The 118,443-nt window shown below is 34.3% G+C and overlaps 6 protein-coding genes, 1 long non-coding RNA gene and 1 pseudogene across 13 annotated transcripts; 2 read left to right on the top strand and 6 right to left on the bottom strand.

The window, feature by feature from the left end:
- Positions 1 to 14,475: 14,475 nt before the first annotated feature.
- On the bottom strand, positions 14,476 to 19,638 carry LOC144553843 (disease resistance protein RGA2-like). Its single transcript, XM_078302031.1, has 3 exons — positions 17,967 to 19,638; positions 15,798 to 17,928; positions 14,476 to 14,909 (listed from the first exon to the last, which is right to left on the bottom strand). The coding sequence occupies exons 1-2, from the start codon at positions 19,488 to 19,490 to the stop codon at positions 15,817 to 15,819; spliced, it is 3,636 nt and encodes a 1,211-aa protein (XP_078158157.1). The 5' UTR covers positions 19,491 to 19,638; the 3' UTR covers positions 14,476 to 14,909; positions 15,798 to 15,816.
- Positions 19,639 to 25,671: 6,033 nt separating this feature from the next.
- On the bottom strand, positions 25,672 to 31,061 carry LOC144553844 (disease resistance protein RGA2-like). Its single transcript, XM_078302032.1, has 3 exons — positions 27,158 to 31,061; positions 26,190 to 26,263; positions 25,672 to 25,944 (listed from the first exon to the last, which is right to left on the bottom strand). The coding sequence occupies exon 1, from the start codon at positions 31,059 to 31,061 to the stop codon at positions 27,177 to 27,179; it is 3,885 nt and encodes a 1,294-aa protein (XP_078158158.1). The 3' UTR covers positions 25,672 to 25,944; positions 26,190 to 26,263; positions 27,158 to 27,176.
- Positions 31,062 to 43,404: 12,343 nt separating this feature from the next.
- Positions 43,405 to 70,520, top strand: LOC144554052 (uncharacterized). The gene is made up of 2 exons (XR_013511526.1): positions 43,405 to 43,854; positions 70,372 to 70,520. It is a non-coding gene; the product is annotated as an uncharacterized LOC144554052 (long non-coding RNA).
- On the bottom strand, positions 47,247 to 55,548 carry LOC144554414 (putative disease resistance protein RGA4). The gene is made up of 5 exons (XM_078302735.1): positions 53,778 to 55,548; positions 52,140 to 52,255; positions 48,783 to 51,262; positions 47,811 to 47,884; positions 47,247 to 47,585 (listed from the first exon to the last, which is right to left on the bottom strand). The coding sequence occupies exons 1-3, from the start codon at positions 55,399 to 55,401 to the stop codon at positions 48,974 to 48,976; spliced, it is 4,029 nt and encodes a 1,342-aa protein (XP_078158861.1). The 5' UTR covers positions 55,402 to 55,548; the 3' UTR covers positions 47,247 to 47,585; positions 47,811 to 47,884; positions 48,783 to 48,973.
- An 11,966-nt stretch (positions 70,521 to 82,486) lies between the features above and the next one.
- Positions 82,487 to 87,641, bottom strand: LOC144554694 (disease resistance protein RGA2-like; annotated as a pseudogene). The gene is made up of 2 exons (XR_013511708.1): positions 83,809 to 87,641; positions 82,487 to 82,920 (listed from the first exon to the last, which is right to left on the bottom strand). The product of XR_013511708.1 is annotated as a disease resistance protein RGA2-like (transcript).
- A 3,658-nt stretch (positions 87,642 to 91,299) lies between these two features.
- LOC144554633 (U2 small nuclear ribonucleoprotein auxiliary factor-like protein) lies at positions 91,300 to 95,660 on the top strand. 6 transcript variants are annotated; one of them, XR_013511673.1, is made up of 9 exons: positions 91,339 to 91,607; positions 91,790 to 91,880; positions 92,426 to 92,587; positions 92,717 to 92,763; positions 92,939 to 93,119; positions 93,230 to 93,305; positions 93,391 to 93,449; positions 93,703 to 93,941; positions 95,392 to 95,660. XR_013511673.1 is itself a non-coding variant. In XM_078302944.1 (8 exons), the coding sequence occupies exons 1-7, from the start codon at positions 91,392 to 91,394 to the stop codon at positions 93,443 to 93,445; spliced, it is 828 nt and encodes a 275-aa protein (XP_078159070.1). In that variant the 5' UTR covers positions 91,300 to 91,391; the 3' UTR covers positions 93,446 to 93,449; positions 93,798 to 94,174. The 6 variants fall into 6 exon arrangements, 4 of the variants coding, with proteins under 4 accessions (XP_078159070.1, XP_078159073.1, XP_078159072.1 ...); XR_013511674.1 differs by having other exon boundaries at positions 95,395 to 95,660; XM_078302944.1 differs by lacking the exon at positions 95,392 to 95,660 and having other exon boundaries at positions 91,300 to 91,607; positions 93,798 to 94,174.
- A 2,421-nt stretch (positions 95,661 to 98,081) lies between these two features.
- On the bottom strand, positions 98,082 to 99,988 carry LOC144553845 (pentatricopeptide repeat-containing protein At1g33350-like). The gene is made up of 4 exons (XM_078302033.1): positions 99,985 to 99,988; positions 99,536 to 99,882; positions 99,174 to 99,300; positions 98,082 to 98,878 (listed from the first exon to the last, which is right to left on the bottom strand). Exons 1-4 carry the CDS (start codon positions 99,986 to 99,988, stop codon positions 98,082 to 98,084), a joined length of 1,275 nt encoding a protein of 424 aa, XP_078158159.1.
- Positions 99,989 to 102,009: 2,021 nt separating this feature from the next.
- Positions 102,010 to 104,253, bottom strand: ABCG5 (ABC-2 type transporter family protein). The gene has a single exon (XM_078302948.1). It carries the CDS (start codon positions 104,176 to 104,178, stop codon positions 102,217 to 102,219), a length of 1,962 nt encoding a protein of 653 aa, XP_078159074.1. The 5' UTR covers positions 104,179 to 104,253; the 3' UTR covers positions 102,010 to 102,216.
- Between the last annotated feature and the right edge of the window lie 14,190 nt (positions 104,254 to 118,443).

The following is a 118,443-nucleotide window of genomic DNA, read 5'->3' on the forward strand; positions in this document are numbered from 1 at the left end:
AGTAGATCAGTTTCAATTATTTGAATTCACTATTCAAAATCAATCTGATAAGTTTTGAAGCTATATGAAAGAGCTTGATGAGCTAAACAACACCCTAGTTCCACTTCTATTTCAGTGGACAATTAAATATGGGGAGGGTCAAATGCCTCCATTTTGTGTGTCTCCATCATGCCTATATTTTTAAAAAAACTTTAATAACTCAAAATTTAAATCTTATAATTCAAAATAAAACTGTTGGATATGAACTACATCATTTTATTTTTGCAAGTGTAAAAAAATTATGGCATTTTAACTTTCTTTTAGTTATCATCTCGAGCTTGTAAAAATGTATACTAATGTGAATGATTTCTAGACATTGATTTTTCAACTTATTGATTTACATAAAAGTAAAATCAAAATGTGATAATTTTTTATGGGCATATAGAGAAAACAACATAGATCACATCTAATGATTTTATCTTGACGTTTAAGTTTTAAACTTTGAGTTATTTAAGTTTTTAAAATGGAGGCATTTAAAACATCCTCATTAAATATTAGAGGGAATTTCATGTATCGTCCTCACAAATCTTGAAAATACTTATTTCTCCATCTAAAATTCATAATATAATATTTACCCTTCTAAATTTCGAAAACTCACAAATTTCCCTATTTATTAAGTTTTCCTAATAAAATTCATTTTAAATTTATAAAATATTCATTTAATCATTTCTCCATCTATTATTTTTCTCTTTTCTGTTCGTTCTCAGAGAAATCTCAAGTTTCGAATCACTTAATTATATGCGATTCTACCTTACATCTCGGGAAATTAATTCATGGTGCCTTGCCTCTGGGGTCCATAATGAAGTGCGTGATGTATCTCATACGGCTTTCCCATGCGATTTTGCAAGGGTATGCTGGCTAGTGGGGTGGCTTGGGATGAGATCGGTTAGCTTCAATGAGTGATTCCAGCATGATTTTCTTAAAATCTGTGAGGAGGTTGCAAGGTGATCAATTTATGGTATTGGTTATTTCTCTTTGGGCCTTATGGAGGTGTCACATTAATAACACTACAAGAAAATATATCTTTGCCGGCACTTAAAAACGCCACTAAATACTTTTGCTTATGGTTGCCTCGGATGATAAATTCCATACTCATTTGTCTTTGTTTTTACTGGGTCTGTTTCAGTATCTGTGTTTAACTCTCTCTGTTCTATAGATGGTTCATTACACTTTGAGGAGTGATGCAATGGTTGAACTGATTGGTGAACCTAAATGGTTGATGGGCTTGAGCACTCTTCAAAATTCGCATTTAGAGGAAATATTTTATGTCGTCTCTCGTTTCATGGCTTCAAAAGTATCTAATGGCTAATAATTTAATTAGCCACCTTAAGACTTTAGTCAAGTGAAAATCTGTTCTAGCTTAAATTCTTTTTAGTTCCGGCTTCAAGCGATATATAACATTCGGTTTAGCTCAGCATAATACAAGACAACCATTCACATAGCCTGAAACAAGAAAGGCCCAAGTCCAGTTTTCATTAAATGCCTTTTTTTTTTTTTTAAACATTTCCAAGAGTTACACGGCCCAAAATATCAAAGGTCATAGAATTCCAGCCGAACCCAATCTCGCTTCTTCAGCTCCCAACCAAGCTCCAAACTCCCAACAGACCCCATTTCTTGCACTTGAGCCCTTATGACAAGGACAATTTGCCAGTAGCTTAAAAAAATACAGAATAATTGGGAAGGGAGAGATTAATTGAGGAAGAAACGGGATCAGATTCCATAATTGCTCTGATACCATAAAACTGTAAGTAAGAAGATAGTGAATACAAGAATTTTGTTTTATTTCTCGATTGATCTTTGAGCAGAAGGTTTACCCCATTATATATAGGGAAGAGTTACAGCATCTAATCTGAGACTAACCTCCTAACAACTCTTTTACAAAAGTAGTTATACTAACAGCCTTGTCTAACAATATTTGCTAATTAACTTTGGCTAAGCTGCTATGTTGTCTTCTTCTGATATTGCTGTTGCTTTGGCGCATGGCATGGTAGCTTTATTAACCGACTTCCCCAAGGTACACCAATTTACCTATTTCTTTTCAAAAAGGGGAGAGAGGGCTTCCCTGGATCAGAGTATTTATATGGAGCCATTGATTTCCAGAAACTTGAATAAGAGTTATATTTTAATAACTCTTGCTTTAAGAATAAATGACATAAGATCTTTTACTTTCTTAGTAAAAGTGGCACATTGCGAGCTTTAGGGACAGTAATTGTTTGTAACATATGAATTAACTAGAAGCTGAGTCATTTTTTGTGGTGATGGCTGTGAGGCCTTCGTGTGGTCACTTTCTTTGCTAGTTGGATGGATGTTATGTGTGTTTCTATGTTTTGAGTTGCTATTATTAGTTCTATGCTTTGCTAGAAATAGTGAATTAGTGACTCTTAATTTGCTACTTTTGTTTTTGCCCTTTTAAGTAAAGAATGAAGAGGTAGCTTGTTTGAATTGGATTTTTTATGGATTATTGTCCATAAACTCTGCATTTTGTTAATTCCCTCTGTTATTGTCTTAGGATTCGTTATAACAAGCAAAACATACGATAATATCTTTTTTCTTGTAAAAATTCCAAAAATAGGAATTAATTTTTATTCACCAAATATATCTAATTATCTTTTGCAAAATTCTCACAATGGAATTTGTGAGGAAACTAATGGTACAAACTAGTTGCAATCAAAGAATATTTTCTCATCAATCTTGATAAATTCAATTAGAACTGAAAAAATAAGCTTCACAACGGAACAAAATTAATGGTTGGATGTCAAAAAAATAGAACTAATGTCAAGCGCTCCAGTGGCTGATTAGTGCAATTAATGGTTGACCGATCCATAATTTCATTCTTTGTATAAGTCTTAATTTAAAATTTTATGAATGTAGTAACAAATGAAAAGAAGCTCAAAACAAATAAAATTTTATTTATTTTTTAAATTTACTAGAAAAAGAATTCACTAGCCTCTGGTCTAGTTGGCACTGTTACTAAATAAAACCTATTTCTAGTTTCTAAACAACTGATTATATATTATACGTGTTCTTAAAAATTAAAACCCAAGTTGAATTCAATCTGCATAATTCTCTTAATTTAATTTTAATATAAATAGAGCGCCCCCTTCCAAAATTTCAACATTTGTTGTACTTGTACCAGATTATCTGTGTACTACCACTGGGAGGAGCAACCGAGCAATTAATCACTTTCAAAATTATTTTTTTATCTCACACTAAAAAAAAAGGAAAGAAAAACAACAAATGCTTTCATCCAGTTGGCGTGCTGGGTGAAAGCCAAAAAAAAAAAGAAAAAAAAAAAAAGAAAAAGAAAAAAAAAATGATCAGTATACAAAAAAGTTGTTCCTTTGTCTTTGAGTTCTTATTAACTTAGAACTAAGATATGATTCAATAATGTTCATGCCACTGATAATATTTGGTGTGGAACTGGACCAATTATTTCACCCAATATGATTTTCAGAGTACCTTTAACTTTTCAGCACAATAAAAAAGATATATAATATTCCTCCAAAGAAATTTCCACAAGCATCTAAAAATCTAAGGGTGTAATATAATAAGATGTTTCACTTTTTTTTCTTCCTATCTTAGAAACAGAGCAATAACATTTCTAATATTTGAAGATTCTTTCAGGTGCATTGCGTTTAGAATATGTTATGATAATTCATTTAATTATATATATAGAGTTAGGCTGGGGTGCTATGGATAGCATAGTGGCCTCTATGCTACGGCTCAATATTCGAGTTTTCAAAATCCAAACGGTCGATCTGAACCGTTCATCTTATTCTCCATATTAATATCTGCTTGGAGACCAAATTTTATAATTTTCTGAATTTTTTTACTATTTATTAAGCCACTTTGAAAATCGCTAATCCAACGGTTTTACTGTTTTGTGCAGCCACCGTTGGATCAACAATTTTGTAAAATTCTTAATAAATAGTAAAAAAATTCAGAAAAATGTAAAATTTGGTTTCCAAGCAGATATTAATATGGAGAATAAGATGAACGGTTCGGATCGACAGTTTGGATTTTGAAAACTTGAATATTGAGCCGTAGCATAGATGCCTCTATGCTATCCATAGCACCCCAGCCTAACTCATATATATATGTCTTCAAATTTCACATTTGTAGGAAATGTCTCATCTCGTCTTAGCATGGCTGAAAAAATATCTAACTTTCGAATTATCAAATATATATAACTAATTTTAAATTAAAGTTAGGTGTAAAAACAGATTAAGAGCTCTCTTCAGTCTTCACATTTTTCTTTTTCTAGTACTTGAAAATAAATTTAGAGAGAAAAAAAATGCTGCTAAGAGTACATAAAGAGTGAGCAATTTTTGTCATTTAGTGCGAACGAAACCTCATAGAAAATCTTTAACCACAAATTGTTTGATTGATATTAATGGAAACAGTTGACTTAGTGATACATTGAAACATATTTTTAAAAGAGAAATGTGGATGTTTAGTCTTCCTATTCCATTAATAGAAGCACTAGTGATGTCAAAAGTACACATTAATATATAAAAAAAAAGAAAAAAAAAAGAGAGAAGATAACTGAAAAAACAGGAAAACAAAACTGAAAAAACAGAAAGAAAACTGAAAAAAAAAACTGAAAAAGAAAGCTAAAAATTACAATATTTTACATCTCGACCGAAGTTATTTCAAACCAACCAGTCACCTCTTGTGCTATCTCCATGGCTAACAGCCTATGCGGTTTGCTATCTCCTCTAAACATCCTTCTACATTTCTCCCTCCACAAAATAAAACAGACTGCTGTCAGAATTTGTTTCAATTTCTTTTTCTTGAAGTGTAGAAACATTGAAACGTATTGATTGATCTATCTTTTTTAAACAATATCATATTATTATTTTCAGAATCAACTGCTTCAAGTTGTTGCACATTATCACAGTAAGAGATCATAATATAAATTGAAAAACAAATCCAAAAAATATAACCATACATAAAGATAAATGTACCAGGCATAGAGCTCCACATACCATATAGTACATCTTCTATCACTAAAAATAGATGTCCATCAAGCTTGTCACTTGAAATTAGGAAATATAAACAAACCAAACCCAACTTTTCACACTTCTAGTACCTAACTAGGATTTGTAGGAATTTAGAATAGAAAAGAATCGTCCCTGAGGATCGATACCTGATTTTACTATACGAGCAGGGCTGTGCACTTGCAGCCTTAATCGAGAGTAACTTAAGGTTTTAAACTGGTACAGTTAGCTGTACCTGAAACTTTGTAGCATACTTTTGTAAGCGAACAAGTTTTTGGCGCCGTTGCCGGGGACGGCAATCAATTCTTTTCTAGATCTTTGCTTTTCTTAGTTAAATCTAGATTTTAATCTGTATCTTTTCTTCTCTTTTGCTTTACTTCCTTATTACTAAAAACTGGCTTTCATCCCCCCTCCTGCAGGTAAATACAAGCTGACCTACCAACTGAGGAGCAGAGGACCACTCTTTGACGAAACACCTCCAGAAGACACAGTTCCTGCTCAGACATCAACTGAAGCGACCCGCAATGAAGTTGACGCGACTCGCATCACAACTGAAGCGACTCGCATCACAGAGACAATGTCAGAACATCCAAGCAGGGAGGACAGGGATGCAGAAAGAGATAGAGAAAGAGAAGACTTGACCGACCAGTCTGACGACGACATGGATGTCTTCATGCCAAGGACCTTGCGAGAGTTCAATGTGCCTAGGGCTGGAGATGTGAGAGGTGCAATCCGGCTGCCACGCATTCCAGGACAACAACCCAACTTCAATCCGGGGGTTGTCAACATAGTGCAGCAGAACACTTTCCATGGACTCGACCACGAGGACCCGCACTCCCATCTCCAAACATTCCTCGAGTGCATCACGACCATCAAAACCAACGGTGAGAATGCTGATTACACCAAGCTTGCTCTATTTCCTTTCACTCTTAGGGACAAAGCAAAGAAATTGTTATGATCTTTACCTAGGGACTCGGTTTTGACTTGGAGGGAATTGTCCAAATTGTTTCTGACCAGATTTTTCCCTCATAAACGAACTGCCAAGGTATCATGACCTGACCAGCTTTAGTCAAATTTTTGATGAACCCCCGAATGAGGCATGGGAAAGGTTTAGAGAACTGCAGTACTCTTGTCCACACCATGGTATACCAGACTGGCTCTTGATCCAAACGTTTTATGACGGCTTGAACGAGAGCACTCGTGCTTACGTCGACGCTGTTGCGGGAGGCGCGCTGATGTCAAGGGAGCCTTTAGAGGCTATGAACTTGATAGACAGCATGGCGCAGAACCAGCAGTGGTCCGGCCGTGACAACTCACGACGAAGAGGAGGCCAAGGAGGTAGCCAAGGAGGTGGCAAGTACGAGGTAGATCACATCACGGCTCTCACCGCTAAGATGGACGCCATGCAGAGAGCGATGGACAAGCTCAGCGTCAAAGCAGTCGAACAGCAACCTCAAGCATGTGTCATGTGTGGTGATGAGAGACACGCTTACGAGCAATGTCCATTGGTGCAAGCTGATGAGGAGATCGAGCAGGTCAACTCCATCAACAACGAACCTTCCTTTTTTCCAAAACCTCCCTTCAACCGATCCTACTCTAAGGATCCAATGGAACAACAGAATTGGAATAGGAATCAAAACAACCCTGCACCTTTCAACAATGCTCCCAGGCCCCCTTTCACCAACCCCACCAACAACAATAACTCCTTCATCAATCCTTCATCTGGCAACAACTGGAACAATTCTTCTGGAGGAGGCAACAACAGAAACTTCTACCAAAATACCTCATTCCCCAATCAGAACAACCGAGCAGCACAAGCTGGACCTTCCAGACCATATGTGCCTCCCTATGCGACCAACTTCACACACGAGCAAGGGAAGATGAACCAAATGATGTGGGAGCAAATGCAATCGATGGCAACCCAAGTGGCCGCGCAAAGCAAATTGTTGGAGCAACTGAGTCATATCGTCACTTCTAGCCAACCTCAACCTGGAAAGCTGCCCGCACAGCCAGAACCAAACCCCAGAGGAGAAACTAAGGCGATCACACTGAGGAGTGGGACCCAGTATGATGAACCAACCTTCCCAACTGATCAAATTTCAACTGATGTGACCCGCACCACCACTAATGCGACCGGCACCACCACAGTGCGACTCGCAACACCACCTGAAGAGCCTGTGGATGCGACCCGCAATGGTACCATGCAACCCACATCAACAGAGTCTGAAAAGTATGACAAAGAGAAAGGGAAAGGAGTTGAGAAACCTGCACCTTACAGACCACCTATGCCCTTTCCCCGACGATTAGGTGAGAACAAGTTGAACGCACAATTCGCGAAATTCACTGAGGTGATCAAAGGACTGCATATCACAATCCCGTTCACTGATGCCTTGACTCAAATGCCCTCCTATGCCAAGTTCCTTAAGGATATCCTATCCAACAAGCGAAGCTTGGGGGGAAATGAAACGGTGAAGTTGACAGAACAATGCAGTGCCATTCTGAAGAACGACCTACCTCCCAAATTGGACGACCCAGGTAAGTTCTCCATTCCTTGCATCATAGGAAAGGCGACAATCAGAAGAGCTCTGTGCGACTTGGGAGCAAGCGTGAGTCTCATGCCACGCACGACCTACGAGCGAATAGGGGTAGGTGAGCTCAAGCCTACGCGAATGTCGTTGCAACTGGCAGATTCCTCGGTACGATTACCACTTGGCATTGTGGAAGACGTACCAGTTCAAGTCGGTAAGTACTTTGTGCCTGTCGACTTAGTAGTCAGGGAAATGGAAGAGGATAAGGAAGTCCCCATCATTCTTGGACGACCTTTCCTCAGAACAGCAGGCGCAATCATTGACGTATCTCAAGGAACGCTGACCATGAACTTTGGGGGAGAGAAAGTATGTTTCCAAATCGACCGCGCCATGAAGTATCCTTCAACCGAATCTTGTTTCCGAGTAGATGTGCTCGAAGAATGCCTGACGGATTTGGTAGAAGACTACCTTCTTGAGCGGACCGATGAAAGTCTGAACGCACACTTCGAATTTCTCTCTGAAATGCAAGTTGAGACAAGGAGTTCAGAAGCATGTGGAGCAGATGTGAAAGCAGCTGACCTGGGAGAACTTGGATGCGAGTCAAGTCTGTTGTTCGTACAATAATCTTTTACGTCTATTTGACTAATTTGCAAAAACATACAATTATTGAATTTTACGATTTCTTCTATTTTGAGAACTTATAGGTCCAAGAAGAGTAAGAACTGCGATATAATAAGCTTGGACTGAAGAAATCACGAAGACTTTTATCAAGAATACTAATTGTAAAATCAAAAGCTTGGTAAAGTATGTATGAGGTTGATTAAATTGAGATAAAACGTTAGGAACGTTTTCAAAATGTTGGTAACGTTTTATAATGATCAGAAGCTTCAAAATTATCAAAAGAAGAATCAAGTTATAACGTTATAACGTTATACAACCATTGTGACGTTTTACAAACGTCATAACGGTTGACAAACGTTGTAACGTTTAACAGATACAGAACAACTGAAGTACAGCTGTTCAGTACAAACTAGAAACGTTGTAACGTTCATAAAATGTTGTAACGTTCATAAAACGTTGTAACGTTCATAAAACGTTGTAACGTTCATAAAACGTTGTAACATTCATAAAACGTTAAGTAACGTTTTACTAAGCTGTCAGAGAATTAAAACCCTAAATCGCATTTGAATAAAACGTTGGTAACGTTTTATGTCAAACAGCTCATTTTTGAGCTGCCACTATAAATAGACTGAAGGGATCACTTTCAAATCATCTCAGCCGACCCTAATTAATTCAAAAGTGATTTTCTGAGAGCTTAGCCTACTCCATTGTTGTGAGAGCTTAAAACTTTAAAATCCCTCAAGCAACCTCAAACCTACTTCACTAATCTTGATATAGATTAGGTTAGAGTGATCTATTGAGTGTTTCTCTTGTGTTCCTAGACAATCGAGACCTTGTTCTCATCTCTTTGAGTTGGCCGTTTGACTTCCCGCTTGGTGTGTAAGGGCTCAACGGTTCACAAGTTGTAATTCTTTCGTATTGGGTAATAGGAAGGCGCACCTCACAAGGTTGCGAAGCCCCGGAGACGTAGGCCTTTGTTTTGCCGAACTCCGTTATCACCCCGCGTGTCAAATTTCTCTAAACTCATCTCTTTACTTTCAATTGCAATTTAATTTCAGTTTTTGAGCAATTAGAGGTGCCCCTAAGTGCAACAAAGTCCACCCCATGCGACTCTCATCAGAGATGATGCGAGTCGCATCATATCCAATGCGACCCACATCAAGGACCAAGCAGAGAAAACCACCCCTGAGCTCAAGCCTCTTCCAGCTAATCTCAGGTATGAATTCCTTGGTCCCAATCACTCCTTCCCAGTCATTGTGAATGCGGAGTTGGATCCTGATCAGACCACCAAACTTTTGGAGAAACTGAAGCTTCACCAAGGGGCAATCGGGTATTCTATCAATGATCTAAAAGGAATCAGTCCGTCCATCTGCTCACACCGAATCTTCTTAGAGGATGATCACAAGCCATCTGTTGAACACGAGAGACGGCTCAACCCGAACCTGAAGGAGGTAGTCAAGAAAGAAATTTTCAAGCTTCTGGACGCCGGTATCATATACCCTATCTCCGACAGTAGGTGGGTGAGCCCAGTCCACGTGGTGCCAAAGAAAGGAGGGGCAACGGTGGTAAGAAATGAAAAGAACGAGCTGGTCCAAACTCGTGTGGTGACGGGGCATCGCATGTGCATCGACTACAGGAAGCTGAATGCGGCCACACGCAAGGACCACTTTCCTTTGCCATTCGTTGACCAACTCCTCGAACGACTTGCAGATCACTCCTATTTTTCCTATCTGGATGGTTACTCTGGTTTCTTCTAGATACCGATTCACCCACAAGACCAAGAAATGACCACTTTTACCTGTCCTTACGGTACGTACGCGTACTGTAGGATGCCATTTGGTCTGTGCAATGCACCAGCAACCTTTCAAAGAGCCATGATGGCCATCTTTTCAGACTTCATTGAGAAAGAGGTTGAAATTTTCATGGATGACTTCTCGGTGTATGGAACATATTTCGACTCTTGTCTGACCAACCTGTGCAAGATCTTGCAGAGATGTGAGGAAGTCCATCTCATTCTGAACTGGGAGAAATGCCACTTCATGGTCCAGTCAGGAGTCGTCCTTGGAAATGTCGTGACCTCAAAGGGCATAGAAGTCGACAAGGCCAAGATTGAGGTGATCGAGAAACTAGAGATTCCGACGAGCGTCAAAGGAGTTCGAAGCTTTCTTGGACATGCCAGATTTTACCGTCGGTTCATCAAGGATTTCTCCAAGATTGCTAAGCCATTGACCAATCTGCTCATCAAAGAGTCTGACTTTGTCTTCACTGACGAATGCGTCAAATCTTTTCGCAGCTTGAAGGAAGCTCTCATCTCAGCACCTATCCTGCAACCACCTGACTGGTCTCTTCCTTTTGAGATCATGTGCGATGCGAGCGACTACGCAGTAGGAGCAGTTCTTGGGCAGAGGAAGGGAACGATGCCGTGTGCCATCTACTACGCTAGCAAGGTGCTAGACCCTGCCCAGATGAACTACACGACTATCGAGAAAGAACTTCTTGCTGTTGTGTTTGCTCTTGACAAGTTCAGGTCGTATCTGGTTGGCTCGAAGATCATCATCTACACCGACCATGCCGCGCTCAGGTACTTGTTGAAAAAGCAGGACGCGAAGCCTCGACTGATAAGATGGATTCTTCTCTTGCAAGAATTCGATCTTGAGATCAGAGACAAGAAGGGAGTCGAAAACACCGTAGCTGACCATCTCTCCAGACTTCGCTTGGATGACGAGACTTCTGCCGACTTGCCAATCGATGATTCCTTCCCCGACGAGCAGCTCTTCTCAACTTCAACTCTGGATCACCTTGATGCGACTCGCATGGAGTGTCTTGCGACTCGCATCCATTATGATGAGACTCGCATGGGAGTCAATGCGACCCGCATGAGCAGGTATTCCGACCCTTGGTACGCAGACATGGCCAATTACCTTGCCTTGGGGATTCTACCAAACACCATGACTTACCTTGCCTCGGGGATTCTATTTTCCGAGGTTGTAACTCAAAATTTCATTTCCCTCCGCGTCAGACAAAAATTTGAAAAAATTCTTGATCTTAGTTTGCATTATTATTTATGCATGAATATTTGTTGTTGGGTATTAAGTCCTTAATTAACGGATCCAAGTTTGCATGAGCATATGTTACACAATTATACGTGGGATCAGATAGAAAATTTGGTGCTGGCTTAACATATGCTCTCTGTCTTGCTTGTGCTTAACAAAATTTGGTGCTTAATATAATTGTTAAATAAAATTCACATAATACAGATAACTTTTTATTTTTAAATAAAATTCCACCCTAACAAATTATTTATAAATGTACAAATAAAATTATTTAAAATTTCAGATAGTTTATTTCTCTATGGGCGTGGTTCTCCTTTGGGGTGAATCCAATTTTTTCTTCAATAAATATATACACAACATTAGAATAATTTTATGCAAAATTTGAAGTTAGAATTAAATTGAATTTAGAACAACCCACCTTAATTTATGCAAAATTCATATATGCAACATGCATGTAATGCTATATAATTTTATGTGTCAAAATTATTTAACAATTTATTTTTAAATTTACAATTTAAATTTACAAAATTCTAAGTTTCTAATTAACATATTTTTATTTTTATGTTCTTCAACATAAACTATATTATCATATTATTTATTTATGTACATACTTTCTTAACAACTAATCAAAGTTTAAAAATATATTATAAATTTTGAAAGACTTAATTGTATTGTAAAATATCCACAAATTACTTAATTGGATTCCCTTATCAAATTTGTCAATGAAAGCAAAAACCTGGTTGAAATCACATTTCATATAATTAACTCGTGATTTTCTTTAGGATTCTCCGTCTTCTTGTATTATCTTGTGATTATTAAATTCGTATTTGTAAAAACTTGAAAGATTTTAAGTTTTAACTTGATATTATTAAATAAATTCATGTATTACATGTGTTCAATGAAATGTTCAAAACAAAATAATATATTTTTAATTATGATATTTGAAAAAAAAAACAATAACGAAAAAAAAACAGTCAGTGTTGGTTATCAACACTGACAGTTTTTAAAAAAACTGTCAGTGTTCAACACCAACACTGACTGTTTTTAAAGGGTCAGTATTGCTACTTAACACTGACTCTTTAAAAACAGTCAGTGTTGGTACTAAACACTGACTGTTTTGATAAACAGTCAGTGTTGAGTAGCAACACTGACTGTTTCAAAAACAGTCAGTGTTGATGACCAACACTGACTGTGTTTTAAAGAGTCAGTATTGCTACTCAACACTGACGCTTTACAAAGAGTCAGTGTTGGTACTCAACACTGACTGTTTTTGAAAGAGAGTCAGTGTTGGTACTCAACACTGACTCTTTTGAAAAACAGTCAGTGTTGAGTACCAACACTGACTCTTTTCAGAAAACAGTCAGTGTTGATCACCAACACTGACTGTTTTTAAAGCGTCAGAGTTGGTAATCGACACTGACGCTTGAAAAACAGTCAGTGTTGGTGTTCAACACTGACTCTTTTTTGAAAAACAGTCAGTGTTGATAACCAACACTGACTCTTTATAAAGCGTCGGTGTTGAACAACAACGCTGACTGTTATTTAATAAAAGAGTCAGTGTAGTGTGAGCAACAGTGATGCTTTGCTTAAAATAGTCGGTGATTAAGGGTCGGTGAAGGGATTTTTTGTACTAGTGTTTATTTTTTAAATTTACTTGAAAAAGAATTCGTCAGCCTCTTGTCCAGTTGACACTGTTACTAAATAAAACCTATTTCTAGTTTCTAACCAACTGATTATATATTATACGTGTTCCTAAAAATTAAAACCCAAGTTGAATTCAATCTGCATAATTCTCTTAATTTAATTTTAATATAAATAGAGCGCCCCCTTCCAAAATTTCAACATTCGTTGTAATTGTACCAGATTATCTGTATACTACCATTAGGAGGAGAAACTGAGCAATTACTTTCAAAATCTTTTTTTTTCTCACACTAAAAAAAAGAAAGAAAAAAATGCTTTCATCCAGTTGGTGTGCTGGGTGAAAGCCAAAAAAAAAGAAAAAAGAAAATAAAATAAATGATCAGTATACAAAAAAAGTTGTTCCTTTGTCTTTGGGTTCTTATTAACTAAGAACTAAGATGTGATCGAATAATGTTCATGCCACTGTGATAATATTTGGTTTGGAACTGGACCAATTATTTCACCCAATATGATTTCCGGAGTACCTTTAGTTTTTCAGCATAATAAACAAAATATTATATTCCTCCAAAGAAATTTCCACAAGCATCTAAAAATCTAAGGGTGTAATATAATAAGATTTTTCTTTTTCTTTTTCTTTTTCTTCCTATCTTAGAAACAGAGCAATCACATTTCTAATATTTGAAGATTCTTTCAGGTGCATTGCGTTTAGAATATGTTCTGATAATTCACTTAATTATATATCTTAAAATTTCACATCTCATCTTAGCATGGCTGAAAGAATATCTAACTTTCGAATTATCAAATATATATAACTAATTTTATATTAAAGTTAGGTGTAAAAACAGATTAAGAACTCTCTTCAGTCTTCACATTTTTCTTTTTCTTGTACTAGAAAATAAATTTAGATAGAAAAAAATGCTGCTAAAAGTATATAAAGAGTGAGCAATTTTTGTTTATAGTGCGAAATGAAAACTCATAAAAAATCTTTAACTATAAAATTGTTTAATTGATATTAATTGAAATAGTTTACTTAGTCAAATAGTGATACATTGAAACATATTTTTTAAAAGAGAAATGTGGATGTTTAGTCTTCCTATTCCATTAATAGGAACACCAGTGTATACTATAATATATATATATGAGTATGGCTAACGCACTTCCTCTAGTATATCAACAATATGCTTCCGGCCTTCAATATCTATCGAATCGGCTTTAAATGACAAATCTAAACCGTTCAAATCAATGTCCTTAACGATAGCTTCGTTTCCATATAAAAAAATTTATGTTTCAAATTTATTTACTATCAAGTCAAGCGGTCAAAATATGAAGGATTTTGTACGTATTTTAATGCACTATTTTGCTCATTTTTTGACCACTTGACTTGATAGTAAATAAATTCGAAACTTAAATTTTTTTTTATATGAAAACGAAGCTCTTGTTAAGAAGATTGGTTTGAATGGTTCGGATTTTTCATTTGAACCCGATTCGATAGATTTTAGAGGCTGGAAGCATATTGTTGATATACTAGTGGAAGCGCGTTAGCCGTACTGAAAAAACAGCAAAGCCAAACTGAAAAAACTTTAAAAAAAAAACTTAAAAAAACTGAAAAAGAAAGCTGAAAAATTACAATATTTTACATCTCAACCAAAGTTATTTCAAGCCAACTAGTCACCTCTTGTGCTATCTCCAATAAAAATCCTTCTACATTTCTCTCTCCACAAAATGAAACAGACTGCTGTCAGAATTTGTTTCAATTTCTTTTTTTTTGAAGTGTAGAAACATTGAAACATATTGATTGGTCTACTTTTTTTTTAAACATTATCATATTATTATTTGCAGAATCAATTGCTTCCAGTTGTTGCACATTATCATATTAAGAGATCACATAAGTTGAAAAAAAAAATCCACAAAGTATAACCATACATAAAGATAGATGTACCAGGCACAGAGACATACCATATAATACATCTATCACTAAAAATAGATTTCCATCAAGCTTCAATGATGACTTGGACTTCACTCCACAGCTGGAAAAATCACATTAATTAAAGCAATTGCTTAAATTATATATACTGCACAAAAGAATCGTGATGCTATTATATGCTATAGTTTTGAATATGTGCATTTTCAATCAGACAGGTTTAATTTGATCCTCAGTTCATTTTCAACATCTATGATAACTACATTATTTATATGGGTGGATAGCCATAAAATGCATTACAAAATATCTCAAAAGAACAAAAGACAAGATTACTTTGTTATTGTGATGTAAACCATTCATGATAAATATGTTTCTAATATTGACTCTCAGTTGTAAATATTGTTTAAAAAAATCAATCTAATACAGAACAGTGTGTGTGTATTTGTGTTAGTATGCATGTCTTGTTGGCATATAGACACTGGTTTAGGTTTGCATCACCAATGCTACTAAGTGTTAAAATTAGCAGCATCGACTTCAATAGCCGGCCCAGTAAAAATTTAGATGGAAGGCCCAAGTTCAATAAAAGAATACTAAACTAACTAGGCGATGGAAAAAAACTAGACTATATATTCTATAAAAGACTAGGATATGTATATGAGTATCTTACTTGTAATTTCTAGATTAATACAAACCGATATTAGTTGAGTCGGTAGAAGAAATAGTATGAATTATCTAGAAATTGTATAACCGACATTGTAAGAGTATAAATAGATAAGGGATGTGAGGCGTGAGGGTGAGTGAAAAATATATCAAGGCTTTGTACTCCAAACCTTCTATTCCTCTTAGATACTAAAAGAAATTGAAGTTATACATAAACTCCTCTTTTATAATATTCCACAATCCGATTTCAATTTTCAACACTAAGATGTATATTGCTCGAAGAAATATGATTCAATGAGAATATTTGAAATAATATAGCAAAGAGATAATGTACCTCACAAATGACAATATCTTTAGGATTTCGCTGAGAAACAAGAGATTTTGCAAGATGAAATCAACTGAGTTAGGCCTCCTCTTTTGCTGGATTGACCCAATTCTTCAATTTCTACATCCGGGATTTCAGAGATTAGGTGACAATACTTTCTGTGCTTCTGAAAATCCCTCTCCAAGAGGGGACACCCCATGATCACTAACTTATCAAGGCTCCTTAATCGCTGTAATAGGCCTTCTGGCAGGATCATTATTTTGGGGCAATCCTCAATTTCAAGAGTCTTGAGTGCTTCAAGCCCTTGCATCCCTTCCGGCAGAGATGAAAGGTTCATGCAATCATCAATGCCGAGCTTTTCAAGAGCAGTGAGGCCTCCAATGCTCGATGGAAGGGAGTGCAAACTTTCACATGACCCAATTAATAGCTTTTGGAGAGCCACCAAGCTACCTAACTGTTCCAGTAAGCTTTCCAAACTTTTGCAGCTATAAATGTGGAGCCCTTGAAGGGCAGTGAGGCCTCCAAAACTTGATGGAAAGGAATTCAAACTTTCACATGAAACAATGTACAACTCTTTCAAAGCCACCAAGTTACCAAACCATTCCGGTAAGCTTTCCAGTTTTTTGGAACCCGTAATTGTCAACTTCTCAAGAGATATAGGGAGTTCAGGAACTTCAACCATATTTGGACAATACATGATTGCTAGAAATTCTAGTTTGGGTAGTAGCATTTGCTGACATGACATCTTTGGTGGTGGCTTTGATCTTGATTGGAGAAAGTTTTTGCAATAAGAAACTTCCATAATTCGTAAGCAATTTAAATTACTGAACTCTTCCTTTGGCCAAGAGGTAAGACTGTCACAGTTATCGATGTAAAGATAATCAAGAACTGTGAAGCACTTCCACAACCACAGGGGTGAGTTTGATGGAATAGATGAGAACCAAAAGTTGCTTGAATAAATACGTAGTTTTCGAAGAGCTGTAGCATTAACATCAACACTCAGCTTCCCACATTCTCTTTCATCTTTTGGTGGTATGATGTGGTTGAATCCTTTGATAGTTAACTCCTCGAGAGACACCCAAGGATTAAGAGATAGAGATTCCCAAGGTTTAAAAGAGAGAGTTTCTTCTGCATTATTTTCCCTTCCACGTCTGCTAATAAGGGTGAGGCTGCGGACATTTGTTATTCCAGTTGCAAGGCTTGACAGGGTATTGTTTCCAACAATTGTGATCTTTTCCAGTTTAGGTGTGGTAGGTATGGCACTTAGTTTGGGACATTTAGTGATCGACAGCTCGCTCAGCACAGGGAAAATCAGTGATGTGTTTTCTCCAACATCTCCTTCACACCAGCAATCTAAATTTGACATATCATATAAATTTAAGCTTTTCAATGATGGAAAAGTTTTGGGTGCATCGTCACCACCTTCAACATTCATCAATACACCACAACAGAGATGCCTCACATTATCCATAGACTCTATCTTGATGATTTGGAGAAGAGGTAGCCTATGTAATGGTGGTAAGTTGATGCGCCTCCTACATTCAACTATATACAGCTCAATTAGGTTTTCTAGCATCTGATATTCATTCATCCAGATGGGAAACTTGTCACCTCTGTATTTTTCGATTTTCAAAACCTTTAATTTATTACAAGGTTTAAGAGCAGTTAACACCTCAAGATCGACAACCACTGCCTCTGAACTATTAGATCTGACACCCTCTGAAACTCTGTTTGGCAACCCCCAACATAGCACCAAATGGTCCAAATTTTGTTTAGATTCCATATTTACTTCTCTTGCTTCTCTAGCATTCCCAACTTCTCCTAGATTGTACACCTCTAGTTTGCCGCCAATATTTAGGGTCTTGAGCTCTCCAATTTTATTCCCATCACGGGTGCCAACTATGTAATATGTTAGTGTTTGTAAATATTTTAGTTCTCCGAGGCCTGGTGGTGTGCACTTCAATCCATCACAATCTTCAATGTGGAGATGCCGAAGGCTCATCATATATCTCATTCCTTCAGGTAGTTCTGAAAGACGAGGACAATTAGAGAGCCGTAGAACTTGCAAAAGATAAAGTGTGGTAATTGCTTCTGGTATTGTTTCCATACTCTGGTTCCAAAGATCAAGATATCTCATGTGCTTCATTCTAGGGGTAATCATAGCGTCTCCAAGATCACATGACAGATTGTGCAAAGATCATGCATAAGATCGTGCATTTTGCACGTGGTCTGAGAGCGATACCCGTGTCCACTTCTGTATGGTTCACGGAAAACTTGCTCAACATCTTGGAAGAAGGACCTCCAAACCAATTCGTTGAAAATATCACTACCTGTCATTTCAAGATCACCTGACTCATCGGATGGAATAAATCCATGGGCCATCCAATACTCCACCAGCTTCTCTTTTTCCATCACATGATCCTTTGGAAACACAGCACAAAAAGCAAAACATTGTTTCATATATGAAGGCAAGTGATCGTAGCTTATCCTCAATGCGGGAAAAACCTCATTAGCATGCTTATGTTCCCATATCGTGCTTTGTTGGAGTACTGCTGACCACTCTTGTACCTCATGCTTATAACTCAATAAACTACCGAGTGCTTTAATGGCTAGCGGTAGTCCCCCACATTTTTGAACCAACTTTTTGCCAATCTCAACTAGCTCTGGGTGCCCCTTTACCCCCTTGCTAAATGCTCTTTTTTGAAATAGGTTCCACGAGTCCTCCTCATCTAAGCATTCCAAATTATAACTCTCTATGGTACCCATTATTTGAGCTACTCTATCGTTCCTTGTGGTAACTATAACAACACTCCCAGAATCACCACAGTCTAATAGAGCTCTCAAATGCTCCCACTCATTGACATTCTCATTCCAAACATCATCTAGCACCAAAACATATCGCTTTCCACTTAAAATTTCTCGTAAACTCTTCTTGAGTAGCTCCATGTTCTCAATAGTATGTTTGCATTCCCCATTAACTAATTCAATGATTAACTTAACAAGACGACCAGTATTAAACTCTTCGGACACACAAATCCATAATTGTAAATTGAAGTATTCTTTCACTTTAGGATCATTATACACCAGCTGGGCAAGTGTGGTTTTGCCGAGCCCACCCATGCCGACAACCGGCAAGACCTTCACATTCTTAGTTGGACGCGCCTCAGTCAACAATTTCACCAATTTTTCTTTGTTGTTCCTCCTCCCTAAAACCTCCGACTCAATTACATATGAATCGGTTCTGACATGATCAACAACTTGCCCTTGCCGACCTGGAACAAATTTGAACCTCTCCATCTCAGTGACAAGCTCATGAATCCTCCCTACAACGGCCTTCAACCTCCTATTCATCTTGTACCGAAACAGAACTGGATTTTCAACAGATAAAAAACCAATTACATTACCGACCTTATGACCACGTGCCACAGCATCCCGGCGCAGCTCCTCATAACGGAACTCATCAAGAACGTCGTCAGCATCATAGGCAGCTGATTTCAGCTCGGCCAGCCAGGATTTTACATCCGGATTAGCATCCCCTTTCTCCTCGGCATCAGTAAGTACGGCCTGGACAGCAAGCAATTTGACGTGGAGCCTCCTGCGCTGGTCATCAATGCCCCACATCTCACCAATCTGCTGTACCAGTGAATCTGATGATTTCCGGACCACGATTGGGATGAGAGCTGATAGCAACAGGTCTGCCATTGCTGATTTGGAAATTGTAAGTATCTCAGAGTAAAAACGAAAAGGCTTAAGCAAGAACAAGATAGAAAGAGTTTGGAAAAGAGAAATGGGATGGAAAACTGCAAATTGAGAGATTCACATTCAGACTTGGGAGGCAAGATCCAGAATTCACTGTCCGAGATCATGTGCTGATATAATATTATATATAAACTTACATATAAGCCTTGTAATTTGTACTATATACAAGTATTGAAATATTTGTATTATATTTTTTTAATGAATTATTTGATTATAATCATTTGTTTAAATAGAAAGTGTTGGCAAATTATTTTTTTATTATTTTTTCTAAATTTTTAGTATAAAATAAGTTTATGGCAAAAAAATCTCATTTTCTAAGCCAAATCGGCCGATTCACGAATTCCAAATTGGAATCGGCCAGAACCAATCCCGATTCCAATTCTGATTTTTCCTTCTATGGTTTAGACCATGTTGCGTGGTGGCATCTCCCGTTTAATTTGGTATTGATTTTGACCAACCCGATCGACCCAGTTAATTAATTCCCTACATCAATCCCCATTAAGGGTTTGATCACTAATTAATTTGGCTTCCACTACGTTTCAGAAGCAGAAACCAAAAACCATCAAATATCAGACTAATAAATAACTAAATATTATTTATAGCATGCTTCATGTTAACTATATAAAGATTTAATAAAAAAAAAATGTTGGCCAGCTATTATAAATCATTGAGGAATGATAACATAATATAAAATTTAGAGAGATACAGAATTAAAGAGCACAAATATTACATACATATACATGAGACATATACATGCATATATGATCACATGCTTGTCAAAAATTATCAATCGGCAATCAATTATTTCAGTGTTTAACTGAAATTTAATGGAATAAATTTTTTTAAAATATTAATCATTATCTATATTAGAGTTTAATTTATATTTAATTGACCTTATTTAAAATTTAATAAATGTTTTTATTTCATAATTTTTTTTTAAAATTTAACCCTCTTCCTATTCAAATTGTTCCATCCTAATTGTCAATAGAAATATATCTGACCCTTTTTGCCAGGTTCGCATGCACTCCATCGTTCAAATTAATATATTTAGCCAAATAGGCATTCTACGTTTGAGAAATAACTTTCTCTAAGGTACCAATTATGAAGCCACCAATAATTGATTTAATAATTTATGCATCATTAATAAAACATAGCCTAACTAGCTAGGATCAGACTATTCTTTGTTTTGTATTATTTTTGTTTGGGAGCATCTAGCTATCCCCCCATAACAATCCCCCATTTCATCCCCCAGTCATTAACTACTTCAATAACTACTAACTACCTAGGGGGACCACTTACTATTTGGGGACCACATAATATTTGAAAATTTTTACAACTAGCGCGCGCAAGTATTCATTTATAATGCATCAAGTATTCATCTATAACACATCAAGTATTCATACCTAATATATCAAGTATTTTAAAAAAAAAAATTGGACACGTTTTTAGATATGAGATTTTTTTTTCTTCGTTCAATCTAATCAATATTTCTGACGATCGGTGAGGAATTTTGCAAATATAAAACCACAAATGTTTTTGACATAATTTTATCTTTAAAATGAGATCTATGATGATATACTTTCGAGTTGTCCGTTGTACAAGTATACATTCTTATTGAGAAAGTATTCATCCTCGTCGTGCAAGTGCAAATATAGAAACTGGACACATCACTCATCCATCTTTTACACACGTTTTTAGATGTGGTTTTTTTTCTCCGTTCAATATAACCAATATTTCTGACGATCTATGAGGAATTTTGCAAATCTAAAACCACGAACGTTTTCTACACAATTTTATCTTTCAAATGAGATCCATGATGACATACTTTCGAGTTGTCCGTTGCACAAGTATTCATCTCTTATCGAGAAACTATTAATCCTCATCGTGTAAGTGTAAATATAAAAACTGGACACATCACTCATTCATTTTTTACATGTTTTTAGAGGTGGGTTTTTTTTCTCCGTTCAATCTAACCAATATTTCTGACGACCTGAGAAGAATTTTGCAAATCTAAAACCACGAACGTTTTCTACATAATTTTATCTTTCAAATGAGATCCATGATGACATACTTTCGAGTTGTCTGTTGCACAAATATTAATATCTTGTCACGCAAGTATTCATACATAAGATATTAAGTATTCAATTATACACATTGAAGTATTCATATCTAAGACATCAAGTATTTATTCATATATCTCTATTTTTTTTCAAAATTTGTTTTTATGTCATTTATTTAATACGCAGTGGCCTAATTCACCATTAATAAAGTTTTGTTTTTTGCAAAACTCACTACTTCATGAGGAAGGAGAACATAAACATGAAAAAAATTAATTGCATATACATATACAAAATTATTTTGATACGATCGACAGTGACGGATCTGACCCGGTAGAGACGTGCTCTAATATTCATTCAAACACATTGAAGTATTCATTCATACACGTTGAAGTATTCATCCTGGCAGAGGCGTGCTTGATTGGGATGGAGTGACAGATGATCTCCGGCAGAACGTTCGCTAGAGCAGGAGCAGCAAGCATAGAGGGGAAAAACCGAGGCAAAAGTGTAAGAGGGAGGGAGCTTATTGTATTTATCATTTTGAGGTGGGAGAGGGAGGGGAGCTTATCAATGGAAAAACGATTGAGTCGTATTTTTTTCCATCCCTCATTTTCTAGCTGTAATCCTAAAATTACTGCCAAAATAAAATACCAAAGATTATTTCCTCTCCAGTAGCTTCAACTGCAACTATCCTTTCTGCGTTTTATCCTCGGCTCCATTTCACTATCAATGGACAGTAACGCATTGAAATCGCTAATGGGTCCCATTTCGATAATGAACCATTGATCCTAACTTGGGGGTCTGAAGCGGTGATTCTACTTGGCATCAGATTCCCTAAAGTATCACAAATTTCGTGTTTAGATTCAGTCCGTCTGATTTGCTCTGGCACGGCTATTAAAGAATATTAAATGACTCCGTGCATTCCAAATCGGACCAGATTCCAATCGGACAATACGGATCTAAACTCAAATTTTGTGTTACAATAGGGAACCTGACCCGGTTGCCCTTGGTATTCGGATCCTATGTTAAGTGTATTCTTACGCTTTTCAATTGGGCTGTCCAAAGGCCCATATTGTCTTCCTCTTATCTACTTTCAGAAAGAGCAATAATTTCATAGAGGATATGGTAATGTGCATATTACAGATCAATCCGTGCTATGGATTTATATATCTATTTTCAATGTTAAAGTAGTTGATCTAAACTGTTAAACATATTTTTCATATAAAAATTTACTTGAAAAACAAATAATTATTTTTGGATAAGAAGAAAATCATTGTTTCTTTACTATTTTTTTTTTACTATTGTTTTTTTACTTGGAGAGCAAATCGTATTTTTTTACTATTTTTTTTGAGATAATTCAGTAGGAAATCATTATTTCTGGATGGTCCAAAATTTACAAATCAAGTGATTTTCTACCTATCCAAATAAAATAGTAAAAAAATGTAAAATTTGAAATGCAAGTACATTTTCATATGAAGATCAGATTGAACGGTTGAGATCGACGGTTTAGATACTTAAAAATAGAGATATGACTCCATAGCGTGGGCTGCTATGTAATATGCATATTATCATAGCCTCACTCTATTTCTTATCATATACTTTCCTGCTACCTTGCTGAGAATTTATATCAAGATGTCTTTTTTGGGTTTTGAATAACAATAGTTATCCTAAAAAAAGAATAACAAAATAGTTGCTAACAAAAAGCACTTTTGTGTTTTTCATGCTTCAGTTCGATTTAATTTTTTTAATAGTTACCTTGTAGGTTTATCAGGCCTTCTAGTCCTTTGCCTCTTCGGTGATGAAGTGGCACATTGCGTGCTTTGGGGATAGTAAGTTCTCTACTTTGGAGGTTCTAAAAAAAAATGGGACTAATTGTTTGTAACATATGAATTAACTAGAAGCCAAGTCATTTTTGTGTTGATCACGGCCTTCGTGTGGTCACTTTCTTTGCTAGTTGGATGGATGTTATGTGTGTTTCTATGTTTTAAGTTGCTATTATTAGTTCTATGCTTTGGTGGAAATAGTGAATTAGTGACTCTTCATTTGTTACTTCTGTTTTTGCCCTTTTAAGTTAAGAATGAAGAGGTAACTTACTTGAATTTTGGATTTTTTATGGATTATTGTCCATAAACTCTGTATTTTGTTAATTCCCTCTGTTATTGTCTTAGGATTCGTTATAACAAGCAAAACATACGGTAATATCTTTTTTCTTGTAAAAAGTCCAAAAATAAGAATTAATTTTTATTCACCAAATATATCTAATTATCTTTTGCAAAATTCTCACAATGGAATTTGCGAGGAAACTAATGGTATAAACCAGTTGCAATCAAAGAATAATTTCTCATCAATTTTGATAAATTCAATTAGAGCTGAAACAATAAACTTCACAACGGAACAAAATTAATAGTTAAATGTCAAACAAATAGAACTAATGTCAAGCGGTCTAGTGCGGCTGATTAGTGCAATTAATGGTTACCCGATCCATAATTTCATTCTTTGTATAAATCCTAATTTACTAGTATAATGCCCATGCGTTACAACATTAAATATTATTGTTTGACATTCACGTAAAATTAAGAAAAAATATATTTAAATGAAAATAAAAGACATAAATAAAAAAAGAAACTTCAAATAATAAATAACAATAAAAGAAATAACAACAAATGAAGAAAAAAACACATCAAATATATCATAAAAAAAGTTCTTAAAGTATTATTGCGATTTAATATCTAATTTTCTCCATAAGCAAAACAGGTACTCATTAAACGATTTAGAGGAGAAATGATCTATAAAGAAATAAAATTAGGAAAAATATGATGAAATGATTGAAATAAGGTTTGGAAATTTATTTTTCAATCTCAACCGTTGACGGATCTGGACAACTACGTGCATAATATAAGAATAGAGATAATTTTGTGAATGTAGGAACAAATGAAAAGATTCTCAAAACAAATAAAATTTTATTTATTTTTAAAATGTACTAGAAACATAATTCACTGGCCTCTTGTCTAGTTGTCGTTGTTACCATAAAAAAACTATTTCTAGTTTCTAATTAACCAGCTGATTATATATTATACGTGTTCCTAAAAATTAAAACCCAAGTTGAATTCAATTTGCATAATTCTCTTAATTTAATTCCAATATAAATAGAGCCCCCCTTCCAAACTTTCAACATTTGTTGTACTTGTATCAGATTATCAGCATATATACTACCATAGGGAGGAGCAACCAAGCAATTAATCGCTTTCAAAATCATTTTTTTTTCTCACACTAAAAAGAAGGAAAGAAAAACAACAAATGCTTTCATGCAGTTGGCGTGCTGGGCAAAAGCCAAAAAAAAAAAAAATAATCAGTATACAAAAAGTAGTTGCTTTGTCTTTGGGTTCTTATTAACTAAGAACTAAGATATGATTGAATAATGTTCATGCCACTGATAATATTTGGTCTCGAACTGGACCAATTATATATATATCACCCAATATGATTTTCGGAGTACCTTTAGTTTTTTAGCATAATAAAAAAATATATAATATTCCTCCAAAGAAATTTCCGCAAGCATCTAAAAATCTAAGGGTGTAATATAATAAGACATTTAATTTTCTTTATCTTTTTCTTCCTATCTTAGAAACAAAGCAATCACATTTCTAATATTTGAAGATACTTTCGGCATTGCATTTAGAATAGGTTCTGATAATTCACATAATTATCTTCAAATTTGACATTTGGAGGAAATGTCTCATCTCGTCTTAGCATGGCTGAAAAAATATCTAACTTTCGAATTATCAAATATATATAACAAATTTTATATTAAAGTTAGGTGTAAAAACAGATTAAGAACTCTCTTCAGTCTTCACATTTTTCTTTTTCTCGTACTGAAAAATAAATTTAGATAGAAAAAAAATGCTGCTAAGAGTATATAAAGAGTGAGCAATTTTTGTTTTTAGTGCAAACGAAACCTCATAAAAAAAATTTAACTATAAAATTGTTTAATTGATATTAATTGAAATAGTTTACTTAGTAAAATGGTGATACATTGAAACATATTTTTTTAAAAGAGAAATGTGGATGTTTAGTATTCCTATTCCATTAATAGGAACACCAATGTATACTATAATATATATAAAAAAAAAAGAGAGAGAAGAGAACTGAAAAAACAACAAAACAAAACTAAAAATATTGAAAAAAACTGAAAAAAAACTGAAAAATAAAGCTGAAAAATTACAATATTTTTCATCTCGACCGAAGTTATTTCAAACCAACTAGTCACCTCTTGTGCTATCTTCATGGCTAACAACCTATGCAGTTTGCTATCTCCTCTAAAAATCCTTCTACATTTCTCCCTCCACAAAATGAAACAGACTGATGTCAGAATTTGTTTCAATTTCTTTTTCTTGAAGTGTAGAAACATTGAAACATATTGATTGATCTATCTTTTTTAAACATCATCATATTATTATTTTCAGAATCAACTGCTTCGAGTTGTTGCACATTATCATATTAAGAGATCATAAGTTTTAAAAAAAAGAAATCCAAAAAATATAACCATACATAAAGATAGATATACTAGGCACAAAGCTCCACATACCTCATAGTACATCTTCTATCACTAAAAATAGATTTCCATCAAGCTTCAATGATGAATTGGACTTCACTCCACAGCTGGAAAAATCACATTAATTAAAAAAATTGCTTGAATTATATATACTGCACAAAAGAATCGTGATGCTGTTATATGCTCTAAGTCTGAATATCTGCATTTTCAACTAGACAGGTTTAATTTGATCCTCATTTCGTTTTCAACATCTATGATGGCTACATTATTTATATGGGTGGATAGCCATAAAATGCATTACAAAATATCTCAAAGAACAAAAGACAAGATTACTTTGTTATTGTGATGTAAACCATTTATGATAAATATGTTTCTAATATTGACTCTCAGTTGTAAGTATTGTTAAAAAATCAATCTAATACAGAACAGTGTGTGTGTATTTGTGTTAGTATGCATGTGTCTTGTTGACATATAGGCACTGGTTTAGGTTTGCATCACCAATGTTACTAAGTGTTAAAATTAGCAGCATCAACTTCAATAGCCCAGTAAAAATTTAGACGGAAGGCCCAAGTTCAATTACTTACTAGAATATTCAAGAATAATAAGCTAACTAGGCGGTGGAAAAAAACTAGACTATTCTACAGAAGACTAGGATATGTATATGAGTATCTTACATGTAATTTCTGGATTAATACAAACCGACATTAGTCAAGTCGGTAGAAGAAATAATATGAATTATCTAGAAATTGTATAACCGACATTGTAGGAGTATAAATAGATAAGGGATGTGAGGCGTGAGGGTGAGTGAAAAATATATCAAGGCTTTGTATTCCAAACCTTGTACTCCTCTTAAATAGTAAAAGAAATTAAAGTTATACATAAACTCGTCTTTTATAATATTCCACAATCTGATTTCAATTTCCAACACTAAGATGTATATTGCTCAAAGAAATATGATTCAATGAGAATATTCGAAACAATATAGCAAAGAGATAATGTACCTCGCAAATGACAATATCTTTAGGATTGCGCTGAGAAACAGGAGATTTTGCAAGATGAAATCAACTGAGTTAGGCCTCCTCTTTTGCTGGATTCACCCCATCCAATTCTTACATTCGAGATTTCAGAGATTAGGTGACAATACTTTACGTGCTTCTGAAAATCCCTCTCCAAGAGGGGACACCCCCTGATCTCTAAATTATCAAGGCTCCTTAATCGCTGTAATAGGCCTTCTGGCAGGATCCTTATTTTGGGGCAATTCCGAATTATAAGAGTCTTGAGTGCTTCAAGCCCTTGCATCCTTTCCGGCAGTGATGAAAGGTTCATGCAATCAACAATGTAGAGCTTTTCAAGAGCAGTGAGGCCTCCAATGCTCGATGGAAGGGAGTTCAAACTTTCACATGACCAAATAAATAGATATTGGAGAGCCACCAAGCTACCTAACTGTTCTGGTAAGCTTTCCAAACTTTTGCAGCTATTAATGTCGAGCACATGAAGGGCAGTGAGGCCTCCAATACTTGATGGAAAGGAATTCAAACTTTCACAATTAGAAATTTCCAACTCTTTGAGAGCCACCAAGTTACCAAACCATTCCGGTAAGCTTTCCAGTTTTTTGGAACTCCAAATTTTCAAATTCTCAAGAGATGTAGGGAGTTCAGGAACTTCAACCATATTTGGACAATCCCTGATTTCTAGAGATTCAAGTTTGGGTAGTAGCATTTGCTGACATGTCACCTTTAGTGGTGGCATTGATCTTGATTGGAGAAAGTTTTTGCAAGAAGAAACTACCATAGTTTTTAAGCAATTTAAATTACTGAGCTCTTCCTTTGGCCAAGAGGTAAGATTGTCACAGTTATTGATGTAAAGAGATTCAAGAACTATGAAGCACTTCCACAACCATAAGGGTGAGTTTGATGGAATAGATGAGAACCAAAAGTTGCTTGAATAAATACGTAGCTGTCGAAGAGCTGTAGCATTAACATCAACACTCAGCCTCCCACATTCTCTTTCATCTTTTGGTGGTATGATGTGGTTGAATCCTGTGATAGATAATTTATCGAGATACACCCAAGGTTTAAGGGATAGAGATTCCCAAGGTTTAAAAAAGAGAGTTTCTTCTATAATATTTTCCCTTCCACCTCTGCTTTCAAGGGTGAGTCTCCGGACATTTGTTATTCCAGTTGCAAGGCTTGACAGGGTATTGTTTCCTACAATTATCATTTCTTCCAGTTTAGGTGTGATAGGTATGGCACCTAGTTTGGGACAATTAGTGATCGACAGCTCACTCAGCACAGGGAAAATCAGCGATGTCTTTTCTCCAACATCTCCTTCACACCAGCAATCTAAATTTGGCATATCATATAAATATAAGCTTTTCAATGATGGAAAAGTTTTGGGTGCATCGTCACCACCTTCAACATTCATCAATACACCACAACAGAGATGCCTCACTTTATCCATATAATTTATGTTCAATATTTGAAGAAGAGGTAGCCTATGTAATGGTGGTATGTTGATGCACCTTCTACATTCAACTATATACAGCTCAATTAGGTTTTCCAGCATCTGATATTCATTCATCCAGATGGGAAACTTGTCACCTCTGTATTTTATGATTTTCAAAACCTTTAATTTATTACAAGGTTTAAGAGCATCTAACACCTCAAGATCAACAACCACTGCCTCTGAACTATTAGTTCTGACACCCTCTGAAAATATGCTTGGCATCCCCCAACTTAGCACCAAATGGTCCAAATTTTGTTTAGATTCCATATTTACTTCTCTTGCTTCTCTAGCATTCCCAACTTCTCCTAGATTGTACACCTCTAGTTGGCCGCCAATATTTAGGGTCTTGAGCTCTCCAATTTTATTCCCATCACGGGTGCCAACTATGTAATATGTTAGTGTTTGTAAATATTTTAGTTCTCCGAGGCCTGGTGGTATGCACTTCAATCCATAACAATTTTCAATGTGGAGATGCCGAAGGCTCATCATATATCTCATTCCTTTTGGTAGTTCTGAAAGACTATTACAATCAGAGAGCCTTAGAACTTGCAAAAGATAAAGTGTAGTAATTGCTTCTGGTATTGTTTTCATACTCTGGTTAAAAAGATCAAGATATCTCATGTGCTTCATCTTTCCAGGGGTAATCACAGTGTCTTTACTAAGACGACATCGTGCCAAGTCAAACACTCGTAAGAAGTTAGATTTCACAAATCCAATTTTCTCCATATAGGAATACCCATCTGAAATTAGAGTGCGGGCAGCAGGATAACATTGAATGACATCATTAATATCCTCGGGAAATTCTCTCAGCAAGATATGTCGTTTATTACATTGTAAATTATTATTGATTTGTAATGGTTCTAGCAAAGAGAGATATTCATCTCTCATCACTGATTGTGCAAGATCGTGCATAAGATCGTGCATTTTGCATGTGGTCTGAAAGCGATATCCATTTTTACTATTGTAACGACCAACTTGCTCAACATCTTGGAAGAAGGACCTCCAAACCAACTCGTTGAAAGTAACACTGCCCCTCATTTCAAGATTGCCCGGCCCATTGGATGGAATAAATCCATGGGCCATCCAATAGTGCACGAGCTTCTCTTTTTCCATCACATGATCCTTTGGAAATACCGCACAAAATGCAAAACATTGTTTCATGTATGAAGGCAAGCTGTCATAGCTTAACCTCAATACCGGCAAAACCTCATCTTTACCAGACATTTGTTCCCAGATTATGCTTTCTTTGAGGATATCCCGCCACTCTTGCACCTCGGACTTATAACTCATTAAGCTACCAAGTGTTTTTATAGCTAGCGGTAGTCCTCCACAATTCTGAACCAACTTCCTACCAATTTCAACAAGCTCTTCTTTTACCCCCTTGCTAAATGCCCTTTTTTGAAACAAGCTCCACGAGTCCTCCTCACCTAAGCATCCCAATTTACAACTCTCCATGGTACACATTATTTCAGCCACTCTGTCATTCCTTGTGGTAACTATAACAACACTCCCAGAATCACCACATTCTAATAGAGCTTTCAGACGCTCCCACTCACTGACATTGTCATTCCAAACATCATCTAGCACCAGAACGTATTTCTTTCCAGTTAAAATTTCTCTTAAACGCCTTTGGAGTAGCTCCATGTTGTCAATAGGAAGATTGCATTCCCCGTTAACTAATTCAATGATTGATTTGATAAGACGACCAATATTAAACTCTTCAGACACACAAATCCATAATTGTAAATTAAAGTATTCTTTCACTTTAGGATCATTGTAGACCAGCTGGGCAAGGGTGGTTTTGCCGAGTCCACCCATGCCGACAATCGGCAAGACCATCAAATTCCCAGTTGGACACACCTCAGTCAACAATTTCACCAAGTTTTCCTTGTCGTCCCTCCTCCCTACAACCTCCGATTCAATTACATAAGAATCGGTTATGACATGATGAACGGCACGCCCTTGCCGGCCATGAACAAATTTGAACCTCTCCATTTCAGTGACCAGCTCATTAATCCTCCTCACAACCTCCTTCAACTTTCTACTCATCTTTAATCGAAACAGAATTGGATTTTCAAGGGAGAAAAAGCCACTTACATTCCCGGCGTTGTGGCCGCGTCTCACGGCATCCCGACGTAGCTCGTCATAACGGAACTTGTCAAGAACATCGTCAGCATCATAGGCAGCTGATTTCAGCTTGGCTAGCCAAGACTTCACCGCCGGATTATCATCCCCTTTCTCCTCAGCGTCGGTAAGTACAGCCTGGACCGCAAGCAGCTTGATGTGGAGCTTCTCGCACTGGTCATCAATGCCCCACATCTTGCCGATCTTCGGCCCCAGTAATTCTGCTGATTTCCGCACCACGACTGGGAGCAGAGCTGATAGCAACAGGTCCGCCATTACTGATTTGGAAATAAATTGAAAGTAATTCAACAGAGTAAAAATTAAAAGGCTTAAGCAAGAAGAAGAAAAGATATTTTGGAAAAGAGAAATGGGATTGAGAAGTGGAAATTTTGAGATTCACAGTTCCATTCACGCGTGGGAAGCAAGATCCACAGTTCCATTCACGCGTGGGAAGCAAGATCCACAGTTCACTCCCCGAGATGAAGAAAATATAAAAAAATTGCTCTTGCTTTTGGATGTATTTGTTGTATAATATTATACTTGTATTGAATAATAATCCCAGCCGTGAAATCAGGACTTGGAGACAACAATATACATAGTTTCCTATTCCAGTTCACGTGATTACTGAGTCACTGTTTTATTCCACTTTGCACACAATCTTCGGTAAATTTACAAATTTGCCACTATACAGACTGGTTGGCAATTTTACACCGGATTTTTTTTTGTTATTTCGTTCTGTTAGAAAATTCTACCAATTTGCATTCTGCAGAAAAAATGTTCCTCGTACAAACATGTAAGATGTAACCTATAAAATAAGCCTCGTTTACATTTTCCTCTCCTTTTTTGTTAGAAAACTTGAAGGAATAATAAAAAACATTATGCATCAATTTTTCTTTTGCAAACATTTATTCCCAAAATATGTCTCACTAGCTAGAGATCAGATTTATTGGCAATTATTCCAATCGTACCCTCTTTTTAAAATCTAGTGTTGAAATGAAATTCTCATAATTTACTTTTATTGAGCGCAAAACTTGTTGAGGACAAAGTATTGTATTAAGATTCTTCAGGAATCCAACAAACTCAAATTTAAATCGGACAGAATGCATGGGGGACACAATTTTTTTAGCATGCACGAATCTTAAAGCGGAATTTAAATTCGACGGAGAACATGGTTACATGGGACACGTACACTTTATTCTTTTTCCACACTGATACGTGGCGCTCATGCCGATTGAGCGATTTTGACCAGAAAGTGATAGTGCGGTGTTTGGAGGAGAAGAGTCCCAAGTACAACGCAGGGAGCTTAGCCGCTGCAGTTAGATTTGTAAATTAGGCAATTTAATTAATTGGGTGCCACCGTTTGGTCAGTAATGAAAACTTCTCCAAAATTGTTTAACTTTCAGGGCAATTTTGTTTGGATTATTAGTAGAAGATCATGCTTTAATTTGTTGTTATTTTTAAGGAAAAATTGTGAGATTGCCACTACAAAACCTTCATATTGTGAGAATGCCACTACAAAGTTCGAAATTGTGAGAATGTCATTACAAAACTTCAATAATTGTGAGATTGCCATTAATACTGTATTCTTATACTAATAATTTTGTTAAAAAATAAAAATGAAAATTTTGACTAAAATACCCTTCAAGCAATGAACCCTAGCCTTAACCGCACCGATCAGCCCTCTTCGCCAATCTGCCCTCTTCGCCAATCTCCATCTTCGCCAATCTCCCCTTCTTCCATCGCCAATCCAGCCTCTCTCGGCAATCTATCTCTTCCCTCTCTCTCGCCAATCCAACTCTTCCCTTCTTCGTTAATCAAAAAACACGATGGGCTAAAACGAAGATGAGAGCAGTCCCTTCCGCCTCCACTCTTCCTAATCGGTCTCTGCTTCTTTCATTCAGTAAGCTATCTTCAAAAAGGTTCTATGTTTTTCAGAATCAGGCATGGCGCCTGTCAAGCATAACTTAATATATATTCTCTCTGTTATTTTTAGTTTTTTATTGAATTCAAGAGAATTAGCACCTATTCTGGACTAATTGAAGTGAATCAGTAGAATGATGTATTATTGTATTTATAAATTTGAGATAAGAAAAAAGTCAAAATGTGCTCCCTATTTAAAATTTATCTTTGTACCATCAACAATGACCAATTGTACCATCAACAATTGAAGTAATCTTCATTAAAGCTACATCTAAAAGGTATACTAGAGGATTTTTAAATTTTCTGACCGAATGCAAACGTTTCTGCAATCCATATTTGCTATCTTTTGATAGCATATTTTGGCATGGTACTTGAATAGTTGAATGCAATGAATTCTCTGCCATATATCTGATCCATACTCTGCCATATATCTGATTCATCTACAGCTGTATGAAGTACTGGCAGATCAGTTGACAGATCAGCTCAATGAAGTTCTCTAAGCATCTCGCATAATTCCTCAGGAGACTTATCCTTGATATTTTTTTGTCAAGATTTGTGGATTTGCAAAATTGTAATATTTATGGATTTGTGGATCAATTTGCAAAATTGTAATATTTGTCAAGATTTGTAGATTTATATTTATTTATGGATTTGTGTATCAATTTGCAAAATTGTAATATTTGCAAAATTGTCATATCTGTGGACTTGTGGATCTGTCAGGATTTGTGGATTTGTAATATTTGTCAAGATTTCTTAGATTTATGAATTTGTCAGAATTTTGCTCAAGAAGGGAACCATTCAGAGTTTCTGATGCCACCTTTCATGTTGTTTATTTTGGGAAGGGTCAATTATACCAATCTGTTCACAAGCATATAGGGGTCTACAAATTAATTTTGTGAGTAATAACTTGCACCAAGCAATAACTTGCATATGCATCATGGGCACGCATAGCAGCTCTGGTACCAGTAGTGTTACTGCTGTTGTTAGACGGCTCCAACGCTCTGGTACCAGCTCTGATCCATTATTATCCAAAGATACATATTAATTTTGTGAGTAATAACTTGCACTGTCAAGTGATCCATTATCATCTATAGCATATTTTGGCATTTTAAATTCAAAATAGTAAATAATCTCAACAATTCTGAATTAAACCATTTAACCATTAAACCGTTTAACCATTTTACCACAATACTACATTTCCATATAACCACAAAATAACCATTACCATTATCTTCCTAACTACACTCCTACACTACTTGCACATAATTACAATAAACATACTAATCATGACAACAACAATTATAACAAGAAGAAATATTATCTTCTCCGCATGCCTACAAATCCAACAACAACAATTACAACAATTTGGGAGTTTTGTTTCTTCAATTTTTCAATCTCATTAACAAATCCAATGTCACTCCGCATGCCTACAACTCCAAGGTCACGGAGATATATCTCGTAGTCCTCTTCCCACATCCAGAATTTGCACGAAAATGTCTTCTGCAAAAATACATAAAATTCAAATTATTTACTATAAAAATACATAAGAAAACTATAATAAAAATGAATTAATTATAAGAAAAAAATGGAATAAAGCAGAACTAATATGACGCTATGTTATTTTGAAGTCAGACTACTATATAACATCTTGGCAACACCTGTTATAAACCTCCTTTCTGACTACATGAAAAATTTGGTGATCTTGATTTTCTAATAGCATACATGAACTTGTCCCTATACAACCTATTCTTTGTTTGTAATAACTTTTTGTTTTGAATTTTTGCTCTTGCTAATTAACACCTTTGTTTTCATGTAGAGCACTAAAGTTTTGACACTATGCCATTTTCTTTCTATTAGTAAGATAAGACAACCTAACAACCAAGTTAGGATAACAAAGACACCTAACAACCAAGCAACAGTGGCTACTAAGCAAACAAACATGTAGACAAATTAAATGGCACAATTCCAAAAATGCCTTCAAGTCTAGCCAAAGCAAATTCTTGATTTATCACACAATTCCAGTACCAGATTATCTGACCACTCTACCATTTTTAACCATAAAATTCAAATACATGTCAAATTGTTTACTATAAAAATACAGTACCTTTTTTGTAGTTTACGCATTTGTAGAATACTCTCTTTGGATTTGCTATGGTACCGCTCACAAGTCTCTTCACATCGATTCCGCAATTCGGGCAATGCACGATTGGCAACATACTGTCAATCGGCTGGGCGGCGGTGGATGAAATCGATTGCGTAGAGTTCCCAAAGGAGGACTGGTAAGCTGCCATTTCTGCCTCAAAGAGCTCATGTAAAAAATTTAACTTGTAAGGCCTAAATTCAAGTTATCGCAAAAGAGTACCAAACCAAGTTAATTGAATACCAAATCAGTGTTTAGGGTATAGCAAATCAAGTTAAGAATACACTATAAATTCAAGTTATCGCTATGTTTAGGGTTTTCTGTAACCAACTCGCTCAATCGGCGTGGGCTGTCTCGGAATCGATTGCCTTCTTTTCTTTGTTAGAGCAGTTGTTGTCACGAGATGCTACTAGAGAGAAGAAAGATTGATACCTTTTATGGTGAGCTGGGTAGGAGGCGATTAGGGAGGAGGTAGGGAGCTAACCCAGGCGATTAGGCGGTGATTTGGGAGGAGGAATCGTCTGAACTCGTTGATCAGAGGAGGAGGCGGCGATTAGGGCGGAGGACTGAAGAGGCGGCGACGGCGGCGATTAGTCGCTTGGACTGAAGAGGAGGTTCACGATTTGTGTAAATTAACAGTACATACTCACCTGATTTGTGTATTAAGGGTAAAATTGGTAATATAAAAATACACATACCAAATCAGTATTTTTTAATTAATTATTTATAAAAATAGTATAAGAATACAGTATCAATGGCAATCTCACAATTATTGAAGTTTTGTAATGGCATTTTCACAATTTCGAACTTTGTAGTGGCATTCTCACAATATGAAGGTTTTGCAGTGGCAATCTCACAATTTTTCCTATTTTTAAATATCAAACAATAATAGTCCATATGAATTCAAAATACTGAAATAATTACAAAATTTTGTGAAAATCAAATACAGAATTTATGAAAATAAAAATTATAAACTTTGTTATATTTTAAATTTTGTTCTTTAAAAATTATTAATAATCAATAATAATATTAATAATAATAATAATATTGTTGTTGTTGTTGTTCCAGTATCCATAGTAGTAAAAAAAATACTATTATTATATAATAATTAAAATAGATATTATTTAGTTTTAACACATTAGTTTTGACCATTTGACTTCACATTAAATTAATTTGTACAAATTTTGTATGTACAGAATACTCATGAAATAGATCATTTTTTTGTATTTGAATTTATCGTTTGAGACTAAGTTGATAGATTTTGGAGTTATACTCTCCAAAAAAAATTAACGAGCTTAAAAACATTCTAGATCTTCTAATGGATAAAATGAACGGCTCAGATTTCATCCTACACGGTCAGTTATTGAACGAATCTGAATTTGTAATTAGAAAAAGCCTATAACATGAAAGCCTAATGGGCTGTTCAAACCTTTCAGATGTCGGCCCGATAAAATTCGGCCCAAATAATGCCCACAAACTGCAAGGTATGAATAAGTCGCCAGTGAAAAACGTTTTGGTAGTCATTTAAATATGTAAAGAAAAAGTGATAATTGATAAAAGAGAAAACATGTAAATGCACCCTATGCATGAATTCATGATTAGGAGATGATAACTGATATAAATTAAAGAGATAATTTTTGAATGGGCGAACATTTAAATGCATCCTATGCATGAACTCATGAGTACTTCATGCAAAATGAATGATTAGTGCACAAATTTTCGGTGATGTTTCATACTTATATAAATATAATGATTTATAAAAATTTTACCGACAATTATCAATTACGGTTATATATTTAAACTAATGGTGTAACGAGAGTTTGAAAAAACAGATATGAAAGATATTTCTTCTCATTGTTAATTAATTTGTTTTTTCGTTAAGTTGTTGGAGAATAACTAAAAAAAAAGAAATTTGACTAAAACCAAACAAAAATTCATAAATTAATTAATATATTTTATTATGTAATAAAAAATCTGTAATTAATTTAATTCAATGTAGTAATTAATTTAAATATTTTTCACAAAATTCAAAATTAAGAGCACAATTTGCTAGTAGATAATATTTTTGAGGAATAACAAATTAAATGTCGTCCGTACCTTTTGGCAATTAGAGGGTCATTATTATACATAGAGCTGCGACCAATAACCCGCACAACCATGTTAAAACTAATTGTCGAGTAGTGAGTGGGAAGCGATTTGAAGAGATGAGAAAGGAGGATCCAAGGGAACAGGAGACGTAGACGGAGGGTAAGCAAATAAAAAGTACAAAATGACTATTTTACCCTTCTGAAAAAATATTCAGTTTAATTTAATATTAGATAAGATAACAAAAGTTAAATGGACAATCTAATATGAACCATTGGACAAATAAAATTAACGACTGTAATTTATTTTTATTTTGCTGTACTACAGCCAAAATCACTTTGCTGCTCTATAGACATCCTTTAATTAAATATATTTAAATACTGAATTTTATATTTCTGTATTTTATTTACATTTTATCTCATAATTTGTATATATGGATTATTAGTTTGATTATGTAAAATATAATAAGTTGACCATTTTCGTCAAATTTTCGGAGTAAATTTGTTGTTATTTTTTATTAATTGAAATATCTGATTAATAATTTACATAAATACTAATAACATAAATTTTAAACCAAATTGATCATAAACATAAACATGCAAATATTTTGGCATGCAGTATAGAAACTTTATTGTATGTATTTGCAAATTTGCAATTTATTGTTTTTGATATTTTGAGAAGTAGAATTATGGTACCCTTTCGATTTTAATTTTTTTTGTTAATTTTGTAATTTGTAAAACTATTAATTGGAACTTGCAACTCTGAATTTTTGTCACGAGAGAACAAATAGTTTGATTAAAATGTTATTAATTTATTTAGTAACAAAATTGAAATTAGTTTAGCCAATATTAAAAAACAAAAAAATAAAATAAAAAACTGATCAATAGTACTTGGATTTATTTGTAATAAACATAAAGTTGGAGCAATCGGCAATTAAACTCTCAAGGTATTTGATAAAAAATAGCTATAAAATAAACTAATGTGGTCTACCAAATAATAAAAATCAAACAAACTAGTTAAATACCCAATATTACTACTTTCCCATTTTCCACCGCAAAAATAAAATTGATTATTCATTATTCAAAAAAACCAAAAGTCAAACACAAGTACCCTGGATTAATTTCGTAATTTTAATACGTTTATTTTTTTATTTTTTTTAACTGCTTGATATTATTCTAAATTAAGTTGAAAATAAATAAATTTATTTTTTAAATGTATCATTAATGAAATAGTTCAGTTTGAACAGTTTAGATTCATCATTTAAAGTCAATTTGATAAGTTTGAAGCTAAGCTCATCATCAAAAGGCTTAATGAGCTTAAGAACACCTTATTTTTACTCGTATTTGTTATATAACTCGGTTCGATACTATTTTCAGTGGACAATTAAATACTGGTGCATGATTCAAAGCTTCACGAAATCTAGCCTAGCCAACGGCTTCAACTTCCATCTCTGCGGTAGTACATCGATGAAGCATGCAAGAGATGGAAAATGATCGATCGACGGATCAAGAGAGAGATTCTTTGGCAGCCTCTGCCCAGCTTTAAAAAAAAAAACAGAGAGAGAGAGAGGGAAAAAAAAATGTGAAGGGCTGTTATTCCAAATTACAAAAGGGCTGTTATGATCCACGGGGCTTTTACAAAATGCGCATTCAAATATACACAATGGTTGTTACATAGAAAAAAACTTTTAGAATGATCAGAAATATTGCTAATTTTGAGTGTTGCTAACATAATAATGGAATATTACTGCAGAAACAATAGAACTTTATCAGTATCTGACTACAGACTAACAGACCCATGTACAAGTGAATATGTCAGCAAAGCAAACACAATGAATTTTATTAGTATCAGTCAACAATTGCTAATGTTACACAATATCTAAAATACAATTTATTTTACAGCGATCAGTATACATTAAGCTTGTTGCCAAAAGATTCACTCCCATAATCCCCGTTTCACCGGCATATACATGTACTGGTCAAATTTAAGGACTAAAAAGCTTTTAAATTTTTATTTATTAATTTGAAATGTGATTGTACTGAAAAAATAACTCTTAGTTTAACAATTTAATGAATTTTTTTCCAAAGTTTGGAAATATTTACGTAAAAAGTTACAAAAATAGAGTACTAAAAAAGTTTTAGACTCAAAAGTTCTTAGACAAATCCTACAAAATATATCCGGGTTATGCTTCTCTGAGATATTTTTACAAGCAACCCATGTGCATATTGCTATATATCATTACTGAACCAAGTACCACACATTAACATGGTTCATGTTTAATTCGCGAATTAAACGTTAATTTTGAGCCATCAGCCTATCAATCCGTGAATAATACAGTAATTCGTGAATTAAACGTTCAATTCACGTATTATTCATGTTTTTAACGAATTTTACGAATTGGAACAAAATCGTTGCTCTATCCCGCAGGAGAGACTGAATTTTTGACGTGTGCGCTAGAGTCACAGGTAAATTTAAGCACATTTCGCGCTAGGCTTCAACTCCGCTCCTGAATTAAAAGAACACTTTTGATGCTCCTAGACAATCTGAACTGTTTATTTGTAGTTTGAATCGTTCAGATGGTTACTTAAATGAGTTTGATAAAGAAACGTTCAACATGGAAGACTAATTTACGTCCATCACTCCTCACCAGTCCAAAAAAGTCATGCTTGTTTTAATTAAGTTATCTAAATATCACTTGGTTTGATTTTTTTCAATTATATAACAAATTGTGGAATTGCTAATTACAGTCACTCAATTTTGTAAGGGCTTTTATGCAATATGTTAGAGAGGGTAGAGTGCAAAGCACGGGCAAGCAAATAAATAAATTGAATGGGAAGTGGTTGGAGGTGAGCACACTATAATTTTATAATTTCATATTTTTTTTGTTCAAAAAATTATTGTCATTCTGACATAGGCTGCTAAATGTAAATTTCAGTGCCCGCAACAGATTGACGGTTAGGAATGTGGTTATTACACGATGATTTATATGTTTCACTTTGTCGACTGCATACAATTCCAATGGCCAGCATATCCGGTATGTAATTCATATGTTTGCCTTGACTTGTCCATATAATTAATATTAATTTCCTCTAAACTTGTTTTATTAGTTGCATTGTTATAATTGCAATAATTTATTTCTATAAAGCAAAACAGAGATATAGTTGCTAGATTGTATTTTTGTAACTTGCATATTTTGAATTTTTGTAGTATTCATCAGAGTCAAAGAGTTACTCCAAGGAGCAGTTAGATAATTGTAGATGTAAGTGGGCAGAGTGGTTTATACAATAATTTTGTAAACCAGAATATGGATTTGTATGATCTTTGTATAATTTAGTGTACATGAATTTTGTATAATTTTTTATATAATTTGGTATACATTAATTTCGTTTAGGGGTTTTGGTATATTCTTATTTTGGAAATTCTCTGTTCTGGAATTGATCTGATTTTAAATGACTAGCAAACTGGAGGCTAGCCAAAAAAAAATGTAAAAAAATGTAAAAAAAAATGTTCAATTATACACGGACATTTACCTAAAGTCCGTATAGAAAGCTATAATTAAAAAAAATTAATAAATAAAAAATAAGAGAGCTACACGAACATTTATCTAAATATTCGTGTAGAAAGGTTTTCAAAACATTAAAAAACATTCAAAAATAAGATAACTACTCGGAAATGTAGCTAAATGTCCGTGTATAAAGCTATTTAAACATTAAAAAATTTAAAAAAATATTAAAAAAAAATTAATAAATAAAAAATAAGAGACCTAAACGGTCATTTTGCTAAATATCCGTGTAGAAAGATTTTTAAACATTAAAAAAATTAAAAAATAAGAGAGCTACATGGACATTTAGCTAAATATCCGTGTAGAAAGATTTTTAAACATTAAAAAAATAATCAAAAAAATTAATACATAAAAAAAAAGAGTTACACGGAAATGTAGCTAAATGTAAGCTTTTTAAACATTAAAAAAATATTAATAAATAAAAATAACAACAGAGCTAAACGGACAATTACTAAATATCCGTGTAGAAAGGTTTTTAAACATTTATTAAAAAAATTAATACAAAAAAATAATAAGAGAGCTACACGGATATTTAGATCAATATCCGTGTAGAAATGTTTTTCAACATTAAAAAAATATTAAAAAAAATAAGAGAGCTACATGGATATTTAGCTAAATATCCGTGTAGAAAAAGTTATCGTACATGGCTTTATGTAATAATATGTATAACTCGGTTATGGAGAGCGCCACTGTCAAGGAATTGTAAACGGTTGTTTATGTAATAATCCGTGTAGCTATCAGTAATTGTACACGGGTAAATATGCGTGTGTAAATATACAGGGATTTCTACACCCTCGCATTTCACGCGGTAGGAAATCCGTGTAGCTCTCTTACATGTACTGGTCATACATGTACTGGTCAAATTTAAGGACTAAAAAATTCAGCTTTCCAATTTTTATTTATTAATTTCAAATGTAATTGTACTGATAAAATAACTCTCAGTCTAACAATTTAGTGAATTTTTTTTCCAAAGTTTGAAAATATTTACTTAGAAGTTACAATTAGACTTGCAAGTGCAATAGAGTACCAACCACCCACAAACAGATAAAAGTTTGAGACTCAAAAGTTGTTAGACAAATCCTACAAAATATATCTGGGTTATGCTTCTCTGAGACATTTTTACAAGCAACCCATGTGCATATTCCTATATATCTTGATGGGAACCAAGTACCAACAAATTAACACTCGACACACACAAGAAGGGACCAATCTACACAGCCGAGAGCCTAATGAATCTCAAGTAAGAAACAAAAATTTAACATTTGAAAACAAAAAAGAAATCATATATAGTTTATCCCCATAAACACAAGAAGCTGTTATGAACTAAATTGATGATCAACTGGTAATGCTAATTGATGATAACATAAGCCAATTTGAGGAATGACAAATTTGGGTTAAATGTCCAATAATATTGATAAAAATAGTTCTCAGTGAGATACAACGATACAGAAAAACGATAGTGTGGTATTTTTTTCATCCCTCATTTCCTAGCTGCAATCCTAAAATTACTGCGAAAATAAAATACCAAAGATTATTTCCTCTCCAGTAGCTTCAACTGCAACTATCCTTTCTGCGTTTTATCCTCGGCTCCATTTCACTATCAATGGACAGTAACGCATTGAAATCGCTAATGGGTCCCATTTCGATAATGAACCATTGATCCTAACTTGGGGGTCTGAAGCGGTGATTCTACTTGGCATCAGATTCCCTAAAGTATTACAAATTTCGAGATTCAGTCCGTCCGATTTGCTCTGGCACGGCTATTAAAAAATATTAAATGACTCCGTGCATTCCAAATCGGACCAGATTCCAATCGGACAATACAGATCTAAACTCAAATTTTGTGTTACAATAGGGGACCTGACCCGGTTGCCCTTGGTATTCGGATCCTATGTTAAGTGTATTCTTACGCTTTTCAATTGGGCTGTCCAAAGGCCCATATTGTCTTCCTCTTGTCTACTTTCAGAAAGAGCAATAATTTCATAGAGATATGGTAATGTGCACATTACAGATCAATCCGTGCTATGGATCCATATATCTATTTTCAATGTTAAAGTAGTTGATCCAAACTATTAAACATATTTTTCATATAAAAATTTACTTGAAAAACAAATAATTATTTTTGGATAAGAAGAGAATCATTGTTTCTTTACTATTTTTTTTTTAATATTTTTTTTTACTTGGAGAACAAATCGTATTTTTTTACTATTTTTTTGAGATAATTCAGTAGGAAATCATTATTTCTGGATGGTCCAAAATTTACAAATCAAGTGATTTTCTACCTATCCAAATAAAATCCGTGATTTTTATATATAAGAAAATTGAAAAACAAAATATTAAAAACGAGAATGGGTCTGTGAAAATTTTAAAAACAGGAAGGGGTACAAGACTCATGGCGTCCCTGAGGGACGCCATCCCAAATTCAAGTCCGATGAAAAAAAAAAAAAATTTTGAAAAACCAGGGATGCCACGGCATACCCCAGCCCAAGAATTTCAGCAAAAAAAAATTAAATTCCAGGGACGCCATGGCATATCTAGTCCCATATACAAATCTCACGAAAGCTCTTTTTTCAGCTGAAAAACGCTAAGTAAAGTTTTATTTTCAGTTTTTGTATATGGAACTGGATATGCCATGGCGTCCCTGAAATATTTTTATTTTTTATTTTTTTGCTGAAATTATTGGGTTGGGGTATGCCATGGCGTCCCTGATTTTTCAATTTTTTTTTTCTTTTTTCGTCGGACTTGAATTTGGTATGGCGTCCCTCAGGGACGCCATGAGTCGTGTACCCCTTCCTGTTTTTAAAATTTTCACAGACCCATTCTCGTTTTTAATATTTTGTTTTTCAATTTTCTTATATATAAAAATTGCGGAAATAAAATAGTAAAAAAATGTAAAATTTGGAATGCAAGTACATTTTCATATGAAGATCAGATTGAACGGTTGAGATCGATGGTTTAGATATTTAAAAATAGAGATATGACTCCATAGCGTGGGCTGCTATGTAATATGCATATTATCATAGCCTCACTCTATTTATTATCATATACTTCCCTGCTACCTTGATGAGAATTTAAATCAAGATGTCTTTTTTGGATTTTGAATAACAATAGTTATCCTAAAAAAAGAATAACAAAATAGTTGCTAACAAAAAGCACTTTTGTGTTTTTCATGCTTCGGTTCGATTTAATTTTGTAATAGTTACTTGTTGGTTTATCAGGGGCCTTCTAGTCCTTCGCCTCTTCCGGTGATGAAGTGGCACATGGCACATTGTGTGCTTTGGGGATAGTAAGTTCTCTACTTTGGAGGTTCTTAAAAAAAATGGGACTAATTGTTTGTAACATATGAATTAACTAGAAGCCAAGTCATTTTTGTGGTGATCAGGGCCTTCGTGTGGTCACTTTCTTTGCTAGTTGGATGGATGTTATGTGTGTTTCTATGTTTTGAGTTGCAATTATTAGTTCTATGCTTTGCTGGAAATAGTGAATTAGTGACTCTTCATTTGTTACTTCTGTTTTTGCCCTTTTGAATTTTGGATTTTTTATGGATTATTGTCCATAAACTCTGTATTTTGTTAATTCCCTCTGTTATTGTCTTAGGATTCGTTATAACAAGCAAAACATACGATAATATCTTTTTTCTTGTAAAAAGTCCAAAAATAGGAATTAGTTTTTATTCAGCGAATATATCTAATTATCTTTTGCAAAATTCTCACTATGCAATTTGCGAGGAAACTAATGGTATAAACCAGTTGCAATCAAAGAATATTTTCTCATCAATCTTGATAAATTCTATTAGAGCTGAAACAATAAGCTTCACAACGGAACAAAATTAATTGTTGGATGTCAAACAAATAGAACTAATATTGTCAAGCGGTCCAGTGGTTGATTAGTGCAATTAATTGTTGACTATCCATAATTTCATTCTTTGTATAAATCTTAATTAATAATTTTGTGAATGTCGTAACAACTAACAAATGAGAAGAATCTCAAAACAAATAAAATTTGATTTAATTTTAAAATTTACTACAAACATAATTCACCGGGCTCTTGTCCTGTTGGCATTGTTACCAAATAAAACCTATTTCTAGATTCTAACCAACTGATTATATATTATACTTGTACCAGGTTATCTGTATACTACCATTGGGAGGAGCAACCGAGCAATTAATCGCTTTCAAAATCATTTTTTTTCTCACACTAAACAAAAGGAAAAAAAAAACAAATGCTTTCATTTGGCGTGCTGGGTGAAAGCCAAAAAAAGAAAAAAAAATAAGAAAATGATCTGTATACAAAAAAAGTTGTTTTTCTTATAAAATATATTTATGTGGATGTTCATTATATAACTTCCAATATTAATTCTCATTTTATTACCCACTACCTCCATTATCTCCACTATCTCCACTACTATGGACATTCATTTTCTCCTTTATTATTGTAACATCTCTTTCTAGCCTATAAATAGAGAATTTACACAAACACACACACACACACACACACACATATATATAGAGTTAGGCTGGGGTGCTATGGATAGCATAGTGGCCTCTATGCTACGGCTCAATATTCGAGTTTTCAAAATCCAAACGGTCGATCCGAACCGTTCATCTTATTCTCCATATTAATATCTGCTTGGAGACCAAATTTTATAATTTTCTGAATTTTTTTACTATTTATTAAGCCACTTTGAAAATCGCTAATCCAACGGTTTTACTGTTTTGTGCAGCCACCGTTGGATCAACAATTTTGTAAAATACTTAATAAATAGTAAAAAAATTCAGAAAAATGTAAAATTTGGTCTCCAAGCAGATATTAATATGGAGAATAAGATGAACGGTTCGGATCGACCGTTTGAATTTTGAAAACTCGAATATTGAGCCGTAGCATAGAGGCCACTATGCTATCCATAGCACCCCAGCCTAACTCATATATATATATATATATATAGAGAGAGAGAGAGAGAGATGAGCTATGGTGCATTGCAATGCATGGATGGGTTTGTGCATTGGAACATAAATCTAAAATTCAAAATCCAAATGGCCGATCCAAACCGTTCATCTTGTTCTCCATATTAATATGTGCTTGGAGACCAAATTTTACATTTTTCTAAATTTTTTTACTATTTACTAAGTATTTTACAAAATTGTTGATCCAACGGTGGCTGCTGATTTTACTGTTTTGTTAAGCCACCGTTGGATCAACAATTTTGTAAAATACTTAGTAAATAGTAAAAAAATTCAGAAAAATGTAAAATTTGGTCTCCAAGCACATATTAATATGGAGAACAAGATGAACGGTTTGGATCGGCCATTTGGATTTTGAATTTTAGATTTATGGTCCAATGCACAAACCCCTCCATGCATTGCAATGCACCATAGCTCATCTCTATATATATATATATATATATAGAGGTGGGCTACGATGAGTTGCGAAGTAAAACGCGTTTCTACTTCACGCCGTATTTTTATTTTGAAAGTTCAAATAACCGATCCGAACCGTTAGATGTTTAATCCATATTGAAATGTGCTTGGAGACCAAATTTTTCATTTTTTGGAATTTTTTTACTATTTATTAAGCATTTTTGAAAATTGTTGTTTTGCTGTGAACAGTAAAAAAACAGTAAAATTTTCTGGACCATCAGATCAGCGGCTTTCAAAATTGCTTAATAAATAGTAAAAAAATTCCAAAAAATGTAAAATTTGGTCTCCAAGCACATTTCAATATGGAGAACAAGATGAACGGTTTGGATCGACGTTTTGAACTTAAAAATCGCAAAATATGAGCGTGAAGTAAAATAGTCGCTTTACTTCGCAACTCACCGTAGCCCATCTCTCTCTATATATATATATATATATATTATACACAATAGTGGAGAATAAAATTATGTTATTGTTCTCTCTATCTCTCTTGTTATTTACTTTACTTTTGTTGCAACTTTATTTGAATTTTACAACAACTTTGTCTTTGAGTTATTATTAACTAAGAACAAAGATATGATTTAATAATGTTCATGCTACTGATAATATTTGGTCTGGAACTGGACCAATTATTTCACCCAATGGGGCTGTTCGGCAACACCCCTTAATCCTAGTTAGGATTAAGTCTTAAGGAAGCTTAAGGAACCGATGTTCGGTAAGCTAAAGGAAGGGTCAACGGATTAAGGAAATTAAAGGAAGCTAAAGGAGGGGGGAAGGTGCCTTAAGGAATAGGCAACGGATTAAGATCCGGACAAAAGGAAGCTAAAGGAGGTAAGTTTAATCCGTGCTAAGGAACCGATGTTTGGTGAATTAAGGAGGCTTAATCTTGTCCAGCCGAACAGCCCCAATATGATTTTCGGAGTACTTTTAGTTTTTCAGCATAATAAAAAAAATATATCCCTCCAAAGAAATTTCCACAAGCATCTAAAAATCTAAGGGTGTAATATAATCCAGATTTATTCCGTACTAATTTGGAATAAGATATTTCATTTTTTTTTCTCCCTATCTTAGAAACAGAGCAATCACTTTTCTAATATTTGAAGATCCTTCCAGATGCATTTCGTTTAGAATATGTATTTTAAATTAAAGTTAGGTGTAAAAACAAATTAAGAACTCTCTTCAGTCTTCACATTTTTCTTTTCTTTCTCGTACTGGAAAATAAATGTAGATAGAAAAAAATGCTGCTAAGAAGAGTATATAAAGAGTGAGCAATTTGTGAACGAAACCTCATAAAAAAATCTTTAACTACAAAATTGTTTAATTGATATTAATTGAAACAGTTTACTTAGTCAAATGGTGATACATTGAAACATATTTTTTAAAAGAGAAATGTGGATGTTGAGTCTCCCTATTCCATTAATAGGAACACCAGTGTATACTATAATATGTATAAAAAAAAAAAAAGAGAAGATTACTTAAAAAATAGAAAAACAAAACTGAAAAAAATAAAAAAAAAATAAAAACTGAAAAAAAAAAATGAAAAAGAAAGTTGAAAAATTACAATATTTTACATCTCGACCAAAGTTATTTCAAACCAACTAGTCACCTCTTGTGCTATCTCCATGGCTAACAGTCTATGCGGTTTGCTATCTCCTCTAAAATTCCTTCTACATTTCTCCCTCCACAAAATGAAACAGACTGCTGTCAGAATTTGTTTCAATTTCTTTTTCTTGAAGTATAGAAACATTGCAACAGTGATTGATCTATCTTTTTTAAACATCATCATATTATTTTTTTAGAATCAATTGCACATTATCATATTAAGAGATCATAAGTTGAAAAAAAAATCCAAAAAATATAACCATACATAAAGATAGATGTACCAGGCACAGAGCTCCACATACCTCATAGTACATCTTCTATCACTAAAAATAGATTTCCATCAAGCTTCAATGATGAATTGGACTTCACTCTACAGCTAGAAAAATCACATTAATTAAAGCAATTGCTTGAATTATATATACTGCACAAAAGAATCGTGATGCTATTATATGCTATAAGTCTGAATATGTGCATTTTCAATCAGACAGGTTTAATTTGATCCTCATTTCGTTTTCAACATCTATGATGGCTACATTATTTATACGGGTGGATAGCCATAAAATGCATTACAAAATATCTCAAAAAACAAAAGACAAGATTACTTTGTTATTGTGAGGTAAATCATTCATGATAAATATATTTCTGATATTAACTCTCAGTTGTAAGTATTGTTAAAAAAAATCAATCTAATACAGAATAGTGTGTGTGTTTGTGTTAGTACGCATGTGTCTTGTTGGCATATAGGCATTGGTTTAGATTTGCATCACCAATGTTACTAAGTGTTAAAATTAATTAGCAGCATCAACTTCAATAGCCCAGTAAAAATTTAGACGGAAGACCCAAGTTCAATTACTTACTAGAATATTCAACAATAATAAACTAACTAGGCGGTGGAAAAAAACTAGACTATTCTACAGAAGACTAGGATATGTATATGAGTATCTTACATGTAATTTCTGGATTAATACAAACCGACATTAGTCAAGTCGGTAGAAGAAATAATATGAATTATCTAGAAATTGTATAACCGACATTGTAGGAGTATAAATAGAAAAGGGATGTGAGGCGTGAGGGTGAGTGAAAAATATATCAAGGCTTTGTACTCCAAACCTTGTACTCCTCTTAAATAGTAAAAGAAATTAAAGTTATACATTAACTCCTCCTTTATAATATTCCACAATTCGATTTCAATTTCCAACACTAAGATGTATATTACTCGAAGAAATATGATTCAATGAGAATATTTGAAATAATATAGCAAAGAGATAATGTACCTCGCAAATGACAATATCTTTAGGATTGCGCTGAGAAACAGGAGATTTTGCAAGCTGAAATCAACTGAGTTAGGCCTCCTCTTTTGCTGGATTGATCCCATTCTCCAATTAGTACAACCGGGATTTCAGAGATTAGGTGGCAATACTTTCCGTCCTTCTGAAAATCCCTCTCCAAGAAGGGCTGTAATAGGCTACTTATGAAGGCTACTTAATCGCTGTAATAGGCCTTCTGGGAGGATCATTAGTTTAGGGCAACTCAGAATTTCAAGAGTCTTGAGCGCTTCAAGCCCTTGCATCCCTTCCGGCAGAGATGAAAGGTTCATGCAATCATAAATGCCGAGGATTTCAAGAGCAGTGAGGCCTCCAATGCTCGATGGAAGGGAGTTCAAACTTTCACATGAAAAAATTACTAGCTTTCTGAGAGCCACCAAGCTACCTAACTGTTCCGGTAAGCTTTCCAAACTTTTGCAGCTATAAATGCCGAGCACTTGAAGGGCAGTGAGACCTCCAATACTTGATGGAAAGGAATTCAAACTTTCACAATAAGAAATTTTCAATTCTTTGAGGGCCACCAAGTTACCAAACCATTCCGGTAAGTTCTCCAGTTTTTCAGAGCCACTAATTTCCAACTTCTCAAGAGATCTAGGGAGTTCAGGAACTTCAACCATATTTGGACAATTCTCGATTTCTAGAGATTCAAGTTTGGGTAGTAGCATTTTCTGGTATGACATCTTTGGTGGTGACTCTGATCTTGATTGGAGAAAGTTTTTGCAATGCCAAACTTCCATAATTCGTAAGCAATTTAAATTACTTAGCTCTTCCTCTGGCCAAGAGGTAAGACTGTCGCAGTCTCGGATGTAAAGAGATTCAATAAATGTGAAGCACTTCCACAACCACAGGGGTGAGTTTGATGGAATAGATGAGAACCAAAAGTTGCTTGAATAAATACGTAGGTTTCGAAGAGCTGTAGCATTAACATCAACACTCAGCTTCCCACATTCTCTTTCATCTTTTGGTGGTATGATGTGGTTGAATCCCATGATAGTTAACTCCTCAAGAGACACCCAAGGATTAAGGGATAGAGATTCCCAAGGTTTAAAAGAGAGAGTTTCTTCTACAATATTTTCCCTTCCACCTCTGCTTTCAAGGGTGAGTCTCCGGACATTTGTTATTCCAGTTGCAAGGCTTGACAGGGTATTGTTTCCTACAATTATCATTTCTTCCAGTTTAGGTGTGATAGGTATTGTATTTAGTTTGGGACAGTCGGTGATCGACAGCTCGCTCAGCACAGGGAAAATCAGTGATGTGTTTTCTCCAACATCTCCTTCACACCAGCAATCTAAATTTGGCATATTATATAAATATAAGCTTTTCAATGATGGAAAAGTTTTGGGTGCATCGTCACCACCTTCAACATTCATCAATACACCACAACAGAAATGCCTCAAATTATCCATATGATCTATCTTCAATATCTGAAGAAGAGGTAGCCTATGTAATGGTGGTAAGTTGATGCACCTTCTACATTCAACTATATACAACTCAACTAGGTTTTCCAGCATCTGATACTCATTCATCCAGATAGGAAACTTGTCACCTCTGTATTTTTCGATTTTCAAAACCTTTAATTTATTACAAGGTTTAAGAGCAGTTAGCACCTCAAGATCAACAACCACTGCCAATGAACTATTAGATCTGACACCCTCTGAAACTCTGTTTGGCATCCCCCAACTTAGCACCAAATGGTCCAAATTTTGTTTAGATTCCATATTTACTTCTCTTGCTTCTCTAGCATTCCCAACTTCTCCTAGATTGTACACCTCTAGTTGGCCGCCAATATTTAGGGTCTTGAGCTCTCCAAATTTATTCCCATCACGGGTGCCAACTATGTAATATGTTAGTGTTTGTAAATATTTTAGTTCTCCGAGGCCTGGTGGTGTGCACTTCAATCCATCACAATTTTCAATGTGGAGATGCCGAAGGCTCATCATATATCTCATTCCTTCAGGTAGTTCTGAAAGACAAGGCCAATCAGAGAGCCTTAGAACTTGCAAAAGATAAAGTGTGGTAATTGCTTCTGGTATTGCTTCCATACTCTGGTTCCAAAGATCAAGATACCTCAGATGCTTCATCTTTCCAGGGGTAATCATAGTGTCTTTACTAAGAACACATTTTGACAAGTCAAACACTCGTAAGAAGTTAGATTTCACAAATCCAATTTTCTGCACATGGTTTGGAAATATGGAATTTGAAATGAGATTACGGGCAGTAGGATAGCATTGAATGACATCATTAATATCTTTGGGAAATTTTCTCAGCGAGATATGTCGCATATTGCATTGGAAATTATTATTAATTTCACTACAGCAAAACGGATTTTCTGCGACTGGTATCAGCGACCGGTTATGACGCCGGTCGCAGAATATTTTTTTTCTCAAAAAAATAAATAAATAACTAATTTCTCTGACGACCAAGAATTTCTGCGACCGTATCAGCGACCGGTGCAATTACCGGTCGCAGAAAGTTTTTTTTTTCTTAATCACTGAAATCTTAGAATAAAAAAATAAGGCGCCAGACCCTTCTTTTCGTCTCCGTCCGCGCGAATCCAAACCCAAACCCAAACCCTTCGTCCCCGCGCGAACTCCAAACCCTTCGTCTCCGCGCAAACCCCAAACCCTATCTTTCCGTCTCCGCTCCGCCTCTCCCAAACTCTATTGAATAGCGCTCTTCTGTTGAGGTTGGTGTGTTTCCGCCTCTCCCAAACTCCTCCAGAAATTTCTCCTCCGCTCTTCTTCTCAGCAGTGATCAAGGGTTGGTGTGTTTCTGTCTCGAAACTCTATTGAATAGCGCTGCCTCCACTTAATTCTTCAATGAATCGGGCTTTGTTTTTCTGTTGAGGTGTCTTCTTCGATTATTGTTCCTATTCTACGGTGAGGTATTTTCTTCAATTTCTTATCTAAACTGATTTCGCTCTTCACCTGATTTCTTTCCTCTCCTGATTTAGGGTTTGCTGATTTTTCTCAAGGGGAAGCTGCAACCAAATCCCCGCACCCCCAACATCTGTGTAGTATCTTAAAAGGTTATACCTTTTCAATTTGATGGTCTAATAAAAAATTCTGATGTAACCCAGTAATTTTTTTTCTCTCGATTAAGCAGCATTTTGGTGATTAAGCAACAATTCAGAGATTTTGATTCTCCACATCACTCTTTCTATTAGTGCTAACTGCTAAGGTACTCTTTATTATTTCTAAGATTTTTTTCCCTAATTCAATTTAAGACTTCTTCTGCAGTGGTACTGATCTCCTTTAGCTGAATGTCAATTAGTAAATTTTGTACTCATGCTTGGTCAAGTAGTACCAGTGTAGAAACCAATTTAGACTTATTTTTGCATTCTAAAGTTTTCAATTCTTGAGTATATGCATAGCAGCTACCAAGTTTTACTTTTTTCCCTGTGGTCGTCGAAGAACTCTGGTCTACAATTGTTATTCAATTTAGGCTTAACTCTTTGTGTTAGTACTTGAATCAGATAATGGGTTTCATAAAGCTATATGATAATTTATTCATTATGATTACTTTACTCTTTTTGTTCATGAGTTAATGGATAATGGATTGCCAGAAGGGAATCCTTCTAAATCTGATAACAAATTTGGTTTCATACATATGTTTCTTTTATAGGTAAGATTTGGTTTAGCTCATGATTCAGAGGCTCTAACTCTCGCTTTTCAAGACTGGATAGAACAACAATTAATGCTACCACTGAGCCCAAAGGTAGTTTTAATTTTTATGATATTGTATGGTTGATGCAGTGAAAACTCCTGAGAATGGAAAAATTGTATGGTTGATGCAGTGAAAACTCCTGAGAACTGGGAGAAGTTTCAACAAGGGATAAAGAAAATGAGATGCTCAGAAGATGAAAAGGTAGTTGTGTCATTACATAAATATGCATGGGCAATTTGCTGAGTCTGAAATGTGTGTATTTTGCTTGGTAGTAAAAAAAATAAATCAAAGGGGAAAGATGAGGTACTTGGATTTGAATCTCTGTCTAAACCCTGTAGGAGAAGCTGCAAAAGCTTCTACAAGCTAAAAGCTTTAAGCTACTTGGATTTGAATCTCTGTCTACCTCATTATGGTCACATACTTTGTCTTTGTATTAGTTATAAATTATAATTTATCAAATTAAAAGTTTACCTTAATTGGCATAGGAAATACAAGATATCTGATGTGCCATATTCAGTTCTCTGTTCTTCTAAGACTATAGGACCAGTATGCTACTTTCGAAGCTGTATATTGTTTTCCAAGTATGCTATTTTATGGAATTAAGAACCATTGTTTCAGTTACTATATGTAAATTACACCATTGTAGGTTGAGACTATCAAGGAAAAGAATAGACTGGCTGTGCATTTTTTATCTACAAGAAATTTCAATTTTCAAGAAGGAAATTAATATGAATTGTTCTATATGCTGCAACAAAGAGTACTTCAACATTAACTCTCAGCAGCTGTTTTGTAATTTAATACTTCCATGTAATAATTGTATCTATGTATATAGAATTATAGATAATAGTTGCACTATCCTTTTATATTTATTAAATTCTTGAATGTTATGTTGTACAATATCTGAAATTTTGAATGCAATTGCATCCTATCACATAGCACGATGTATGCCGAAGCAAAGCGAGGCATATTTCTAGTTTGATGTAATGTTGTATGTTTTCTACCTACTAAATATTATGGAGAAATGTAAATAACAAAATAAGCAAAAAAAAATGCTGGTAGAAGCATCTGTGACCGGTTTTTTGGTCGCAGATACCTTTTCGTGACGTCAGCAAAAACAACAGCGACAAAAAAAAAATTGGTCGCAAAAAAAGTTTCAGCGACCGGGTGACGTCATTCAGCGACCGGGGACGTCATCGGTTAAGTATCTGCGACAATGCTTTCAGCGACCGGGGTATCAGCGACCGGAATTGACTTTTTGAGACCGGAATCACTATCAGCGACCGGCGCTTAAACTTTCAGAGACCGGAAAACCGGTCTCAGAAAGTTTTTTTTGCTGTAGTGTTTGTAATGGTTCTAGCAAAGAGAGACATTCATCTCTCATCACTGATTGTGCAAGATCGTGCATAAGATCGTGCATTTTGCACGTGGTCTGAGAGAGATACCCGTGTCCCCATCTGTATGGTTCACAGAAAACTTGCTCAACATCTTGGAAGAAGGACCTCCAAACCAACTCGTTGAAAATATCACTACCTGTCATTTCAAGATCACCCGACTTGTCGGATGGAATAAATCCATTGGCCATCCAATACTGCACCAGCGTCTCTTTTTTCATCACATGATCCTTTGGAAACACAGCACAAAAAGCAAAACATTGTTTCATATATGAAGGCAAGTGATTGTAGCTTATCCTCAATGCGGGAAAAACCTCATTAGCATGCTTATGTTCCCATATCGTGCTTTGTTGGAGTACTGCTGACCACTCTTGTACCTCATGCTTATAACTCAATAAACTACCGAGTGCTTTAATGGCTAGCGGTAGTCCCCCACATTTTTGAACCAACTTTTTGCCAATCTCAACTAGCTCTGGGTGCTCCTTTACCCCCTTGCTAAATGCTCTTTTTTGAAATAGGCTCCACGAGTCCTCCTCATCTAAGCATTCCAAATTATAACTCTCTATGGTACCCATTATTTGAGCTACTCTATCGTTCCTTGTGGTAACTATAACAACACTCCCCGAATCACCACAGTCTAATAGAGCTCTCAAATGCTCCCACTCATTGACATTCTCATTCCAAACATCATCTAGCACCAAAACATATCGCTTTCCACTTAAAATTTCTCGTAAACTCTTCTTGAGTAGCTCCATGTTCTCAATAGAATGTTTGCATTCCCCATTAACTAATTCAATGATTAACTTAACAAGACGACCAGTATTAAACTCTTCAGAAACACAAATCCATAATTGTAAATTGAAGTATTCTTTCACTTTAGGATCATTATACACCAGCTGGGCAAGAGTGGTTTTGCCGAGCCCACCCATGCCGACAACTGGCAAGACCATCAAATTCTCAGTTGGATGTGCCTCAGTCAACAATTTCACCAATTTTTCTTTGTCGTCCCTCCTCCCTAAAACCTCCGACTCAATTACATATGAATCGGTTCTGACATGATCAACAACTCGCCCTTGCCGACCTTGAACAAATTTGAATGTCTCCATCTCAGTGACAAGCCCATGAATCCTCCCTACAGCCTCCTTCAACTTTCTACTCATATTGAACCGAAACAGAATTGGATTTCGAAGGGAGAAAAAGCCACTTACATTCTTCACCTTGTGGCCGCGCCTCACGGCATCCCAGCGTAGCTCCTCGTAATGGATCTCGTCAAGAACATCGTCAGCATAATAGGCAGCTGATTTCAGCTTGACCAGCCAAGTCTTCACGTACCGATTATCATCCCCTTTTTCCTCAGCATCGGTAAGTACTGCCTGGACCGCGAGCAGCTTGTTGTGGAGCTTCTCACGCTGGTCAGCAACGCCCCACATCTCGCCAATCCTCTGCACCAGTATGTCTGCTGATTTTTGCACTACGATTGGAAGCAGAGCTGATAGCAACAGGTCTGCCATGGCTGAATTGGAAGTTACTTGGTGGCAAGAGTTAATTAATTTTAAGGGTGTTTTTTCTTAATCTCAGAACAATATGGTTTTGGCGAAAAGAAGGATGGGAATTAATTGATTGGGTTTATGAAACGGAAATGGAGTGGAGAGATGCAAAGTTTGAGATTCTTTCTTTGCTTTTTCATCGTTTGGTTGTTACGTGAATTGTAGTGCAAATTCTTTTTAAAAGCTTGACGTGATATGTCCAACAGGAATTTGATCATGCGTTACATTTGTTGACACATATTTGCATGTAGCGAACCTGTGCCATAATATCCACTTGGAGATTTTTTTTTTTGGATAAATAATTAAATTGAGAGAAGACATCCTATTAGAATTTTACAATTACAAATAACAAAAAGGAACCGCTGATCTTGTTTAATGTAAGAATTAAATAATATGCGACAAAAATATTAGATTTTGAATTTATTTAGAATAAGATCAACATAATAAAAATCGCTGGTATATAGATGAAGATTTGATAATTTAATTTGGGTCAATTGCATATTTTTGGTAGAGTTTGTTCCTTCGCCTTTGGTAATCATGTCAGAATATCACAATAAAATCTAATAATTTGTCTGGTTGAGATTTAATTAGGGTCAATTGAACATTTTGTTTGTTTAATTCTTCTCAATTTGATGATTATTTTCAATTTTTACTGTTATTAATTCTAGTTATTATAATGTTGTATATTATCATATCAACATTTTAGAATTCTTTTTTGAAAATTTAAATAATATATTATGGGGAAATAAAAAATATTTTCAAGAATGATAAGTTAATGTTTATATAATTTTGTATTCAATAAAACCATACCCATTCAGTATGAGATCAATAACAACTTTGAGAGAAGTTGCCATAGAAAATCAAAAAGGGTGAATTGGATTCTTTTCTTGATAACAGAGTGAATTGGCTTTTAATTATACCCTTTTTACTTTTCAAAAAAGATATTCTAATTCTTTGCTTCTACCTCTTAGATTTTTCAAGCGAATAAATACAACTAAGAGACTGCACATCTGTTATTACGGTGTATATACTTCATAGGTTATCCAATTAAATTAAAGAAATGAAATAATAATAAAAAAGTTGCCAATGGTTATTTGATCAATTAATTTTTTACCAGTCCGTCTGCTATTTATAGTGAAGTGTCACGTATACGAATCACATGTTCAAAAAATTCAAACGATAATTTTATTTTGAAAATCATTTTTAACAAGGTTCCCAAAAAAAAAAAAAAAAAATAACAGAGAACATGGTCTGATTTTGTGATTATCTCCAATCCTCTTTGTCAACTCGACTAGTTAAAATTGTTACAAGTAAGCCTTTTTTTTCATCGAGGTGCAATTAGAATTTGAGATGAAATTTGAATGGGATTTGAAGAAGAAATATTTCGTTAGTTGATCATATATAATACAGTTAATAGTTAATACTAATACATATTACTATGCATCTAAGATCTATATATACTGGATACAAGACATATAGCATTTAGAGAGAACAAACAAAAATAGGAAATAAAGTGTACAAACAGTAGCTGTAAATATAAATTCATAAATTGCAAATTCAAAAAATAAAAAAAATAAAAAGTTAGGGGGTATTTTGTAAAATTTCACTTTTGGGTTTTGCTCGGTGTATCCAAGACAGTATCTCCAATTTATGTGTTTTGTTTATTAATCTTGAACATGTTCATTTCGGTATTTTTTCTAGAGAAAACTGAAAAGCATCCGGTACTATTTTTTGATAGCTCTTTGATATTAACGCACACCTTTAAATAATTAACTTTTCTTGAACAAAAAATTGACTTAGGAAATGTTTTTCTATTATGCATGCAGGACACGCCAGCAACATTGGCGTTTCTAACCTCAGACACACCCACATTGCTGGCATGCATGTTGCAGCTACAAAATTTTTATTAAAACAAAATATATACACTACATATTTAACTTTTTTAATAGTACATATAAAAAATGGTAGGCTAGCACTGATAGGATCAGGGTGCGTCCGACGTCCATCGGAGCCAAATTTGATTTCGATCTATTTTGCTTTGATTTACTTTAAAAGTTGTACATGTCTACTTCAATCTTCATACAAATTTGATATGCACGGATCTTAAAGAGAAACTCGTCAAACTCAAATTTGAATCCGATAGAGGCCATCAGACACACTCCTTTTTCCACACTGATAATTCGTACTCATGCAGATTGAGAGATTTTGACAAGAAAGTGATAGTGCGGTGTTTGGAGGAAAAGAGTCTCAAGTACACAGCAGGGAGCCGCTGCAGCTAGCTAGATTTGTAAATTAGGCAATTTTGGTGCCCAGCCATTGTCTACTAGCTGATAGCTACTATCAGTTCTCTCAAAAAAAGAAAACTTTTCAAAAGAAGTTTCTTTTTAATGGCAATTTTATTTGGATTTTATTTGGATTTTATTTGGATTATGAGTAGATGATCCTGCTTTTGTTGTCATTTTTAAATATCAAACAATAATATTCAATGTGAATTAAAATTTTTGAAATATTACAACATCTTTTGAAAATCAATACATAATTTATGAAAATTTTCTAACTAAATCTGGACTTCCACTAGGGGTGTAAACAGATCAGATATTTCCGCATTCATCCGGATCCGAATCCGAAAAATTCCGGATTCGGATATTCAGATACGGATATTTTCGGATACGGATCCAGATTCGGATAATTTTTTACCGGATACGGATGCAGATGGGGGTTCTGGATATTGAATCAGATACGGATCCGGATACGGATAATTATCTGTATCCGACAACTTATTTAATTCGGACATCTGAATTCTCATGTCACTAAAGCTGTTTAATTTTCCCTAAAGTTGTTTTGTCTCTGTGTACCACTCTTTCTCCATTTTGCAATGTACTGGATATATGTATTTGTATATTGTTGTTTATAAATCAAGGATCTATGGACAATTTCAACCAAATATATATATATATATATAGAGTTAGGCTGGGATGCTATGGATAGCATAGTGGCCTCTATGCTACGGCTCAATATTCGAGTTTTCAAAATCCAAACGGTCGATCCGAACCGTTCATCTTATTCTCCATATTAATATCTGCTTGGAGACCAAATTTTATAATTTTCTGAATTTTTTTACTATTTATTAAGCCACTTTGAAAATCGCTAATCCAACGGTTTTACTGTTTTGTGCAGCCACTGTTGGATCAACAATTTTGTAAAATACTTAATAAATAGTAAAAAAATTCAGAAAAATGTAAAATTTGGTCTCTAAGCAGATATTAATATGGAGAATAAGATGAACGGTTCAATTTACCACCATCAAAAGAAACAAAACAATAAGCCTCGTAAGTTCCGCTTCAGAAGCGAAAAAGAAAAAGAAGAAGAATTAGGTCTGCCGTTTTGAGAGTCAGAGGCGCCACCCTCCGCTCCGCCGCTCCGCCGCTCCTCGTCCCGCCTCCGTCCTGTTGCCTCTCACCCCGTCCACTTACTGAGAAGGTTCTCTTTTCGTACCGAGCTGACGAGGTCCTTCTTTCGAGCCGAGCCGATAAGGTTCTCCTTTCGAGGCGACGCTTTATCAACTACTGTCACCTCGTTTTCATTGAGCCGACGCTTCCACTTTGGATCTAGTCGCGGCTCATTTACTCCGCCTTGTTTTACTCCGTCGTCCTCGTCATGATCCGTCAGCGGCGATATGGATTTCTCGTCTACGCTTCCTCCGACCTCGGATTGCGCTGAAGACCACCTTCCCCTGCTTCGTGACGGTACTTGGTAGCATCAATCTCCTTCTTGTCTCTTCTCTTTATCTATTATAACTATATATATGTGAATAAGGTACATGCTTTATGGTTGATGCCGATGATGAGATTGCAAAGAGTTGTCTCCTTCCTCCTCTCTTTCCTCTTCTTTCCTTCTTCTTTCTCCTCTCTGAGTGGTGACTGTCCCGGTCCGGTTGATTCAGTTTCTGGTCCGTTTTGATTCAGTGCCTTTTTCAGCTGAGTGGTGACTGTCTCGGTCTGGTTTGATTCAGTGCCCTCTCCTTCTTCCTCTCTGAGTGGTGACTGTCCCGGTCCGATTTGATTCAGTGCCTCTCGGCTGCGCATTCCTCTGGGCGGCGTCGATTTTGGAAAGAAGAAGACGTTTCGTCCTTAAGGAAGGGTTACATATCACATGCAACTCAAAAATTATTGTTGTGTCTACATTCCCAGAGAAGAAAATCGGAAGGCCCACCTACTTGCTAATCGGGCGCGAATAGACCAATTCGCATTCTCTGGCTTCACGTATTTGTTATTTTCTGACATAGCAAATTAGATGGTTTTACAAATAGCTAAATGTATAGGTTTCATGCTTTTTAATTTAAACAACAAACCTATGTAATAGCTATCTTGTAAATCGTTAGATCAATGCAATCGCCTACGGGCTTTCAACCAAAAAAAAAGATGAACGGTTCGGATCGACCGTTTGGATTTTGAAAACTCGAATATTGAGCCGTAGCATAGAGGCCTCTATGCTATCCATAGCACCCCAGCCTAACTCTATATATATATATATATATATATATAGAGTTGGGCTATGGTGCATTGCAATGCATGGAGGGGTTTGTGCATTGGACCATAAATCTAAAATTCAAAATTTAAATGGCCGATCCAAACCGTTCATCTTGTTCTCCATATTAATATGTGCTTGGAGACCAAATTTTACATTTTTATGAATTTTTTTACTATTTATTAAGTATTTTACAAAAGTGTTGATCCAACGGTGGCTTAACAAAACAGTAAAATCAGCAGCCACCATTGGATCAACAATTTTGTAAAATACTTAATAAATAGTAAAAAAAATCAGAAAAATATAAAATTTGGTCTCCAAGAACATATTAATATGGAGAACAAGATGAACGGTTTGGATCGGCCATTTGGATTTTGAATTTTAGATTTATGATCCAATGCACAAACCCCTCCATGCATTGCAATGCACCATAGCCCAACTCTATATATATATATATATATATATATATATATATAGATGGGCTATGGTGCACTGCAATGCATGAACCCCCTTATGCATTGCACTATAAATCACGGATTTAAAGTTCAAACGACCGATCCGAACCGTTCATCTTGTTCTTCATATTAATATCTACTTGGGGACCAAATTTTACATTTTTTGGAATTTTTTTACTATTTATTAAGCAATTTTGAATGTCGCTGATCTGATGGTCCAGAAAATTTTACTGTTTTTTACTGTTCACAGCAAAACAGCAATTTTAAAAAATGCTTAATAAATAGTAAACAAATTCCAAAAAATGTAAAATTTGGTCTTTAAGCACATTTCAATATGGATTAAACATCTAACGGTTCGGATCGGTCGTTTGGACTTTAAATTGTGATTTATAGTGCAATGCATAAGGGGGTTCATGCATTGCAATGCACCATAGCCCATCTCTCTCTCTCTCTCTCTATATATATATATATGAGTTATTGAACTACATAAGTACATATACATGTATACTTATGATTGAAACCAACAAATTTTTTATGAAAAATATTAGATCTAATTTATGGATGAAAAAATTTATATTTAGATGTTATTTTTTATTAAAATGTATATTAGTAATTTATTTTCAATTATCCGAATTATATTCATATCCGTATCCGTTTCCGTCTGATATCCGATTCGTATCTGTATCCGTTTAATATCCGATCCGTATCCGTATCTGAGACTATCCGTATTCGTATCCGTATCCGTATCCGAAAAATTATAACGGATATGGATATGGTAAGGCCACTATCCGATCCGTATCCGACCGTTTACACTCCTAACTTCCACACATAAAAAAGATGTATTTTATCAAAATAAGACATATTATTTGATTGGAAGGCTGATATTAAATTCAAAATTTCATCTTTCAATCATAGCCGTTGACGGATTAGGACATCTACGTGCGTAATATAAGAATGGAGATATAACAAGATCAATACTTTAGAATTTTCTGAAAACTTAAATCAAATTTATTATGGGAAATGAAAAAAAAAATCATCAATGATAAGTTAAATTTTTATAGATTTGTATTAAAAATATTATTACCAGACTAACACATTGTACAAGCTAGATACCATATCCGTTCAATGAGATCAATACCATGGAACAGCAACATGTCAAGTTTGATTGAAGTTGACATAATAAATCAAAAAGGGTGAATTGGATTCTTTCTTGATAACGGAGTGATTAAATTGGCTTAAGTATGCTTTTACTTTTCAAAAAAGATATCATAATTCTTATCTTCTACATTTCATGCTATATTCTAATCCTTATTATGGGACAAATAAATAAAAAAAAAATAACCATAGCACAATCAAGCCCAATTTGATCAAGTCTGACGGTTAATATGTAAATTTTGATAAATTTTAAGAGTGACTTAATAATAATTAGGTCCTCAGCTAAGAGCAGGGATGGATTTGATTAAATTTTATTTATAATTTTTCAGACCTTCTCACCTCTTCCTTGAAATCGAGACTTTGAGACAATAATATATAAAACATACATGAGAAAGGAGCAGGTCCGGTGCTCATGGGACCGATTTTTGAATCCAATGAACTTTATCACCGTTCGATTTGTTTAAGATCCATGTCTACAAAAATTGAAGTAGATCATATAGATATTAAAACAAATCAGACAATCATAAATCCATCAAACCTAAAATAGGTCCAATGGACGTCCGATTTTTTTGGGGGGCGTGAGTACATTATATTTAGAGGAGGGTCCCAATGCCTCATTTTTTTTATACCTCATCATACCTCATATTTTATATCTTCATTTTCTTCATATTCAAAGTCTAAATTGTCAATCCGAACCGTTCAACATGTTATCCATACTAAAATATGGTTAGGGTTGAAATTTTATATTTTTCGGAATTTTTTTGCTATTTTTTAAGATGGCTAGAAAATCACTATTTTTTGAACGGTTCAAAAACAGTGATTTTGTACCCATCTTAAGAAATAGCAAAAAAATTTCAAAAAATATAAAATTTCATCTCCATGCATATTTTAGTATAAATATTTTGTTGAACGGTTCGGATCGACAATTTGGACTTTGAAAACGAAAATATAAAATATGAGGTATGATGAGGTATGAAAAAAATGAGGCATTCGAACCCTCTTATATTTAATAGTTTCCAATGTGCTTGAAAAAGTACATTCAACAATTTAATTTTGGGGTTAATACGGGTTTGTAACATAATTTTTTTTTTTTTTTTTTTTTTTTTGAAAAATTGGTAGCAGCTACCAATATTGAATTGAATAAATGTGTTTACAACATCTCTAGTCTAATAAAATTATAGATATTACAAATCAGCCAATTCCTGTAGGCATAACCCCTCTTAGCATTGTGTCATTAGCCATTGAATGTGGCCTCTGACCCATACCCACAGTAATCCACAATCGAGCCTCTTCTCCTGCCATGTTAGAAAGTACCCCTGGTGGCCTTCTCTTCCCTCGAAATATCACTTCATTGCGCTGCTTCCACAACAACCATATAACTGCCATACATCGTGTCGCCCATTGTCTCTGTGGTATCCCTAGTGCTGCACTATACCGAGTTCTAGACCGCTCCCAGGTCTCCAAAACCGTATCAGCAGTTTGCATCAGATTCTCCATACGGTGCCACACTGCTTGTGCATAAGAGCATTGAAAGAACAAATGATGCACAGTTTCCATCTAACAATTGTCACACATAGCACATCTAGCATCACAATTCATACCTCTTGTAAGCATCACATCATGTGTTAGTACTCTATTATTAAGCACTAGCTATGTAAGGATTTTGACTTTAGCCGGTGCAAGGCTTCTCCACACCTCAAAACAGCCCCATTTCTCTTTTCCAGTTGTGATCATGATATTATATACTGAGGCAGCTGTGTAATTCCCATGGCTTGACCAACGCCATGCTAGGGTATCCTCCTCATCTGTTAAGACCGGTACCGTACCAGTATAGTGAGTGAGTAGTTCGGGTTTGGTTTCAAACACATCAGACAAGGTTATGCATTGAGAGGGTGGTCTAGACCCAGAACCAGTTCACCTTGGCCCAAATCTTTGAGCAACATCACGACATTCTCGGGTTCAATCAATCAGTTGATAATATTTGAGCTAATCTTGGCCCAAATCTTCGTTTCTGAAACCCAGAACCAGTTCACCTTGGCACAATTTTTCGTTCATTATAGGCCTTCGAGGTGGATGTACCAAATTATTGCAGTAAATTCAAGTTGCTTACAATTTTAAACCCCGGTGGGCACAACCCTTCATCGACGCTTCCCTGACCTTCCGTCAGCCTGCGGCCTCTGCCAACATGACAATGAAGATATCACTCACACACTCTTCCACAGCTCTCATGCAAGGGCAGCTTTTGGCTACTCTCACCGCTAGGTCATTACGTCAAATTTTCCTTGATTTATGTCCGACATTGTCAGACGAACACATTGCTATCTTTGTCAACACTCTCTGGAGTATCTGGAAGGCGCGCTGCGGTTCACTCTTCTCCAATCGGTCAATTCGGCCGACATCCACAGTTTAGGCAGCCAACAACCAACTCCACTTGGCACAACTTTGCTCTCTAATATCTCATCAATCAACCTCGCCAGTTGATCCAGGTGACACCGAAGCTTACCTTACCCTGCTGTTAACCTCCCACCAATGTTGGTCAGACGGCTCCTTTGCACAACCTGATTAGGGAGGTTCTGCATTTTGCCTTTTTTTGGGAACACAGCTAGTCCAGTATGGCTTAACGCACCACACAGATCTTTCTGCTTTTCAGATGGAAACGATGGCGGTTTTGCCGGCGGTCCAAGCTGCTGTTGCCCATAACGCTCGAGAATGTATTTTCTACACGGACTCAGAGCTGCTTGTCAGGACCCTAGGTTCTTTTGACGCCCTGCAATTTGCTGACTGGCAAGCCTCCACAGAACTGATGCAACTTTACAAACTGCTGCTGCTACACACACAATACAAATGCATTTTCAGACAAAGAGAAGAGGTTCATTTAGCCCATGAACTTGTCAATTTGGCCCGCACAAAAAGGTTCAGCTACACTTGCTGTACTTTCCCCCTCTTCTTGTCCATTTGAAACTCAACGTCACCCACTACCGCTCCATGCAGTTCTTCTAAATAATTCCTCACTAGTCTCTCTGCCTTTTGTTTTGATGCGACGCCTTTGAAAACAGCATAATCAGATCCCAGGAAAAACAGAGTATGTTTCTGGCCGAGACATATGTGTTCCGGGGATGCACAACAAATGCCTTGTTCTGGAAAGGCCAAAACAGAATGTTCCTGACAGAAATAGGAGCCAAAATCACCTGTTTCTGGCCAAAACATAGATGTTCCTAGCTGTTCCAGGTAATGCAGAAAAGTTCTTTTTTCTGGAAAGGCCAAAACAGAGGCCGAAATCACCGGTTTCCGGCCAAAACATAGATGTTCCTGGCTGTTCCGGGGAATGCAGAAATAGTGTTGTTCTAGAAAGGCCAAAACAGGGGCCGAAACTAGCTGTTTTGGTGTCAATCGTTATTCTTCATAGGTTGTTCCTCACTTTTGTATTTTCAATAAGCATGGGGGTGAATCAGTGTTATGTATCATGGTAACTATATGTTTAGTGCCAACGCCTAAGAGCTTTTCAACAACAAAAAAAAAAAATTAAACCCTAAACCCTAAACCCTAAATCCTAAATCCTAAACAATTTTAAACAATTATAGTAGGGAGGTAAATACGTAATTTTATAATTTTTTAGTGGTATATATCAGGGGCGAGTCCAGTACTTCACAGGGGTAGGCCTACCCCTGAATTTTTTTTTTCTTTTTGGACCGGGCTTTTATTATGGGCTTGCCTACCCCAGAAATCAAATTTGCCTACCCCAGGCCCAGAACCCTCTCCTGCGCGAAGGAAAAGAAGAAAGAAACGCTCGCTGAGCGCTGCTCTCTCCTGCGCGAAGGAAAAGAAAAAGAAAGAAAGAAACCCGTCCCCTGCACGAAGGAGAAGAAACCCTCTGCGGCTCCGCCTGTGCCAGCCGCGCCTGCACTGCACAAAGGAGAAGAAATTCGCTCCGCCTCTATTGCAATACTGCTATTCGGTAAATCCCCTTTTTCTTTTGTTCTTTGCTTCTTGATGTGATCATGTGATTGGTCAATTTCATAATCCAATTGGGCTGATTCAGACGAACTGGTACAACGAAGGGAAGAACCAGGGGCCTCCTTCTGTCCTTCATAAAATTTACAGTTCTTAATTTTCTTTGTTTAATTTTTTTAATTTTCGTACTTTACTACCATTTTCCAATTTTCTTTTTGTAATCTGCTATCTTTGGTACCATATGAGCAACTGGGGCTATCATCAGGATTGATATTTCATCGAAATGAGGTGGCATCAACTTTTGCAATGAGATCCTTGAACTTTTGATCAATTGCATCTGCCCAGAAAGGAATAACATAACAAATGAGTTTCACTAAATACTTGTCAATTTAAGAGTACTTTTGTCATAAATTAAGAGATGAGCATACAATGATACAAATCATATATATGATTAATTGGTTTTTCGGTAAAAAGGAGCATTTAGCTTTTGTCCTTTGTCAATGTTTTTATACCATATTATCATAATTAGTTACATTGTCTATTGATAATATACCAAAAATTTAGAATTGCTTAGACTCTTGATTTTGGCTTTGGACAATTAAATGATTAGAATTGAATTGGATAATTAGAAATTTAGAATTGCTTAGACTCTTGCTTAACTCTAATTTTTTCTTTGAATTTGTTAATAGAGAATGGACATATACTACACGACGGCACCTAAATTTCTAATTGATTCATCTTCACAAGGATCACAACAAATTGGACCTAGCTTAGGCCCTAGTAGTTCTTCATCTTCACTTAGTTGAAACCTTTGATGTTCATTTATGTTAAAAAAAAAATTTACAACTACTTATATGGTTATTCTTGCCTACCCTTGATTGAATTCCTAGCCTCGCCACTGGTATATATGAAATTCTCTTGTAAGTTTGAATAGATGTGGATCTGGGTCCATTTGTGATAGATGAAATATTTCCTCGAAATGTGAAATTTGAAGAAAAATAAGTTAATTAACTATAAACACAAAATAAATACACTATTTTATTTTTAGAGAAGTATTGATTTAATATTTGATGCACTAATCTCGAACTTAAATCGTCAAAACCAATTTACTTTACCACTAATACGTTTACATACAAAATTTATAAATTTATAAATTAATTTACTATTATATTAATCAAACAAAAAGGTTTATGGGTTATTATGTTGCATTCATTTTTCAACTATTTTTAACTGATTGACTTTAAAATAAATTAATTTGAAAAATTATAAAATTTGTATATAAACACTTTATTTATGAAGTATATCAGATCCAACAATTTAAATTTGTTATTTAAAGTTGATCCAATATATTTTAGAGTTAAACTCACTAAAATTTTAATGAGCTTAAGGACACCCTAGTTCTACTCGACTTTATTTGAAAGGTGCCAGAAACCATTAATCCATGAAGAAGTATATGCGCAAAAACGGCACAAACAAATTTAAAAAGGACCCAGAGGTAGCTAAGCCTTCCTTATGGCTAAAAAAACTTGTCAATTTAATATTAATGGAGCATTTGTTTAATTAAAATATAGTTTGTCACCCCTATTATAATTAATGGAGCATTTGTTTAATCAAAATAACAAATATGTCTCACTCAAAAATATATATTGTTGAATATTATTTTTGTGAAATTCCGCCTTTGCTATAATAAATTTCTTATTCTGCCCTTGCAAAACAACAACACAGTAGCATTCCTCACTTGATCACTTTATTCTTGGACAATTACATAATTTAATAATGGGCAGTAAGTGCTCGTGCTTGTTAGAACATCAGTAGTGGGATATCCATTTTTTTTTTTCCCTTTTTTCTAAAGCACACCTGAATACATGATGCAAAGAATTTTGCAAAGAAATGCAAAATTTATAAATTTTAATAAGATCAAAATTTATAATTAACAAAAAAATGCAAAGAATTTTGGCACGAAATATATAAAGATAATTTTTGCATTGATTATATTCGTATTTTCATAAGGACAATTATGGCACACTTTCGGTGTTAAAAAATATTGTTAATTTCTCATTTTAATTTTGCAATTTGTAAAACTATTAATTAACTTGCAATTTGTGGGTATCAATTGAAACTTGTTAATTTCTCTAACTTTTGTATAGTTAGATTAAAATGTTATAATTTCATTGTGCAACAAAATTAAAATATTTTAGCCATTAAAAATAAAACAAACTATTCAATATATAGTATTCAGACTTATTTGCAATAAACATAACGTTAGGACTATCAACTATTAAACTTTCAAGATCTTTGATGAAAAATAAGTAGCCAATAAATAAACTAATAGTCTATGAAAGAATAAAAATCAATCAAACCTAGTTAATAACCCAAGATTACTTTTGTAATTTTCATCGAAGAAATAAAATTGATTATTAAAAAAAACCAAAAGTCAAACATAATCCTTAATTAATTTTGTAATTTTAATACATTTATTTATTTTTTATCTTTTTTACTGGTTTGACTTTATTCTAATTGATTCAAAAATTTATAAATTTATTTTATAAACTTATCATTCGTGAAGTAGATCAGTTTCAATTATTTGAATTCACTATTCAAAATCAATCTGATAAGTTTTGAAGCTATATGAAAGAGCTTGATGAGCTAAACAACACCCTAGTTCCACTTCTATTTCAGTGGACAATTAAATATGGGGAGGGTCAAATGCCTCCATTTTGTGTGTCTCCATCATGCCTATATTTTTAAAAAAACTTTAATAACTCAAAATTTAAATCTTATAATTCAAAATAAAACTGTTGGATATGAACTACATCATTTTATTTTTGCAAGTGTAAAAAAATTATGGCATTTTAACTTTCTTTTAGTTATCATCTCGAGCTTGTAAAAATGTATACTAATGTGAATGATTTCTAGACATTGATTTTTCAACTTATTGATTTACATAAAAGTAAAATCAAAATGTGATAATTTTTTATGGGCATATAGAGAAAACAACATAGATCACATCTAATGATTTTATCTTGACGTTTAAGTTTTAAACTTTGAGTTATTTAAGTTTTTAAAATGGAGGCATTTAAAACATCCTCATTAAATATTAGAGGGAATTTCATGTATCGTCCTCACAAATCTTGAAAATACTTATTTCTCCATCTAAAATTCATAATATAATATTTACCCTTCTAAATTTCGAAAACTCACAAATTTCCCTATTTATTAAGTTTTCCTAATAAAATTCATTTTAAATTTATAAAATATTCATTTAATCATTTCTCCATCTATTATTTTTCTCTTTTCTGTTCGTTCTCAGAGAAATCTCAAGTTTCGAATCACTTAATTATATGCGATTCTACCTTACATCTCGGGAAATTAATTCATGGTGCCTTGCCTCTGGGGTCCATAATGAAGTGCGTGATGTATCTCATACGGCTTTCCCATGCGATTTTGCAAGGGTATGCTGGCTAGTGGGGTGGCTTGGGATGAGATCGGTTAGCTTCAATGAGTGATTCCAGCATGATTTTCTTAAAATCTGTGAGGAGGTTGCAAGGTGATCAATTTATGGTATTGGTTATTTCTCTTTGGGCCTTATGGAGGTGTCACATTAATAACACTACAAGAAAATATATCTTTGCCGGCACTTAAAAACGCCACTAAATACTTTTGCTTATGGTTGCCTCGGATGATAAATTCCATACTCATTTGTCTTTGTTTTTACTGGGTCTGTTTCAGTATCTGTGTTTAACTCTCTCTGTTCTATAGATGGTTCATTACACTTTGAGGAGTGATGCAATGGTTGAACTGATTGGTGAACCTAAATGGTTGATGGGCTTGAGCACTCTTCAAAATTCGCATTTAGAGGAAATATTTTATGTCGTCTCTCGTTTCATGGCTTCAAAAGTATCTAATGGCTAATAATTTAATTAGCCACCTTAAGACTTTAGTCAAGTGAAAATCTGTTCTAGCTTAAATTCTTTTTAGTTCCGGCTTCAAGCGATATATAACATTCGGTTTAGCTCAGCATAATACAAGACAACCATTCACATAGCCTGAAACAAGAAAGGCCCAAGTCCAGTTTTCATTAAATGCCTTTTTTTTTTTTTTAAACATTTCCAAGAGTTACACGGCCCAAAATATCAAAGGTCATAGAATTCCAGCCGAACCCAATCTCGCTTCTTCAGCTCCCAACCAAGCTCCAAACTCCCAACAGACCCCATTTCTTGCACTTGAGCCCTTATGACAAGGACAATTTGCCAGTAGCTTAAAAAAATACAGAATAATTGGGAAGGGAGAGATTAATTGAGGAAGAAACGGGATCAGATTCCATAATTGCTCTGATACCATAAAACTGTAAGTAAGAAGATAGTGAATACAAGAATTTTGTTTTATTTCTCGATTGATCTTTGAGCAGAAGGTTTACCCCATTATATATAGGGAAGAGTTACAGCATCTAATCTGAGACTAACCTCCTAACAACTCTTTTACAAAAGTAGTTATACTAACAGCCTTGTCTAACAATATTTGCTAATTAACTTTGGCTAAGCTGCTATGTTGTCTTCTTCTGATATTGCTGTTGCTTTGGCGCATGGCATGGTAGCTTTATTAACCGACTTCCCCAAGGTACACCAATTTACCTATTTCTTTTCAAAAAGGGGAGAGAGGGCTTCCCTGGATCAGAGTATTTATATGGAGCCATTGATTTCCAGAAACTTGAATAAGAGTTATATTTTAATAACTCTTGCTTTAAGAATAAATGACATAAGATCTTTTACTTTCTTAGTAAAAGTGGCACATTGCGAGCTTTAGGGACAGTAATTGTTTGTAACATATGAATTAACTAGAAGCTGAGTCATTTTTTGTGGTGATGGCTGTGAGGCCTTCGTGTGGTCACTTTCTTTGCTAGTTGGATGGATGTTATGTGTGTTTCTATGTTTTGAGTTGCTATTATTAGTTCTATGCTTTGCTAGAAATAGTGAATTAGTGACTCTTAATTTGCTACTTTTGTTTTTGCCCTTTTAAGTAAAGAATGAAGAGGTAGCTTGTTTGAATTGGATTTTTTATGGATTATTGTCCATAAACTCTGCATTTTGTTAATTCCCTCTGTTATTGTCTTAGGATTCGTTATAACAAGCAAAACATACGATAATATCTTTTTTCTTGTAAAAATTCCAAAAATAGGAATTAATTTTTATTCACCAAATATATCTAATTATCTTTTGCAAAATTCTCACAATGGAATTTGTGAGGAAACTAATGGTACAAACTAGTTGCAATCAAAGAATATTTTCTCATCAATCTTGATAAATTCAATTAGAACTGAAAAAATAAGCTTCACAACGGAACAAAATTAATGGTTGGATGTCAAAAAAATAGAACTAATGTCAAGCGCTCCAGTGGCTGATTAGTGCAATTAATGGTTGACCGATCCATAATTTCATTCTTTGTATAAGTCTTAATTTAAAATTTTATGAATGTAGTAACAAATGAAAAGAAGCTCAAAACAAATAAAATTTTATTTATTTTTTAAATTTACTAGAAAAAGAATTCACTAGCCTCTGGTCTAGTTGGCACTGTTACTAAATAAAACCTATTTCTAGTTTCTAAACAACTGATTATATATTATACGTGTTCTTAAAAATTAAAACCCAAGTTGAATTCAATCTGCATAATTCTCTTAATTTAATTTTAATATAAATAGAGCGCCCCCTTCCAAAATTTCAACATTTGTTGTACTTGTACCAGATTATCTGTGTACTACCACTGGGAGGAGCAACCGAGCAATTAATCACTTTCAAAATTATTTTTTTATCTCACACTAAAAAAAAAGGAAAGAAAAACAACAAATGCTTTCATCCAGTTGGCGTGCTGGGTGAAAGCCAAAAAAAAAAAGAAAAAAAAAAAAAGAAAAAGAAAAAAAAAATGATCAGTATACAAAAAAGTTGTTCCTTTGTCTTTGAGTTCTTATTAACTTAGAACTAAGATATGATTCAATAATGTTCATGCCACTGATAATATTTGGTGTGGAACTGGACCAATTATTTCACCCAATATGATTTTCAGAGTACCTTTAACTTTTCAGCACAATAAAAAAGATATATAATATTCCTCCAAAGAAATTTCCACAAGCATCTAAAAATCTAAGGGTGTAATATAATAAGATGTTTCACTTTTTTTTCTTCCTATCTTAGAAACAGAGCAATAACATTTCTAATATTTGAAGATTCTTTCAGGTGCATTGCGTTTAGAATATGTTATGATAATTCATTTAATTATATATATAGAGTTAGGCTGGGGTGCTATGGATAGCATAGTGGCCTCTATGCTACGGCTCAATATTCGAGTTTTCAAAATCCAAACGGTCGATCTGAACCGTTCATCTTATTCTCCATATTAATATCTGCTTGGAGACCAAATTTTATAATTTTCTGAATTTTTTTACTATTTATTAAGCCACTTTGAAAATCGCTAATCCAACGGTTTTACTGTTTTGTGCAGCCACCGTTGGATCAACAATTTTGTAAAATTCTTAATAAATAGTAAAAAAATTCAGAAAAATGTAAAATTTGGTTTCCAAGCAGATATTAATATGGAGAATAAGATGAACGGTTCGGATCGACAGTTTGGATTTTGAAAACTTGAATATTGAGCCGTAGCATAGATGCCTCTATGCTATCCATAGCACCCCAGCCTAACTCATATATATATGTCTTCAAATTTCACATTTGTAGGAAATGTCTCATCTCGTCTTAGCATGGCTGAAAAAATATCTAACTTTCGAATTATCAAATATATATAACTAATTTTAAATTAAAGTTAGGTGTAAAAACAGATTAAGAGCTCTCTTCAGTCTTCACATTTTTCTTTTTCTAGTACTTGAAAATAAATTTAGAGAGAAAAAAAATGCTGCTAAGAGTACATAAAGAGTGAGCAATTTTTGTCATTTAGTGCGAACGAAACCTCATAGAAAATCTTTAACCACAAATTGTTTGATTGATATTAATGGAAACAGTTGACTTAGTGATGATACATTGAAACATATTTTTAAAAGAGAAATGTGGATGTTTAGTCTTCCTATTCCATTAATAGAAGCACTAGTGATGTCAAAAGTACACATTAATATATAAAAAAAAAGAAAAAAAAAAGAGAGAAGATAACTGAAAAAACAGGAAAACAAAACTGAAAAAACAGAAAGAAAACTGAAAAAAAAAACTGAAAAAGAAAGCTAAAAATTACAATATTTTACATCTCGACCGAAGTTATTTCAAACCAACCAGTCACCTCTTGTGCTATCTCCATGGCTAACAGCCTATGCGGTTTGCTATCTCCTCTAAACATCCTTCTACATTTCTCCCTCCACAAAATAAAACAGACTGCTGTCAGAATTTGTTTCAATTTCTTTTTCTTGAAGTGTAGAAACATTGAAACGTATTGATTGATCTATCTTTTTTAAACAATATCATATTATTATTTTCAGAATCAACTGCTTCAAGTTGTTGCACATTATCACAGTAAGAGATCATAATATAAATTGAAAAACAAATCCAAAAAATATAACCATACATAAAGATAAATGTACCAGGCATAGAGCTCCACATACCATATAGTACATCTTCTATCACTAAAAATAGATGTCCATCAAGCTTGTCACTTGAAATTAGGAAATATAAACAAACCAAACCCAACTTTTCACACTTCTAGTACCTAACTAGGATTTGTAGGAATTTAGAATAGAAAAGAATCGTCCCTGAGGATCGATACCTGATTTTACTATACGAGCAGGGCTGTGCACTTGCAGCCTTAATCGAGAGTAACTTAAGGTTTTAAACTGGTACAGTTAGCTGTACCTGAAACTTTGTAGCATACTTTTGTAAGCGAACAAGTTTTTGGCGCCGTTGCCGGGGACGGCAATCAATTCTTTTCTAGATCTTTGCTTTTCTTAGTTAAATCTAGATTTTAATCTGTATCTTTTCTTCTCTTTTGCTTTACTTCCTTATTACTAAAAACTGACTTTCATCCCCCCTCCTGCAGGTAAATACAAGCTGACCTACCAACTGAGGAGCAGAGGACCACTCTTTGACGAAACACCTCCAGAAGACACAGTTCCTGCTCAGACATCAACTGAAGCGACCCGCAATGAAGTTGACGCGACTCGCATCACAACTGAAGCGACTCGCATCACAGAGACAATGTCAGAACATCCAAGCAGGGAGGACAGGGATGCAGAAAGAGATAGAGAAAGAGAAGACTTGACCGACCAGTCTGACGACGACATGGATGTCTTCATGCCAAGGACCTTGCGAGAGTTCAATGTGCCTAGGGCTGGAGATGTGAGAGGTGCAATCCGGCTGCCACGCATTCCAGGACAACAACCCAACTTCAATCCGGGGGTTGTCAACATGGTGCAGCAGAACACTTTCCATGGACTCGACCACGAGGACCCGCACTCCCATCTCCAAACATTCCTCGAGTGCATCACGACCATCAAAACCAACGGTGAGAATGCTGATTACACCAAGCTTGCTCTATTTCCTTTCACTCTTAGGGACAAAGCAAAGAAATTGTTATGATCTTTACCTAGGGACTCGGTTTTGACTTGGAGGGAATTGTCCAAATTGTTTCTGACCAGATTTTTCCCTCATAAACGAACTGCCAAGGTATCATGACCTGACCAGCTTTAGTCAAATTTTTGATGAACCCCTGAATGAGGCATGGGAAAGGTTTAGAGAACTGCAGTACTCTTGTCCACACCATGGTATACCAGACTGGCTCTTGATCCAAACGTTTTATGACGGCTTGAACGAGAGCACTCGTGCTTACGTCGACGCTGTTGCGGGAGGCGCGCTGATGTCAAGGGAGCCTTTAGAGGCTATGAACTTGATAGACAGCATGGCGCAGAACCAGCAGTGGTCCGGCCGTGACAACTCACGACGAAGAGGAGGCCAAGGAGGTAGCCAAGGAGGTGGCAAGTACGAGGTAGATCACATCACGGCTCTCACCGCTAAGATGGACGCCATGCAGAGAGCGATGGACAAGCTCAGCGTCAAAGCAGTCGAACAGCAACCTCAAGCATGTGTCATGTGTGGTGATGAGAGACACGCTTACGAGCAATGTCCATTGGTGCAAGCTGATGAGGAGATCGAGCAGGTCAACTCCATCAACAACGAACCTTCCTTTTTTCCAAAACCTCCCTTCAACCGATCCTACTCCAAGGATCCAATGGAACAACAGAATTGGAATAGGAATCAAAACAACCCTGCACCTTTCAACAATGCTCCCAGGCCCCCTTTCACCAACCCCACCAACAACAATAACTCCTTCATCAATCCTTCATCTGGCAACAACTGGAACAATTCTTCTGGAGGAGGCAACAACAGAAACTTCTACCAAAATACCTCATTCCCCAATCAGAACAACCGAGCAGCACAAGCTGGACCTTCCAGACCATATGTGCCTCCCTATGCGACCAACTTCACACACGAGTAAGGGAAGATGAACCAAATGATGTGGGAGCAAATGCAATCGATGGCAACCCAAGTGGCCGCGCAGAGCAAATTGTTGGAGCAACTGAGTCATATCGTCACTTCTAGCCAACCTCAACCTGGAAAGCTGCCCGCACAGCCAGAACCAAACCCCAGAGGAGAAACTAAGGCGATCACACTGAGGAGTGGGACCCAGTATGATGAACCAACCTTCCCAACTGATCAAATTTCAATTGATGTGACCCGCACCACCACTAATGCGACCGGCACCACCACAGTGCGACTCGCAACACCACCTGAAGAGCCTGTGGATGCGACCCGCAATGGTACAATGCAACCCACATCAACAGAGTCTGAAAAGTATGACAAAGAGAAAGGGAAAGGAGTTGAGAAACCTGCACCTTACAGACCACCTGTGCCCTTTCCCCGACGATTAGGTGAGAACAAGTTGAACGCACAATTCGCGAAATTCACTGAGGTGATCAAAGGACTGCATATCACAATCCCGTTCACTGATGCCTTGACTCAAATGCCCTCCTATGCCAAGTTCCTTAAGGATATCCTATCCAACAAGCGAAGCTTGGGGGGAAATGAAACGGTGAAGTTGACAGAACAATGCAGTGCCATTCTAAAGAACGACCTACCTCCCAAATTGGACGACCCAGGTAAGTTCTCCATTCCTTGCATCATAGGAAAGGCGACAATCAGAAGAGCTCTGTGCGACTTGGGAGCAAGCGTGAGTCTCATGCCACGCACGACCTACGAGCGAATGGGGGTAGGTGAGCTCAAGCCTACGCGAATGTCGTTGCAACTGGCAGATTCCTCGGTACGATTACCACTTGGCATTGTGGAAGACGTACCAGTTCAAGTCGGTAAGTACTTTGTGCCTGTCGACTTAGTAGTCAGGGAAATGGAAGAGGATAAGGAAGTCCCCATCATTCTTGGATAACCTTTCCTCAGAACAGCAGGCGCAATCATTGACGTATCTCAAGGAACGCTGACCATGAACTTTGGGGGAGAGAAAGTATGTTTCCAAATCGACCGCGCCATGAAGTATCCTTCAACCGAATCTTGTTTCCGAGTAGATGTGCTCGAAGAATGCCTGACGGATTTGGTAGAAGACTACCTTCTTGAGCGGACCGATGAAAGTCTGAACGCACACTTCGAATTTCTCTCTGAAATGCAAGTTGAGACAAGGAGTTCAGAAGCATGTGGAGCAGATGTGAAAACAGCTGACCTGGGAGAACTTGGATGCGAGTCAAGTCTGTTGTTCGTACAATAATCTTTTACGTCTATTTGACTAATTTGCAAAAACATACAATTATTGAATTTTACGATTTCTTCTATTTTGAGAACTTATAGGTCCAAGAAGAGTAAGAACTGCGATATAATAAGCTTGGACTGAAGAAATCACGAAGACTTTTATCAAGAATACTAATTGTAAAATCAAAAGCTTGGTAAAGTATGTATGAGGTTGATTAAATTGAGATAAAACGTTAGGAACGTTTTCAAAACGTTGGTAACGTTTTATAATGATCAGAAGCTTCAAAATTATCAAAAGAAGAATCAAGTTATAACGTTATAACGTTATACAACCATTGTGACGTTTTACAAACGTCATAACGGTTGACAAACGTTGTAACGTTTAACAGATACAGAACAACTGAAGTACAGCTGTTCAGTACAAACTAGAAACGTTGTAACGTTCATAAAACGTTGTAACGTTCATAAAACGTTGTAACGTTCATAAAACGTTGTAACGTTCATAAAACGTTGTAACATTCATAAAACGTTAAGTAACGTTTTACTAAGCTGTCAGAGAATTAAAACCCTAAATCGCATTTGAATAAAACGTTGGTAACGTTTTATGTCAAACAGCTCATTTTTGAGCTGCCACTATAAATAGACTGAAGGGATCACTTTCAAATCATCTCAGCCGACCCTAATTAATTCAAAAGTGATTTTCTGAGAGCTTAGCCTACTTCATTGTTGTGAGAGCTTAAAACTTTAAAATCCCTCAAGCAACCTCAAACCTACTTCACTAATCTTGATATAGATTAGGTTAGAGTGATCTATTGAGTGTTTCTCTTGTGTTCCTAGACAATCGAGACCTTGTTCTCATCTCTTTGAGTTGGCCGTTTGACTTCCCGCTTGGTGTGTAAGGGCTCAACGGTTCACAAGTTGTAATTCTTTCGTATTGGGTAATAGGAAGGCGCACCTCACAAGGTTGCGAAGCCCCGGAGACGTAGGCCTTTGTTTTGCCGAACTCCGTTATCAGCGTGTCAAATTTCTCTAAACTCATCTCTTTACTTTCAATTGCAATTTAATTTCAGTTTTTGAGCAATTAGAGGTGCCCCTAAGTGCAACAAAGTCCACCCCATGCGACTCTCATCAGAGATGATGCGAGTCGCATCATATCCAATGCGACCCACATCAAGGACCAAGCAGAGAAAACCACCCCTGAGCTCAAGCCTCTTCCAGCTAATCTCAGGTATGAATTCCTTGGTCCCAATCACTCCTTCCCAGTCATTGTGAATGCGGAGTTGGATCCTGATCAGACCACCAAACTTTTGGAGAAACTGAAGCTTCACCAAGGGGCAATCGGGTATTCTATCAATGATCTAAAAGGAATCAGTCCGTCCATCTGCTCACACCGAATCTTCTTAGAGGATGATCACAAGCCATCTGTTGAACACGAGAGACGGCTCAACCCGAACCTGAAGGAGGTAGTCAAGAAAGAAATTTTCAAGCTTCTGGACGCCGGTATCATATACCCTATCTCCGACAGTAGGTGGGTGAGCCCAGTCCACGTGGTGCCAAAGAAAGGAGGGGCAACGGTGGTAAGAAATGAAAAGAACGAGCTGGTCCAAACTCGTGTGGTGACGGGGCATCGCATGTGCATCGACTACAGGAAGCTGAATGCGGCCACACGCAAGGACCACTTTCCTTTGCCATTCGTTGACCAACTCCTCGAACGACTTGCAGATCACTCCTATTTTTCCTATCTGGATGGTTACTCTGGTTTCTTCTAGATACCGATTCACCCACAAGACCAAGAAATGACCACTTTTACCTGTCCTTACGGTACGTACGCGTACCGTAGGATGCCATTTGGTCTGTGCAATGCACCAGCAACCTTTCAAAGAGCCATGATGGCCATCTTTTCAGACTTCATTGAGAAAGAGGTTGAAATTTTCATGGATGACTTCTCGGTGTATGGAACATGTTTCGACTCTTGTCTGACCAACCTGTGCAAGATCTTGCAGAGATGTGAGGAAGTCCATCTCATTCTGAACTGGGAGAAATGCCACTTCATGGTCCAGTCAGGAGTCGTCCTTGGACATGTCGTGACCTCAAAGGGCATAGAAGTCGACAAGGCCAAGATTGAGGTGATCGAGAAACTAGAGATTCCGACGAGCGTCAAAGGAGTTCGAAGCTTTCTTGGACATGCCAGATTTTACCGTCGGTTCATCAAGGATTTCTCCAAGATTGCTAAGCCATTGACCAATCTGCTCATCAAAGAGTCTGACTTTGTCTTCACTGACGAATGCGTCAAATCTTTTCGCAGCTTGAAGGAAGCTCTCATCTCAGCACCTATCCTGCAACCACCTGACTGGTCTCTTCCTTTTGAGATCATGTGCGATGCGAGCGACTACGCAGTAGGAGCAGTTCTTGGGCAGAGGAAGGGAACGATGCCGTGTGCCATCTACTACGCTAGCAAGGTGCTAGACCCTGCCCAGATGAACTACACGACTATCGAGAAAGAACTTCTTGCTGTTGTGTTTGCTCTTGACAAGTTCAGGTCGTATCTGGTTGGCTCGAAGATCATCATCTACACCGACCATGCCGCGCTCAGGTACTTGTTGAAAAAGCAGGACGCGAAGCCTCGACTGATAAGATGGATTCTTCTCTTGCAAGAATTCGATCTTGAGATCAGAGACAAGAAGGGAGTCGAAAACACCGTAGCTGACCATCTCTCCAGACTTCGCTTGGATGACGAGACTTCTGCCGACTTGCCAATCGATGATTCCTTCCCCGACGAGCAGCTCTTCTCAACTTCAACTCTGGATCACCTTGATGCGACTCGCATGGAGTGTCTTGCGACTCGCATCCATTATGATGAGACTCGCATGGGAGTCAATGCGACCCGCATGAGCAGGTATTCCGACCCTTGGTACGCAGACATGGCCAATTACCTTGCCTTGGGGATTCTACCAAACACCATGACTTACCTTGCCTCGGGGATTCTATTTTCCGAGGTTGTAACTCAAAATTTCATTTCCCTCCGCGTCAGACAAAAATTTGAAAAAATTCTTGATCTTAGTTTGCATTATTATTTATGCATGAATATTTGTTGTTGGGTATTAAGTCCTTAATTAACGGATCCAAGTTTGCATGAGCATATGTTACACAATTATACGTGGGATCAGATAGAAAATTTGGTGCTGGCTTAACATATGCTCTCTGTCTTGCTTGTGCTTAACAAAATTTGGTGCTTAATATAATTGTTAAATAAAATTCACATAATACAGATAACTTTTTATTTTTAAATAAAATTCCACCCTAACAAATTATTTATAAATGTACAAATAAAATTATTTAAAATTTCAGATAGTTTATTTCTCTATGGGCGTGGTTCTCCTTTGGGGTGAATCCAATTTTTTCTTCAATAAATATATACACAACATTAGAATAATTTTATGCAAAATTTGAAGTTAGAATTAAATTGAATTTAGAACAACCCACCTTAATTTATGCAAAATTCATATATGCAACATGCATGTAATGCTATATAATTTTATGTGTCAAAATTATTTAACAATTTATTTTTAAATTTACAATTTAAATTTACAAAATTCTAAGTTTCTAATTAACATATTTTTATTTTTATGTTCTTCAACATAAACTATATTATCATATTATTTATTTATGTACATACTTTCTTAACAACTAATCAAAGTTTAAAAATATATTATAAATTTTGAAAGACTTAATTGTATTGTAAAATATCCACAAATTACTTAATTGGATTCCCTTATCAAATTTGTCAATGAAAGTAAAAACCCGGTTGAAATCACATTTCATATAATTAACTCGTGATTTTCTTTAGGATTCTCCGTCTTCTTGTATTATCTTGTGATTATTAAATTCGTATTTGTAAAAACTTGAAAGATTTTAAGTTTTAACTTGATATTATTAAATAAATTCATGTATTACATGTGTTCAATGAAATGTTCAAAACAAAATAATATATTTTTAATTATGATATTTGAAAAAAAAAACAATAACGAAAAAAAAACAGTCAGTGTTGGTTATCAACACTGACAGTTTTTAAAAAAACTGTCAGTGTTCAACACCAACACTGACTGTTTTTAAAGGGTCAGTATTGCTACTTAACACTGACTCTTTAAAAACAGTCAGTGTTGGTACTAAACACTGACTGTGTTTTAAAGAGTCAGTATTGCTACTCAACACTGACGCTTTACAAAGAGTCAGTGTTGGTACTCAACACTGACTGTTTTTGAAAGAGAGTCAGTGTTGGTACTCAACACTGACTCTTTTGAAAAACAGTCAGTGTTGAGTACCAACACTGACTCTTTTCAGAAAACAGTCAGTGTTGATCACCAACACTGACTGTTTTTAAAGCGTCAGAGTTGGTAATCGACACTGACGCTTGAAAAACAGTCAGTGTTGGTGTTCAACACTGACTCTTTTTTGAAAAACAGTCAGTGTTGATAACCAACACTGACTCTTTATAAAGCGTCGGTGTTGAACAACAACGCTGACTGTTATTTAATAAAAGAGTCAGTGTAGTGTGAGCAACAGTGATGCTTTGCTTAAAATAGTCGGTGATTAAGGGTCGGTGAAGGGATTTTTTGTACTAGTGTTTATTTTTTAAATTTACTTGAAAAAGAATTCGTCAGCCTCTTGTCCAGTTGACACTGTTACTAAATAAAACCTATTTCTAGTTTCTAACCAACTGATTATATATTATACGTGTTCCTAAAAATTAAAACCCAAGTTGAATTCAATCTGCATAATTCTCTTAATTTAATTTTAATATAAATAGAGCGCCCCCTTCCAAAATTTCAACATTCGTTGTAATTGTACCAGATTATCTGTATACTACCATTAGGAGGAGAAACTGAGCAATTACTTTCAAAATCTTTTTTTTTCTCACACTAAAAAAAAGAAAGAAAAAAATGCTTTCATCCAGTTGGTGTGCTGGGTGAAAGCCAAAAAAAAAGAAAAAAGAAAATAAAATAAATGATCAGTATACAAAAAAAGTTGTTCCTTTGTCTTTGGGTTCTTATTAACTAAGAACTAAGATGTGATCGAATAATGTTCATGCCACTGTGATAATATTTGGTTTGGAACTGGACCAATTATTTCACCCAATATGATTTCCGGAGTACCTTTAGTTTTTCAGCATAATAAACAAAATATTATATTCCTCCAAAGAAATTTCCACAAGCATCTAAAAATCTAAGGGTGTAATATAATAAGATATTTCATTTTCTTTTTCTTTTTCTTCCTATCTTAGAAACAGAGCAATCACATTTCTAATATTTGAAGATTCTTTCAGGTGCATTGCGTTTAGAATATGTTCTGATAATTCACTTAATTATATATCTTAAAATTTCACATCTCATCTTAGCATGGCTGAAAGAATATCTAACTTTCGAATTATCAAATATATATAACTAATTTTATATTAAAGTTAGGTGTAAAAACAGATTAAGAACTCTCTTCAGTCTTCACATTTTTCTTTTTCTTGTACTAGAAAATAAATTTAGATAGAAAAAAATGCTGCTAAAAGTATATAAAGAGTGAGCAATTTTTGTTTATAGTGCGAAATGAAAACTCATAAAAAATCTTTAACTATAAAATTGTTTAATTGATATTAATTGAAATAGTTTACTTAGTCAAATAGTGATACATTGAAACATATTTTTTAAAAGAGAAATGTGGATGTTTAGTCTTCCTATTCCATTAATAGGAACACCAGTGTATACTATAATATATATATATGAGTATGGCTAACGCACTTCCTCTAGTATATCAACAATATGCTTCCGGCCTTCAATATCTATCGAATCGGCTTTAAATGACAAATCTAAACCGTTCAAATCAATGTCCTTAACGATAGCTTCGTTTCCATATAAAAAAATTTATGTTTCAAATTTATTTACTATCAAGTCAAGCGGTCAAAATATGAAGGATTTTGTACGTATTTTAATGCACTATTTTGCTCATTTTTTGACCACTTGACTTGATAGTAAATAAATTCGAAACTTAAATTTTTTTTTATATGAAAACGAAGCTCTTGTTAAGAAGATTGGTTTGAATGGTTCGGATTTTTCATTTGAACCCGATTCGATAGATTTTAGAGGCTGGAAGCATATTGTTGATATACTAGTGGAAGCGCGTTAGCCGTACTGAAAAAACAGCAAAACCAAACTGAAAAAACTTTAAAAAAAAAACTTAAAAAAACTGAAAAAGAAAGCTGAAAAATTACAATATTTTACATCTCAACCAAAGTTATTTCAAGCCAACTAGTCACCTCTTGTGCTATCTCCAATAAAAATCCTTCTACATTTCTCTCTCCACAAAATGAAACAGACTGCTGTCAGAATTTGTTTCAATTTCTTTTTTTTTGAAGTGTAGAAACATTGAAACATATTGATTGGTCTACTTTTTTTTTAAACATTATCATATTATTATTTGCAGAATCAATTGCTTCCAGTTGTTGCACATTATCATATTAAGAGATCACATAAGTTGAAAAAAAAAATCCACAAAGTATAACCATACATAAAGATAGATGTACCAGGCACAGAGACATACCATATAATACATCTATCACTAAAAATAGATTTCCATCAAGCTTCAATGATGACTTGGACTTCACTCCACAGCTGGAAAAATCACATTAATTAAAGCAATTGCTTAAATTATATATACTGCACAAAAGAATCGTGATGCTATTATATGCTATAGTTTTGAATATGTGCATTTTCAATCAGACAGGTTTAATTTGATCCTCAGTTCATTTTCAACATCTATGATAACTACATTATTTATATGGGTGGATAGCCATAAAATGCATTACAAAATATCTCAAAAGAACAAAAGACAAGATTACTTTGTTATTGTGATGTAAACCATTCATGATAAATATGTTTCTAATATTGACTCTCAGTTGTAAATATTGTTTAAAAAAATCAATCTAATACAGAACAGTGTGTGTGTATTTGTGTTAGTATGCATGTCTTGTTGGCATATAGACACTGGTTTAGGTTTGCATCACCAATGCTACTAAGTGTTAAAATTAGCAGCATCGACTTCAATAGCCGGCCCAGTAAAAATTTAGATGGAAGGCCCAAGTTCAATAAAAGAATACTAAACTAACTAGGCGATGGAAAAAAACTAGACTATATATTCTATAAAAGACTAGGATATGTATATGAGTATCTTACTTGTAATTTCTAGATTAATACAAACCGATATTAGTTGAGTCGGTAGAAGAAATAGTATGAATTATCTAGAAATTGTATAACCGACATTGTAAGAGTATAAATAGATAAGGGATGTGAGGCGTGAGGGTGAGTGAAAAATATATCAAGGCTTTGTACTCCAAACCTTCTATTCCTCTTAGATACTAAAAGAAATTGAAGTTATACATAAACTCCTCTTTTATAATATTCCACAATCCGATTTCAATTTTCAACACTAAGATGTATATTGCTCGAAGAAATATGATTCAATGAGAATATTTGAAATAATATAGCAAAGAGATAATGTACCTCACAAATGACAATATCTTTAGGATTTCGCTGAGAAACAAGAGATTTTGCAAGATGAAATCAACTGAGTTAGGCCTCCTCTTTTGCTGGATTGACCCAATTCTTCAATTTCTACATCCGGGATTTCAGAGATTAGGTGACAATACTTTCTGTGCTTCTGAAAATCCCTCTCCAAGAGGGGACACCCCATGATCACTAACTTATCAAGGCTCCTTAATCGCTGTAATAGGCCTTCTGGCAGGATCATTATTTTGGGGCAATCCTCAATTTCAAGAGTCTTGAGTGCTTCAAGCCCTTGCATCCCTTCCGGCAGAGATGAAAGGTTCATGCAATCATCAATGCCGAGCTTTTCAAGAGCAGTGAGGCCTCCAATGCTCGATGGAAGGGAGTGCAAACTTTCACATGACCCAATTAATAGCTTTTGGAGAGCCACCAAGCTACCTAACTGTTCCAGTAAGCTTTCCAAACTTTTGCAGCTATAAATGTGGAGCCCTTGAAGGGCAGTGAGGCCTCCAAAACTTGATGGAAAGGAATTCAAACTTTCACATGAAACAATGTACAACTCTTTCAAAGCCACCAAGTTACCAAACCATTCCGGTAAGCTTTCCAGTTTTTTGGAACCCGTAATTGTCAACTTCTCAAGAGATATAGGGAGTTCAGGAACTTCAACCATATTTGGACAATACATGATTGCTAGAAATTCTAGTTTGGGTAGTAGCATTTGCTGACATGACATCTTTGGTGGTGGCTTTGATCTTGATTGGAGAAAGTTTTTGCAATAAGAAACTTCCATAATTCGTAAGCAATTTAAATTACTGAACTCTTCCTTTGGCCAAGAGGTAAGACTGTCACAGTTATCGATGTAAAGATAATCAAGAACTGTGAAGCACTTCCACAACCACAGGGGTGAGTTTGATGGAATAGATGAGAACCAAAAGTTGCTTGAATAAATACGTAGTTTTCGAAGAGCTGTAGCATTAACATCAACACTCAGCTTCCCACATTCTCTTTCATCTTTTGGTGGTATGATGTGGTTGAATCCTTTGATAGTTAACTCCTCGAGAGACACCCAAGGATTAAGAGATAGAGATTCCCAAGGTTTAAAAGAGAGAGTTTCTTCTGCATTATTTTCCCTTCCACGTCTGCTAATAAGGGTGAGGCTGCGGACATTTGTTATTCCAGTTGCAAGGCTTGACAGGGTATTGTTTCCAACAATTGTGATCTTTTCCAGTTTTGGTGTGGTAGGTATGGCACTTAGTTTGGGACATTTAGTGATCGACAGCTCGCTCAGCACAGGGAAAATCAGTGATGTGTTTTCTCCAACATCTCCTTCACACCAGCAATCTAAATTTGACATATCATATAAATTTAAGCTTTTCAATGATGGAAAAGTTTTGGGTGCATCGTCACCACCTTCAACATTCATCAATACACCACAACAGAGATGCCTCACATTATCCATAGACTCTATCTTGATGATTTGGAGAAGAGGTAGCCTATGTAATGGTGGTAAGTTGATGCGCCTCCTACATTCAACTATATACAGCTCAATTAGGTTTTCTAGCATCTGATATTCATTCATCCAGATGGGAAACTTGTCACCTCTGTATTTTTCGATTTTCAAAACCTTTAATTTATTACAAGGTTTAAGAGCAGTTAACACCTCAAGATCGACAACCACTGCCTCTGAACTATTAGATCTGACACCCTCTGAAACTCTGTTTGGCAACCCCCAACATAGCACCAAATGGTCCAAATTTTGTTTAGATTCCATATTTACTTCTCTTGCTTCTCTAGCATTCCCAACTTCTCCTAGATTGTACACCTCTAGTTTGCCGCCAATATTTAGGGTCTTGAGCTCTCCAATTTTATTCCCATCACGGGTGCCAACTATGTAATATGTTAGTGTTTGTAAATATTTTAGTTCTCCGAGGCCTGGTGGTGTGCACTTCAATCCATCACAATCTTCAATGTGGAGATGCCGAAGGCTCATCATATATCTCATTCCTTCAGGTAGTTCTGAAAGACGAGGACAATTAGAGAGCCTTAGAACTTGCAAAAGATAAAGTGTGGTAATTGCTTCTGGTATTGTTTCCATACTCTGGTTCCAAAGATCAAGATATCTCATGTGCTTCATTCTAGGGGTAATCATAGCGTCTCCAAGATCACATGACAGATTGTGCAAAGATCATGCATAAGATCGTGCATTTTGCACGTGGTCTGAGAGCGATACCCGTGTCCACTTCTGTATGGTTCACGGAAAACTTGCTCAACATCTTGGAAGAAGGACCTCCAAACCAATTCGTTGAAAATATCACTACCTGTCATTTCAAGATCACCTGACTCATCGGATGGAATAAATCCATGGGCCATCCAATACTCCACCAGCTTCTCTTTTTCCATCACATGATCCTTCGGAAACACTGCACAGAAAGCAAAACATTGTTTCATGTATGAAGGCAAGTGGTCGTAGCTTAGCCTCAATACTGGTAAAACCTCATTATTAGCATGCTTATTTTCCCATGTCGTGCTTTCTTTTACTGCTAACCACTCACGCACCTCATGCTTATAACTCAATAAACTACCGAGTGCTTTAATGGCTAGCGGTAGTCCCCCACATTTTTGAACCAACTTTTTGCCAATCTCAACTAGCTCTGGGTGCTCCTTTACCCCATTGCTAAATGCTCTTTTTTGAAATAGGCTCCACGAGTCCTCCTCATCTAAGCATTTCAAATTATAACTCTCTATGGTACGGGTACCCATTATTTGAGCTACTCTATCGTTCCTTGTGGTAACTATAACAACACTCCCAGAATCACCACAGTCTAATAGAGCTCTCAAATGCTCCCACTCATTGACATCCTCATTCCAAACATCATCTAGCACCAAAACATATCGCTTTCCACTTAAAATTTCTCGTAAACTCTTCTTGAGTAGCTCCATGTTCTCAATAGAATGTTTGCATTCCCCATTAACTAATTCAATGATTAACTTAGCAAGACGACCAGTATTAAATTCTTCGGACACACAAATCCATAATTGTAAATTGAAGTATTCTTTCACTTTAGGATCATTGTAGACCAGCTGGGCAAGAGTGGTTTTGCCGAGCCCACCCATGCCGACAACCGGCAAGACCATCAAATTCTCAGTTGGACGCACCTCAGTTAACAATTTCACCAATTTTTCTTTGTCATCCTTCCTCCCTAAAACGTCCGACTCAATTACATATGAATCGGTCCTGACATGATCAACAACTCGCCCTTGCCGACCTGGAACAAATTTGAACCTCTCCATCTCCGTGACAAGCTCATGAATCCTCCCTACAACCTCCTCCAACTTTCTACTCATCTTGAACCGAAACAGAATTGGATTTCCAAGGGAGAAAAAGCCACTTACATTCCTCACCTTGTGGCCGCGCCTCACGGCATCCCGGCGTAGCTCCTCGTAACGGAACTCGTCAAGAACATCGTCAGCATCATAGGCAGCTGATTTCAGCTTGACCAGCCAAGACTTCACGGCCGGATTGTCATCCCCTTTCTCCTCAGCGTCGGTAAGTACGGCCTGGACCGCGAGCAGCTTGTCGTGGAGCTTCTCACGCTGGTCAGCAACGCCCCACATCTCGCCAATCCTCTGCACCAGTATGTCTGCTGATTTCTGCACTACGATTGGAACCAGAGCTGATAGCAGCAGGTCTGCCATGGCTGAATTGGAAGTGTACTTCACAAGAGTTAATTTTAAGAATGTTTTTTTAGTCTCAGAGCAGAATGGTTTAGGTGAGAAGAAAATATGATAATTGGGTTAATGAGAGGGAAATAGAGTACTGGAGGGATGCAAAGTTTGAGATTCTTGTCTTTACTTTTTAATCTTTTATTCGTTGCTTTAATCGTAGTGCAAATTCTTTTTAAAAGCTCGACGTGATATATCGAACATGAACATAGATCATCTGTAACATATGTTGACACATGTTGGATGTAGCGAACTTCTGACAGATGGGGTCGGCAAGCAACATGAAGTTTACGAAATAGTTTTACAATTATAAATGACAAAAAGAAACCGCTGATTAATTTGGTTTAATGGCACAAGTATAAAATATATATAAAAAAAAATATTACATTTTGAATTTGTTTAGAACAAGATCAACATAATGAAAAATCACATTTAGTTGTAGATTTAATTTGATAATTTAGTTAGGATCAAATTTATATTTTGGCAGTTTAATTTGGGTCAAATGCTTATTTTGGGAATTCAATTGTTTCATCATTATGAGTATTCATATCAGAATATGAAAATAAAGTCCAATAATTTGCACGGTTGGGATTTAATTAGGGTCCTTTGTACATGTTGACAGTTTAATTTTTTTCAAATTGAGGATAAATTTTTTAGTTTTTGTTGTTAATCGTTGTTTTTTTTCTGCAAAAAATATTGTGATAATATCAATGATATATTCAGGAGATTTCAAACTCCCAGTGAAGCACGCGTCATGACTTAGCTATTATAACTTTTACTAAACAAATATATGGCTTGTGGTATAAAATATATACCGATTTTTTTAAAAATACACTCCAAAAAAAATATTTTATTAAAAATAACCAGGTTTCAGCTAAATTTTAAAAAATAGCCAAACTGCGGATTTTTTCCGTGCCCCGGAAATTTTATTCCGGGCCGCGGAAAAAATCTGCGCCCCGAAATTTTTTTTTTTTTTTTAGAATTTTTATTCCGAGGCACGGATTTTTCCGCGGCCCGGAATTTTTTTTATTTTTTTTTATTTTATCTATTTTTTATTTTTAGAGTTTGGAGAAAGAAAATGTTGTTTTTTTGGCCCAACTTTGCACCTCTGGTTAACATATCAAAACACCTTAAAAAATCATGAAAATTTACCGACATGCATTCTTGACTTCATAGAATAAGACTATGAAGTTTCATACAAAATTCCAAAACAGATCGTGAGATATCGGCTCTCAAAAATTGCCGGAACTGCTGAAGGAGTGCTTCTGAGCCCAACTTTGCACCTCTGGTTAACATATCAAAACACCTTTAAAAATCATGAAAATTTACCAACATACATTATTAACTTCATATAATAAGACTGCGAAGTTTCATACAAAATCTCGAAACAGATCGTGAGATATCGGCTCTCAAAAATTGCCTGAACTGCTGAAGGAGTGATTCTAAGCCCAATTTTGCACCTCTGGTTAACATATCAAAACACCTTCAAAAATTATGAAAATTTACCGACATGCATTCTTGATTTCATAGAATAAGACTGAAGTTTCATACAAAATCTCGAAACATATTGTGAGATATCGGCTCTTAAAAATTACCCGAACTGCTGAAAGAGTGCTTCTGAGTCCAAATTTGCACCTCTGATTAACATATCAAAATCCCTTCAAAAATCATGAAAATTTATCGACATGCATTTTTGACTTCACAGAATAAAACTGTGAAGTTTCATACAAAACCTCAAAACATATCATGAGATAATGAAACATAACAAAACCGAAAACTCAAATATAATAAAACATATATTAAGAAGATAATAAAACTGAACATAACATATCAAAACTCAAACATAATAAAACTGAACTCTCTCTGAAGGAGTGCTTCTGAGTCCAAATTTGCACCTCTGATTAACATATCAAAATACCTTCAAAAATCATGAAAATTTACCGACATGCATTCTTGACTTCACAGAACAAAACTGCGAAGTTTCATACAAAATCTCAAAACAGATCGTGAGATATTGGCTCTCAAATTGGCCGAACTGCGGAAGGAGTGTTTCATGATTTTTGAAGGTGTTTTGATATGTTAACCAGAGGTGCAAAGTTGGGCTAAGAAGCACTCGTTCAGCAGTTCGGGCAATTTTTGAGAGCCGATATCTCACGATCTGTTTTGAGATTTTGTATGAAACTTCACAGTCTTATTCTATGAAGTCAAGAATGTATGTCGGTAAATTTTCATAATTTTTGAAGGTGATTTGATATGTTAACCAGAGGTGCAAAGTTGGGCAAAAAAAAAACAAGAAAACAATATTTTTTTTTCTCCAAACTCTTAAAAAAAAAAAAAAATCTGCGCCCCGAAATATAAATTCTAAAAAAAAAAAAAATTTCGGGGCGCAGATTTTTTCCGCGGCCCGGAATAAAAATTCCAGGGTGCGGAAATAATCCGTGGTTTGGCTATTTTTAAAAATTTGGCTAAAACCTGGTTATTTTTTAAAAAAAAAAAATTTTTTGAGGGTATTTTTAAAAAAATTTTTTTTTTTTAGGGTATTTTTAAAAAAATATTTTTTTTTAGGGTATTTTTAAAAAAATCGGAAATATATAAGATCAATAATTAAGAATAATTTTATGAAAATGTCAATCAAATTTATTATGGGAAATAAAATATATTTTCATAATGATAAATTGGTTTTTTTGTAATTTTGTATTAAAAATATTATCAGACTGCTTGTATATGATAATGGTATACCAATATGGATATCCATTCAATGTGATCGATACGGTGTGACAGGCAGCTACTTGCCAACTTTGAGAGAAGTTGCCATAGAAAATAAAAAAAGGTGAATTGGATTATTTTCTTGATAACAGAGTGAATTGGCTTTTAATTAGTACGCCTTTTACTTTTCAAAAAAGATATTCCAATTCTTTGCTTCTAGCTACCTGTCACGCTATTCAATCGAATAATTAAATACAATTAAGAGGGACTCCACATCCATTATCACAGTGTGCTATACTTTATAGTTGGTGAAATTAATGTCACGTATACGAATCACATGTTAAAAAAATTCAAATAATAATTTAATTCTGTAAAAGAAAATTAACAAGGTTGACATATATCTATACATTTTCATCATTGTTTAATTGAGGTCTAAACCGTAAATTAAAGAGTTTAGATCTCAATTATTCCATCAAACATAATATAACTAGGGTATGTGAATTAAGGTTCACACATATCTATACTTTTTTGTTTATGTTTGATCTATATTTGTGTTCAATGGTATGTAAAAATTATAATTTTTTTAATGAATTCGGTAGCATTTGGTACAACCTTGAACTTTGTACCAGTACATAACATGATTTTTCAATCATGCAATGACTATTTGACATTTACTGAGAAAACAAAACACATTTTAATAGACGACATTAGACCTTGAAAGTTTTTGTCAGTATTTAACATTTGTGATCGATTAAGTATAAATAACTTGAAAATTTCCAGTCTTGATTATGATTAGAACACGAAGTTTTTGTAAGTCCTTAATTTTAGCAAGTTAAAATTTGCTTTGAAGAATATTGTTTTAAATTTAAATATAAAACATGACTTAATATTACAGTCGCAACCAAGTAAGAAATAACTTAAGACTAGAATTAAAAATTAAAGTATTTCAGTAATTTTTAAATTTTGATAGATTGCAAAGCACATTGCAGAGACCCCAGTGGCCAGTGGCCCAGTCTCGAGCCATCTCTTTCGGATCTGGATTACTCCGGGTAATTAAGTTATCGGGTTTCATAACCGTACCCTGATTTTCCTACGCGAGTTGGATCGGTCTCAACTCTCAACGGTTCAACCTTTCCTGCCCTTTCTCACGCATGGCGCCGAAGAAGGGTTTCGCGGATTTCGATCCGATTTTTGGCGAAGCCAAATCGGAGCTGCACAACGAACCCGCATCCTCTTCCTCTTCTTCCTCTCATCCGATACTATTTCACGCGTATGCAATTGACTCATCCCGCCTCCGCATAGTCGCCACTGATTTTCTCTCCCTTTCATGGGACCGTGTGCTAACCGTCTCTGACCTTGAGGACCTTGTAATTTCTCAATTCCATTCATTTCAGCATTTTGTGCTTTTTACCTATATTTGAATATTAATTTTATGTGCAATTGTAGTAATAATTGTAGAATACTTCCTTTTCATAGTCAACAGCTGTTTTTTGCTTGTAATATCTGTAATTTTCCCTTTATTATTTATTTGTTTGCTTTTCTTATGCAGAGAGATGACATAGGAATCGGAGGAACATGGTCTGATTTTGTTGATTATCTCAAATCCTCTTTGTCAACTGGAGAAGTTAAGATTGTTTCAAGTAAGCTTCTTTTTTTTTGGAATTTTTTAATTTTTAGTGATTGAACAGGCTGAGAGAATCTGGTGTAAAAACATTGTAAATATTTTTCTTATATTAATCAATTTATTAGCGGCACAATGCCGTCTAACCTTATAAAAAAAAAAAAAGTAAGCTTTTTTTTTTGTCATAGAGGTGCCATTTGAATTTGAGATGAAATTTGAATAAGTAATATTTCATTTTATCATAATACTTATACATAGTAGCATGCATCTAAGATCGATATATAATGGATACAAGGTATATAGGCATTAGAAAGAATAAATAAAAATAGAAAGTAAAGTGTACGAGGCAATATAGCTGTCGGAAAAATATCCATAAATGGAAAAAAAGGGAAAAACGAAAGGTTAGGGGGTATTTTGTAAATTTAACTTCTGATTTTTGCTTGGTGTACCGAAGATAGTATCTCCAATTTATGGGTTTTGTTTGTTAATCTTCAACAGTTGCTTTCAGTAGTGCTTTTTAATAGCTCTAATCCAAGGGATGTAAATAATTAAATTATTTTTCAGGTGAGTCTAATGCCAAGTTAGTAGCCTTCAAATCCAAGGGATTACCACGTATTTCTATCTCTCTTGAAAACCTGGAGGGCCCACCTGTAAATGACACAATGGCGAACTTTTCTAAATGTCTTTTCCAAGCATACAAGAACAAGCAAACAGATTATTTGAAAGGTTTTCATTTATGCCTTTCAAGGAAAATTGAAATTAATATTTGATAAATTGTCCCTAGAAAACAATAATACAAATTATTTTTATTGTTCTGTTTCTGTGCTGATTATATTTTTAAAATATTTTTTGCAGAACAAGAGCACTCTTCACAATTGATGGGTCTTTTATCCTCTGAAAGGGTAGGTTTTTTGTTTACTTTACTGCTCTTTTTAAGTACCTCTAGAAAATCATTTCATTTGTATTCAGCTAATAGTCATAAATGTATTGAAATCGTTGAAACAATTATTAATGCCAGAATCCTAAGTTAATGGCATATGTCTTTATGATTTAGTCTGTTTACTTAATTTTGTACAGGAAAAGAATGAAATTCTACAAAAGCAGCTAGATTCTCTTTCTTTCCTTAGTAAAAGGAAGGTATCAAAACTAAAAATACATGATACCCCAGCAAGCACCTCCGTACAGATGCCAACCGGTACAGTCAGTAACTCAGATGAAATTTTACCATCTCAGGGACAAACTGCACTACTAACTACAGGTTCTGGAACAATTTTTCATTTTACTTTGTTTTATTTTGAATACCCTCACGGTCTCCCTACCATTAAACTTTGTTTTTTTTATAATTTATTTTAATTACTAACTCTGTAGGAGAAGAACAAGTTGAAGTGAAGAAGGATACGCAACCCGTGAAAGTTACCAAACGGGTGGCACCTGCTTCCCGCAGGTATATTTATCTGAACAAATTATACTAACTAAGTATATTTATTGATCAAATTTTAACACTGCACATATAATTTCAATTTTTACAGGGCTAGAGTAAGAGGGGTTTCATTGAAATCTACTGTAGATGATGATGAAGATTAACTAGGTAAATATTTCAAGAGAATTTGACAAAGAAAGGCCTATAGTTTAACCTCTTCTTTTCTTGTGTAATCACAAAGAATAGTAATCATGCTGCCTTCTTTTTCTCTTTTCTACTAAACACAAGAGGCATCAATGAATCAATCAAACAAAGAACATCTAACATGTTGGTAGTTTAAAATCCTTAACCAACTGCTGTTAACACACTACTTGATAAAACAGGTGTCAAGTAGCTTAAGTTTTTTCCCTTACAATTTCAGGCAGGTTGGTGTACAATACTTGATAAAAGGTATCTTTCTGAGAACAGTTCTGAGATAAGGCACAACCTTACCCCTCTTTTCCATTCTCTTCTTAGCATCAGAAGAAACCCTCTCTATAACATCCATCTGTTGCACTTGCGTGCAACTACTTGAATTCCTAGAGAAGTCAACTACATAGGCCCGAAGTGATATTTCGTGAATATCTTCAGGCACCTCTTTCGCTAAACCGATTTTTTCGGGTAGGTGATCTTCAGTTGCTTCATTTTCCAATGTCGGTATTTTTAGTGCTGTGGCTTGTGCAGACCATGCATGGAACTCGACTTCCGGTAACTGATTTTCCAAGAAAGTAAATTGGTCTTCTTGGGCGAAAGACACTTTTTCTTTTTGAATGGTAGAATCCATTTGTTGATATAACAGAAGTAATGTTGAACCTTATCATATATATATATATATGAGGAGGGTTCAAATGCACCCAAATTTTTGTGCACCCAAATGCACCCTATCTTTCAAATCATTTTTCTCCATTTTCAAAGTCCGAATAGTCAATCCGAACCGTTAGATGTGATCTATATATTAAGATGTGCTTGGAGACCAAATTTTTCATTTTTTGAAATTTTTTTACTATTTATTAAGCCACTTTGAAAATCACTGATTTTACATTTTCTGGACCATTGGATCAGCGATTTTTCAAAGTGGCTTAATAAATAGTAAAAAAATTCAAAAAAATGTAAAATTTTGTCTCCAAGCACATCTTAATATATAGATCGCATCTAACGGTTCGGATTCACTATTCGGACTTTAAAAACAGAGAAAAAGGATAGGGTGCATTTGGGTGCACAAAAATTTGGGTGCATTTGAACCCTCCTCTATATATATATATATATATATATATATACAGAAATTTCTTTCATATAATTAATTGAATCAGCTGAGTACAAGAAAAGCTTTGAAATAATGGAACTCAAAGTGGTTTTTTTATGGGGATTTCTAGAAGGTCTAAAGAAGATTGCAATTTCTTCTTTCTATTTTTAATTCTAGATGGAGAATAGAGAGTAGTTTTCTCAAGTTAGTATAATAAGAGCATATATCCTTCTTTAATTCCCCTTAAATTTGTTATTTTATATATAAAACAGTTGGTACTATTTATTATCTCATTAAATAGAGACACCATAGCAAGAGTCAATTTATGTTTATCAAAACCCTAGATAGACAAGGAGATAGTTGCGTGTCCAAAGTTTAAGCACAGTTTTCTTTTGTTATGTGAACTGTTGCTTTTTGTCACTGTCATGCATCATAGAATAATCATCTACATATATCTCTGTTTTTTCTTCTCAATTTTTGTAATTGGAATAAGTTGCTATTTTTTTTTCTCAGTTTAACTTTCTTTGATTATATTGTCTGTTCAGTAACTTCTGCTGATGATTAACAGTTTTCATTATCAGTTCTTCTTTTTTCGGTTTTAGATGAAATTTTCTGAAATTGCTATTAAATATTGTGTGCAGTGTAAAAGTGAAATGCTTTTCACTGTGGTTGTTCGGCAAAAATTAGCTTGTGAACTGACACTGAAAAAATTGTTTTGTTCTGCATGATTTGCTTGTTGGTTCCAGTCTACAACCATTAGGAGCATTTTAATGTACAAACAGCCGTAACATGAATATTAATAGCAATATCTATTGTGCTTTCATATAGCAGGTGTCGAATTTGTGTCAAGATATGTGCTGGATGAAAATCGAAGACAATCGTTGTTGTATCGATGTATACTAGATAGATGTACATTGCAAAGCACCATAGCCTCACTCAATACTTTTTTTATACTTCTTTTCTTATAAAGATGGATAAAGATTGAATTGTGAAGAAATGCGCTCATAAATTTTATAGCATTCATGTACACCTTTCGTTTTTAAACTGTTAAGGTGGTATCAGATAGCTTATATTATTTCATCATTTTTTTCTGGTTTCTTGGTGAGGTCTTCTATTTTTTTATTATTATTTTTTGGATTTTGAATTAATTATATAGTATATGTGGTTTACATTGATATATTTGTAGTCTCAGCATGCAGGAATCAAGAAAGTAGTAAATGAAACCCACAAAAGTGACAAATAATCCTATTAATTCATTTCGAATTTAAAATATTTGAAGTATACAAAATAATAGATGAGGAATAAATTAATCAATACATGATTATAATCTACACACTTTAGCAAATAAATAATTGTAGTGGTACAGAATTTTTTTTCTTTCCAATTTCAGGTCTCAAAAAACAGGTCTTCTATGTCAATGTGGCCACAACATTGTGTGGTGTATTGCGGATGAAACACCTATTTTCCTGCATATACAAAAATAAATCATCATATATCCTCCAAATTTTACAAAATCGACAAAGTAAAAGAAAATTAAAATTAGTAGTTTCACAACTATTTTCTAATAATGATGCATATTATAGGCATATCTGGTTGTTATTGCTGGCACAGCCCCAGTAATTTACCAGTACTTATTTTGCTATCTTTTTCATACTTTCTATATTCTTCCAATAATTTGATATTATAAGCCCTATATTTCTCATTATGAGTGAGGATATGGTACCATACGTAGCGCATATTGCTTAAAACCATGGATCTATATTTTTGTTTTTAAAGTTGAAACAGTCAAATCCGAACCGTTCAACATGATCTCCATATGAAAATGTACTTGAAAATCAATATCTTCATTTTTGTACTATTTTCTTTTAGATAGGTAGAAGATCACTATTTTTTAATGGTATAATCTTTAGATCAAGTGATTTTCTACCTAACTAAAAATATAATAAAAAAAATTCTAAAAAATGTAAAATTTGATCTACAAGAACATTTTCATATAAAGATCATGTTGAATAGTTCGGATTTACTATTTAAAATTTAAAAATAAAGATATTGATCTATAGTGTGAATCAATATGCGCTATGTATAATTCCATAGCCTCACTCTTGTTATTATTTATGTTTTTGAAGAAGCTCAGGCTGAAAGCAAATTTACCTCGGTCCAGCAACCAGTCTTAGGATTTTACCTTCTTTCCAAACATTTTTGTAAAACTTCTGAAAATCGACGAACTTTTCGATTTTTTCCTTTTGGTATTTGCCTCTCTTGCCGGTAACTTTTTTTTCCCTCTCTTGCCGGTAACTCAAAATCCTTGGAAAGTTGACTACAAGATCTCTTAGTGATAATTCATATATATCAAATTCCTTCTCTTGTTTCTCTTCTTTAATTGCTTGATTCTTGTTTGGACCAATGGCTTCTGTAGACCATGCGTGTAACTGGACTTCCGGTAAGTGGTTATCAGCACCGTGAGTTGTGTTTGAGAAACTGAAGTGGTTTTCCTCCAAATGAGTCATTGTTTTGATAGATTAAAATTTAGATGTATTTTGATTGCATTTGGTTTTCTCTCCGTGCAAAGCTCCTTTGTTTATATATTTGTTTCATATAAAAATAAGATAAAACGAATGTAAATGTGGTATCTAGAAATTGACCAATAAAGATGACTTCCAGCTTTTTCTCTCTTTTCTTTTCTTTTTATTTTTTTTTTGGGGGGGGGGGGGGGGGGGGGGGGGGGGGGAATTGGCCTAAAAGAGCCCACTTGTTTCCATTCAAGAAACAAATACAAGTTACAATCAATAAGTCAAGAGATTTTCACTATCCTCCAATTATAACATAACATATCTAGTGGCTGACCTATTATGGATATTATTTTTTTTTTTTGTTGACAAAAGTGGGATGATACCCATCGCTATTAAAATCAAAGAGTGTTTTTGGTACCAAACATTTGATACCATTTCAGAGTTACAAATAGCACCTAGAAATTAGAAAACATCATAGTTCAACCAGTACAACTACCCTAAGTATGCTCCAGTTCAACAGGACAACTTTTACATCAGAAAAAGAAATAACAAGGATTTGTTGCTCCATGAATTGTCTGCAAAAACTTAACGGGTATCAACCGAAACGGGTCTAAACCAAGCATTGGAACCTCCTCTATTGTGGATTTGTATATCTTAGTATTATGATGAAGTGTTATTTTCTTTTGTTAATTAGAGAAAGCAATCAAAAATCTTTCTTCTATATGTCAAAATCCTATGCATCAGTACATGATAAGTATGATAAATTTAATTTTATGGCTTAAATATATTTAATAAGTATGATAACAGAAAATTCTTTACAGTGGACCCATATAAAAATCTCAGTAGCAAATTGTTAATAAATAACAAATTCCATGATGAAATCTCCCCCATCTTGACATTTTCAAAGTAAAAGATGAAATGAAAAGGAATTCCAATCAATCAACTAACCAAATCCTAAAAATTGGTGTATTTACTATTGTAATGTTACAAATAAATATGGTCAATTTCCTAACAGTCAAGCTCCAATTCCCATTGCAACAGCTCATCTATCCAATACGTATCAGCTCCTCCATAGTGAAATATCTCACATAAATCGAAACAGTAAGCACGGTTCTGATGCAAATTCCAACTCAAATCTTGATCCTTATTTACCCCTCGTTCAGCCACTAATCTCCAAATACTACCGGCAACACGCTCCCATTTACCCCTAACCCCATGCAATTGCGCCAAAATAGAATAGGGAAGCCAAGCCTTAGTCTCCAGTTTCACCATATTCTCTGCAATTGTTTCGGCCAAATCTATCTCACCTTGAACCCAACACTCTTCAAGAAGTGTACCAAGAATTGCATCATAAGCCTCATAAGGCTTTTCATTTATCGTACCAATTGCCTCACAAAATCTCCCTGTTTTACCCATTAATTCTGCCATGCACATGTAGTGTTCAAATTCACAGGAAACACCATATTTATCCTCCATTAATGAAAAAATTTCTCTACCTTCACTTATCAAATCTTCACTGGTACATGCTAAGAGAACCCCAAGAAATGTAATTCTATCTGGTAAGGTGTTTCTTTTCAACATTTTTTCAAATACTCTAAGGGCATCTTTACCCCTTCCATTTCTGACCAAACCGATGATAATTGCATTCCATGAAACTAAATCCCTATAATAGGCCTTTTCAAATATTTCCATGGCACTATCTATTAAACCCATCTTGGAATAGATATCCACCAGAGCAGTTGAGACGATCGGGTCTGATTCAAAACCCAATTTGCAAGCGAAACAATGGATCTGGAATCCAGCCTCTTCAAAACCAGAACTCGAAATCAATTTAAAATGCTAGCTATAGTGAATTTTGTCACTTTAACACTTTTCCTTAAAGCTGATATGAACAGATCGGATGCCTCTTCTCTTAGCCCAAAGCGGGTGTAACCTGATATCATGGCATCACAAAGAATTGAATCCAATATGGGTGCGTCTTTAAAAATCCTTATTGCAAGGTTTAATCTCCACAATTGCAATACAAATCAATAGCAGAACTTGTAACAACAGAGTTCTGGTTAAACCCTAATTTGAAACTAAGAGCCAATATTTTCTCACCAAATGTCAAATCTATAGTATCGGCACATAAACTCAGTACTGTTGAAATGGTGAAACCATCAACCCGAAGCCCGTTATCAAGCATCAATTGAAGGCATTTGTAAACTTGGTCTTTCATGCCAGCTTCCTTATAAACCAAAAGAATAGAATTCCAAGAGATCAAATCTCGGTTTTTTATATCCCAAAATACACGCACAGCATGTTCAACAAGACCAACTCTTCCATACATACTAATAATCGTATTATGAACCACATTATTCAAATAATTAAACCCGCAACGAGTTGCAACCCCATGCAATTCCTTTGCATGTAATTGAGAGAAAAACGGAGGATGCAACAATTGACAAAGTGTATCCGCTAACCTGTATTCCAAGAACCCGCATCCGATAAAGATGCCTAAATGCCTCATCAATGCACCCATTTGAGACACGCATAGAAATAATAGTGTTCCATGTGACTGTATCTCTCTCAGGCATTTCATCGAATACCTTCTGTGCATCCTGAAAACGGCCTGAATCAGCAAGACCACCCAATGCAATATTATATGAAAAAGTATTCTTAACAGATAATTCACTGAAGCAATTCAAAGATGATTGCACCAAACCAAGTTTTGAATAAAGGTGTATGAGGTGGTTGCAAAGGAGAGTATGGTTTTTCAGCCCCCTTTTGATCAGATGCGCATGGAGGGATTGAGTGGAGAGAAGAGAACCTAGAGACAGACAGTGATTGAAGAGAGACAAGAGGGATGAGAGGTTTAGGGTTTTGATGGGTTTAGTTGAGATTTTGTGATATGGCATTTAGATTTTGGTACCCATTGTGGTTGCAAGAGCAGTGGGGAGGGATTATAGAAAGGTTTATAATTAACGGTTTTGGTTATATTGAACGGATAGTTAATTTTGGGCCGCTGTTAATGGGCCGTATTCAAGGATACGCAGTTGGGTTTCTGGGCTTTTATATAACTCCGCTTATTTCAGTTAATGTTATCAGATTTTATTGGTCGTTGAATGATCAACGGTTTTGATCTATAATTTGAAATAGAAGGACAATTCTTTGTTTTACATGAAATGGATTTCTAACATCTGAAATGTAACATTGAGTACTAACCAATAAGGAAAAAATAAAGAGAAACAATTCAGCAGAGAAAATGAAATTGAAAAAAGATGCATTTAGTGTACCACCTTCTGTAGTTTTATCTGTTTATTTCTCTATCAAGGAGATGAATTTCAATCCAAATATTGATTTGATTCCCTTTTATCCCCTTTTAATTAATTAAACCCTCAGATTTTCTTCTGAGTTATTCAAAAAAAACCTTGAAATTGTGCTTTCAATGTAGTGGGGCCCACATTGCCATTCTATTGGAGAATACCAATGTGTACCTGGTAATTGCAGTGACTGGTACAATACCAAGAAGGTTTGCTTCTTGGTTAGAGGAGTTGAGTGGAACAGAGAATTAACAAAATAAAGGAAAGGCAATGCAAAAATTAAAATCTATAATGTGGTAATTTAATCATGAGCTTGATAATTGATTTATAATTTTTTTTAATCCTACATGTGTTATACAGGTCTGTGAAGTTCTAATCTGAGTTGCGAGTTCAACAGCAACCATAGCTAATACAATAGCTTCTTTCCGGATCCTGCAACGGTATACTTTTATTAGAACAAAATGTATGTACATTCTGACAAGCTGATTTCATTTGTATCCGACAAATTTTCACAATATCATATAATTTTTTTTAATCCTACATGTGTTATACAGGTCTGTGAAGTTATAATCTGAGTTGCGAGTTCAACAGCAACCATAGCTAATAGCCTAATACAATAGCTTCTTTTCGGATCCTGCAACGTTATACTTTTATTAGAACAAAATGTATGTACATTCTGACAAGCCGATTTCATTTGTATCCGACAAATTTTCACAATATCATGTTTACCCTTGTAAAATTGGAAATATGTGTATGTAAATTGTAGATACATATTTGTACATTGATAAAAATCGAGGATCGGAGTAAAGAAGGAATGCTGGCACAAAAAAAATAGATTCATTTATTGCCGGACATTTGATATTATGTATATTTAGAAGGGATAGGCATGAAATTGCCCCATTATGATATAATAGGCTGAATTTACAATGAAAATGACTATTAGTGTCAATTTTTTGTGTAGTTAGTAACTGCTTTAGAGATAACTGTTATGCTGTAATGGAATTACTGAATTACCTTTTTTACTGTGTTGTAATTGAAAAATTGATCACATAATTCCCTCTACCTTTCTTTCATTTTCTTTCTTTATAAAATACTTTTTCTCTTCTTTTTCATAGTTTATTGTTCTAATCGAAGAATTTGCATCCTTGAACAAGTAGTTTGGGCTGAGAAATTACTAGACAGATTGGGTTCAGTACTGGCAAAAATATCATACCAGTACTAGCCCATGATCAAATGAAATTTCAATTTCTTTCTGATGTTAGTAGAAAAATGATTCATAAAAAAATTAAAAAAGGAAAAAGACAAGAAAAAAATGCAAACAGAAAAGTTACAATACACCAGAGCAAGAATATATTATAGAAGACTCTAGAAGTTCCAATTTTTTTATACCATAAATAATTATTGATCAAGCATTCAGTATAACATTAGGTGACAATTGATCATGCAATTTCAGTATAAATACCAGAGCAAAAGCATTTTACAGAAGACTAGACAAGTTCCAACATTTTTATACTATTATTGATTATCGATCATGCAATTTCAAAATCTTTCTGATGCCAGGAGAAAATGATTCATAAAAAACATTGAAAAAGGAAAAAGATCAGTAAAAACGCACACAGAAAAATTAAGCCATACCAGAGCAAGAGCATTTTACAGAAGACTATAGAAGTTCCAATTTTTTTATACTATTATTAATCATTGATCAAGCATTCAGTATAACATTAGATGACAATTGACAGTATGATAGTAGACAACAACAAAATTCACAGAACCCATTACCAGAAAAATATTAGAAAAAAAAATTAAGAAAATAAAAAAAGATAAGATACCTCCATTTCTCTCTAAGTGGAAGAGAGAGCTTTTCTAAGTCCCCCCTTTTGTGCACACCTAAATCTACACCTGAGTATCACATAGGAAATCATTCTGTACCCCAAAATGAACCCAACCATAACTCCAACATTTCTCCATTTGCTTCCTTTGTCACCCATTCCTTCTCTTCTCAGTACCTCTTCTCCTCTCAGCACACAAATCCCCATTTCATACATTACACACCTATTCACACCTGAGAATTCATTCACTAAGAACCCCTCAAAGGGATACTTAAACAGAGATAGGTAATGCATGAAAACCCAAAACCCCGGCATCTCCTTTTTCGTGATGAAATAACCAGAGAAGAGGAAGAATGATCCCATAACTCCTGATATAATAGAATTTCCTACGATAAAATTCGGCGACATTGCACTGAAACAAATAACCACTGAATTTGCAGTGTATAATATCAGCCATATAAGCAATAGGAAGTATGCAAAGGCATAGAAATCCCGATATAAACCGGCAAGCCAGTAAACCGGTACAGAGAACAAAAGAGCGAGAACAGCTAGAAAAGGGAGAAACACTATAGAATTTGCTGTGACATAAGATGAAATCCTATAACTACCTGACAAGGTCTCTTTCATTAGAATCTCTCTCTCTTGTAGAAATATTGGTAAGGCTTCTATTGTGGAAGAGAGAAGGAAAGTGAGTATGAATGCAAAGAGACCGACCCGCTCCATGACTTTGGTTTCTTCTAAGTTATAGAAGATCGAACCGATCACTAGACTTGATACAATCATGGTTATGATCCGACAAGTGAACAATTGCCGTGTCCGGCACACATTTTTGAAAAATCGGTGCGTTAGTATCGATACCTCTTCAAAATATGAATTTGCATAATTGTGAACTTGTGTATTGGTACCGGCCATGGCAACAGCAGCAAAAAGAGAGTCTTCATCTGCTACTTTGTGTTGTTGAAAGAGCTGTTGGAGAGTACATCTGTCTCTTTTAGAAACTTGTAACGGCGGTTCTTCAACCGACACATGCTCTCCTTCAATTTCCTTTTTCTGGTGGTGGTAAGATAGCACTTCAATGGAATCGATTGCGAATTCCACCACATTAAAATGTGCCGGTACAGTCAAACCGGCTGTGATCAAACGAGCTTCCAACTGGTCAACGGTTCCATGGTGAGCCACGGTTCCATTGGCAAGTAACAAAACCGACCCGAAAAGACCAATGACACGGGCAGCGGGTTGGTGAATACTGAGTATAACCGTGCGCCCGTGTTTTACTGCCATGGTTTGAAGCAATGTAACAATTTGTAATGCGGAAGCACTGTCTAGACCGGATGTCGGTTCATCCAAAATGAGCACTTGAGGACCGTGCACCACCTCGGTCCCTATAGAAACCCTCCTTCGCTCTCCTCCCGAGACTGATGCCACCTTGGTATCGGCCGCCTTCCCTAGACCCAACTCCCGGATCAATGTATCCACCCGGGAGGTGATCTCTTGGGGAGGATAGCGCGCGCCTAGTTTCAAGCGTGCGCTGAAATAGAGGGTCTCTCGGACCGTGAGCAGTGGATACAAGATATCCATCTGTGTCACATATCCGGAGATCCTCCGAAAGGATGCCTGGTCAACCGGTTTCTGGTTGACAAGGATATCGAGCGGGGTCGAAGCAGAGACCCTGCCTGCCAAAATCTCTAACAAGGTAGACTTTCCGGCCCCGCTCGGACCCATGATGGCGAGGATCTCGCTCGGCTTCGCATGGCAGCTCACATTCTTCAAAACTTGCCTCACTCTGTGTTTGTTTTTGTGGAGATTGTTACCTACATTGCTTGGTTGGTTGCATTTGATTTCTTCATTTCCGCCACCTTTTACATCTAATTCATCTTCATCTCTGCTCCATATTTTTAATGGATGAGCTCTCTTGCTAATTTTTATGTGGTAGTTTATGGCCTTTGCTTCTATCTCACACCCTTGCTTCTTCATCTGTGAAGAGGTGGTGAGAGAGAGGAGAGAGAGAGAGAGAACAAGGCAAAGAAAACCCACGGGAGTGCTAAAAGGTAGCATGAGAGGCATGGCGTTTCCTGGATTAAAAAGAAAAAAAGGGAAAAAGACAAAGATACTATTTGCCCATTTTACCCTTGAAATTTACTAAAAAAAATTATTTGCACATTCTCTAATTTGTTTTAGCATTAGGGTAAGAGATTCAATATTTTTAACCTTTTGAGCTCTTAGATGTAATTAATTGTCTCGCTTCAGCTTCAGCAGTACAAAACAATTGGATAGTCTATATTGATGTTAAAAGGATAGTTATAATTTATAGTCATTTCATACAAAAAAAAGTATATATCTATAGAATACATGTTTGAAAATTTAATCTATATAAGATAAACATCTCTGAAAGACATAAAATGAAACTTAGTATAGGATTTGTAGTAATAAAATTAATATACTTAATTTTTCATATTGTCCTTAATTTATAGAACAGTTTGAATCAACAAAATTGTTTTAGGTAAAAGGGTAATGAAATATTATCTCTCTACCAATCCTTACAAAGTGTGATTTTACCATTGCTCTCACATAGATATGGTGACATGATAAATGTCACACCATTGTATACTATTTTTCAAAATAAATATCTTATACAGTTGAGAAAAGTCTTCATGATTATCATCTTTATATTATATAGAGAGCTGTGCAATCGAATCCTTAGAAACAATTTTTGCTCTATTTTTCAGTTAGTTGGTCAAGTGGTATAAGAGATGTAATTTTATTTTGTCTTTGTTCAATACTCATTAAGCAGTTTCTTGCTTTTTGACTCTTTTGATTGTATCTTATATTTAATTTATCAATAAAATATAAAATTAGAGGCATGATCCTATCTTATTTTCAAAAAAGAAAAAAAAAAAAAAAAAGGTAATGTAATAATTGGAGGCATTTGAATCCTAATACTTATCGGGTATAAATTAAATTATATTTTGGTGAAACTAGCTAAGATGTATTGAAATAGTTTTTATACATCAAGTAAAATAATGATTGAAAAATATTGATATTTCTTATCTTAACATAGCATATGATACAATATTTGTGTTCATATCTTAGTTATTCAAAATTTACAACATAATCTTATCTAGTGAGGTTGACTACTCTACTTACATAAGCATATGAGGGTATATGCTTATGACTCATTTTTTTCGTTTTCAAAATTCAAAAAGTCAATTTGAAAGTTAGATGTGATCTCTATATTGAAATGTGTTTGGAGACCAAATTTTATATTTTTCTGAATTTTTTTACTATTTATTAAGCCACTTTGAAAATCGCTGATCCAACGGTGGCTTAACAAAACAGTAAAATCATAAGCCACCGTTGGATTAGTGATTTTCAAAATGGCTTAATAAATAGTAAAAAATTTCAAAAAAATGTAAAATTTGGCCTCCAGGTACATTTCAATATAGATATCACATCTAATAATTCATATTGACTTTTTGGATTTTGAAAACAAAAAAAATGAGTTATAAGCATATAACCTTATATGCTTATGTAAGTAGAGTAGCCAACCTCACTGGATAAGATTATGTTGTAAATTTTGAATAACTAAGATATGAACACAAATATTGTATCATATGCTATGTTAAGATAAGAAATATCAATATTTTTCAATCATTATTTTACTTGATGTATAAAAACTATTTCAATACATCTTAGCTAGTTTCACCAAAATATAATTTAATTTATACGGGATAAGTATTAGGATTCAAATACCTCCACTTTAGTGTTTCTGTTATACTATCATTTTCTAAAACTTTAATAATTTAAATTTAAAACCCAAATATCAAAATGAACCATTAAATAGTTTATATTATTTTATTTAGGTACATGTAACTAGTTATATTGTTTCAAAATTTTATTTTCATTGTTATTAAAAACTTGCAAAAATAAAGACAGGACGAATACACAAAAAAAAAAAGAGTTCAACCCTTCTCAAAGCAAAATGATATATTACAAAAGCAACCTAATTGTGATAAAGACACAAAAAAATAAAAATATTTTAACCCTTCTCAAATCAAAATGATATATTAAAAAAAGCAACCTAATCCATCAATAGTGGCTGCTACTTTTACACCTAAACTATGGGCAAATTTTTCAAGGCTTTGTACTTTGTGTGTACTGCACACACGGATTAAGATTTGGATTAAGTAAACAAAATAAACCTCTAATCTGATTAAAATAACAACATAGGGGTAAAGTGGTAATTGTGATAAGAGCAATGCTAAGGTCAAGAAAGGTCTTAGTTGGTGGTCCCCTGTTCCCTTAACCAGAATCTGGTTGAGATGATGAGATCACATGAGAGCTTAGTGGCTAATATTGTATTGGGGGCCACCTTATTTTAATTAATTTCACATGAGAGCATGAAAAAACATCATAATTTACATGAAATGGTGTTTTATGGCTTTTCATTTTCAAATTAATTCCTTGATTTAATTGTATATATTCCAACTTTCATGAACATTAATGCTAAACCCACAATTTAATAAATTCATTAATATTACCTAGGAAAAATAGGGGTAAATTAATGATCATATATCAAATTATTAAGAGCATGAGGGGAGTAATGTGTAATGTTTTAGTTGGTACATGTACCACCAGAAAAGAGATGCATCTTTTCTGAGAGGCCATGTGCAAAATATCACAAGAAATAACAAATTTTATTGCTCTGAAAAAATAATATTAATATTATTATTAAACCAGGCTGTTTTCCAGGAGAGTATATTCACTAGCCTTGTGAGTTGTGACAACTAGATTATACAGATATTTATCTAACAACCAATTCACAATTTGGTGGAGCATGCCTATGAAATTAAATACAAATATTTATTTTTTAATGGTTGAATGAAAAAGGGAAATCAAGCAATCAAACATTGTATCTTGTAGCATTATTTAAACTGTCGTTTTGTGTTAGCAAATAGAAGATTGATAGTATAGAAATATTATGGTCAAGAATTAATCTATCCATTCCCTAAGAATATATTTTTATTTGGTCATCAAAGTTTATTTTTTAACCCTCAATTGCAGATGCTAATTAAAGTGATTTATTAATTATTAGACGTTATCTAATAGGTAATAATTGCACAATTGTTTTGAAGAGGAAGAATAGAAAATTAAATTACATTGATGGAATATATAGTTATTCAAGAAGAGTTGAAATTAAATTAAATTGTCCAAAAGTGGAAAGTTAGAGTTACATTGGATCAAATATTTATTTTCTTCAATTTATTCCAGTATTATTTGATTTAGATGGAATAAATTATTTTATAAGAAAGATGAAATAGAGAAAGAATGTATTTTCATTTTTCAATGAGCTAGAATTGGCCCAATTCTATTTTTTTCTTCTATTTTGCTGCCTAACAGAAATGAATGAAATATCATAGAAATGTCTCAATTTTTTATGCATTACTATTTGAATTGATTATATATCTAATTTCCATTAGAGGATGACAATAGACCATTAAAAATAAATAAAGGGTGTAGAATGAAAGATATTTCATCTATTAAATTTCGAACAATAAAAACTTAAAATAAATTAAAATTTCTCTGTGTTTATTATTCCCATCTATTGTTGCCGACATATACTTGGTGAAAGTACACTAGATATTTGGCTTAAAAATCTTTTTATTTTATTTTATTTTAAAGTAGCGCACATAGACAAAGTTTTGCAAAAAGAGTGAGAGAGGATAAGTATCCAAGTTTTGGATTTTGATGAAATTTGGCATTTTTCAATAAATTAATATTTTTCACTGCTTCAAGGGACAACCTCTAGTCATGTGTGCAAGAAGACATCATCCTCTCATATCTGGATTCAAATCTGCTGAAATCTCAAAAGAATTTCAAGGAACCTGAAATATTAAATTCAGCAGTTTAAATTTTGTATACACGAATTTCAAAGCAGAAAATTTTTATGTACAAATCTCAAAATATATGTTGAAACATATAGACCGTTGAAATGAGAAATTCAGGTTCCTGAAATCTTAGGGGATTTCAGCAGATTTGTTTCCCTCTCATCTACCATTCCTGTCCCTTCATATCATTTCCATTTTTTTTTTGGACAAATTTGCAACACATCCCTTTGTAGGCAAATTTTTAAGGACTTATTTGGTTTTGTTGTCTAACTTTTGTTTAAAAGAATAATAAATGTCTAATTTTCTAAATTTTAATCTCCATAAAAGAAATTTTGTCTGAATTTTTGAATCCTCAAACTTCTCACATAGAAAACATTATCTTCTACTAGACCAAAGCCCAAAGGCTGATTCTTGTTTTGTTGCCTAACTTAAAAATTAATTTTATTTGCATTACATTGTTACACATTCTAATTTTTTTTTTTAAATAAACAATGTTATACATTCAATTATTACCTAACTGAAATTACTTCCATGATTCACATTATGTGCTCCGAAATTAACAGTGGCAATGTGGTTATTTTTGAGATTGGAAATAAAAATATTTATTAGCTTGAAATTATTTTCCCTCTTTCATGCAACCCCTTATGACACCTGACCTCTAACATCGATCTCTATTTTTTTATTAAGGATTAATTAATTGATTTAATTAGTGGTGCCAGAAGGTAAGGCTTGACTCTTTTAGCTGTAACATATTGGCTACTTGACAATACATTAGACAAAATTTTGTGTCAAATTTTTTAATCTCCAATCTTTTTTTGCTATGGAAGACCAAGCAAACCTAAATAATTTGATCTTCTTATAAAAATGGAAGATAAGTATATACCTATTGGTTGAAAAATGACTGAATATAAAGGTTTAATCTTCATTTAAAATAGAGGATATGTAGATATCTCTATTCTTATATTAAGCACGTCGATGTTCTGATCTGCTAACGGCTGTGATTAAAAGATAATATTTCAGATTGAATATCAGTCCTCCAATTAATAAATAGTTTGTTTTCTTTTGATTCTATGCATATTTTAGATTTTTTTTTTTACGTGTAGAAGTCTAAATTTATTTAAATACGTAGTATTTGCCATATATACTTGTTAATAGAACTTAATTATCCAAGTGCATGTAGCCTTCACCTTGACCACAAATTAGATTATATATAAACAAGATGATATATACCTTTCACCTTCCGTTTGCAATTCATTGATTCATCACCACAAATTCATTTCATGTCTCTTGTTAACCACTACATGTCACTGTCATGAGAAATGAACAATTTCCATAATGAGGAAATGGAAAGATCTAGTAATATTCTTCCAGAAACTTCTTAACAAAAATTCTAAATAGTAATTATCGCATCATCACTTTTAAGGTCCAAAAAAATTATAACACAACTCTAACTAGTTATCTAGAACTATGATAAAAGAAAAACGGCTGAGAGCGATATAGCTAGCTTTTAACGCAGCTATTGCTAACTATTAGAATCCTGCTGCTTTCCCAATCCTGAGTAATGATTAAGTTTATTTTAATCTCATTAGCTATATGGATTTTACTTATGAACTTTTTTTAAAAATCCCCCTTAAATATAGATATATTGTCTTCTTTAAGTTTTTTAACATGAACTAATTTTAATGGTTAGATGCTAATGTACTGAATTACAAACATATTTTATGACATCATTACAACAACCCAATTCTTTATTTCAGTTAAAAATTTTGAACCTGTAACGTAGGATAGTAGACTAATTATAAGCAGTGAATCAAATTTGTGGCCAAGATTTATTGGTGAAAAATGTCTTCATCTATAACATAGGATAGTACAAAAGTCAAAAGCAGTCAATCAGATTTGTGGCCAAGATTTAATGGTGAATAATATATTTGCACATTGGATATAAAAAATTAATAAAAAATAAATAAATGAAAAACAATCCCTTAAGGCTTTAGGCATAAAAAAAAATTCCAATTTTGTATTGAGTTTTTATTATTAAAGGAATATCTATATCAAAACTAAAAGAATTTGATGATGAACTAAAATTCAATTAATATTGCAAGAAATAATTAAAAGGGAAAGATATAATTGCATGTCACTTTCATGAATATTTAAATAATTTAAAGGAATATCTATATAACTGAATATCACCCATGTACAAATTTCATAAAAATAGATAATTAAAAGAAAAAGAAAGATAACATAAAGGCATGCTTCTCTTGGATGAGGCTATAATTACAACATACAACAATGAGCAAATTTGTTTATAATGTAAGACTTGGATAATTCTTTTTAGATAACAATATGATTAAGTTTTTTTACTTTTAACTATTTAACCTTAAGACTTAGATAAATATGATATTTTAGTTAAAATCTATTTCTATGAGGATTATAAAAAATACGTGTTGATAAAATTTTCATTTTTAAATTAAAATAAGTACGATCAAATATAATACAACATTAAAAAAAATGTATAATTTGTTATATATAGATGATCACATAATAAAGTAATTAATTTTACACATTACATGGATCAATCTTTATTATAAAATAATTAAATAATTTTCATACACATAATTAATAATTGATCTAATAACAAAAAATATTTTATGAATTAATTTTGAAGACCTTGCACCTGAACTTTAATATTAAATTGGGTTGAATTGGTAAAAGGTTGGGTCTTTTAAAATTTCACCTTTTTCAATTTTAATTCTTGTAATATAATTTCATAAAAAAAATCAACAAAACAATTATCCCAATTTTCTTGTAATGACGTCATTAACCGCCTATTTTTTTTTTTGCATTCACCCGTCTATTTTATCTATTTGCAAGTTGCCATTTTACTTTTAAAGATTGAAACCATTGGATTAGGATAGCACGATAGGTACGCAAGTCAAAAGCAGCGAATCAAATTTGTGGCTAAGAATTAATGGTTGGAAAATATCTGGTATCTCCCGCAAGAATACAAAAAGTTGACATGCTGACGTGGCTGATTGTGGGCTGTCAATTTTCGTCCGTGCATGCGCCCGTGATCCTTCCCACGTCCCCACCCTGGAATTGGGCCCTACCAAATGGACCCACACACTCAACTCCGCAAATAATTCGACATGTGAGGCTGTGAATGATTCTACTTCTCTACTGTTGGTTTTATGCGAACATCCGTATAATATTAACCTATGCGAAATTAGGCGCAATTAAATAACTAAAAAATTCATTGAAAAGGTTGTGGGAGCCTACCGGAATAAAAAAATAGAGATTGAGAGCTAAAGTATTGTAATTTTATTTTATAAGAGGGGGTAAAAGCGAGTATGGCTATATAACATCAGTGTCATTTCAGTCTATATAACATCAACTCTAAAACCTATTAAATCGAGTTCAAATGGTGAATCCAAACCGTTCAAACCGATCTACTTCATTAGTTGCGCTTTTACATGTAAAATTTATAAGTTTTTGAGTTTATTTGGTATCAAGTCAAGCGGTCAAAGGTTTGAGTTTTTAAGTTAATTTTAATACATTTATTTTTCAATTTTTTTGCTGCTTGATTTGATACTAAAATAACTCGAAAATATAAAAAGTTTGCATGTAAACGCATCACTCATAAAGTAAATTGGTTTGAACGATTTGGATTCACCATTTGAACTCGATTTGATAGGTTTTGGAATTGGTGTTATATAGATTGAAATGACATTGATGTTATATTAGCCATACTCGGTAAAAGGTATTAATACATATGAAAATTATATTTTTTTATGGACTAAAGTATAAAGTTTCAATCTACAGGGGAGTTTAGTCCCCTTTACTCAAGAGCAGAGAGTTTTTATTGAACATCAGATCGAAATACGTTTAATTTAAGTTATTTAGTTTGCGCCGAAGTTCGTGCAAACAGATTTAAATGTATACTAATTTTGATCGTCCTGTGAATTTAAAATGTCGATACAAATCTCAACACAGATCAAACAGTTTAGTCTGAACATCAGACGAATTACGATTCGATGCTTATGGGAGCCTCTCCTTGCCAACAACGGTACGAAGAACTTCAAACAAGTACATGGAAATATATGTACTTTGCAAAAGTATTGGATTTGGACTTTAAAAATATAAAAAATGATTGTGGCAACTTGTTATAACTTAAAAATTACTGTAATTTGATTTCTTCTCATATATATATATATATATATATATATATATTTAGTTTATATTTTTAAGAGGAGAAGTTCAAATGCCTCTATTTGCATTACGCCTATATTTTTAAAAACTTTAATGAGTTAAAATTTAAAACTTAAATGTCAAAATAAAACCATTAGATGTGATCTATGTTATTTTCTCTATGTGCTCACAAAAAATTATCACATTTTGATTTTGTTTTTATATGAATCAATAAGTTGAAAAATCAACGTTTAGAAATTATTCACATTAGTATACATTTTTACAAGCTCAAGATGACAACAAAAAAAAAAGTTGAAATGCCATAATTTTTTATACGTGCATAGATAAAATGATGTAGTTCTTATCCAATAGTTTTATTTTGAATTTTCAGATTTAAATTTTAAGTTATTTAAGTTTTTAAAAAAGGAGGCACAAAAAAGGAGGCATTTGAGCCCTCTCTATTTTTAATATCAAATTTAAAAACTTTGAAAAGTAGAATGAGGCATAATTTTAGAATTATGTTGAATGATGAATATTAATCATATTTAAAAAAAAAAACTTGATAAAAACATAAAAATAAAAACATATGTCCGTATAAAGTTTATTAGTTTTAATGGACCCTATCTGTTGTTCTTTTCAAGGAGTACTTGTGTCCTTTTATTCTGTTTTAACTTTTAAGCAAAGGTGAATAATGAACTATTCTCTCTGCAAAAGTTCTTTAGCTTCATCAGTGGCATTCACATTTTGGATTGAATTAATATCTGATTATAACCTCAAATTATAAGTTACCAACAGGCAATCTTGACAACATGCATGAGGATTAATATCTGATTATAATAATATTTAAGAGTCAAAAACTAAAAATTATAACTCATCCTGAAATTATATTCCAAAATATGTTTTTATTTTTATGTTTTTTATCAACTTTTTTTTAAAATATGATTAATATTCATTATTCAACATAATTCTAAAATTATGTCTCATCCTACTTTTCAAAGTTTTTAAATTTGATATTAAAAATAGAGGAGGGTGCCTCCATCATGCCTCCATTTTTAAAAACTTAAATAACTTAAAATTTAAATCTGAAAATTCAAAATAAAACTATTGGATATGAACTACATCATTTTATCTATGCACATATAAAAAATTATGACATTTCAACTTTTTTTTGTTGTCATCTTGAGCTTGTAAAAATGTATACTAATGTGGATAATTTCTAGACGTTGAATTTTCAACTTATTGATTCATATAAAAGCAAAATCAAAATGTGATAATTTTTTGTGAGCACATAAAGAAAATAACATAGATCACATCTAACGGTTTTATTTTGACATTTAAGTTTTAAACTTTGACTTATTAAAGTTTTTAAAAATAGAGACGCGATAAAAGCACAACAAATAAAGGCATTTGAACTCTCCTCTTAAAAATATAGATAAACTAAATAACCACAAATTCCTAAAAGTTTGATATTTCATATTTGATATGGCCGCAACTTGACAATGTGAACAATACTTTTTTCCTATTAAAATCATTGCAAAAAATTTCTTCTAATTACATCATTAGCCGCCTATTATTTGAAACTAGCCAGTAAGAATGGAGTTGAAAGTCAAAAGATGGGAAAAAAAACTATGAAATATATGTCTGCCATTTGTGATTGTTTGTGATTGTGACCGTGTCAAATGTGAAATTCTCAAAAATTTGTGATTATTTTTTTTTTTAATGTCAAATTTCAAATTTTTGATCCTACTGTATATTATGGCTCTGCCAGACCGCTCCTGATTGGAATTTGTATCCTCTGCATTAACTCAAAAAGGAATTTTTTGAGTTAATACATTTGGACCGTCCGATCAACTTCAAGATTCGTGCAAATTTAAATCCGCACTAATATTAAAGATCGCTATGTCTTAGGCGGAGGCCGAATGGTCTCCGTTTACAATCGGACGGTCTATATCTATTAACTCAAAAGATGCTCTTTTGAGTTAATGCAGACGATGCGGACTCCCCTGATTGAGGATGAACTCTGTATCAAATCAGACACGAGAACAAAATCGTAACTAATACTGAGTCAAGAGTTTGAGGATGCAAAAAAAAAAAAAAAAAACTATTTTATAAAATTCAGGAGTTTAAGGATGCAAAAGAAAATTGTAAGAAATTAAAAACACTAAGCTCTGAAATTATCCGGCCATTTTTATTAATAACCAAAAAAAAAAAGTTTTTTACAAAAGTAACCCCAAAATTTGAGTTTTTCCAAATATAACCAAACCGCCAGGCATGCTGGCGGTCCACTTCTATAGCGGACCGCCAGGGACACGGGCGGTCCGCTTTTTTTTTTTTTTTTTTTAGAGATCTGATTTTTTTTCTTAATATTTTCATTTGTGAAGTTTTAGTTTTGCTTAGAGTATTTGCCAAAAAATAAAACATTTGAGTGATGTCGTAACTCTTTATAACTTTCAATTGATTTGTCAGTTGGATATCACAAGTCTAAAGATAACACTAATTAAGGACTTGGCTTTGATTCAAAAAATTTCAAGCTCTGACAGCTTGTTGATCTTCTTCTCTATATTTATGGTACTAATACAATAGTTTAGAGATACTAAAATATGTTCAAACCTCAAATTAGATCTCTGTCCATGCACAAAGCACCCTAGACTGACCTCTGGTATGGTACCAAGTCCAAACTCAGCAGCCAAGCACTAGGCAAAAGCTGCTGGTATAGTGCAATGCACTAAAAACATTAAATTTGACCTCTGTTGGTAAATCAGCAAGTCTGGACTGATACAGGGACCAAACTGAAAAAGTTATTACACCAGCATGTAGAGCATTAAAAAATACACAGAATTTATTTGGATTTTTCTACAATTAGACAACATGACTTATAAATATATCAAATGTTTTATTTTTTGGCAAATATGATGCAATATGGTCCTGCGCATGCTTCACGAAAAGGGGCGTAACTTTTGATCCGTCCGTCGGATCGGGCTGAAATTTTGACAGGAACTCCACAGCCCAAAACCGGATTAGAAACCAATCTATAGATTTGTTTCACCCATTTTCAGGCTCAGATTCGCGATCCGAGTCTTCCTTCATGGACTTTTGGACCTTTCTTTATAATTTTAGAGTTTTTAGGGTCTTTTATGTTTTTTTTAATGTATTTTCTGTTTTTAGGGTTTGTATTTAAACAGACGTCATGTCTTTTGGCAGAAGTTAGTTCTTGATGTATCAGTTTTATTAAAGAATTGAGAATCTGTGTGATCTCATAACCAAATCTATCTTTCCATTACTTTTTTTTTCCAATTTCTTGATGTCTTTTGGACTTTTGGACATTTCTTTATAATTTTAGAGTTTTTAGGGTCTTTTATGTATCTTTTATGTATTTTTTGTTTTAGGGTTTGTATTTAAACAGACGTCATGTCTTTTATGTATTTTTTGTTTTAGGGTTTGCACAAACCATTTATAAGAATAACAATAAATGAGCAATTTGGATGATATTTTATTTAGTGAGTGTTATTTGTTTTCTGTTTTATGTATTTTATGTTTTAGTGTCGGCTATTTACAAAGTATTAGTATCAGCCCGATTAGTGTCGCCTAATGTCCGACACTAATACCCATAAACAGCTGACACTAATTCCAAGTTCTCCACTAGTGAATAATCCAATTATTCTCTCTCTCGCTCTCCAATTATTCTCTTAAAAAAAAGTTGTGAATCAAGACCAAGTCCTTAATTAGTGTTATCTTTTGACTCGTGATATCCAACTGACAAATCAATTGAAAGTTATAAAGAGTTACGACCTCACTTATAAATATATCAAATGTTTTATTTTTTGGCAAATACCCTAAGCAAAAAAAACTAAAACTTCACAAATGAAAATATTAAGAAAAAAAATCAGATCTCTAAAAAAAAAAAAAAAAAAAAAAAAAAGCGGACCGCCCAGAACGCTGGCGGTCTGGTCCCTACTGGACTGCCCAGGTTCCTGGCGGTCTGGTATGGAACTGGACCGCCAGCATGCCTGGCGGTTTGGTTATATTTGGAAAAACTCAGATTTTGGGGTTACTTTTGTAAAAAACTTTTTTTTTTTGGGTTATTAATAAAAATGGCCGGAAATTATCCATCAAATTTTAAATTACTCCCCTCTTGTGTTCAGTTTCTCAAACATGAGAACAAATTAAGCAACAAATTAAAAATAGTGGAGCTGTGACAAACCTTTAATAACAAGTTGAGAGGCTAAAATTTATGATTGAACATAGATAGTTTAATTTGGTGTCCTGCCACCAGAATTTAACAACAGATCATTTAATTGTCATGCAAAGACAAAAAGATGGAATAATGACAACCGTTGGATTAGAGAAAATCCAACGGAGAGTGGATACAATATTTACATGCCTCCAACTCAAAAACAAACTTTTCTGTTGAGGAGATGGGTTTTGAGTTTGAAGTTTGAACTGTTTAATTAATTTTCTAAATCAAACCTCTCTCCTTTTGGTACCTAACACCTGCTCATATGATTTCTTTAATTGTTTCGGTTTGGTTCACCCTTTGCCATCTATTTTTTTTCCCCAGGAATTATATAATTGATGAGAGTTCAAATGTTTTGGTACCTTTATTTTTAAAAATTTTATTAACTCAAAATTTAGAATTCAAATATCAAACTAAGAATGTTAGATATTATCTATATTATTTTCTCCATGCACACAAAAAATAACTATATTTCAACTTTATTTTCATGACCTTTCAAAAATGCAATAATCGGAGTATTTCTGAACATTGGTTTTTCAACTTATTTATTAAAAAGTCAATAAATATTTGTAATTATAAAAAATTATAATTTTTTATTATTATATTGAGAAAATAATATATAATACATCTAACAATTTTATTTTGTAATTTAGAATTTAAAATTTGAAAACATGATGAAAATAAAAAAAAAGTATTTAATTTCTTCTCCTTATTTTATTAAGACTATAAAGAAACAAGCACAACAAATAAACAAAAAACCAGGTACCAACAGTACTGGTACGGATCTAAAACAAAACAGACAATTTCAAGGGTACTTGTTTACGGATTATAACAAACAATATACGCGTAGACTTACTCTGTATAATTTTTGTTTACATACTAAAACACCATTTTTTTATAAATATAAATATTATATTGTATAGGGACCTCCTCTCTAGTATAGTTGTAAAGTAGTACAATCCCAAAATGGTCTCGTGAACTTATCTCTTGGAATTTTTCTCTGAGGCCATTTATACTAATTGGATGCATGTCTGTACTATTTTGATTTGTTCTTTGTTTGATATATCCTCTTGTTATAAAAATATCTAAAATATATACTTTTATTAAGTGACCCTTCCAAGTGGTACTATCCAATCATTTCTGACAAGTCATCTCTAGTTGGGTCATTTTTAGGTCAGCTCAGTTATGGGTTTTTTTTTTAGATTATTTAATTTTTAGTATATTGAATTTTAAGTTAGATATTTAAATTTTAGTAGGATTGGACAACATTTTAGGAAAAGGCACAATTTAATCATTATTTTAAATATTATGTGTATTTTTGTATTTTTTTTGTTCTGAGAAATTAATGCATAGAAGATTAGAAGTAGAAAATTTTCCATAGATTTATGATTATATTGTGCTAGGAAAATAGAAAATATAATTTTTTATTTTATTATATTTTATTTATGTTCGGTAACTGTGAAATAAATCCAATTTAATTCGGTTGAAATATTTCTTCTTCTAATATATATTTTTATAATAAATATTCCGGCCATCATCTTTTATGAAATATCTTATTAATTTATTGGGTTGAAATAAAGAGAGGTCTAATGCAAGATGGGGAAGATATATATGCAAAAATTCCTCTCTATTATATATTTTCTATCCCATTCTTCATGTAAATTTGAGTTGATTAAATCACAAATTAAGAACGAGTTAGTGAACATAATTTGAATTCAATTGGGCTTAATCGAGACTTATCCTTATTTTTTTGAGTTTATTACTTTGATTAATTACAAATTACATAAATATTCTTTGTAATTATTTAGGGCTTATGTCAATTAAGGAATAATGTGTCGAATTTGGGTTTTATTATTTAACATAAATCAAAGATCAATATATTAATTTTATTAATCTCGGTAATTATTTTCAAGCAAAAATTTGCATAATTAAATA

Source organism: Carex rostrata, chromosome 5 (genome assembly GCF_964058835.1).
Source record: "Carex rostrata chromosome 5, lpCarRost1.2, whole genome shotgun sequence".
NCBI lineage: Eukaryota > Viridiplantae > Streptophyta > Magnoliopsida > Poales > Cyperaceae > Carex > Carex rostrata.

Bases quoted from the DNA above. Each gene is read 5' to 3' on its own strand.
- LOC144554414 (XM_078302735.1), bottom strand. From the start codon at position 55,401: ATGGCAGACCTGTTGCTATCAGCTCTGCTTCCAATCGTAGTGCAAAAA. The intron at 52,256-53,777 runs GCTGATAGTGAT...TAACAATTGTAG, and splicing joins TGAAAGTTTAAGCGCCGGTC to ACCAGAGTTCTTCGACGACC. The intron at 51,263-52,139 runs GTACTACTTGAC...ATACGGTCGCAG, and splicing joins CTAAATTGGTTTCTACACTG to AAATTCTTGGTCGTCAGAGA.
- LOC144554633 (XM_078302944.1), top strand. From the start codon at position 91,392: ATGGCGCCGAAGAAGGGTTTCGCGGATTTCGATCCGATTTTTGGCGAA. The intron at 91,881-92,425 runs GTAAGCTTCTTT...ATTATTTTTCAG, and splicing joins AGAAGTTAAGATTGTTTCAA to GTGAGTCTAATGCCAAGTTA. The intron at 93,120-93,229 runs GTTCTGGAACAA...CTAACTCTGTAG, and splicing joins AACTGCACTACTAACTACAG to GAGAAGAACAAGTTGAAGTG.
- LOC144553843 (XM_078302031.1), bottom strand. From the start codon at position 19,490: ATGGCAGACCTGTTGCTATCAGCTCTCATCCCAATCGTGGTCCGGAAA. The intron at 17,929-17,966 runs GTGATCTTGGAG...CCTAGAATGAAG, and splicing joins ATCTTTGCACAATCTGTCAT to CACATGAGATATCTTGATCT.
- ABCG5 (XM_078302948.1), bottom strand. From the start codon at position 104,178: ATGAAGAAGCAAGGGTGTGAGATAGAAGCAAAGGCCATAAACTACCAC.
- LOC144553844 (XM_078302032.1), bottom strand. From the start codon at position 31,061: ATGGCGGACCTGTTGCTATCAGCTCTGCTCCCAGTCGTGGTGCGGAAA.
- LOC144553845 (XM_078302033.1), bottom strand. The intron at 99,301-99,535 runs GTTAGCGGATAC...TTGGTTTATAAG, and splicing joins TGCGGGTTCTTGGAATACAG to GAAGCTGGCATGAAAGACCA. The intron at 98,879-99,173 runs GTGAGAAAATAT...CTGGTTTTGAAG, and splicing joins TACTATAGATTTGACATTTG to AGGCTGGATTCCAGATCCAT.